We start from the raw sequence: 143,782 nt of genomic DNA on the forward strand, positions 1-143,782 counted from the left end.
GGGAAGCTTCCTGAAAGAGATAATTGAGTGCCTGACTGGAAGTGAAGCTGGGACCAAGGCCTTTCTTTCTCAACAGACCAAGATGTTCAGTGTGGTTTAAGAACAGCAGACCAAGGGGATGAGGTGGAGGGCTTTAGGGATGTGAGCCTTCAATAGATAGAAAATGTATCATTCAGGGTTCTCTAGAGTAACAGAACTTATAGAATGAACACACACACACGTAAGGATGCTCACACATGGAATTTATTAGAACAACTTATAGGCTTTGGTCCAGCTAATCCAACAATGGTGGCCTATGAATGGAAGGTTCAAGAATCTAGTAGTTGTTCAGTTCACAAGGCTGGATGTCTCAGCCAGTCTTTGATATAGACCTCAGTCCTGAAGAAATGTATAATGCCAATGAAGGAACTGATTGGTTAGGGGAATGAGAAGAAGAAGGCCAAGAACCGAAGCTTCCTTCATCTATGTCCAGTGTACAGCCTGCCAGCGGAAGGGTGGTTCCAGTTAGAAATGGGCCATCCCACCTCAAAAGATATGAACGAAAGGTTTATCTTCTCACCTCAAAGATCCAGATTAGAAATGGGTTTTCCCTCTTCAGATAATTTAATAAAGAAAAAAATCCCTTAGCAGTGTTTGTGGTATGCATGCATCTTTAGCCCCAGAACGTGGGAAGCAGAGGCAAGTGGATCTCTGAGTTCTGAGTAAGGTCACCCTAGTCTACAGATCACGTTCCTGGACAGCCAAGGATATACAGAGAACCCTGTCTCAAAAACCAAAAATGAAACCAAAACCAAAACAAAACCTTCCTAAAAGGTGTGTCCAGTTTTTTGGGTCTTAGTTAATTCCAGATGTAGTTAAGTTGACAAACCAGGCAGCCATCACAGAGCACAGCAGGTTTTGATGTCACTTGGGACAGTGGGGACCACAAATAATAGTAATATGGTTTGAATCTGAAACACCTGCTTCTTTTTTCATTGTGCTTTGAGTATTTGGTCCCCATCTGGCAGTTCTTGGAGGACTTGCTGGAAGAAGCTGTCACCTGCAAGAGAGCCTTTGGAAATTACCGCTTGGTCCCTGGCTGTTCCGTTCTTCCCGGTCCTCTGCAATATGGGGAGCTTATACCATACATTCCCACCACCACAGTCTCAGCTATATATCTTGCCCATCCCTACCATGGAGGACAGAAGCCTCTGAGCCCATGAATCACATGACTAACAAAGATGCATCATTCCATTCTGGGAAGGCACAGGTGACTCACTCCTGAAAGTCTGGACTTGTTTCAAGGCACAGGTTGGGACGGCAAGGTTGATAGCAGAAATGAGAGGCTGGGGCTGCGGCTCAGAGGCCACGTGCTTGCATACCCTGCACAAAGCCCTGAGTTCCATTCCTGCCTCTGCATAAATGAGTTATGGAAACATGTAGGATGATGCCATTAGGAAGGCAGGTCCAGGATAAGGTGAAGCCTATCATTGAATGAGAAGGAAGGGTAGGCAGGGGAAAGTCTAAGAAGAAGAGGAGAAAAAGAAGTGGGAGATTCAAGATGGAGACTGTCTTAGGGTTTTATTGCTGTAAACAGACACCATGAGCAAGGCAAGTCTTATAAATGACAACATTTAGTTGGGGCTGCCTTACAGGTTCAGAGGTGCAGTCCATTATCATCAAGGTAGGAGCACGGTAGTGTCCAGGCAGGCATGGTGTAGGAGGAGCTGAGAGTTCTACATTTTCATCCAAAGGAAGCCAGGAACAGAATAAGCATCCTCAGGTAACTAGGAGGAGGGTCTCCAAGCCCACCCCTAAAATGACACACTTCCTCCAACCAGGCCACACCTTCTAATAGTGCCATCCCCTGGGCCAAGCATATGCAAACCATCACAGAGATGATGGAACAGGATGATTTAGATTCAGTGGTCTAGAACAATTTTATCTTGTCTAGGCAGGTGGTTTATATCTTTATTAATTAGCAGTGAATTTGTTGTATGGATGCATTGTGGATTGAGATTTTAACATATAAATCTAATTACTAAATTACAAGTTTCTGAAACTTTGAATTAACAGGCTACATGGGGATGTGAACAAAGTTCCCAGCAGGCAGAGAGACAGCCTGGAGAGGGTGACTTTAAAATGCTTGGGGCTAGTGTGGTGTGGTGCCATGCTAGAATGACCCTCAGAACTTGATGTGTGTGTCTGGCACGGTAAACTCACCAAGGGGACAGTGTGTGAAAGTGGTTGGCGGAGAAGCAGCCCGGGCCCACGGCTTCCTGATGGAGCAGCTTGTAGACCTCACCGAGTGAGAACGCACAGGAACCAGTAGCCATGGATTATTTCTCATTTATACTGAAACAGAAACATGTGTCTGTAATCCCATACGTTTAGGAGATGGACGAATGAGGATCAAAGTTCAAGCATCAAACACCAGTAATTCCAGCATCCTGTGAAGCAGAAGCAGGTGAATATCTGTGAGCTCAAAGCCAACCTGGTCTACAAAGCATGATTTGAGTCATCTAGAGTTACACAAAATAAGTTCAAGGTCAACTGTGGCTATATAACAGGTCCAAGGCCAGCCTGGGATACACAAGACCCTGCCTCAAAAGATGGTATAGAAAATCAGTGGAAGTGAAGGCTGATCACCTTTGAAAAACAATGCATGACATGTGTGGTGGTCAACTTCACTGGACTGAGGGATGCTTAGAAAATCAGTGAGGATATGTCTGTGAGACGATTTCTGGAGAAGACTGGCATGTTTGTCAGAGAACTGAGTGTGAAAAAGTCATCTGAACATAAGTAGAACTATCCAACAGGCTAGACCCAAGTGGAGTACTAAAGCATAAGACAGGGAAAGCACACACACACACACACACACACACACACAAACACACACACACGTACTCACACGTGCATACTCTCAGCACATCTTGTGCAGATGTTTTCTTGCTGCTGACATCTGTAGAGGACACCATAGATTCCTCAACCAGAGTAATACAGTGTGTATGTCTGCTCCGGTATGTGTACTCCAGTATGCGTGCTCAGGTTTGTGTGCTCAGGGTTGAAGAATCACGTCAGGAGAAGTTGGCAGTGGGTAACCTCCAAAGTTCAAATGAAGATCAGAGCTTTCTAGGGTCGGGCACTGAGGGCTGGAGGGTAGAGGAAGGCTCCTGGACTCCTAAAATTCAAAGCCTACCATTTGCTGTAAGTTCTATCAGGAGTTCAGGACCCTTGGAGATTTCCTTAAGCCAGGGATTAAGCAAGCAACCTAGAAGTTTCTATGTCCAGTGTTGGTTACATCCTGCAATTCTTCAAGGATAAGACTGCTGTTTGTTTTAAAACAAGAGTCTCACTACACAGCTTTGGCTGGTTTGGAACTCACCCTGTACAGGTGGCTGTCTTCGAACTCATAGAGATCCACCTGCTTCTGCATCTGGAGTGTTGAGATTAATGATATGTACCAACATGCCCAGCTAAAAAGAAATTCTTTAATCTCAAGGAGGTGAGAAAAAGTTGTGGAGAGAAGCTTGGCTGGCTAGTTTTGTGTCTAAAAACTAGAGTTATCCAAAAGGAGAGAGCCTCAGTTGAGAAAATGCCTTCATAAAATCCAGCTATGGGGCATTTTTCTTAAGTAATGATTGATGGAGAGGGTCCTGCCCTTTGTGGGTGGTGCCATCCCTAGGCTGGTGGTCCTGGGCTCTATATGAAAGCTGGCTGAGCAAGCCAGTAAGCAGCACCCCTCTGTGGCCTCTGCATCAGTTCCTGCCCCCAAGTTCCTTCCTTGTTTGAGTTCCTGCCCTTACTTCTGAGGATGGAACTCAGGTCCTTGTATTTTGATGGCAATTGCTCTACTGGTCGAACTATCTCTCCAGTGCCACTATATTCTATAGATGAGGAAACCAAGTGTGGAAATATCCTGGATAGAAAAGCCCTTAAAAGCATGTTTAAGCCATGCCATTCCAACTCTGGAGCCCTTGATTGAAACAGCTTCTCCTAACTGGGGATTCTCACTGTGCTACTCTCTGTCCTGACCATGGACCCAGCCCATCAGAAATGATGGCATAGAGGGGCCTTCGAGACCCCTGCATGGCATTACCACATCATTTATATCATAATTAAAATGCTTTCATTTGCATAAAATTTCTGTGTAGCTGTTCTCTCTAGGCTGGGCATGACCTTTGCCACCTTGAATCAGAGCAGCTGGAATGAGCTCAGGAGGCACTTGTGAGATTGGTCCCATTAGCACTTCCTTCTGGAGGAAGAAGTGGAAGGGAGGCTCAATGCACTGAGGGATGTGGAGACCCCTCAGCAGTATAACTCCAATAAACTCAGTGGTTCACCAAGTTAGACCCCAACAGAATCTCTTCTTAAGTCTTTTGGTGCCTTTGTGTATCTTATTATAAATAGATATACATCTTCCCAGTAAAAGTCATATGGCAAATGTGTAATCAGTGTCCTCAAACTATATTAGCCAAGAACATAAAGTCTGAAGAAAGGAATACCGGCTAGAAAATTGACTCTCTAAAGTCTGTTACCTTGTCACTAGGGAGTGAATGTTTGTGTGCTCTAAAATACATATGTTCAGAGTGAGGCATTGTGAAGCATGCCTGTAATCCCAGTGCTTGAGAGGCAGGGTCAGGAGTTCAAAGTCCTTTTCAGATATATAGTAGGGTTGAGATTAGTCTGGGTTCTGTGAGCCCTTTTTACAAACATACCACACACACACACACACACACACACACACTAAAGTTCTATTCCAAAGCATTATGGTGTTTAAGAACAGGTTTACATGGGTCTGAGGTCGTACCCCAATGATCATATTGGTACTCATGTATGAAGGTAGATCAGAGCTTGCTCTGTCACACCCCATGGGTGCACATGAGGACAATTCCAAGAAGGCATTGCAAGAAGCTAACCACCAATAATCCAATTAGAAAGCCCTTCAAAAGAACTGGATCTGCTGGCACCTTGTCTTAGCTTGCTTTATATTGCTGTGTTGAAACATTCTGGCCAGAAGAAACTTGAAGAGGAAAGGGTTTATTTGGCTTCTACGTTCACATCACAGACCATCGTTGAGGAGAGTCAGGGCAGGAACTCAAGGCAGCAACCTGGAGACAGGAACCAAGGTAGCAGTCATGGAGGGATGCTACTTTCTTATACCAGCTAGGACTATCATTCCGGGGATGGTACTGCTCACAGTGGGTCCTTTCACATCATTCATTCATTAAGACAATGCCTTACAGGCAATCTGATGGAGAAATTTTCCAGTTGAAGTCCCTCTTCCCAGATGACTCTAGTTTCTGATATTTCGCTTACCTGCTGTCTTCACTTTTTAGAATTTCTAGTGAGTTCAAATCCCTTTCATTTTGAGACTATTTTGTCAGATGCTCTTCTCAGTGGGACTGGAGGCTCAAAGCAGACCCTCCCCATCACAGTCCCTGATATTAGAAGTCTACTCTATCAGTACTATTAAAAACAAAAGTTACTACATGTGTGAGGACAACTTGTAGGAGCTGGTTTTCTCCTTCTACCATGCATTCTGATCCCAGAAATTAAACTCAGACAGTCAGACTTGGTGTTGGGTAGTTTTACCCACGGAGCCATCTGGTCGACCTTCAGGGTTTTGTTTGTTTTTGCTTTTGTTTGTTTGCTTTTTTAAAGCGTGTTTCTCTAATCTCATATTAGCTTTATCTAGCTGGGTCTAAAGCAATGTCACTGCAGGGGAACCTGGGGCTGGGAAATTACTGTTTGGAATGTCCTTGAGCTGCTGCTGAATACTCTTACCCTTCTGTTCCCTCTGAAGGAGAACACTGCAGTGGTGACCCTGTGGGTCTGAAGAGTGAGAATCTCCACTGGACTTTTAGTATCACCACCATGCTTGTCACAATTGTTGTTAGCAGGTACAGTGACCTGGTTGGGGTTTTCTCTCTCTTCCTTGACTCTGTGTGGCTCCCAGTTGTAAACGGCTGAAGCAGGATGTTAACTATCTCACATAGTCGACCAAAGGAACTGAGCAGCCCATGGTGTGAACAGGAGTCAGTGGGTTGTGTTTTAAATACTTGGAAGTCTGTGTTGGAGGCCAGGCTACTCCCATTGCCACTTTGTTTCCCTTTAACTCTGCTTCCTTTTTATGCCTTTGTGTGGCTTTAAATCAGTGTGTTTCCTCTCTCTGGGGGACTTGACTGTCTAAATTCTCTCTGAGGGCAAGCAAAGGTGCATCCTTTGTTAGAAGCTAACTAGTTTCCTGGTGGCAGCTTTTTGTACAGCTGCCCAGAGAGGTCAAGTGGGTACTGCCCACCACTTCCAGGAACCCAGTGACATTCTGTGGGGAGGGAATGACCTCTCCAGGAGGCCACCAGAAGAACCATGTAGTCTGTCGGTTTACAGAGTGAAGGTATCCAGAGGCCTGCTGTGATCTTGACCTTCCTCCCCAGAAGAACTCAGAAGGGTAAAAAAGCCCTTTGGAGCAAAGGGAGCAACTTCTTCTTGTTCATCCTGACAGCCAGTGTGTTCTACAAGGGGTGTGTGACTCACCAGCCTTGGTCATGATTCTGCCCAGGATTAACAAGTCTTCCAGAATTAGCAACCAATGCATACACCCACGGAGTAACTAGACAGTTCCCATTGAGAACAGGAAGCAGGATACATAATCAGAGGGAAGGAAGGCTCAGATTGCTGTGGCTGACCCTGGCTCCTCTGGTTGGTCTGTAGGATGAATCCTCTTTACTTTCTCATAGATAGTTCTCCTTCTAGAGAGTAGACTGCTTAATGCTTTAACTTTTCGCACCTGTACACCCATCCAGCCCAGGCCTCTTACATGCCAGGAAAGCGACCCATCGCTGAGGAGAATCCTGGCTAAGGATGACTGAATATCTTCCCTGTGTTTTACACTGTTGGGTTCCTGGGAGGTACCAGTAATCAGGTAGTCTTGTGGAATTCATCATTTGGTGGGGAACCTTGGGTCAGTGATCTAATCTTTCACAGTGTGATGCCCTGGTCTATGGGATGGGATAATAACACATCCAACTCATTAGGTAATGTACAAAGTGCTCATCAGTGTACCTGACACTTAGTGGGCATTTAATTACCGTGTGCTGTTAAGTTCTATTAAGAAATGACTGGTGTGGGTCTGGGATCACTGGTGTCCTGAGGTGCCTGCTGGTGTTGAAGCAGAATCTTTACCCAGGGAGCTTTGGGACTTTGGCACAGCTGGCATAAGATGAGCCCCTGGGTTCTGTACCCATTTCCCTTGCCTAATCTGAAAGAAAGCAGGGGCAATCAGCAAGGCCCTGCCAAGGAAGAGAAAGATCATTAAAAAGTGTGATGGTTTTACAATCGTTTCCTTGCTCGTTTCTGCGGGAGCCACCCAGACAGCTACATGGTACAAGAAAGCCCAGGAATGCCAAACTGTGTGACTGGTGACAGTCCTGTGGCCAGTCAAGGACTTGGTTGCAACCTTCAAGGCCTGCTTTCAGTGTGGCCTCCCAGTGAGCCTGCAGCTTGTCTGGACCTTAAGTCCCTCCCTAGCCTCCTCCTTGGTGAGGCTTCTGAGTGCCCCCAAGGCACTGACCGTTTCTGCTTCTCATGTACCTGTTGGGACCTGCCACAAGCTCCTCATCAGATCCCACCTGCTTCTGATTTCCCAGACTTCTGGGGAAGAGTCTCTGATGCTCCTGGTAAGGTCGACAAGCCGCCTTCCAGGGTGCAGCAGCTATACCGCTGCCACTGCTGTGTGGTTCCAGGTAAATGCCAAGATCTCTGTGCCCCAGCTGATCAGTCAGCCCCATTCACAAGGCAGAACCTCCCTCAGGCAAGAAGAGATGATGGACAGCAGAAAGGGGTCACTGTTGCTTTCTGTAGCCCTAAAGCAGACAGGGGGCACTGAGCCATCTCGAAGGCTCCTTCCAGGTCTGTCATTTTGTTTTTGGTTTTTTTCTTTCTTTCACTTTTACAACACTGGAGGTTGAACCTAGGGCATTATACATGCAAGGCAGACCTTTCTCACGAAGTTGGCATGTTCCCAGCTCTAAAATTGTAAGTGAGCTGAACATAGCATGAACCTGGGTAGAAAACCCCAGGGGGAGAGGAGGAAGAAGAGGAGAAAATGGAGGGAGGGGAGGAAGATGAAGAGACTGAGGAGGAGGAGGGAGAGAGAGAACAAGACAAACAAAAGAAATGTGATGTCCGAGTGAGGAACATTAGAAAACCTTCAGAATCCCCTCTGAACCTTGTCTGAAGTCAGGCCGTTCTCCAGCGTGGCAAGGCTCCACTCTCACCAGTGTCTAGATTTACCGCCACCAGACTTCAATCAAGTGCCCAGTCTGGCAAATCACTGTGCCTGAGGTAGCAAAGGGGCAGGTGACTGAAGGGTTTAACACCTGGGCCTCCTGCCTTTGTGTCCCCACTGTCACTTCCAGCTGGCTTGATCTGCCTTTTAAGGTGTGTATGTGGTCACACCTTGTCCTTTCCTAAGCCCCCTGAACATTTTCCTGTGGCTTTATAGTTTACTCTGCTTGTTGGAGTGGGGTGGAGCCACACAGACCTGTTGTGTTACCCCACAATTGCTAACTATGAGACTTGAACATATCTAACCTGCTCTTTAGTCTTCCAATCTCTAAAACAAGACCACAAGAAGCCAGTGTGCAGAGTCACTGTGAAAAATGAAATATAGGAGAGACCCTGTCTCAAAAAGCACCCCTCCACAAAAAAAAAAAAAAAAAAAAAAAAAAAAAAAAAAAACAAATAAATAAAGCCAGGTGTCCTGGTGCATGCCTTTGATCTCAGTGCTTGGGAAGCAGAGCCAGACAGATCTCCGTGAGATCAGCTCAGCTTTGTCTCCATAGTGAGTTCCAGGATGACCTCTCTCCACTCATATGAAGGTGTGTTGGTGACTGCTGAGCCATCAGGCCTGTGTTTTGTGGCACAGATGTCTCAGCAGGTACATTGGACAGGAAAGCCAGTGTGTGGGACTTGGGTCATCCTAGGAGTACAAGCACCCTGAGAGGAGTTATCCTGGGAGGACTTACCACTCAGAGTGAGCCTCTGCATCTCATCAGGGCTGTGAATGTTCGAGGCAGTTCTCTGGGTAGCTATCAGGGGATGATCTTCTCAGAGGAAGGAGATAACAAGGCTCCCCTGAGGCTGGCAACTAGAGCTGTGCTCTCCAGGGAGAAGTGATTGGGAAGGCTGCCATGGGGGAGGGGAGCTCAGCTGTGGGCCCAGCTGCTCACTGCACTGGTCCAAACTGGCTGTGCTGGATCTGCAAGGAGAGGGCACTCTCACAAGTCAGCAGAATCAGTCACGGTTGGAGTACCACCCAGTGCCAGGCTCAGAGGGCACAATGGCATTAAGCTGTCATCCAGACCCTCAAGGGGCTCACCAGCATGCCAGAGAGAGTGTGTGCTGGGACAGGTGCCAAGCGGCTAGAGAGGTTCTATCAGCTCAGAGTGGGACTGTGGGGGTGAGGGTGGGGCCGGGAGGTCTGCTAGACTTAGCCTTACTATTACAAACATTCTCTCTCCTATACTCCCAGGGGTGTGAAGGCCTTTCCTTTTGTGTTATCTACAAAGCACATATTTGAGAAGTACTCGTCATCGGCGAGGTTACAAAAAAGTCATTTCGTGTTTAAGATGACTTTATTATTCTATGTCGGGCCACATCCACAGCTGTCTCCTGCCACGTGCAGTCAGGGTTGCAACCACTGTGTGCACACTGCATTCCTCCAGAGGCTTTCCCCCCATTTCTTATTCACAGCCACAGTCCAGAGCAGGCATCCTCATTCCTGTTTTCACATGAGGCAGCAGCATTGGAAAGTGAGGGACAGAGAACTCCTGTCACCAGGGAACAAGGACAGAGCCAGGCTTCCCACCTGCCCTTTTGCTCCAGAAGGTCATACATTCGCCTTCCTAGCTAAACTTCTTAGAGCCAGGAGGGTGGTTCTGGAATCAACCAAACTGGAAAACATCCCTTCTCTCAGTTTCAGGACACCCTGGTGACTTTACATGTGGGGTTTTAACTCATGGGTGTGTCCCTGTGTCTGCTCCTGTCATAGGCTGAGAAGGTGCTAGTAGACCTCATGTGCAGTACCTGAGGGACACCTACCTGCTCAGCATGCTCTGTCACCACCCAGGACAGGAGTCCCCTTCAGAAGCTCTCAGTACATTTCCAGATGGCTGTTTTTGTAGACGATACCAATTTGTCTGGTTCTGACTGGGATGGCGGGAGATGCATGGTAGAAAGGAACCACACTGTTCCCTGTGACCTGGAAGAGTTTGCCTGACACATGAATGGTGGGTGAAGAGCTTGCCAGTCCTACCTCTAAGCTAGGGCTGAATTGATGCTGGCTGCTCACAAGCCTCGAAAAACATATATGCTTGCACAAAATATACATGTAAGCCTGCAAGTACTGAAGGATCGATCTAACCAGTCACCTATCTAGCTGTAGGAAATGGATTCAATAACTTCAGGTACTCTAAAATACCAGATATGATTGAAGTCGGGGTCACACATTTCAGTGGGAAGAGGTGCTTGCTGCCAAGTCTGAGGACCTGAATTTGAGTCCCAGAACCCTCATATGCTGGAAGGACAGAACAAACTCTGCTGTTGTTCTCTGACCATGTGTGTGTTGGACACCGAGGCATGCCTCCGTCCAGCACACACCGAGGCATGTGTATAAAGAAACAAATGTTGTCTCCTCCTATTTTCTTTTGCTATAACAGAATCTTACAGCCCCCCAAATTTATAAAGAATAGAGACTTACTCAGTTTATGGTACTGGATATCCAATAATGTGGTGCCAGCATCTGCTTGGCATTTGGTGAGGGCCTTCCTGATAGGTCATCACATGACAAAGGCTGTCACATGGTGAGACTGAGTTGTCATGCGGTATTCAGACTCTTCCCGTTCTTAAAAAACCACTAATTACATTGTGGTCCTCACCCTCATGACTTCATCTAATCCTAATTCTCCAAGTCCCCATTAAGTTTCCAACACATAAAACTTAGAGGAAACCTTTCTTTTTTCCTTCCTGAGACAGGGTCTCTCTGTGTATCTGGCTGTCCTGGATCTCACTTTATAGACCAGACTGGCCTTGAACTCATAGAGATTTATCTGCCTGTCTCTGCCTCCTGGGTGCTGGGATTAAAATCATGCACCACCATTCCCAATGGGGAAACATTTTAAAACCATAGCATGCTTACAGAAAAAAAAAAAAAATTTATTTTCATTACTAATAGACACTGGTTCTGACAGGAAGAATGAAAGGCTATTTTAGTTATTTTCCTTCTGATTTTTTTTAACAGAAAACACATTTTAATGCAATTAACCTGGTAGGCTCTTAACGATTTATTATTTTAAATTCTGTGTATGAGCGTGTGGAGGTGTGTGGCACCTGAGCGCATGCGGATGATGGGGCTTCAACTTAACCAAGAGCAGTAGCTCCTGTACTCTACTGTCCCTTGAACGTCTAGAGATGTGTTAGGAAAAAACCTGAAGCCTGAGAAAGAATCACATGATCTGAACAGTTGGAAAACAAAACGCCATTCTTATTCTCTTTCCCCACTTTCCTGACGTTTCGGGAGAGAAGCAAACACACTGTGGAGCAGTGGCTCTCAACCTTCCTCATGCTGCAACCCTGTCATCCAGCGCCTCTTGTTATGGTGACTGCCAACCAAAACATTATTCCGTTGCTACTTGATAACTGTAATTTTGCTACAGTTATGGATTGTAATGTAAATATCTGGGATGCGGGGTATATGACCCCTGTGAGAGTCGAGACTCACGGTTGAGAACTGTAGTCAAAGATTCCAGGCCACTGGCCTATGAGGGAACTGCAACAGATGAGAGCCAGAGGCACTTTAGAGGCAGGTGAGGAAATTGAACCGAGGCTCAAGGGGCAGGGCTGTGGGGCGGGGCCAAACATGTCTGAAGGTCAGTTTCTTAAGTTTCCAGCCCCTGGCCTTTTGATATCCTGCCAAGCCACTCCATTTGCTTCGAATGCACATAGAAAGGGTGAAAACCATTCCACACAGAGAGGCCAACTCTAGGCAGAGCAAGGCAACGTACTGAGGATACGTAACCTTCTTCGCTGTTCTGAGGCTCTGCTGAGTGAGGCTCTGCTGAGTGGCAAACATTGGGCTGAATAGCTTCCGATCCGACCATGAAAGTAAAACCATGCTGATGATGGATGGGAAGACTGTCACTGTCATCTCTTCCAGAGTTCTGCTCCCTCGGAAGTTCATTCCACATGAAGGCAGAGCCCGACCCCAGGCTTCTCTCTAGTCTTTTCTGGTAGTGAGTGAGACTCAAGACCCCAAGAACCATAAGAAAGCAGAAATGTCTATGTGCCCAGTGACTGCTGCTGCATTTCTCCGCTTCTCTCTCGTGCTTCTTTTCTTTCTGTTTGAGACACTTCCACCGTCTACCATTGTCTATCACAGCAGATTGACTCGGGTGATTATCTCTCAAGGTTGCAAGGGAAGAGAGTCAGTTTGAGTGAGCTGGGTTATAATATTTCACTGGTCCATGGAAAGATGTAGGTTCTCAGAGGCCTGAGAGGTCAGCTGGACAGTTGGCATGCCACCCTTGTTCATCAGGAGGCTGTGGCAGGTTTCCAAGTTCAAGTCTGGGCTGAAGAGTGAGTTCTGGGCCAGCCTGGGAAACTTAGGGAAGATCTCAAAACATGAATTTTTACAAGGGCTGGGTATATATAACTTAGTGGATAAATGCTGGCTTCATGGGCAGGGACCTAGGTTTAAGCCCGGGCACTGGGTGGTACTGGGTGAAGTAAGGTTATGCCCACTTAGTGACAGTTGGATGAAGAGAGACCGAATAATCAGATAGTAAGAAACTTTAAAACGTCATGAAAGAAGCCTGGCCAGGTGGACCTGCAGGATGTCAAGGCTACTCTTGTAGTGGGTCCCGATGACCAGAGTTTGATGTCCACACCCAGATGGTGCAGGAGAAAACCGGCTCCCACAGGTTCTATACACACACACACACACACACACAGACACACACAGACACACACACACACACACACACACACATTCACCATCCAGGCACACCCTCCTTTGCTTTTGAGCAGTATTTCACTTTTGGGAGTGAGGTTGGGGGAACTACTTGGTCTGGCCCTTAAAGAGTCCCACCTGGGTATTTTAGGACCCGAGTCAAGCTGAAGAAGGCCTCTCCTCTCTTCCCAGCCCTCTCTTCAGAGAACTAAACACAGGGACACAATCCTATAATTTTAACTGTATTTATAAACCTTCCATCCTTTATGTAATGCTTTTTTTCTGCTCTGTGCTTACTCGCGATGTCGCTGTTTTCTCAGAGGGAAGAGACGGTAATTATAGGTCAAACATCAGCTCCGGAAGCAGGAAGGGCAGCAAAGAGCTGAGTACTCCCTACCTTCTTCCGGGAACACCCTGGTCACCCCTGCAGTCCCTGCACCTAGGTCAGCTTTCCACCTCTGTATCCTTGTCTCCGATGTCTGCTTTTACCAATCTAGCATGTGACAAGACAAAAAAAAAAGGAATGTTAAGACTAAAGACAGCGAGTTAAGACTGACTACGTGCCGCCTGAGCAGGCCTGCCTCTTGGAGACAATTCAAATGGAAAAGAAAAGAAGAAGAAGGAAAAATAACCACAACATTTCAGGTCATCGGCCTTTTTAAACAGACCTCCGGCAATATTTACTGCTCCTGAAATAGCAGTCACATGGAATAAAACCATGTTGGTAAAGCCTGGAAAACAGAAGAACAGTTTACAGGCTGCCGGGCTCGCTGAGGGCCCTCTGTTTGCCAGCTGATCTGGCTCTGCTTTCTGGCCATCCCTGCCACCTTCTGCCCAAGGCCTTCAGGAGATGGATAAAGATCAAGGTCAGGTTGCCTGGGAACCCTTCTCACCTTAAGTAGGTTGGGAAGGTAACTGACTGATAAAAAACAGAGGTGTGAAGAGACTGTGGGAAATGCCCCTCCCACGGAATGGTGCACAGGGAGGGAACACTGTGGCTGTCACAAGGGCACCTGCAAGTGACATCTTCTTCCTCTCTGCAGCTGGACCATCTTATCTCCTCTCTTTCCTTTGCCTCTGTGTCTCCACTTATCCCCCTCCCTCTCTTCTTCTCTCCCTCTTCTTATTCCTCTCTCTTTCTCCTTTCATTCTCCTTTTAATGTACCCTTCTCATCTCTTAGTTTTTCCGGGGCTCATTCTGGACCTGTGTTAATTAGCTGTTTCTTAAAGGTCAGATATAGTCACTAATGAGGGCTGAATGAAAGAGTCATCAGGTCTGGGTCAGCATGTTCTCACACTGGGACAGACTTTGTTGAGAACCCATTGGAACCTCTGGGCTCTTGTTCTTTACATCTTCCTTCTCAGTTGCCCATCATACAATTAAAAAACCCAAGTCATTAAAAATCATCATGTTTATAAATATATGCTTCTCAAAACCCTTCCATGTCCTCTTACCTCATGAACACCTTGAGAACTGTGCAAATCGACTGAAGAAGGAGGGGAAAGGGTACAGTTGTGACATGGTGATGTGACCACACCAGAGGAGGTGACACAGACCTAGGAGAGGGTCCTCTGGCATCTCAACCCCTGGCTTTTCAAACACTGGGCATTTTGTTGACAGTCAAACTTACCACCAGGAGTATCATGAAGCAGATTTTCCTGGGTGTCTATGTTTCCTTCTTTTACATCAACCACCTTAGGAATCTATTTTGTTTTCTTTTTCACATGGTCATGGCAAACACCTGGAATCTCAGCATTTAGAGAGCCAGATATAAGTTTGAGTCTAACCTGGTCTACAAAACTGAATCCAACCTGGCTGTCTAAAAAAAAAAAAAAAATATATATATATATATATACAAACAAGCAGAGGTCAGAGAAGTAAATAATATTCCTTCCCACAACACAGTTGACTGTTGTGACCATAAAGAAAATTATTTTTAAGTCTTCTGTGAATTCTGATTATCTGACCATCTGACTACTAGTCAACAGAGCCTAAGAGCTCAGCACTGCACTGGATGGAGTCAGAGATTCTGCCTGTGTTTGTGGGGAAACAATGCAGCAGGATCTGTAGTGCTAACAACCACTTTGGCAGCTCTCAGAAATAGGGGCCACGCTTGCTTGAGGCCACAGAGAGGTGAAGGGACTGGATGTGATCTACCCAGAGAGCAGCCTCATCCTGTGATTGACATGTGTGGAGAATAATATTACACAGAGGTCCTGTCTGCATCACTGCTGCCCTCTCAGAGGGACTTGGTCCCCCCACCCCCACCCTGAGAGAGCACTGCTCTCAGATCTCCCACTGGGCTCTTCTTGAAAACACACCCTTATAATCCTCTGATATACCAACATTTCCAATGAGCTTCTGGGAAAACCTAGCTAAAGAAAGTTTGGTTGTGTGGGATCCGGTCCCTCTACGGTAAAGGAATGAGAGATGAAGCAATGAAGACTCGGTCCGCCACCAGGGAGAAAAATGAAATTAAAGGCTGGTGGTTTGCTAAACTCCAGGGAAGAGCAAGGGAGAGAGATGGTGTTCCCAGGTTCTGCATCGAATCTTCCTGTTCAGAGAAGGAAGGCCTGCTGGGAGCTAACCTCCACCTGGCACTGGGGTTTCCAATGTGTGGAATGAAGACTGAAGCACAGTTCTCTAGGGCAGAGGTTGGGGCTGTCATCTGAGGGTGTTAGCGAACCCTAGGGATGAGGAGAGAGCACAGATGGTGCCCCCAACAGCATCGTGCTGAGAATGGAGACAGAGGCAAAATGCCGTGGAAGACAGTGTTACATTTACATCAAATGTTAGGACAGGCACGTGACACGGAGCAGCAGCCAGCCTCTGGGGCAGAGGTGGGAAGAGACTGAGTTTCCTTTTCAGGGACGAAAATATTCCAGAACAAGATGGTGGACAAGGTGCATGACCACCTTGAGGTGACAGTTAAAGCTCAGAGATGCACACTTGAAAAGGTATGTTTTGTGACACCTGAGGGTATCTCGGTTTTTAAAACAATGAGGGACTGTTGGTGTGGCAGAGGAGGCTGGGGGCTAGAGCACTGTTGGTTACTGGTGTTAATTCTGCATCCCACTTGCTGCAGCTCTCCTTCTTTGGTGTCCTGGTTTGCAACTTTGATGCTGTGATAAAAATGCTGACCAAGTAATGTGGGGGAAACTGGCTTATCTGACTTATACATCACAGCTCTTCAGCAAGGGAAGCCAAGGCAGAAACTGAAGCACAGACCCTGGAGGGATGCTGGCTTCTATCACTTGCTTCTTTATCTACAGCCCAGGACCATCTGCCCAGGGGTGGAACCACCCACAGTGGGCCAATATCTCGTTCACATCAATCAGCAATCAAGAAAATGCTTTATAGACATGCCCATGGGCCAATTTAAAAATTCCTCACTGAAGTTCCCTCCTTCCAGCTGACTCTGGTTTGTGTCAAGCTGATAAACTATGAAGTAGGTTGTGTTTACTGAGGTCTATGTGAGATAGTATACAGCCCAGGGCTGATGCCGGTACCCAGTGCTGATGCCGGGTACCCAGTGTTGATGCACGATACCCTATGCTGAGTCTCAGAGCTCTGTAGGGATGTTGTTAACTTGACAAAACCTGAACTCACCTAGGATGCACACCCGTGAGCATGTCTGTGACGGATTATCTGTGTTGGCTCAGCCTTAAGCATGCCTATGAAGGACTAACTTGTTTATGCTAATTGAGGTGGAACGATTTACCCTAAAAGTGGGTGACACCATTTTCTGGCTTGGGGCCCTAGCCTTCCTATAAAGCTAGCTGAGCACTCATTCCTCTGTGTGCTGACTGCTGATTTGAAGCGACCAGCTATCTCAAGCTCCAGTCTCCGTGATGGGCTCTGTCCACAGCTGTAAGCCAAGACAAGCCCTTCTCCCTTCAGATGCTCTTGCCCGGGTGTTTTGTTTTGTTTTTGTGTAGTTCTGGCTGTCCTTGAACTCATCTGTAGATCAGGATGACCTCGAACTCAGAGAACTGCATGCCTCCTGAGTGCTGTGGGCAAAGGTGTGCACCATCACCACCAGCTTTATCAGGGTATTTTTATTACAGCAAGAGAAAAAGTAAGGTAGTTATGTGTTTCATGGATAGAACATTCTAGGTTTTCTTTTCTTGATTGTCTCAGGAGTGTCCATTTGCTTTCCCCAGTTAAATGTCAACTTTAAAAAGAACACAGGCTGTCTCTTCAGTCAAAGGGATATCCTCTTTCTTTGCTAGTGTAGTTTGGGTACTGGTGACCAGGTACCAGCATCTTCCCTGTGAAGTCTTCACCCTGAACAGGGAGGGCTCTGTTCTGTTTACAGGAAATCTTCCCAGGTCCCCTTCCAACCACAGGACTGGTTCATAGGCTGACAGGTTTACCTCATCTCTGCCTGCCTGATGCTTCCCAACACTATTTGATTCCTTTGCCAAGAAGGCATTGTTGATTTCTGTAGGTTATTGCTACTGGTTTTTCTCAGTCCCAATGGACTCTAAGATGGAATAGGCTGACATCGTTAACACCCTCAATACTATATCCATGAAGAACACAGCCAGGTCCAAAGCCTGTGTTTTTTCATTGTGGAAGAAAGAGTTTAGCTTCCTCCATCCGGACACCCCAGCTCCCTCCTCCCAGTTTCTATACTTGGTTGATTGATTCAGAATAGATCACGTTCTGACTGGGTAGTGCTCCTTTTCCTCTGACAAACATCGCCGGGAACCAGTGTAATATCCCAGCACTCCAGTGTTGAGCTCCACCCTGTGAAGGAGTCAGAGCATTTCACAGGGAGTCCATTCCCGGACATCCCAGGTGTCCCTGGGCACTGGAATGAACAAAAATGTCACTTCCTGGTTCCAGATCTGGCACTGTACCTGTCCACCTGACTCCTGTTCAAAGTTTGCCCGAGGACTAACGGTTCTCTCTAAACTAGCGTGTTTCGGTGTCCCTGAGTCACAGCTGACATTTCTGCCTCCTGAGGGAATCTGTGTCTCTGTGGTTTCCTGAGGTTTATATAGTCAGATCAGGGGCTGGAGTGTTTGTGTATATGTTTGTGTGTGTTGGCAGCTGAAGTGACAAATGTCTATTAAAATCAATATTTATAAAGAAATATCAAAGCAGTCAGGAAAAAGATAAATAAATATAAGTTTTTTTAAAAAAAACTATCAGCCAAGAGAACATTTTCCCTTGTGTCTCTCCCCCACCTCTACCCCATACATATACCTAGAATATTCCATAAGATGGCTGCTTTCTAAGCTGTCCCTCACACCAGGATGTCTAAGTGCTTGCTCTGTGCAGGTACTGTGCTGTCCTCTGACAGGAGTTCATCTCACCCAGCCTGGACCACTTGGTGAGGTGGCATCCCAGTTGCTGCCTTGACCCTCAGGTTGGTGGAGGCAGGCACAGTGTGAGGCACTGAGAGAATCTCTCAGGTTCCTTCTTTCATTCACTGAGTGTCCACCTCAGAACAGGTCATGGAGTTAAAGAATGAAGGAGACACAGATCTTAAGATTCAAAGTCTTTGGGGGGAAGATAAGTATATAAACCAAGTATTGCAAGTCAGAGTTATTGGGCAAATCACCAAGAGAACAAAAAAGGGAGGGATTACTATCACCCAAGGAGATTTGTGGAGGTGACATTTTAAATGTGTCACAAAACCAAGCACAAGCAAAAGGAGAAAATATTTGCTAATGTTGAGGTTGGGTGGAAGGGATACGGAGCAGAAAGGCCCTAAGGCTGAGCAAATATCAGGTGTGAAAGTTCTGGAACTCTGGGTGCATGGTATGACTCCAGGCTGGGAGTAAAGGAAGACTCGGACATGAGGGTGCAAAGGGTCAGAAGGTCATCTGTTCAGGCAAAGGGGATGGAATGCAGGAGGTGTCATGGTAGCATCTGTCTACAGCCAAGGCTACCCTCAAACTGGCTCTGAAGCTGAACTTTGGATTCTCCTGCCTCCACCTCCCAAGAGTTGGGAGGCAAGTATGTGCCTCTACACCAGGCTGCCTCTGTGTTTTAAAAGAACTAGACAGCATTCTGTAGGAAGTGCAAGCAGTTGAGCAGGCTGGATCAGGAAATGTAGCCATGACTACCTCAGGGACCCATGACCTTAACTGCCCAGGATCATCATCTGAGGGGAACCTAGCCCCGGCTCTTTGGAGTTCTTTGATCTAGCTAGTCTAGGGATAATGTGGTCTAAGAAGCTCGCAAACAAATGTGGGGCCCATCAGTATTTGAGTGGTTAAAGAATACAGGCTTAGGTGGAGAGATGGCTCTTCCAGAGAATGTGAGTTTGGTTTTCATAGCAGCATACAATCATCTGTAACTCCGGATTGCAGCCACAGGCTATCTAACACCCTGTTCTAGCCTCTGGATCATGTGTGACACTGACATGCATGTAAGGAAAAAACACCCATGCACAAGAAGTAAAAGAGGAAAAACAGAATCCAGGTTCTCAGGTGTTACTACAAGCAAGCAGAGCTCTGGGTGAACTTAGCATCCTAATGCCCTCATCTGTTAAATGGGAGGGCGACCTCATCTTTAACTCTCAATTACATCAGACAAGATTCATAAACCCCGATGCTGGCACAACAAGCCACTCCTGGCGGCTCTCCTCCTCGAAATGATTGAGGAGAGAGGTGGTAAAGATTGGACCTGGGTCAAAGAAAGGCAGGTACGGGGAGCAAAGAGCCTGGGTGATAAAGACATACAGTGCGTGAAAAGATGGGGCTTGGCGAATACGTTCGGATGTGAAGAGTTGAAGAGAATTTCTTGACGTGAAGAGGTGGCGAGAGAGCACAGGGCAAGGACAGGGCGGTCTGGGCTGGGGTACTGAATGATGTGCAGCCATGAACATGTGGTAAAAGTCAAAGCTGCTGCACCAGATAATGTCACTCAAGGAAGGTGTGTGAGGGAGAAGAGACAAGGTCGGGCTTAGAACACAGGGAGTGATCAAATACGACAGAGGGGAGAAGAAAAAAAGAGTGCCAGCCCAGGAGTGAAATAAGGGGCAGAGAGCACAACCCAGCAGGGACGATTCTGAAGAAAACACTAGGGAATAGCCAGCACTTAACTACTGAAAAAGGCTGGGACAGGCAAAAGCTTCAGAGCATGGAGAAAATAGGATTTTGATAATAGAAACAGAATTAGTCACGAAGCAAAGCACCAGGCACATACTTTGCACCCACAGACATCACTGATGCTCTCAAGAGCCACCTAGAAAAAGGCCTTGATGCCCATCACTCCTGGCAAACTTTCTGTGACCCTAGTGGGCTGGCTACTTCATCCAATCAAGGAAGACAACTCTCAACCCTACTCTCAGATCCCTAACAGCCAGGAGGGCATGTTCCCAAAGTCATCAAAAGGGTTGGGTGACCAGGCTTTTCCCAAAGCTCAGAAACCGCTCAAGAGCAGCAGCCTCGGGCTGTGTGAGACTGTAAAGTTCATGTCTCGTGTTAATGGTTCTCCAACAGTGAGCCCTGGGCCAGCAGCAGCATCCGGGAACCTAGAAATGCACATTCTTGGGATCCATCCTAGACCTCACTCTAGAGGCTGGCTCTGTAGCATCTGTGGTCCTGTGGTCAAACCTGGGGCTTCCTTCAAGCTTGTTAGACAAATATTCTTCTACTGAGCTATGTCCTCTATCTCTCTGATCTGTTTTTGTTATTTTGAGACTCGCTGCTGGCTGTCCTAGAACTCAATATATACATCAGGCTAGTCTCAGACTTGCTATGAACCTCCAGCCTGTCTCAGGAGTGCTGGGAATATAGGGCAGTAGGCCACTACAACTAGCTTTGGATATGCTTGTTTGTTCTCTTGTTTAATTTTATGTGTTAACATTCTGAGTGGGAGTAATATTTTGATATATATATATATATATATATATATATATATACACATATGTATGTATGTATATATGTATGTATGTATGTATGTATGTATATGTCTGCATACCATTTGCATACAGGATCCCATGGAGGTCACAAGAGGATGTCAGATCCCCTGGGACTGGAACTCCAGATGGTTGTGAGCTGCCATTTGGTAACTGATAAGCTGGTAACTGAACCTGGGTCCTCTGCAAGAGCAGCATGTATTCTTAACCACTGAACCACCTCCCTACCCACGCCCTGATCTGTTTTCAACAGCCCTCAGTGGTCCTGACGTACCACTGTGCAGGCTTCAGAACTACTGCTCGGTACAACGGTGGGTGCCAGCTCCTCTTTTCATTTCTCCCCCAGAACACTGTGCAGCCGGTGTTATTCAGCCGGTGTGAGCTGCCTTGAGCTACGGAATGCTTCTCCTGTGCGTGCCATACACATTCAGACGCAGGACAGGCTTTGTTTGAGAGCCTGTTCTTTTGCTGAGAAGTAGCAATTCATACACAGCCAGAAATGAGAACAAATGCAGAGACTGCCAAGCAGGGGCCTTCTGATAGGTGTCTGTGCACCGGAGTGGCTCAGTCAAGACTCAGGAGACTGCTGTGGACACGGGAGGGAGGCGGGTAAGGGATATGGCTGGAAGGAGTAGGTGACATAGTGCCACAAGGCAGTCCGGAAGCGGGGACATTTGGCACATTGTTCACCCTGGTTTGCTATGCATTGATTTAGCCTGTGGCATGGAAGACAACAGAGAGAGACAACCCTTGTTTAAAAGAAGTTAAGAGATGGCTGGGGTTTAGCTCAATACTAGAACATGTGCTTAGTGTGGGTAGATTCTGTCTGTGTATCTCTCTGTGTCTCTCCGTCTTTCTCTGTGCATCTCTGTCTCTCTCTCCCTCCCTCCCTGCCTCCCTCCCTCCCTTCCCTCCAGGCTCTTTACTGTGTTGCCCTGACTGGCCTGAAACTGCTATAGATTAGCACTCAGGAGGCAGAGGCAGGCAGATCAATATGAGTTCAAGGCCAGCTTGGTTTACATAGCAAGTTCCAGAACCATCCCTAAATGATACCTGGCCCTACTTTCAGTCTCCAGTACCGCAGACAACAAAAAGCAGAGGGTACTGGCCTGTGATCCCAGCCACATGGGAGCCCGAGGCAGGAGAAGCAAAAATTCAAGAACAGTCTGACGTATGGTGAGTTCGAGGCTAGCTTAAGCAATTTAGAGAGAGGTCCTCAAAATAAAAAACAACAGACCAAAAAAAAAAAAAAAAAAAAAAAAAAAAAAAAAGGGAAGAAGAGGAGGTGAGGGCGAGGTGGGGGAAACAAAGTATGGCGAAACAAACAGGCTGGCTTCCGAAAGCAACAGATAGTTGGTGATGTAAGACTGGAAGCTTTTGTAACCTGAGGGTTTGGTTCTGCTTGCCTGTGTGTGCCAGTGTGCAGAAGGGCTTAGGGGAGGTGCTGAGGAGGACTAGAGCCCTAGGGAAACATTTGTGGAGACCAAGTTGTGATTCCTTCCTCCCTCCCTCCTGAACTATGCCTTTCTTCCCTCTCCTCCATCCTTCCCTTCCTCCCTCCTTCTCCCTTCCTTCATTCCCTCTGTCCCTTCTTTTCTTCCTGCCTTTCCATCTCCTATGTTAGCATCCCTATGAGCCAGGAAGAGTTGAAGTATCTGTCAGGCAAGGGGAGCAGAGAGTGAACGATGGTCTTTAGGGTGTGGGTGACATTGCTTGGGGACTTCTGCAGCCAGATGACAGAGGAATTTGGAGACTAGAGAATGCTGGGCCAGGACCTTAGGTGCGTGCCTTAGGTTGTGATGAGCTTCTGCACATAGGAGAGTGATACAACCAGGAAGTTCATGTGGTCATGTTGGCCTCAGGTAGGAGCTATTGTTTCCTCCAGACTGAGAAGTGATAAGGGCTCAGTTAAGGGGCTGCCTCGCCTCACCTTGGCAGACTCATCTGGTGGCTCTTATAAAACTGGCAGAAAAGAGGCAATAAACTTGAATGCCTGTAAACCTAGCATTTGGGAGGTAGGGGGCTGAGGAAGAAGGATTGCTGAGAGTTTGGGTCTAACCTGGGCTACATATTGGGTCCCAGGGTCAGGCCTGTGGTAAAGATCAAAGGCCTCTCTTAGAAAGTAAAATGTGATTTGTGGAGAGGGATGGGGTCAGACAGATGACACTGATGGACAGACAGACAAGTAAGGCAGGTGGGAGCATCTCTCCACTGGCCTGTGATGCTCTGGGCTTCTGAAATCATGCTTCCCTGTGGTTTATGCTTCCTGATGTGCTGAGGATCTTCTGGTGCACCGTGGGAGCGAGCCCTTTGTCTGGTCCAGCAGTGCTCAGCTGGACAGCCGTGGACTGAAGGATGAGGGGCCTCAGCTCCAGAGGTGGGGCCAGCCCTATCACCTCCCCGCCAACTGAGATACCCTGGATCCCTTCTCAAGATGCCTCCTTGACCGCACACCACAGATCTGGGGTGACACTGGTGTTTTTCTATCATGACTCTTTAATTATGGGGCTAACAAGCAAGGGGGAAAAACAGTCCCATGAGAAATTCAAGACAGATTGCCCGTGGAAGTAACACGAGGTTGTGCAAGAGAACTTCAGGGTGAAAAGTCATGGTTAATGATCTGATAGCCCGACTGTCCACAGAACACTGTTACTTTGGGAGGTACAGGTGAGACAATGACACCCTGCCCGTCCCATCCCACAAGCATTTAAGGAGAAAGGCAAGGCCTGTGTTCAGTGGCACCTTGGGACACTGCTGGCTGTCTCTGACTCATTTCAGAAAATGACTGCAAAGAAGTAGAAGATTTTTTTTTCTCAACTGCCTTCCTTCCTGTTAAAAACCCTCCCAAACCCAACCCAACTCCTCTCTTTATCCCGTGCGAGCCCCACCACAAACCCACTTCCGCCCGAGTGCTGGCGCGCCCATTAACACTGCGCTTCTCCCCTGTCCCTTCTGTTCCTTCCCCCACAGCTTCCAGCTCAGGGGTTCCCGGCCAGGCAGCTGCTGGCCAGGAGTCTCACCTCCACCAGCAGCTCTGGACAGAGCTGGCAGCCCAGTGCTGGGTCACCTTGGGAGAAGGCAGGAGTGACAAGGTCTAGTGGCCTGAGAGCACAGCCAGTGCCAGGCTGGTTTTGCAGTCACTTCAAACACGACATAGCAGAGCCATTGCTTAGCACACACGAAGAAGAGTTTCCACTAGGGCTGCTAGCTCTCAAGCACAGTACAAAGCTTGTGTCAGATTTTCTTAACTCCCAGGGAGCACATCAAAGTTAAACATCTCCCCAGGATGAGACAGCATGGGGGCAGCTTGCAGGCGGCAGCAGGAGCGCATGCGCCTGACTCAGCTGCCTCCCTCTGACCCTCACATTTATTTACCTTGACTTGTTCCCACCTGCTGAAGTGGGAAAAGACTGTCAAACAGGAAGCATTTAGCGGGGCAAGCTGGATGCCAGGAACCAGGCTGTGACTGCTCCCGAAGCCTCCTCGGGGACCTATAATTGGTCCTCTGCAGGGTAGCCTGCTCTTTTTCAAAGGAGTTGTCGCCAAGTTTCCTGTTTGCCAGGCTGCTGGGCCTGCATCCTAGTTGGTTTAGTGGTAATAGGGCCAAGGTCATAGGCGCACTCCTAACTTTAGCAAACATTTTTCAAGTGAAGTTAATCCACTGGGTGCGAGAGAAAATGATTTGGCTCAACCTTCTAATCTCTCAAATAAATAAATAACCCATAAAATCATATGCTGTGCAGATGGATGGCCATGAGTTATAGACATATTTAAAATAGTTTCTATTTGCAATAGGAAAGACCTTTTTCCGATTTAGTTTTAGTGAATCTCAACCCTGGAAAGGCTAAATTCCAAATCTACCCCCTGTGGATTTGGGCAATGTTGGTGGTGGAGACAGTAGGTGTGAATTACCCCAAAACAAGTCAGGACCACTGAAGTGGGTAAGCTCCACCATGCACAAAGCGCTGGGGTGGGCTTAGCAGAGAACTCTAGGAGCTTGCAAAACTTCAGCCTTGGTGCAGGAGACAGGGCACAAACTGCTGCACACAAAAACAGGCACAGAAACTTGTGCAGGAAGCTGCACAGGTGATGACGAGGGATTGCGAGCAGCTAAACAAGAAACTCGGTTCTGAAAGAGGGAAAGGGAGAAGACTGCGAGGAGCCAGCCCTACCTTCTGTGGTTTGGATTGCCCGAGGAAGAACCCGAGAAAGACCTGGAGGAGAGGCCTGGCGGTGAGGCCAGTTGTGTTTCATGGCTAAGATATTTGACTGGAGTCATTCTAACCCCTCTTCCTCTTGCCCATTCCTGTTTAATTAATGCACTGACATTTACCGAGCTTCTTTCACAAGAGACTGCTGCGGCAAAGGCACCTGGGCGAAGTACAAAAGGAGGTTGTAGTCTCACCTTGGCCCAAGCCTGCTAAGGAGACAGAGAAACAAAGAGTCATGTGACCACAGTGTCCTGTAATAAAGAGTCTGAAGGCAATCTCAGAGGTCACAGGAAGTGGCCAAGGTCAAAAGGGTGACAGGGACAGAGTTACAAAGTCAATGGAAGATAGAAGGTGAGGTGGGGGAAGGTCATTGAGAGAGCACAAAGGCATTAGGAAGAAAGGCACTCACTGGCTGCCTCCTGGTGGGTGTTGAGCAGTGAACTTGAAGATACTGGTGGGTTCACATTTGAATTTGAACCTAAAAGTGAGGGTGCAGTAGGAGGCATCTTGGGGATAAATTGGTGGGAGAGGGGTGAGGGGATAGTGGTTGTTTTGTTTCTATTTTGGGGAGCAGGGTCTCAGTGGCCAAGGATGGCCTAAAACTCTTACCAATCCTCCTGCCTCAGCCTCTCAAGTGCTAGGAAAACAAGGCCTGGATCTTGGTCATGAAAGTGGCAGTCACTGCCTGGTTCTGCAGCAGCTGTTGCAAGCACAGATGAGAAGAGAGAGCAGCCATAGAGAATGTGACTCCCACCCTGACCACCCCCAACATGTCCCTCTCCGCTTGGACGGTCAGTACGCTCACCAGAGATATTGTGAAGACAGTGCAGTTCCTTCGTCCACACGGATAGTTCTATCTATCCAAAGCACCCTCCAAAGTCACAAGAGCATTGATGGGACCAGCAAGGAAGATGCTACCAAAGTCTTCCCTTTTCTTTCTGGCACTGGGGTTGAACCCAGGGTCTTGGGTATACTAGGCAAGTGGGTAAACACTCCATTGAGCTATCAAAGTCTAGGCCTGACCAAAATCCTCATACTCTTAGCTGCTGTTCCAAAATCCCGGGGAAGTATCTGGTACTCAGGACAAGGAGCCGGTATGCTTACAATTGACTTGTTATTAACCTAAAAGAAGCTGAAAATAGGCAGGGTGAATGGCAGGTGACAAACAGATCCAATGCAGTAGTTTTAACTTCATAGACATATTCTGATACTGGAGTCTCCCTAGGCACTTCTGCTGTGAGAACTTGAATTTAGTTTGAGCCGTTTGTTTTTTCCCATAATATAGTTTAAATGCCCATCTGATTTCTAGTACACAGTAGCTATTGGGGCACAGAACAGCCTTTATTTATTTTTTTTAAAGATGTATTTGTTTTATGTACATGAGTACACTGTAGCTGTCTTCAGACACACCAGAAGAGGGCATCAGATCCCATTACAGATGGTTGCGAGCCACCATGTGGCTGCTGGGAATTGAACTCAGGACCTCTGGAAGAACAGTCAGTGCTCTTAACCACTGAGCCATCTCCCCAGCCCCAGAACAGCCTTTAAATGGGTTTGTCCCTTTCCAAATAGGAAATGAAGCTAAGTTCATTAAAAATCAGTGTTGGAGATTACTAACTGTGCCCTCATCATGTAATCAGATTTTTGGCGTAGGGGTAGAGAATAAAGTTAGAAAGAGAGAGAGTGTGTGTGTATCAGAACCAGGTTGGATGAGAACACAGTGAGTAAGTTATCTGGTCTCCACTGATGCTGATGTTGGCTAACTCTGCCAGGGAGACACGAACCAAGGTTACTCACCCCAGATAGGGCAGCAACAGACCAAAGCATGCTGCCCCTCGAGCCTAACTTAGTGAGCCAATAAGTTTAACTGGAGCCGCTTACGGAAACATTGGTGAGGAGTTTTTAAAGAGGAACTTGGACAACTTACAGGCAGCTTCGCCATCAAGGGAAAGTCTGTCTTCACCTCAGTCATTGTAAGTCACTTACATGTCCTCAGTGGAGGAAGGGCACTCATGAGCCACCTCATGCTCCTTCCTCTTCCTGTGTCAATGGGTAAGCTCTGTGAGGGTCACATGCTGGTAATCATAACTATGCTGATTATGACTGCAATAGCCATGCTAATACCTGGAGAGCAGAGTCCCCAACCGCTGGTCTCTGTGACCCCTATGCCTGTGGGCCTATAGCCTAACTTAACCATGTTAGATACATCCTGCTTCCCCGGGTCTAGTGACTGATGGCCGGTATCTATCCAAGTGTGACTGCCCCCCAGTGCACCTGCCCAACAACAGTCTAACTTTAGAATGGCAGAACTTGGAAGGTGAGAAGTCGCCTTAGCATTTTGTACACCGAGCCCAAACTCACACTGCAGTCGGTGGGGAGAAGTGAATCACGTCCCTGGGCCCCCCAATGCTGGCTCCCCTCTCATCTTGCTAATTCACCATAAATTTGGAGCCACAAAAGTTCAAAACAAAGCCGAACCCTGTGTTGGGCACTAAGCCCATGAGTCACAGTTGAACAGTGGCTTCTTTCTTTCCACATTAGCGGGGTTTTTCCTCTCCTGTGGCCCAAACAAGAATCAACTTTGTGACAATAATTCATTCAGTGCTGCTTGGAGCGGGCACTGTGTTGGGAGGTGACAAGCTCCGTAGTGTCCCAGGTAGCAGTGTCTTCTGCTGACAGAACGCTGGGGTTAAGGGAGGGCAGCGAATCCAGAAAGCAGGGGAACCTCGTTTCATTCACTCACAGAGGTCAGCGAAGGCTTCCTGTAGAAGAAAGGCTTTCCAAATATTTTAATTGCTTAGGTGTGGGAGAAGACTCCAGAGGCAAGAGAGAGCAAGGGGACCCTGGGAATGAGCTCTCTGAGAGCCACGGTGGCTGAGTTGGGAGCTGTGTCACTTTCTAAAGTTGAGTGTAGCCAAAAATAGTTGTAGGGGGCCATCGGAAGGGAGGTCCCCCTTGAGTGTGGGGTGATGCGGCAGGGCGGCCATCCTCTTGCTTACTGCCCTCTGCCCTCTGTGTCCCTGTCAGCTGCGCGCTCAGTCTTTCCTGCTTATCTCAAGCTTGTACCTAAAACTTCTCTGCAGTGGCTCTTGGTGTCCCTTGTAGACTAGGGTCTCCCGGTCACATTCTCTTTTCCTCTCTTAGTTTTGCCAAATGTTCCCATCTGGCTGTTGGTTAAATATATATCTTTAGGCACTTCTCATGCCCTGTTGGGGAATTTGCAAATTTTAAAACATTACCCCTAACATAACCAAGGAGAAAATACACTCGATTCTCTTACCCAACAGTACAAGGCAATTAAATGCCAAATATACAAACCAGACAGGAAATGGTTAAGGAATGTAGGGGGAGGGAGATTGCTGGGGCTGGAGGCTAGCCCTTAAGTGAAGTTATAGAGCCAAATGGCTGAGGCAGTTACTCCAAAAGAAGCTTCCAGCTGGAGTCAACAGGTAAAAATTGAGCAGCTAGGAGCGTCCAGGCTTCCTGCCACACACACGGGGTCAGAACCAGCCACACCTGGAAGATTCAGGCTACAGTGGGGTACCTACCCCTCTCTAAGCTGCTTGGTCTGTGTGTTAGCTCACTCAGCTGAAACAACCAATGGTTAAGGAACCCATCAGGACCGCATAATGATCAGTATTGCTGAGGTAGTTTGCTTAGAATCATCCCTCTGCACCAGGCAGGAGTCAATCATTTCTAAAACAACTCCTGAAGTAAGGACACCGTTACCCTCAGTTCTAGGTGAGAAAACAAGGAAACAAACAAACAAACCCACAGAGATGTTAAAAGTATAACCCTGACTTTCCCCCTGTGTATAAATAAGAAGTCATAGACTGGAATCATCTGCCTGGGGGCCATCCTCCCAAGTAATCTGCGTTCAACAGATGTGGGGTGCAAACCACACGCAGAACTGAACATGCTCTTGTAATAAAAAGAGAAGCAGGTGAAAGTTCTTCTTCTTTTGTTGTTTGAGAAAAAATTCCTTTTAATAACACATTTGTTTTCTCCCAGTATCTGAGATATCTGTTAAACATGTATAGTCAGTATACAACTTTTTCATTTCATTTCTGTTTTTTTCATGAGAACTCTTCCAAATTTATGTGTATTTTTAAACCTGCAGCATATTTCCATTCAAATGCTAGATTTGCATCAGAAACACTTGATCTGTATTCATATTTCATATAATTTATGGCTGAAAGAGTATTCACATACATGATTCATTCCAAACATCCCAAAACCCACCCCCCAAAATTCCAATATCCAGGTTGAGTTCCAAAAATAATTTTCTCTGTTAATATCTGCATCCATAGTTTTCAGCCTAGTTACTTTATTTTAGTGCTGACTTTAAACCTCATCGATTTTAAAACTGTCTAATTTGTTAACTTTGTGTGAGTCTGTACTGTTCGCTTATTTGTCTGTGAGTTTAGCACACAGATCGGTGGGCGTCCTTGTCGCATCTTCTGCACACACGAGTCACCTTGTTTAGTTTTAATCTTTTCCCTCCTACGCTGACCTTTCCTGGTCCCCTTCCTCTTCTGTCTCCAGGTGGGTGTCCCTCTCCTTTCCATTACCTTCTCTATTCCCCACCTCCCTTAAGAACTCTTCATCCTCTCTCATGATCACCTCCCTACACACACACACACACACACACACACACACACACGCACGCACACTGAACATTGGCAGAGAGCACAGATTACTGTCTTCTATTTCTGCATTCCACAAGGTGATGAGTCACAGCACCTTTAGGATAACTTTAAGAACGACGACACCCATGATCTCACTCAGCAAGCTGAGCGCAAACGTCTTCAGTGCGGATCATTTCCATGGAAGGAAGAGCCAGGTGTTGGTGGTGCGCGCCTGTAATCCCGGCAGCCGCCAGGAGATAAAGGCAAGTGGATTTCTGTGAATTTGAGCCAGCCTGCTGTCACAGTGAGACCCTGTCTCAAAAAAAAAAAAAAAATTAAAGAAGAGGAGTAAATCAACAGGCAGAGGATGAGCTCCTTGTTTAGAAGCCACAACAGCCCAGCCAGGTGTGGTGAGGCAAAGCCAGGGGAGGAGGGTTACATAAGCTTAGCTTCTTGAAAAACTGGAAACGACCCTGTCTCAAAAGGGTCAGGGGCACAGAGAACTTGCCTGGGGTAGGTCCTGGCCTGAGCTAAGCGAGCGAGCGAGCGATGAGGAAACATCACAGGCAAGGCAGCCTTTGCTCTACTTTCACCAAGCACCCCTCACTGTGACAGAAGTTATGCCTGGTCTCTCTGGCAGAGTGATTTTGACAAATGTAACAAATGTCTATACCAAGATAATGGTTGCTTAATGGAGGAACTTCCAGGTTTTCCCCTCCAGCTTTGTTGAGGAATGACTGACGAACTCTGTACATATTTAATATGCAGACATCTGATAAACACTGTGACATAGTTACCATACAGAGCCAGCTATTTTACAGTGACCTTTGACCTTCGCAGGTATCCTTTACTGGGTGGTCAGAACGCTTGAGATCTAATGTACTATACATTATCAGTAATTAATAGTTATTTTTATCTTTTTCTGAATCCCAGGCATTTCTCTTGCTAATTAAGCATTTCCTCACTGAGCAAACCCCCAACCCCAGAACCATTATTTTAACAGTGGCTTTCAGATCTCCACACAGTGAATTAGGTCTTACAAATAAAAGGCAGTGGCTTCAGTGAGCAGGTGAGGGTCTCCCCATTTCCTTTACTCCCAGACCTTAGTGACTACCCTGCTCTTAAACTCCTTGGATGCCACCTGTAAGGGAGACACAGGGGCAGCGTTTGTTCTAGTGTTTCTAGCTCAGCTTACTTAATATGGTGTCTCCCAAGTTTATCCATGTTTCAGGGAATGCATTTCCTTCTTTATACAGCCAAACGATATAGATAAAAACATACACCTTTATAAATCTGTGTATCTCACGTTTTCTTTACCCATTCATCCACCACTGTTTCCGTAATTTGGCTGTTGTACCCTGTCCTGGAGACGGCAGAGTCTCTTCAAGGTACTGATGTCATCTCCTCTGGATAGATATCCAGAAGTGGGATTGTTGGACCAGATGGTAGTTCCATTTTTTTTTTTTTTTCAGGAACTTTCAAACTGTTTTCTCTAAAGGCTGTGCTGAGCTTATACTAGTTATAAAATGTCTCTCAGATCTTTCCTTTATGTTTTTCCAGCAGAATTTCTAAAATAAAGGTGGTGGTGTTTTTATCCACCTCTCCACCTAAAAGTGGTTCTCTTTTGGGTGTGGGAATTCAAGTCAGTTTATAGGCAGCAGCTAACATTATGAATGCAGTCCTGGTTAAGAATTACTCAAAAGTATTTATTGAATATTTACTTCTAATTTCAGGCAACTCATATCAATTCTCATTCAACCGTTGGGAGAAAAGCTATTTTAAAATTTGCCATCTTTTCACTGAACACATCTGAGAATCTTATGTGGCCCAGGCTAGCCTAGACTCCTAATCTCCCACTCCCACTACTTGAGAGCTGGGGTTATTGGCATGCACCCCACATGTGGCTCACATTCAGTAATTTGTTTTACAAAACAGCATTTTCATTGCCAGCCTTCTGCTGCTGTAACAGAACACAAGAGACCAGGACATTTGTAAAGAAGAAAGTTTCCTTTGTTGCTTAGGAAGCTGAGAAATAAATCTAAGAGAGTGTCCTTCTTGCTGTGTCTGTACAGGTGAAGGCTCTGAGGGTGAAGAAAGCTGACTGGTGAGCCGGACAGCAGGGGGAGGGGACAGAAACTGCTGACATTGTCAGTCAGCAGGACTGTTCTTATCTGTTGCTCTTCTGGGAGAGCCGATGGCAACAGACTGTCAGGAGTTGCGTGATATGTAACATCTCTGTTTACTCATGGCTTCCGCTGTACAGATTCCTCCTGCCTGGTTCTTCATTGAGAGAGAGAGAGAGGAAGAAAGGGATAGAAGGAGGGATGGAAGGAGGGAGATAGGGGGCAACATATAAGACAACTAGGTCCTGGCTCACTCAGAGGTCTTATGTTCCAATACCATCACAGTAGCAATTTAAACATCAACATGGATTTTTATTTCGTTTTGCTTTGTTTTGGGGGACAGTGCCCTAGTTTGTAGCACTGTGCCCTATGTGGAGGACAGCAGACACATTGCAGGACTTCCACGTAGGTTTCAAGGACCAAACACAGATTGTCACGATTTAAAAAAAAAATTAAAAGATGTGTTTTTCTTTTTAGTTATGTGAATGTGTGTATGGTATATAGTGAGTACAGACGTCCTCAGGGAAAGCATCAGAGCCGCTGGAGTTTAAGTTGGTTGGTAATGTAGTTGCTGGGAACTGAACTAGGGTCCTCTGGAAGAACAGCAACTACTCTTAACTACTGAGCCACCTCCCTCCGAATGAGATTTGATAGGACAGTCAACCCTCAGTACCTTCTGCATCTATATTGATTTTTACATCAGCAATAGTTCTTCATTTTAAAGATAAATTTTCAAGATTAGTTTTTTGAACTGGGGACATAGCTTATTGTCTTAGTTCAGGTTTTACTGCTGTGAACAGACACCTTGACCTTGACAGGTTTCTTATAAAGAAAACATTTAGTTGGGGCTGACTTACAGGTTAAGAGATTCAGTTCAGTAAGGCAGGGCATGGTGCTGGCAGAGTTGAGAGTTCTGCATCTTCATCTGAAGGCTGCTAGGAAAATGCTGGCTTCCAGGCAGCTAGGATGAGGGTCTTAAAGCCAAAGCCCACAGTGATACACCTACTCCAACAAGGTCACACTTATTCCAACAGGGCCATACCTTCTAAAAGTGCCACTCCCTGGACTGCACATATACAAACCATCACACTATGTCATTCTTAAATTGAAATATTCAGTTTTATTACCAGTTTTGACTTATTGAGATATTCCTGTATCTTGCATTTTCTCATCAAATATTCAAATAAACATATTGAAATGTTATGTGTAAAAAAATTCACCCAAGTCATTAATGACAACTAGAAAATCTGTTATGTTACATTGAGTTTATACATATACCTAGCACATGCTACAACACCTAACACTTCCACAATATGATGAATGAGAAAATAATTTGAGTTTAAGGGCTGACAATATGTCTCAGCATGTGAAGGCTCTTGACACCAGTCCTACCAACCTGAGTTTACTCCCCAAAATCCGGATACTTAAAAGAGAGAATTACCTCTTAAAAGTTGGTCTTTGACCTCCACATCTACACCATGTATACTGTGGAATGTTCATGCCCTACCTCACCCTCAAATTAATAAGTAATAAAAAAGTATAACAAAAATTTAATGAAAATAAATTTTACAAATAGGCATGGTGGTACATACTTACTCTTGAAGGTTGAAGCAAGAATTTTTTTTTCAGCTATCCTGGGTGACATATGAATTATAAACCAGCTTGCAATAAAGAAAATCTCTAGCAAAATTAATTAAATTGAAGTTTATTTTCACTAAAACATTTCATGTACTTAGTAGCCCCTTTGCCTGGCGGCTTCTGACTTAGGCAACAGATAACACAGTCCCAGACTGTCTCTCTGCAACAGAATCATGAGCCACGATTCAAATCCAGATCCTGAGTCTAGAATGCCTTCCTCAGTTCCTACAGGGTCTCAAGCTTCAGTGTTACCTTAGTACTTCTACAGAAGAATGTGGTTGCAAGCTACTCTTGAGTCTCCCTTACAGACTACAAGTGTTCAGACCATTCTGTCTTGTTGGGACTGAAATGTTTCCCAGCCTTGCCAAGCCTGCGAAACTATTAAGATTTGAGCTTCCAGAGGGTTTCTTTGCCCAATCACCTGGATTGGACCTTTGAAAGCTTTGTCTTCAGCCACAAGGAAGCTCTTTTTCAGCATTACTCCACGCACCCCCTTTCTCTAGTACCTTCTCTGCCTCACAAATGCCAGCCTCTAGGACAGACCTGGCTGGAATGCAGATCTCTGAATGAGACACCGAGTCTCTCAGTCTGACTCCCAAACTAATGAAACAATGGACCCCAAAGAATAGGGATGTCCTCAGGAATCGCATGCTTGGAAAAGGAGCAGGTGCCAGCCAGAAGGGGAACCTGTGTCCCGGAAGAGATTCCACGGCTCTAACTTGTCCATGCAGACAAGGGTGGGTTAGTGGCGGGCACACACCTTGGCTAGACTTCAGATGTGCATATCCTCTGCTCTAAACTTTGGTCTCACCTTAGGACCCTGAAGATAAACTTAAGGGGGGTGAGGTGGGCTTCCTGGATCCTTTTGTCCCCTTGCCAATGTGAACTGATCTCCTTTTTCTGCTTCTTGCTTTGATTTTGGCTCTTTCAGTTGGCTTATTGAGAACGGGTGACTGGATCTGACTTGTGTCATACTTAGGCTGTGACATCACTGTGGCTTCCAAAATCTGATGTCTTCATCTCCGTGAGACTGCGTCTGCCAGAGAGCTGGGGATGTTGTAGGGACGGATCCTCACTTCTCTCACTGTGCTGTGCCGTGTTGCCAAGTGAAAACAACTGTTCATGTGTCCTCCTCCCCAGTTTTTGCCTTGTTGACTGCTGGGCAGGAAGTCCTGCCCCGAAAGCATTTGTGTCTGGAAGTCTCCGTAGCAGTGACGGTCTGCCTTGTTCAGGTGGAGTCAGTATAAATATTTTTTTCTGGACAGTTCAGCCCCAGTCTTCTCTGATTTTTCTTCCCTGCCATCACGAACAAGCTCTTCCTTCCTCTTCTGCGTTTTTTTTCCTCCCTAGAAATCTAAAGAACAACGCATTCCTCTCTTCATTTTTTTTTTAGCGACCGGTCTGCCTCTGCAGGTACCTGCCCCCTTGTCGATTTCTCTGTAGTGAGTTTCCTCTGGAAACTATCTTCTGGGTATCCCACTCTTTCTTGTGGGGATTCCTCTGCGGGTGTCTGAGGGTTGGCAGCCTGGATCTGACTGGATCAGATGGAGGCAGCGAACGATTCTTTCCTGTCTGGTTCCCTCCTTGTCAGAGCCCAGATGCCAGCTCAAGATTACCACTTTAAAAATAGAGGGCCTGACTTTCTTTTCTTTCCAAAATCTAAAATCGTATACATACATCAGTGTATTTATTATTCCTTACACGGGAACTAGGTAGAAGACAGAACAGCCATCATCCCATCAGCACCCAGCTGGAAGAACATGTAAAGTATCACAGATGGAGCTGGTTTGCCCCTTCTTTGCTCACAGGTAGTAACCAGCTTATTGAGTTTGATGTGTTTTAAACTGTCAATTACTGCTGTTAGTGTGCATGTGCCACAGCACGTGTGTGGAGACAGAGTACACACCTGTGTGGTCGGTTCGCTCCTCCACCTTTACCTGGGTCCCAGGGATCAAAGTCAAGCTTCCAGGCTGTGCAGTGAGTGCCTTTGCCCACTGAACCGTCACACTGGATCTGAATCAGTGTCTTCAGTTCCCAGAGAGAGAGAGAGAGAGAGACACAGAGAGAGAGAGAGAGAGAGAGAGACACAGAGAGAGAGAGAGAGAGAGAGACAGACAGAGACAGAGACAGAGACAGAGAGAGCATTATATTTGTAGTTTTGGGATATGGAATATAAAGTTTTCTGCGTATGAATTTGTATATATGTATATATACACACACACACATATTTCCATCTATTCATAATCAATACATAATACTTTACATGTTTTAAATAACAAATTCAAAGTCATCATTTCATGAACCCTTGTGCATGAAGAAAAAAGACAAATTAAAAAGGCACTCAGCAGAATTCCATTTACCAGAGGCTGGGTAGCTATTCCGGAGCGTGGCTGCTATGTGGGGTAAACGGAGTCAGTTAACTTGTTCGGCTTTAGCCATTGCAGGAAAATGCAACTGTGTCTGCAACGTGTGTCTGCTATGTGTTTTTGTTTGCCAGTACTGAGGAAGAATCCCGGAGAGGATAAAGGGGCTATGGGGAAGGACAGTGCACCCACTTCTGAGGCAGCCACACAGCGTTATGAAACCTGCCTGCGCCCGCTGTGAGTCTAGCGCTGTGCTGTTTTCTAAAGTGCTGTGTTTGTTTCCCGGAAACAACCTGAAGCCAGCACACTTGCCTCTGCCTTTTAGATGGAGGAACTGGGACTGCGTAGCCAATGACCATATCTTCCTCTCGAAGGCCGGGCCCCTCTTCCCAAGTCTTAATGAACAGATTCACTTGGAGAACACAGACACGTTACACCCAGTGCATCCAAAGCTTCTCTCTGCCTTTGCTCTCCTCACTCTGAATCCTTCGCAGCTAACAGCTGCAGAGATTAAGCCTTGTTGTAGGTTATTTCCTATTGCTGTAAGAAAGGTTGTGACCTAAGGTGACTGGGGAGGAAAGGGTTACTTAGCTTATACATCCAGATCACAGTTCATTATTGAGGGAGGCAGAGCAGGAACACAGCAGGGCAGGAACCTGGAGGCAGGAGCTGACCCAGAGACCATGGGGAATGTTGCTAATTGGCTTGCTCCCCAGGTTTGCTCAGCCTGCCTTAGTATGTCACCGAGGACCACCAGTCCAGGGATGTCAGTGCTCACTGTGGTTTGGGCCCTCCCACAACAGTCATTAATCAAGAAAACCCCCCCACAGACCTACCCATAGGCTTATCTGATGGAGACATTTTCTCAAGTTCTCCTTTCCCAGATGACCCAAGCTTGTATCAAGCTGACCAAAAATAAAAATAAAATAAATAACAGTAGAAGCTTCTTAGATCAAGATCTAATCCAGGGCTATCCTGCTCCAAATTCTTCACTAGCCCCTAGTATCCCAATCAGCCATGTTAAAAGTACCCTTGATGGTCCAAGCCCATTTCCCAACCCGGCCTTTAATAACCTGGCTTTGTTGCCTGCTCTCCTCCCAAGCCCCTGTCAGCTATACTGTTTGCTACTCTCCAAGTGACTGTTTACTCGTCCATCTCAGCTGCCTGTGTCTGCTCTTCCTCTGACTACCCCCTTCCCCTCACCCACTGACACACCATAGGTCCCCCGGTTCAGACTGGCCAGGGCTTCCTGTCACTTGTTCCTCCTTCACTAATCAGAATATTCCTCTTTAATCAGGGCTTCTTCCTTAAGCCCTGACTCAATGTTTGTGTGTCCCTTATCTTCCTGAATTATCCTGTGATCCAGTAAGCTTGCCTTTCCCAACTCCCAGATGATACGCTGTTTCCTCCTCGCCTCTGCTCCTCCCGAGGTCCAGAAGGAAACAGGGCTATCCTAGATCCTTGAACTGATGTAGCACATTCCTCCAAGAACCAACACTCAGACAATCCATGTTGAAATGAAGTTCATCACGGGCACAGAATCAAATCGCGTCTCACAGGAGGTTTTGGCTGCACCCCATTTCCATCCTACAGCCTTGACTCAGTGTGCAGAGTAAGCCAAGAGCCCTGGACAAGGGCATAGCTAATAAAGATGCTGGGAAACTGGACATTTCACATCAGCCTTACCTGAAACTGGGAGATGGTGCTTGGTGGGCAGCTAAGATTTTTATACCTGCTCTGCACAGGCGTCATAAAGACTTTGATAGGTCTAAGTGGATGGCAGATGACAGACAGCGTGCATTGTCAGTGTGCACACATTTGTATATGTGTGGCACATCACAGTGGCTCTCAGCCCTGGGAATAGTGTATGCTGCTTTACTCCTGGCTTTCCGTTCACTGGCACAGGAAGTATTAGAGGTAGAGGTTGTTCTTCACTTGAGGGTTCTCGCCACACAATCCTGCCAGCCACTTAGCACCAGAGACCCCTGGGGCATGTGATAGGCCACACACAGTTGTTTGTGTCATGGTTTTTCTTTTCTGAAAGATGAGAAGCTGTGTTTGTATAATTTCCTCCTTTGCTTTGGCCTGCTCCCGGCTGTCAGCCAAGCCGAGTCTTCTTCGGTCCTCAAATTAATATGCATGTCACCACCTTTCTTTAAAGACAAAGGTACAGCTTGCCAGCTCTAGTGACCTTAAAAAACTCTATTAAGTCAACATGGCTAACCTTGGATTCGTCTTTGCTTCCTGATTCTCTTTCCTCTGACATCCCTCTTTTTCCCCAGAATAGAACTGGCTCAGCTTCTGCCCTTTTGAAGGGTTCACTTGATATTACTGTTTAAAACCTTAGCATCAGTTATAATTCTTCTAACTTGATAGTTCCAACCCTACTGACCATGTATGTGTGTGTATGTGAATACACACACGCATGCACACGCTAAACCCATGATCTTATGCATACACGCTGGCCTAGAGATCTACAGCTGAGCTACAGCCTTAACCCTGTTATTTGAGCTCTTTCCATGTCACTCCAGCTGACCTGGAACTTGGCTGTCTGTCTGGATTTGCCTATTTTGGAGAGGTGCTATTGAATCCAGGCCGCACACATGCCCAGCAAGTCGTCTACCGCTGATCTTTGATCTCAGCTCTCAAATCCCATCTTTAACCAAAACTCATAGGCATTTCTCTGTAGCAAACCCCAACATCTATTCCCAAAGCCAAGTTTAGTTTAAACTGCTCATTACTTAGGAATTGGGGGAAAGGATAGAATTGGGAGATTTATTTATTTTTCCAAAGCATGTTTGCCTCTTCTACCTTATGATTTTAGCTGCCTTTGGGAAGCTAGGGGTGATAACGTGAAAAGGCCCGATGGGGGCACCCGAGCACACTGCAGGGCACAGTCAGTGCTCTTCAGCTTCTCACCGCAGATCTTCGGTTGGGCACAAGATGGGCTCTGCCATGTGTTGTCTCCTAGTGTCTCCTCGAATCTGGCCACCAAGCAGCTCCCTGCCCAGGACAGCAAGTGGCTCCCGAACTCCATTTACTCTGTGTCCTCTCCCAGGCTTTCGTCTCCAGTCTGGTTCTCTTTCCTGCCAGACTTCAGTGTCCAGCTCCTTTCGATGTGTCTCGCAGATTTGAAGTGTTCACCCCCACATCCCCAACCACATCCACTGACTAGACACACCCAGGGGCCAGCCTTTCCTCTTCTATGCACATCCAAGAAGCCATCCAGTCATTTTTTTGTATTGTGTGCTTTATGTAATAAATATTAAAGTATATATATTCAGATTCAGACACACACGTGCATTACATACATACATACACACACACACACACACACACACACTCATACTCATGCACGTGAGCAACTCTGAGCTCTGCCTCCCACCTTGGAAACAGATCCTGGTTCTTACTCTTTTCCTTTTGCCTACAGTGTAGTTTTTCTAGAATACAAATCTAGATCACATTTCTTTCCTGCTTCCCCACCACCATCCCCATTTGATTTGATGGGGTGCAGGGGATACACACAAAGCCTTTGGTAGCTAACCCTGTTCTCATTCCCTATTGACACCTGCACAGAGTTCAGAACAGTATCCCCTGGGGTCCTGAGCACCTCTTCTGAGGGCTCTTTCTTCCCAAGCCTTGTCCCTGATGCTTGGAACAATTTCACTTCTTTGCTCTGGTTAACTCGTAGCTCCTTGGTGATCACATGCACCTATCTAGAGCCTTCCCTCCTCTACTCAGCCCGGAGCTACGGATCCTAACACCTCCTGCAAATCCACTAGACTACCACTATAATAAAATTTGGGTTTTGTTTTTGCCTTGTGTTTCTCTATCCTTGTGACTTTTCCTAGGAATTTGATTTTTATTTAACCCAGATAGAGAGAGGGCCATGTGAGACAGAAGACATGATTTTACAAAAGTCTAATGTGGTAAACCAGGCAGTTTAATTGGGGTTACTGCCAGGATCATACAACGGTGTGACTTGTCACTCACCGAATAGTGTTCTGAGAGAGACAGTATCTCTTCTAGCTCTAACCTCGTCTAAAGTGAATTCTCTGTTAGGGCAGAAAGCACATTTCCCTGTAGGACGAGCCTACAGGAGGCCTTTAGTAATTATGTCTTGCTCAGATATAGGCCAACCATCCTGGACCAAAGGAGTCCTGAGAGATAGGCTTCAGGGCTGGAACTGAGCAGCTCCTAGCTAAGTCTGCCCTGTTGGCTTACTAAGATTCCTTTAGATGTTGTACAGACCGACTTAGTTTATAGCTGGGCTTTAACTGAAGTGAATTTTCATATCTGTTGATGAATTTTGTACTTCAAACAGCTGATAGGGCAAAGCATGTTGTATGAGGCTAAAGGACAATTTTGAATGAAAGAAAACACTGTACAGTTATCTTATTTCCATCTAAGTTAGACACACTCACTCACACACACACTCACACACACTCAAACACACACATACACACACATACACACACATGAACACAGATCATTACACATACATACACACATACACACATGCACACAGATCATTACATATACATGCACAGATCATTACACATACATACACACATGCACAGATACACACACATGCACAAATGCTCACACACTGAATTCTAAGCAAGAACAAGGAACATCCAGTTCATCCTCATCATCTTTTGTCAAAACTTCTCTTCAGCTTGAACAGAGCCTTTAGTTCCGACTCTGAATCTTAGAAGAGACAGAACAGACAACCTCAGGATACTATTCTTTAGAAAAAAAATTAAAAATACCGAAGCAGGTAAGGCATGCTTTAGATCCTTAGAACTTAAGGACACTGAGGGCTGATGAGTAAGTTTCAGAAGAGCCTGGGCTGTGCAGCCTCAAAAGAATCTTCCTGAATGTGACAGAAATATTCAAGGGAGGCAGAGGAGTGCCACAGGTTAGACAGGCCCTCAGGAAAGCTCCCCTTTATTACCCTCTTCCTGTGGCTCTTCACATCAGGACTGAGCACACAGGAAGTGGGATATGTATAATGGAGATTCATTACATACCTATAGACTCATAGTGACGCCTACCTCTCTTCGACCTTCCCCTCCTTCCTTCCTTTCAACAGGATAGACTGAGTAGCTCAGGTTGACCTCAAATTTACAACCTTCCTGCTGCAGCTTCCTAAATGGTAGGATTTTATGAACACACTGCACCTGGATTCACACTTCTGTTGTTGGTTTAAGGGTTTGTTTGCCTTTTGTTGTCTTTGAGATAGGGTCTCACTGTATGGCTATCCTGGAACTCACTATGTAGATCAGGCTATCCTGGAACTCAAAGAGATCCACTTGCTTTTGATTCACACAGTTCTGAAAAACTGGTAGTTTTTGTTATGGGAGTCAAGGAAGGGGCTCTGAAAATGCCTGTTTCCAACTCAACAATTCCTGAAAACCCGCACACTATGATCATTCTTTCGTCCAACTTTAGACAACACCGCGATGAAAATCAGCCAGCTTGCTGGCTTTTCACACTGATTTCTTCCGCCTGCAAGTCTGAGCCGAAGCAGCAAGCCAAGGAGTGACTGCTGACATTCTGCAGCTGTGTAATTTAGAACAGCGACAGCCTCAAAGCCACCAGATACTTCTTGCAGGTACATGAAGAAAGGCCACGCACAGACTTACGTAAGACCCGCCGATTAGCACCAAGCAGACGCGCAGGCTTGTACAACACTGCTTTTCATAATACTCCCAGAGGACAGACACATGTCAAAGTCCCCTACCTCCTTCCTCCAGGTCAAATGCTAATACAAGATGTGGCATATGGTATTTTCCTGTGGCTTTGGAGTTTTCATATCTGGTTGTATGCTGTGTAAAATATGCAAATCTTTATAGTGACAAAGAAATGTTCAGGAAGCTAGCTTCTAAAAAAGCAAGTTTTTCTTTTCTTTTTTTTTTTTTTTTTATGGTTGTCTGCAAAGTTTGTTTTCTTCCAGCCGCGTTCATTTCAAACATGGTTTCTATTAAATGCCTTGAAGAACATCAGTGGTAAACTTTTGCTCATTTCCTTTATTCTTGTGGCTGTGTTTATTTTCCTTTGGTCATTTTGTTTTTAATTTATTTACTTTTTCCTTCTGTTTTTATTTTGTTGACACAGGCTCTCCTGTTGTCCAGACCTCCCTCAGACCTGTTATATATGGAAACCTGGCTTTGGACTCCTGATCCTTCTACTTCCCAAGTGCTGAGTCTGTAGTGTAGGCCAGCAAGACAAGGGTTTTGTGTGGATAAGGTTGTCCTTCTCCCTGGGAGGATTATCAGGTCTATACTTTATCTCTTCCTTTCTAGGGACTGGCATATTGCTCACCATAAAAACACCTAGAGAAAGACACCTAGAGGATGTCATGAGACATGGGGAGTTTGAGGATGTCATGAGACATGGCTCGTGCTTTTTAGTTGCACTCTGCAAGGACAATGGTACATGGCATGAACTTCCAATTCTGTCTCATTCCTCGTCTGCACAGGTCAAAGATGGGGTATGGCAGGTGATAGCAGACATGACTTTAGCCCATACTGATGGAGCACAAGGCTTGGTCGCTATGAAGAGGAGTCCAGTAGTCACCAGGAAGTCTAACACTGCAGGATCTCCCGGCACATTCATATCTCTGCTCCTGATCGGCACCAGGCTGTGGAAAGTCCTTACTGAGCTATACAACAGCCTGAAGCAAACTGAGTTGAGATGATGAGCTTAAAAAAAAGTTTATTAAAAAGAGAAATAGAAAAAAGAAGAGAAATAGAACCAATGACTTTAGCCTTGCTCTACTACCGTCTCTCTCTGAAGTCACAGGAATTCTAATCATTTTAATACACATTCACGTAAACCACCCGGAATTTTAGTACTTGAAAACTGGTAAAATGGCTGGGCACTTGTCTTTAATTCTGACACTTGGAGAAAGAGAGGTAGAAAGATTAGAAGTTTAAAGCCAACTCAGAAAATTTTGTAGGACCCTGCCTCAAAACAAAACAAAACAAAACAAAACAAAAACCACAAAAAACAAAAATACAAATCAAAACAAACAAACAAACAAAAAAACCCAAAAACAAAACAGGTGTGGAGTTTGGTTTAGGAAAACCAAATTTCTGTAACTTAAAAAAAAAAGATTTATTTATTTTCTGTATATGAGCACACTGTAGCTGTCTTCGGACACACCAGACCCCATTACAGATGGTTGTGAGCTACCATGTGGTTTCTGGGAATTGAACTCAGAACCTCTGGAAGAGCAGTTGGTGCTCTTAACCACTGAGCCACCCCTTAGCCCTTCTGTAACTTTTAAACAACTATTTAACTAGCATCTTATGTCAAAAGATCTTTCAGACAGCAATGGAAATCTTTGATGAGATGGTCTTGTTTTGTTTGAGACAGGGTCCTGTGTGGCCTGGACCTCTGTAGAGCAGACCAGCCTGGAGCTGTCGGGAAGAACTCTTCCTGCCTTGGCCTCCCAGGTGCTGGGTTTCCAGGTGATTGCTACCATATCCGGCTGTAGATGGTTCACAGAGACCCAATTTCTGTCGAGGATCCAAATACATTATTCAAGAGAAGAGGACGGAAAGAGGATTTTTGACAAACACTTGTGTGAAAGCACTGTGAAGGTTTATTTCTTTGAGAGTTGCCCTTCACATTTAAAACCATGTCAAACCTTCCAAGAAGGCTGTGCCGTCTTTTCTTCCTCCCAGTGTGTAAGTGTGGAAAACAAGGCTGACAAAAGTGGGTGATACTTCAGGAGCATGCTGCTGATGTCACGTAAAGTTGGGTCAGTCCTGACAGGGTTCCCACGCTCCAGGGGTGGTCCCACATCCACAAACAATAACTGGATTTAACGGGCTAAAACAACTACCCACCTGGGTTTTGATTGGTTTTGAGACAACCCTGCATCGTTTTTTATCCTCCCCCAAACAGTAACTTCAACTTGGAAGCATCTTCGTTTTTTTTTTTTTTTTTCCTTTCAGGTATTTGGCTTACCCTTTCTTTCAAACTTCAAAAACTCCTTCCCCAGGGGACCGTTTCAGACAATACCCAAGCTCGGAGCTCATTCTAACAAAATTGTCTTTATTAGAAATACCACTTCCTTGCCTTGTAGACATTTACTACCACTGTGGGTGGTGCTGCGCAGTGAACCCAGGCCCTTGTGTCTACTAACAAGTGCTCTACCTCAGAGCTAAATGTCCAGACTTTAGGTGACGAGAGAACTGTGATTTTTGACTTCTCTGCACAACAATAGAGAGCTTATTAAAAATAGGTATCCAACCTTTTCTCCATATTTTCTGACAGTCTGCATCAGACTAGAGGTCCAGAAGTCTGGGTTTCAAATAATAGCCTCAATTATTTATGAAATAAGGAATTCAGTAACCACAGTTTCAGAAGCTATTGAGAACTGAAAGTTTTATTGTTCAATACTGCCTATTTCAGTAGATGCTAAGAGCAGTTAAGTAACCCAGTTCCTGCTTTCTTGGTGCTTCCAAATCTTCAGAGAAGGAGCACACTGCCATCTGGGGTGGCAGGTCTTGTGAAGGATATGAATAATACATACAATCGGACACTAAGGGAGGCACCCACTCAGGGCAAATTATTGTGAATAGTTTGGTGAATAGAAAGGTAGTTTGGAGGGAGGGGAGAAATGACCTAATTATATTATAATCTGGAAATATATGTAAAACTGGCCTTTTGAAAAGCAAGCGGGCAGTGATCTTGAAACCCCTGAATTATGATAGATGGTTCATTCGCAAATTGTTACAAGAAAGCTCTGAACATTATGAGGTAGTCAACTTAATCTGGATTTGATGGGAAAGGTCTTTTAGTTGCTGATGCAGTCTGACTGAGCCTCTTTGACTGGGAAGGCTGTATATAACTTTTTATTTTTATATTAGAAATTTCATACAAGTGTTTTTTGTACATCAAACATATTCCCCTTCCATTAATCTCTTCAATTCCCTTAGACAACATCATGTCTACTTTCATTTCGCAAATTCTTGATTTAATGTACCTATGCAAAATCTAGGAACCGCAAGCAGAGGAAACAAGATATTTGTATTTTTGAGAATGGCTTAATCAGCCTAATATGATTATCTCCAGGATATAATTTCGCTCTTTATGGTGGAAAATTTGTGTATACACACCATATTTCCTTTATGCACTGATCTGTTGTTGTACCCCTAGATTAGCTACATAGTTTAGCTAAGCAAATGTTTTGAGTGTAGGTAAAGAACTCTACTTTTGCATACTTCTCGATCCCCTCAAGCATCAGGCCAGTCTACTTTACCTCAGTTTTTATGTTAAAAGGAAGAGACTGCAGAGCAAAGCGGGCATTATAGGGAGGGGAGATCACTTACTGTGGAAGCATCATACAGATGCCCAAAGCTAACATGAGCACTCCTTGGCTTTAAGACGGAATCTCCTAGGAAGAGATCCCCAAACCCCAAATCAGCTAATCTGAACTTGACTACTGATGACTGAAGGTCCTCGGCAGAAGGGGTTAAATTTGGGCAAAGTTCGAGACGGGAAACTTCTTTTCAGAGGGCGTAGACGGGCAGAGTTCTCTGAAAAGGTAGAGACGAGACTGCCTAAACCCCACGCGAGATCAGCGCTTAGCGAACCGCGGCGCCGAGTCCTCGGGAGCCACAAATGGACTCCCCAACCACCAATTACAGGGTTTAGGACCCCAGAGGACGAAGGCCCGCCCAGGAGCCTAGCACCGCCCTCCGATTGGACGAGCTCATTCCTCTCCTGGGGCTCCTTCGCCTGTCAATCACGCCGCTCTGACGTAACCTTGGCCCCGCCCCCGTTCCGCTGACGCAAAGCTTGGCGTTCTTGGGCGCCCGGCCCTCGCTTTAAGTCACTCTTCTGCTTTTTGGGCTGCCTGTGTAGTTCCCTCTCACACGCTGTCTGGAGAACGACTCGAGCCTGGACGCAGGCGTACACGAAAGCCAACCGCGGCGCCGTGTTCCCCCTTTCTCCCTCCCGAGATCTTTCCTTTACAGTTGTGACGCACAAGGCACCCCGCTCACTGCCTTTACTTGCGATTGGTTGTGTCCCGCGTCGGTCACATTGTCCCCTCCCTCCCTCCCACCCAGCTATGAACTCTTGATAGACATCCGGGAGACCACGCCCCCTCCCCGTCTGCCGCTTAGACCAGCGATTGGCCGAGGGAACTGGCATGCTTTCCCGCCCCGGCCCCCTCCGGAGATTCGGGAGGCTAGTGGAACCCCGCGGAAGTTGTCAGTCAAACTCCTCCCTCCACCCCCCGCGAGGTCCTCCCCCGGGCTGCGGGAGCGCGCACGCACGCGCCCCGAGTCCCCCCTCGCCCGTACCAGCCGCCCTCTCAAGTTGTAGCAGTTGCTCCCCTGGGCGTGCTCCGTGGGCGGCCGGTGGGCACTGGAGGCTGAGCGAGGGCGACGCTTCAAGGCTCGGGGCGCGGGTGGCCGCCCCGGGCGATGAGGGGCCAACGCTGACAGGAGGACGAGCGCTCGGCGGCGGCTCGCGCGGACCCGCGATGGAAGCGCCCCGGGAGGAGGCTCCCGGCCGGGCGGACGGCGCGGGCAGCAGCCGCTGAGGACCTGCCGGGACTCCGCGCGCTAAGGGGCCGCGAGGCGCGCCCGGCGTCCGCACCCGCGCGCTCGCCCCAGCCGTCCAAACTTCGGGCTCGCCTCCGCCCGCCCTCGGCGCCGGGCGTCAGCAACTTGTGCGGCCCGCGCGCCCCCGCCCTCCCCTCCGCCAGCCCCGGGAGGTGGCCGCGCGGCTCGGGGATGCGGCTGTGAGGCGCTGTCGGGTGAGGAGCAGCTCGCGGAGCGCGAGGGCGGCGCGGCCGGGACCCGGGGCGCAGGGGCGCAGGCTCGCCGTGCCCGTCCCCCGCCGATTTCCCGGGCCAGCCGCCGAGGGAGGCGCCGAGCGCCCGGGTCGCCGAGATGTCGTCGCCGTCGCCGCCCGCACCAGTTGCCTGCGCCGCCATCTCGGCCTCGGAGAAAGTGGACGGCTTCACCCGGAAATCGGTGCGCAAGGCGCAGAGGCAGAAGCGCTCTCAGGGCTCGTCGCAGTTCCGCAGCCAGGGCAGCCAGGCGGAGCTGCACCCCCTGCCCCAGCTCAAAGGTAACCTTGGCCACCCCTGGTCCGTGCTCCCAGGGCGAGCCCCACTCTCTTTCCCACCTGCTTGCTTGCCCCACCTGCCCTGCCTTGGCGACTCCAGGGTCCCCAGGTACCTGCGCTCCCTTTCCTAGTCCAGTTCTTCTACTCCCTACTTCCCTGAGCCTCAGCTCTAGTTTTCTCGACGCTTAGCTAGTTCTTCACTTTCTCTACTTGTCCCTCGGTCGCCACATCCAGGGTCCGAACAAACTGCTGCCGAGTTAGCTGGCCTTTAGACAAAACTAGATTAAAACCAGGACCAAGTGACAGATCGTACAGTCTTAGACGTAAATGTTATTCCGTAGAAGACCTCGATTGTCTTTGGAGTGGTTATGAAGGGATAGTATTTCTTTGCAGTGGAACGGGAACTTGGTTCGCACGGCTGTGCTTCCAAGGACTTTTGTTAAGGTTTTGTAAGTAATTCAAATTGGTATCCGTGCCTAATGCCTCGCAGGAGTGCTTGGCACTCCTTTTGGCTCACATACTCTTCCCACCAGGTTTGGAGGCTTTCCGTGAGTTGTTTACTGGTGTTCTTTATTTTTTGAGAATCACTGGCTTTTGATTTACCAATTTTACATCTTTGCTTTTTGTGAGCTAGATGCCATTAGTGGAAAAAGATGATTATGTTCCTAGACATTAAGGAATTCTTCTGATAGAAACCTAGAGAATGATTTACAAGACCAAGAAATGAAAGGCTCTTGCCAAAATAGATAAATGATCAGCAGATTTTTTCAGTTCGTTTGACAAAGATCGGGCATCCCTTTCAAGGCCAATGTGGTTGAGATTTGTCTTTGAGTCTATGAATCCTGACTTAGTTTGGCAAGGAGTGTAAAGAAAACCCTAGATCAAATCAACAGTTGACTAGCAACACCTTGCAACCCCATTTAGACTCTACATCTGCCTCTTGGGGTGTTTCTGAGTCAAAGACGTACCACAAGTAGAAGCACAGGGACTTTTGAAAGTAGTTTATGTATGTTTGGTGTGCGCTGGCTCAGCTGTTGCTTGACTGTTCTTTAACATACTAGAATTGTTGAAGCTGACACAGTACAGTCAGTGGAGTGCAGCCATAGCCATCCAATAACCCTGTCCTGCCTGTTAGGTTAGTGAATTGCTACTCAGAGCCTTACACTTTTATACTTAAGAGTTATTTTATCCTTTGGTTGTTTTTTTATTAGTTTATCGTGTTAATTTTAGGTCAAAGTCCTGATACTAGCATATTTCTTATGTATCTAATTTGCTGACTTGGTTTTCTTCTTGGTGTTGTACTTCTTAGTTCTTCTGATCTAGTAATTGAATTTTAAACATCTGGTTAGTCTCAAGTGATGCCTCTGTAATAGATTTGGCCTTTTGAGACTGACAGAAATTCACAGAACCAGTAATCAGATTCAAAGTTACATGATGTTTGGTTGAAGATGTAGCAGATACCTCCAATATTTTTATGTATGGAATTTGGTTAGTGGTAGAAAAATGTTGAAACCGTAGGCTAATTTTAGGCATTTGCATGTATAGTGTTCCTCATAAGATATTATTCATGATAAACTGAAGCAGATTTAATTGAGGAAGTAAAACTTTTCACTTGAAAATAAAACCCTCAGTAGAAAAGCTGCTTTAAATCCAGTTGTCAAAATGCTTCAAAAGTGAATCTTTTTTTTTTAATTGAGTTGTTTTACTTGGTGCTTTGGCAGTGCTCTTGATACCACTGTGTTGTGGGTTTTTTCTGTCAGTAGTATTTTTCCCCCATTTGTGGGCTTTACAAAAACAACAGCAGAAAACCCTTTCGTATAAAAGAGAATTTTTCTTACTGCTCTGAAATACAATCTTGTTGTGATTCAGATATCCGTGGACTTCCAAGATCTTTCAAGTATTTTATAACAACCAACCTGCTTGCTTAAACTTTTGTCCACATGGGTCTAAACTGGAAAGGTGCCAAGTAGTTTTCTTAAAAGCAGACTTTGAGTAAGGATTAACAAAACAGTCCAACCTTTTCAGTTTATTTTTGCAGAATCCTGCAGGTGAGTAGATTGTGTGATTTTTTTTTTTTTTTTTAATCCACGCTGGAAATGCTAAAGTAGATGGTAAGTCCCTCCAAGAGCCGGACACTAGAAAACAAAACCAGGATCAGTGTGTGCGAATCTCTGTTTCTGGCCTTGAAATTCATGTTCGTGTAGGTTGTCATTTTTCCACCTAAAACTTGTTATTTGATAGTGAACAACTAGGGAACTTGTTATTTTAAAAAGGTAGTCTTTCGGTGTGTTTTGCCTGCTTCGGTTTAATTTCTGGAAGGATTGGCTTGGTAAAATAGCTGGTTCTTTACATGTATATACATGTTGTCTTTGAAACATATTGCCTTTGACAACTGCCTTTTCAACCTACCACGGTAATGCTATTATGCTGTTAGGTGACGTCTGGGGCCCAGTGTATTTTCACAAATATCTTTGGGGGGTGGTGTTAAACAGGTTAGTTTCGGACCTGTGATTATCTCAGTGGTGTCTGACTTTGGGACTCTGGTCAAATACCAGTAGTTCTGCTGTAAACCCATGTTACATAAACTTGAAGTAGTGTAGTTGAGAAAGTTTGGCCAGTAGGGGTAGTCAGGATGGAAAGTACGTTTTTGATCTTTCTGAGTTATTTTCCTTATCTGGAAAGTGGGAATAATACTGTCTCCTAGAATTGGAGGGATTAAATGAAATAATTTAAGTGCCTGGAAATAGGCAAACAGAGCTAGCTTCTATTCTCTTGTGTTTGAAATACAGATTAAAATATTTTTAAATGAAGAACTGTTAATAGTACTTAAATAAGAGCTTTTCTGGAGTATTACTTTTAATTGTGTACACGAGTACTGTTGTCTGTGGAACCCAGGGCTGGTGGATGCCCTGGAGCTGGCCTTACAGGTGGTGTGAACTGCTCTAACTTAGGTGCTGGGAATTGAACTCTAGTTCTCTGGGAATAATACATACTTTAAACCTCGGGGGTCCATATGTCCAGCTTGTGGAAATAATTTATTACCAAGAAAAGGAATCAGTGTCATTATGACCATACAGACACATTTCTCTTAGTAAACAGCAAGGGACAGAAACTGAGTGTGAGACTGAACTCTTCTTGAGATAACAAGGGTCTGGAAAGATGGTTCAGTGGTTAAGAGCACTGGCTCTTCCAGAGGATGTAGGTTCTGATCCCAGCCATCTGTAAAAACAGTTCCAGGGCATCCAGAGCCCTCTGACCTGTGACACCACCAGGCACACAAGTGGTTCACAGACTCGCATCCATACACAAATAAATAAACAAATAAACGAGGAAACGAATTTTTAAAAAAGACGAGGTTAAAAAAACTTTCGGAGAACCATTCAGATTCATTTTTGATCTCTTAAGTACTGAGGCTGGAACGTTAACGCTGACTGAAGTGGCTTGCAGTAGCCAGCTTAGAGTTAGGAGGAAATGTAAGTGCTTGTTCTGTTGAGGTATGTGGTCTTCTCAGTGAATTGTGACAGGATTGGTTTGTTTTTGTTTTTGTTTTTGTTTTTGTTTTTTTTTTAGTTGTCTTGGTTTGGGGAGGGATACCACTACAACTGCTACTCATCTAATGGTTAAGGTTCATGGATATTCACAAGTTATTCATCCAAACAACACTTTGTGAATAGGGAAAATATTAAAGAAATTCATCTGAATAAGGGCTATAACATTTTAGTTATTTTGGAACAGTTTTCTGACTTGTCATATCCCATCTGCAAGATAAAATTAAAAACTTTTTTTTTACTGTTTAAGAATATACTTAAAGAAATTACTAAATATTGTGTCTAGTGCTAGTTCTCACAGGAAGAAATCTTTTCTCCTTGCTAACATCTTCAGAATTCCTATTTACGATTATACCCCCACCCCCTCATTTTTTGGTCATCTTTCTTAATTTAAATTTGGATTATTTTTGGAAGCATCTAATTGAGTAAAGTGATAATGTAGGAAAATATATCTAGCAAATTGTTGAGGCCTATAATAGCAGATTTGAATTGTCTCCCTGCTTCAGTAATGACTCACAGATGCTTGGGGCTAGCTGTTTAACCCCTAGGAACTCGCCGTTTTCACCTGTAGGAATAATGTTCTCCTTGATAAAGGCACTGTGATGATTGTATTTAGGTTATTATTGCCCCTTTGAATTTTAGAGTCAAAGGTTTAGCTACAAACTAATAATTTGGGAAATAATAGGTTTTGTGCTTTGCTTTGTTTTCCATTTTGGCTTTTAACATTGTAGCATATGGGGTAGAGTCTAGGTGTTGAGGATTCCCTGTTACACAGTATAGTTCTCCTTAGGCACTTGAAAAGCTTTAAAAAATGTCCACACCTGGCCCACATTCCTCAGAGTTTAATTGGTCTAAGGTGGAATCTGGGCATGTTTATTTTTTAAAACTTCCAGGGTGATCGTCTTGTGGAGTTAGGGGCTGAGCATCACTAATATGGTGTTAGGCATCTGCTGGATTAAGTCATTAATTGAAGCTTTGTCTTTCTCTCCGACACTCATGGTTCCTTACTCTCAGCTCAACTTTTCCTGCCCTCACTTCACCCTCTGGCATTTACAATTCACTCCCTTAACTCTGCTGCCCTCTATGGCTGGCTAACCGGTGCTGTTCTGAGCTTTCATATGAGATAATTGTTGGGTCTTGTTTTATATGAAAGCCCAGCTGTTGTCATTCAGTGCCAAGTGATCAGGTTTTTGCTTGTTTATTTTTGTTGTTTTGAGCAGAGATTGAATGGACAACATTTGGGAACACGATAGAGGTTGGTTTAACTTTAATCTCATTTTTTGGGGGGGTCACTGGTGATGATGGAGTATCAAACTGTTGGCTTCAATCTGATGTCTTCTATTTCTTGAAGAGCTTAGCCTAATATTTCTACTGGATATGTAAATGAAATGTAATGGTGGCACACACGCTTTTTTCTGGTCACTGGAGTCAAGCAGATCTCAGGGTATGATGCCATCCTGGTTTACATAGCAAATTCCATGCCAGCTAAGATCGTACAGTAGACTTATCTTAAAAAAACAAAACAAAACAAAACAAAAAAAAAACAAACAAAAAACTAATTCGAAAGTGAACTGTTGAATTTAACTGCTTTGGGTCATGTCTTATATTTATTTTTTTATCAAATGTTTTCATCTAGAGTTTTTCATGTTGATGTTGCCCATGGCTTTTTGTGAAAGGTAGCAGGGAGCCTCTGGAGCTGCTTATAGTCCGTTTTCCTAGTTTAGTCCATTTTCCCAGTCCTTTCTGTTAACAACCCTGGATAATACAACCATTTGTTGATTTGTTGTGGATGGATGTTCAGTTGATATGTAGTAGTGTGCTCTCTAGAATGAGATGGTAAATTTTATTTTGCAAAAGTAGATGTCATTTTTTTTCAAAACACATAGTACCAAGTAGAGTATAATAAATGTCAGATAGACACAGTCACTATTTTGATAAAATTTCCATTGGTTGTCTTTTAGGTACCTATCTTCCCGAATTGATAGCGTTTTTTCCAGACTGTTCAATATTGACTATGAGATCTATTCTTTTGCTTGTTTGCTTTGTATTTTACCATATTTGTGACTAAAACAGTCAGGCTAAGTAAATGAATCTGATTCCTAGTACTTAGGTAATAGAGTAAGGAAGGCTCTGGCTTGGTCTGAAGTGTGTGTGCTGCTGAAGAGGTTCCCGCCTTTGCATCTGATATATGTGGCCCAACACTGATTGTTCTAGGAAAGCAGTTGTGTACAGTTGTGTGGAAAAGTAACACAGGGTTAACTCAGATACAGGCTTTAGTATTTAAAATCAGATAATCTGAAATAGTTTGTATTTATAATTTACATTTTTTGTCTTTTTTTTTTTTTTTTTTTTTGTGGTAAGATCTAACTGTATATTCTGGACTGACCCTAGACTCACTTCTGTAGTCCAGACTGGCCTTGTACTCATGATCCTTTTTCCTCTCAAGTGATGGGATTATGGGCCTGCATGATTTTGTCCTGCTAGTTTATATTAATTTCTAAATTTGAGGTGCAGTCTTAACTTATGAGGATGTCCTTGAAGGAAATAAAAGAAACAGATTTAAGATCTGTAATTACTTTTAGAGCATTATTGCATGACAAAAACCCTAATTGGAGAAAGTTTGACACGACAGTCTGGGTTTATGTAAAATAGACTTGTCTGAGCAGGATAACTGAATACTAAGCAGTTTCAAGACTTTTAAATCTTTGCTGAAGTAATTTGTTTCTGTGAGCGTTTTGAGTAATGAAAATTTTTAGAAATCTTATTTTGATTCACATTTCTGTAAAGAAACTTACTAGGTTTTATTTGGTCAGGCCTGTCATTTGTAGTTTGCTGACTATGGTAGGTTTACATGATCTAAGAGAACCTATTTCTGACTTGGACACTGAATGCAAGGGAGTTCTTGGGAATCACACTTCCCCTGGAATAGCTAAGTACTGAACAGGAGGCCTCTGAGGTCATCAAGCCTCCTTTGGGAATTGATTTCACTCTTACTCTGAATAAATGGCATTCTAGTCATTTCATCAGAGAGTTGTTGGGGTAGATATTAAATAGTTGGCAACCTTTTATCCCAGTTCACTCTGCCACCTGATAAAAACATGACTCCACAACCATTGACTTATCCAACAGGTTTATATGTTAAATTCTCAATCCACAAACTCTCTATACAATAAGCTTACAACCAATGTAAAAAGATATAAATTGCCCATTTAGATGAGATAAATAGACCCATAGAAACCCTTAGAAATAATAACCTTATCGATCTAGAGATACACCGAGAGAAACATTCACATCAGCCTCCATCTTGCTTCCTCTCAATCTCTACCTACAGCCTCTTCTTCTGTCTACCTCTCTACTGTCTAATCATTTATCACCTTGACATCAACCTACAGAGTCTCTGAAGAGAGGGAGGAGTTTGCTGCATTTTGTGATGTCAGGAAGTGTGAGAGAGACACAGCATAATTTTGTTGTGGAAGAAGAGGAAAAACTTTCCTGAGGAGAGAGATCAACTGAGACCTAAAAGCTAGACGACGTTAGTTAGGCAAAGAAAGATGGTGTCTGAGACCTACCCCTGACAGTACGTGTGGACCCACAGCTGAACACAGCATATGTAAAGATTGCCAGACTTGTGTGGTTAGAAAAAGCACTGAAGCAGCGGTTAGGACCTTGGCTTTGCTTGCTGTTGTATGTTAAAGAACAGGTACAGGCATCACACTGCCATTATACCTGACTGTCATTAGAATTCCAGAGGACTTGGTGAAAAGAAGTCAAGAATGATACTGGTTTTACTTGAGCAACCAGGTATATAGTAGCAGTTTGTCAATAGGTAGCGCAGGGTAGCTTCAGACTCAGCAATCTTGCTTTACTTAGCCTGAGTGATTGCAGGGATTCACCACCTCCCAGCAGAAACATTGAAAGACAAATCAAATTTGGAGGAAAATAACATCTCTGTTGGTAGTGTATTCTTTCTTTCCTTCCTTCCTTTCTTCCTCCCTCCCTCCCTCCCTTTCTCCCTCCGTCCCTCCTTTCCTTCCTTCCTTCCTTCCTTCCTTCCTTCCTTTCTTCTTTCCTCCTTTCTTTCTTTCGAGATAGAATCATCCTGTAGTGCAGGCTCATGGTGATCTGCCTCAGCATTGCAAGTGCTGAAATTACAGGTATGAGCCACCATGCTAGGCTTCAAAAAGTAATTATTCGTTTGTGGGATAAGTTGACGTACCTGTGGGAAACTGAAGTGAGGCTGACTGTTAAAAAGTTAGTTTGTGCCCAGAGCTGAATACACGGGCCTATGGTGGTAACTTGGGAGTTTTTATTTGTAAAAAAAAATCTGTGACATTTGTAGCAATGGAAGTTGAAGCAGCCGCTCAGTAGAGATCTGTAGCGCGAGAAGAGGCCAGAGCACACCAATATCTAGAGACAAGAGAGGCAGTGCACATGGGCCAGGGCATCAAGGCAAACAAGTCTTAATAACTGGGTAGGTAGAACGGAGCAGCCTGTGGTTTTGGCAGTCTTCCTGCCAGCATCATTTGTTTTTAGGGGTATTTCAGAGGCTTGATAGACTGGAAGCAAGATATCTGTAGGGTATAGGTTATGTGGGAATTGTAGAAATATAGCCAATAAGGAAAGATAGCTTTTAGATAGTTGGGGGAGGTGCATTTATTCCTATCTATCTATCTATCTATCTATCTAGTCAATCACTTAAATATGGGCTTACAGACATGGTGCAGTGATTAAGATTACTAGCTGCTCTTCCAGAGGACCTGGGTTTATATCCCAGCAAGTTCTTATCCCTAGTTCCAGAGAATCTGTCACACTCTTAGCCTCCATAGGCACCAGGCACACACATGTGGTGTACAGACACACGTGCAGGCAAAACACATACATGTAGAAGAAAAAACTTGATATGTGGTGTAGCTACAGAGGGTAAAATGGCTTGAGCCAGAACAGCTCATCAAAGGAAGGGAAGGGCTGGTGTGTGGTGTGTGTGTTAATAGGCTGGTTGAGGCATGCTACAGTTCCATCCAGAATGGAAGCTGCAGAAATGGGAGGAGGTTTGTTTGAAGTACCTATACATAGGACGTGTTAATTGTTTGCAGTGGGCAAAGGTAGAAAGTGGAGGACCAGTCGTCATCTCGAGGTGTGTTTATCTGGATACAGGGTACACAGCCTTGCTGAGGAGGATGCTGGGAAAGGGACCAAGTAAGGAGGGAAGAGCCCGTTTTATTTTGTAGGCGTTACATTTGAGATCCTTTTTTGAAAATACAGTTCTAAATAACAAAAAGACCTTTGAGTCTTTGTTGGTACACATATATGTGTGCACACTCGTGCATGTATTGAAGGTCAGAGGACAAGCTGGAGGATTTAGTTCTCTACCATTCTCAGGATGCAACGCAGGTCATCAGGTGTGGAGAAAAGTGCCTTTACCACTGAGACATCTTACCAGCGCGCGTGCACACACACACACACACACACACACACCCTTCTCTCTCTCCCTCTCCCCCCCCCTCTCTATATATATATGAATCAAACAGTGTCCTTTGAGCATTTCTGTGACTAGTAAACATAATTGCATTTGTTATTTTATCTTTGGTAGCCTGCTAAGACTCCCAGATTTGCTGATGAAAGACTTGTCATAGTTAGATTGGCTGGCCACTGATGATCCTTGTATGCGAGTGCAGGATCTCCTTAGTTCGTGCTGGGAGAAGGGTGAGTTGTCTGCTTTGTGCCTTTAGACAGAACGCTCTGAGTTCTGATCCCTGTGTCTTCCTATACAGCATTTAGAGCTGCATGCTGCTTACTGAGTGCAGTGATGAAGCAAATGCTATCACTGAGTCCATTTAAAGAAAACTGTTTTATATCATATAATAGCTAGAATTTTATGTTTTGTAACAAACAACCTTAGTTTTCCTATTGCTGTGAAGAGACAGGATGAACAAGGCAACTTACAGCAGGAAGAGTTTACCGGGAATTTATGGTTCCAGAGAATTAAAAGTGCATAGCTATAATATGTCTGTGAACATGGCAGCACCCAGGCTGGAGCCGTAGCTTAGAGCTTGAATCATATATGCAAGTAGGAGATAGACAGACAGACAGAAGAGAGAGAACTATCTGGGAATAACATGGGCTTTTGAAACTCAAAGGCCAACCAAGCCCAGTGACATAGTCCTTCAACAGGGTCATACCTCCCAGTCCTTCTCAGATGGTTCCACCAGCTAGGGACCAGATATTCCAACATGTGAGTCTGTGGGGGGCCATTCTCATTCAAACCACCACAGTAACTGAGCAATGTAGGTAGACCAACAGTCTTACCATTTTATAGACATACCGTAGATAAAACCAAAGCAACCCTGGGTTAGATTGTATTCTTTGGCGCTCATTTACAGTTTGATCTTCCCGGTTGCTAATTCTTTCTGTTCAAGAAAAAGACTTAGGGTTGAGAGATTTTCATGGAAGCTGCTGGTTTTATGAATGAGTCCTGATAGTAAGATGACTATCAGCGGTGCAGCACATTTGTGACACTGTGAGATTTACCATTGGAGTCACCAGTCGCTCAGCCACTGCAAGGGGTAGCTTGAACATGTTGTTCCAGACTGCCAGGAACTGAGGCTTTACCTGTCTTTTGGAGATGCTGTGTGTAGTATATAAGAGCATTCTTACTCCGTGGCTACATTAGCACAGTGCTCTTTCCCACTGGTTCACCCCAGTTTGAAAACAGGAAATAAAGTGGTCCAAGAACTGAGACTTGCATATGGACTTAATTAGGGAAATCCATCAGACATTTCACTAATTTTAGTCTCCTGAAGTTTCTAGAGGGGATGAAACTGAACAATTATATAGCATCTCTTTAAGCAGTATTCCAGATGCATTTGTGCCTGTAGCTAGTGGACAAGCCTTAACTTGAATGTAAGAATGCCTGACATAGCAGATGGAACCATGGCATGCTTCTCGGTTAGTCTCCAGTCCTGTTTCTTTGCTGGCAAAGTCTGCTTATCTAGTGGGAGAGGGGACAGTATCTGAGCTTTCCTTAGCTGCTCCAGCTCTGGGACAGCCAGGCATGGAGCTGGTGTTTGGTGTGGCTGATATCTGGTGTGTCTGTGATCACCTGAATAACCCCGCACACACTCAGAAACTTGTGTTTAGTTCTAGAGCAGTAATGACTATTTTAGGATATAATACTTGGTGTGAGTCATAAATGAGTCTCAGTTTCATTGTTTTTTGAAGTAAACACGTTTAAAGAGTACGAAGTGAGAAAGATCATTCTTAACTACCTCATTTCTTCATGTGGCTTTTTTTTTTTTTTTTTTTTTTTAATAGAAGAGCTCATAGATTGTAAAAACAAAACTTCCCTCTCATACTTTGTGGTCAGTGAGACCAGTAAGAGAGTAGGCCGAGTCTGTTCACCTCATGCTTTGACTTTATAGAATATTATAAACATCCCAACTTTTCTGAAGGAAAAGAAAACAATTTGATTCTGAATAAATTATTTATTTCTAGAAACAGTGAATTGGGTCATTTGAATCCTTGGTGATAAATTCCACATACTAAGGCCGTGGAGATGGTTCCGTGGGCAAGTGATTGATGCCCAGCCCAGTGACCTCTATTTGTAGCTGTTCCCTGATTCCCACTTCTGCCTTTTGCCCTAGGAACACATGCTCAGTCTAAAGTAAGTAACTGTTAAAAGATAAATAAATTTCACAGACCAAAAGGAAGTTTTCTTTTAAAATATTTTTATTTCCTTATTAGTATATGTGTTTCCATGCATGTATGTGTACTCACATAGGCATGCCTTGGCACACGTATAGAGGTTAAAGGGCAACTTGTAAGAGTTAGCCCTTCTACATGGGTTCTAAGGATTCACTGCAGGTTGTCATACTGGTGAGTGTCTTCACCTTCTGGCCTATCTCTCTGGCTCAGAAATAGCTTCTTATTTATTTATTTGTAGTTTTGAAGATTAGATAAGAAGCAGGAACACTGTGAATATCGTTTCTAAGAGTCTTGTTTTAGGAGTTTATACATAGATCTATTAGAAAATCTAATTAAATCCATCATTGCCCCAGAAAGTATCCTAAGGGTACTGCTCCCAAACCCTCTTACAGAGCCAGCCTGTGATGGGGAAGGGCCTGAAGTGGGTACGGAGCTGTGGTCCTGCCATAGACTTGAGCACCTGTTGAAAAAGGTAAAGTTCTCAGGAAGTGGTGGGTGTTTCTTTAGGGTTTTGTAGGCATTAACACAAGATGGTGTTCCTCCCAGGCATTAAAGTGAGCACTGTAGTTTGTTTCCTTAGCCTTCCACTTGATATATAAAGATCTACTGAACATTTCTGGTTCCTTAATAGTCTCACAGACTCTTGTTTAATGAGTGGCAGGTTCCATATTCAAATGGATTAAGGAGAAGACACAAGTTTTACATTGTTTCTCCCAAGGAACAGTTGTCAGCAGCATGCCCATTCATTTCCACAGCCAGGACTCTGTATAACATATCATCTGTCATAGGATTTTACTGCTGTGAACAGACACCATGACCAAGGCAAGTCTTATAAATGACAACATTTAATTGGGGCTGGCTTACAGGTTCAGGGGTTCAGTCCATTATCATTAAGGTGAGAGCATGGCAGGATCCAGGCAGGCATGGTGCAGGAGCTGAGAGTCTTATATCTTCATCTGAAGGAAGCCAGGAACAGACTCAGGCAGCTAGGAGTGTCTCCCAACCCACCTCCAGAGTGACACACTTCCTCAAACGAGGCCACACCTTCTAATAGTGCCACTCCCTGGGCCAAGCATATGCAAACCATCACACCACCCTTGTTCCCTGTTCTCACTGCTTTAAGGGAAGTGAGGTAATCTGTAATTAGCTTCCCCCTCTCCTCCCTTCCCTTTCTTGATTGGGTTATGTAGCCCAGGATAGCCTGGAGCTCTCAGTTCTCCTGCCTAAGCCATCAAAATACTGAGATTATAAACACTTTCTAGCTGATAGTTAATATTTTGGAATAAAAACTAACCACTATCCTTTAATTGTTCTAAATAGTAGCTATAGATAGTTATATTTGAATGGTTAATTAAAGCTGTTGTTAAGTTTAGGCAGTACCCCAGTGGTTTCCCTTAATAATCGCTTATATATTAAAATATCAGACTGATAATGTTCCTGTTGACATTTCCTTGGGTGCACTGCCTATACCTTCTTAGTTTCCAGTTGAAATGAAATCACACTCTTAACTAAGTCATGGTTAGTGATAGCGCCGGGTCATTGTTAATAAATAAATTATCCCATCACTTCCTTACTGTAGCTAATCTTTAGTTTTAGATAAAAGCTAGTTTAGGCTCTCAGTTATAAGGTTCTTGGGTATTGCCATAAGCTACATGTCCTATATCCTGTGTCAGTCTCTTAAATTAGAATTCTGGACCACATCCTCGGCATGCTGCTGAGTGGTGGTGCTGGGTTGCTATGATACTGTGCTTGTTCTATTATTTGTAGCATGAATCCTATATGAGATGTTGCTTTAGATTTCAAGTAAATGAGCAGCAGTAACTGGGGATATGGTTTATAAAATTTTTCTTATTACAGATTATGCCTGCCCTCTTAAATATTTGTTATTAAACACAACACTAGAAAGGAAAAAGTTGAAAGACTTGATTGTGCTTGGGTTTTCCACATTGGCTTTAGTGAGATGATGAAGAAGCTTAAAGACTGGGCTGCTCACCTTATCAGTGTCCCCTTTCCATCTGGCAGCAGCCATTGTGTGAGCCAGGATCCGAGCACACAGATACATGCAGCAGCCACAGAAGAAGCAGCAGTCTGACTTGATGTACTTTCTTCTCTGTCCACTGATGGCAATACCAGCAACTCTGTGCTCCACAGGGTTTCCCACCCCATCCAGCCTGATATAGCTCACAGACTAGGATACAAGACCAAGCAAGCATATGTCATGTACAGGGTTTGCACAGTTCCTAAGGGTGTAACGTGGGCAAATCTTTCCATTATGGTGTTGACCCACTAGCTTCCCTGAAGTCTTAATTGATCCATTCCATAAACCTATCAAAAGAAATCCTGACACCCAGTGGATCAGCAGAGTAGTCCAGAAGCACAGAGAGATAGATGCGTGGGCTGGTATCTGTAGGCTGCCAGTGCTGTGTGGCTTTGGAAAGGGCCGATACCACACCTTTGGTGCTCTGGTCATGCAGCCTGGAGAAGGGCAGTACTCTCCAGCTCTGCAGTTGCCGATGAAACATTCACTGTCTTTGGAAGTCATATGCAGTCAACAGTTTACAACAGGGGGAAAACAGTATTCTTCAGCTTGGTGTTTGAAACCTTGAGAGGTCAGACCAAACTTTCGGCTGAGATACACGTGAGATAATACTAACAATACTATACCATAGGGCCAGTGCTAAATCGTACCACGCCAGCATTTTGTTTTATTTTATTTGGTTTTGGTTTTATGAGACGGGGTCTTACTATTTGCGCTGGCCGTCCTGGAACTCACCCTATAGATCAGGCTGGCCTTGAACACTGAGATCCACCTGCTACCTCCCAAGTCCTGGGACTAAAGGTGTGCACCACACCCATGTTCACTGTAGCAATTTTTAACAGTTTGGCAAACTGTTCTACAAACCAATCCTATGGAGCCATGTTCATTTTTATTATATCTTTATTTTCTTGGTTGATTTTGGAGTTTTCACAAGTCCTTACAAAATTTTACTGGATCTAATTTAGCATTATAAATTAAAATGTTGTATAAAGATAAAAGAAGGGGATCTAAGTGTGTGTTCTATGTGTTGTGGTGGAGTGAAATTTATATGACTTCACCAAGGACATTATTACAGTGATCTTTAAACGGTTTACTGTCTGTTAGCAGTGTCAGGTATTTGACAGGAAAGTATTAGGACCAGACTACATTTTAAAACAACCTCATTCTGGAAAAGGGCTGACGTATCTCAGTGAGTAGAGTGCTAGCCTTGTGTGTACAACCCAGGTCCACATAACCAGGCTGCATAGACAGATTGTTGCTGGTGATCTCTGTATCTGGAGGTTAAAGATAGGAGGATCAGGAGTTCAAGGTTGTCCTTGGCCCCACGACTTATCTGAGTCCAGCTTGGGATACACGAGACCCTGCCTCAAAAAAGGTGAAGATTCTCCCATCATATAACATACCCATCTCCATAGTTGAGTAAGTTTCAGATATATCCACAGACATGTGTCCTCATCAGTCAGCTTTACTTTCCCCCACTTGGGCTTTTATCTGGTAATATCTTCCTTTTTAAAAATAGCTTTGTTGGGACTGGAGAGATGGCTCAGAGGTTAAGAGCTCTCTAACTGCTCTTTTAGAGGTCTGAGTTCAAATCCCAGCAACCACATGATGGCTCACAACCATCTGAAATGAGATCTGATGTCCTCTTCTGGTGTGTCTGAAGACAGCTACAGTGTATTTATATATAATAAATAAATAAATCTTTAAAAGAAAATAGCTTTGTTGGGTATAAGATTTTTTTTGATCCAGTGTTTTGAGAATTTGAATGTGATTCTGTACTCTGGCCTCTGTTTTCTTGGTTGAGAATTCAGCCATTAATCTTAGCTCCTGTAAATAATTTTTAAAAACATTTTATTTATTTTATGAATGTGAGTACACTGTTGATCTTAGACACACCATAAGAGGGAATCAGATCCCATTACACATGGTTGTGAGCCACCATGTGGTTGCTGGGAATTGATCTCAGGTCCTCTGGGAAAACAGTCAGTGATCTTAATCACTGAGCCATCTCTCCAACCAAAAATAATTGTTTTTATCTTGGGCTTTTCAAGATTTTTGTCCTTGTCTCACTCTAAGGACTTTGACTGCACTGAGTCTGTAGTTTATGGATCTCCTGAATTTTATCCTTCCATTTTGGTTTTTCTGTTTACATTTGTTTGCTGCATGTGTGTACAGGCAGTGAGTGGATGCTTATGTACCACACGTGTGGTGGTTATAATGTCAGAGGCTTGTTTTTTCTTTCCACCCTGTGGACTCTGGCTTGGCAACAAGGGCCTTACTGGGTGAGCCATCTTGCTGGCCTGAATTGATTCTTCTTGGAGTTTGCCAAGCTCCTTGCTTACACTAGGTTAGAACCATCCGATGTATTTGCAGAGTTGTCAACGCTTCTTCAGGTTTTTTAAATCTCTTCTTCTGCTCCTTTTATCTCTCCTTCTGGTACTTCCATTGTGAATATGTTAGTGTAATGATAGTATTTTTTGGGCACTAAAGCGCTGTTCATTTTCTTCTATTTTTATAAATCAGATTTGTTTGTTTTATATGTAAATGTTTTTCCTGCATCTGTCTTACATGCTGCATCCTGTGTGTATTTGGAGCCTGTAGAGGTTTAAAAAACCATTGGAGCCCCTGAAACTGGAGTAATCAATCCATGGTGGTAAATCACCTTGTGGGTACTGGACTTGAACCAATGCCAGCCCTCCTTCCAGTTCTTTAAGATTGGAATATATCTCTTGATATGTCTCTCAGACCCTGATGAGTCCCTTCAGTAAATTTTTTACTTTGTTAGACCCCTCGGGTCTATGATCTCCATTGCTTCTCTTTATTGTTTTTTTTTTTTTTTTTAAATCTCCATTTAACGTGACATAGTCATGACACTTTAATCATGGATCCCTTTGAATAATGGCTACTTGGAAACCATAGTTAGATCTAGTGTGAACTCTCACAAGCAATTAAGTTATTCTGTGCCTTTCTCCCTTCTTGTTAACCTCTGGGCTGTACTTTTCCAAACAGGGATAGAGATGGAAGTAGGAAAGGGTGGGGACATGGCTCTCATACCAAAAGACTCCTCCAAGCTGTTCCCTTTCACAGAACTCTTCCGACAATAAGTTGGCCTGTGGCATCTGTGGTGACTCTAGAAATCTCTATCATTCCCTTCCATCATAGCCCTGCTATCTGAGAGCACTTGTAAACTAAAGGTTTTTGGGGAAAAGAAGAGCGAGGTTTGTGTAAGGGTAATTTGTAGGTAGTAGCCTAAGGTCTTCTTAGCTTGCATACAATGCCAGTTGTGGGGTGTCTGGGGCCATATTCTTAGTGGTACTGCCCAAAAGTACAGACTCTGGTGTGAGTGGAGTAAGAGGGACCTCACCTCTCTGCTACTCTTGCTACAATTGAGTTGCTCCATCAGAACAGAAGTACCACTGTCTATTGGTGTCCGAGGAAAGCTGTCAGGAAGATTCAAGCAGGGAGAGCCTCTGGTTCTTTGAATAGAATTCCTGCCTGTTTGGGCAGAGGGGAAAGGAGCTGTCTTCGTTTAGATTCCACTTACTAAATTTTCATAAACTATTTGTGGCCTAGGGCTCAAACCCAAAGCCTTGTTCTTATTAGGCGAGTGCTTTTCCACTGGGCTATTAGTGCCCGAGTTTTCATAGATATTCCTAGATAGGTGTTTCCTCACTGGCTGTTTGCCCTTGGGTCTACTTATAGAGTTTAAATGATGCTTTATTATTTATGTTAAAACTTTGTTTATTTAGAAAAGGAATTTTTCTGTGTAGTCCTTCCTATTGTGGATCTCTATATAGACTATATGTAGGCCTTGAACTTTTGGTGATATTCCTGCTCTGCCTCTCAAATGCTGGAATTACAGGCATGGACCACCATAGTTAGCTAAACAGTTATTTTAAACTGAACTTTGGGAAAGCAGGTAGATCTGAAGAATTCTTACCGTGTCTTCTTGGAAGCTAGTCTTTGACTTGACTACAATTTTAACTTGTTTTATAGTAATAATTAGTACATTCCATCTAGGATATCATAGCTTCTGGGTACAAAGTTATACATCTACATTTGAAATTCTAGAGGATATGGGAAAATGCCCTGAAGTAACCAGCTTTCTAAAACTGACACCAGAAGAAACTAAAATTTCAGTAGTGCCTATTTGATTGAGTCTGAATTAAGAAAGAACATTACTAGAAAATAAAATTGCAGAGCAATGACTCTTACGAACATGAACTGAAAAATATTTAGTAAAATGTTAGCAGATTGAATTCTAAAGTATAGGGGTAGAGGTAATGTATATTGACCGTGTAAGGTTTATGCCAGGGATATGAGCCTATCTTTGTTTGTTTTGGTTTTTTGGACTGGCAATTATTTCTTGGCTTTTTGCCCATGTTCTAATATAAAACATGACTAACTTTGGTTCTTGACAAAGATATAAAGAATAGATTGAAGAAAAGACTGCCTTCTTAGCAACAGGGCCAGAAAACCTGGGTTCCACATATAGAAGAATGGGACCTGGTCCATATCTACCACCTTGCACTGTAATCAACTTGGGATGGATCTGAGGCCTCCAGTTAGTAAGACTTGACTTTGATACTGCTGGAAGTAAGGTACTTCCTGACAGATCATAGGCAAGGGCATGCTAGGAAGGATTCCAACAGCCCAGGGAGTAATTCTGGGAATTGGCATAATTGGAATTACACAAAATTAAGCTTGTGTACAACAAAGGAAACAATTGCAAAGACAGCTTACTGAACAAGGAGAAATAAATCATGGCCATCTACTCATCAGACTGGAGATTTGTGCATGTATGTAAAGAGAGCTGCAGATATTAAACACACAGAAGTCATCCAATTAATAAATGGACTAATGGCCAAATAGTTCTCAAATAAAATGGCAATAGTACTTTAAAAGTGCTCAATATCCTCAACCATTAGGAAAATGTAAATTAAAACTGTTTTGAGAGCCTATCTCACTCCTGCCAGGATGGCTAGAAAACCTATAACAGCAAATCCTAGTGAGGCTTTGGGAAAGTGGGGAAGGCACACTTGTGCAGCCACTGTGGAAATCAGTGTGGAAGTTCCTCAAATAACTAAAAGTAGAGCTGCCTATAACCCAGCTAATCCACTCTTGGCATATACCCAAAGGACTTGTCACTCAGCATATTACAGAGATGACTTACACACTTTTGTTTATTGCTGTTGCACTATTCACAATAGCCAAAAAGTGAAACCTGCCTAGAAGTCTGTACTGGCTGGTTTTGTGTTAACCTTGACACAGCTGGAGTTATCACAGAGAAAGGAGCCTCAGTTGAGGAAATGCCTCCATGAGATCAGCATGAGTAAGGCATTTTCTCAACTAGTGATCAAGGGGGGAGGGTCCAGCCCATTGTGGGTGGTGCCATCCCTAGGCTGGTAGACCTGGGTTCTATAAGAAAGCAGGCTGAGCAAGCCAGGGGAAGCAAGCCAGTAAGTAACATCCCTCCATGGCCTCTGCATCAGCTCCTGCTTCCTGACCTGCTTGAGTTCCAGTCTTGACTTCCTCTAGTGATGAACAGCAATGTGGAAGTGTAAGCTGAATAAACCCTTTCCTCCCCAACTGTCTTCTTGGTCATGATGGTTGTGCAGGAATAGAAACCCTGACTAAGACAATATCTATCAAACAAAGAGCAGAGCACATGTACACAGTGGCATTTTATTCACCGTGTGTTAGGGTTCTTTAGGGGAACAGAACCGATAGAATAAAGTAAATGTATTAAAAGGGAATTTATCAGAATGACTTTCAGGCTGTGGTCCAGCTAGTCCAACAATGGTTCTTTCCTGAAGGAAAGACCAAGGATGTGGTAGTTGAATCCGTAGGGCTGACTTTCAGTCAGTATTGGAGTCCTAAAGAAGTAAGTTGTTTTGTTTTGTTAGTTTGTATGTATGTATGTATGTATGTATGTATGTATGTACATACGTACATATGTATGTAATGCCTCAGCAACAGGATAGATGAACTTGCTAGCTAAAGTGAGGGAAAGCAGGCAAAAAGCAAAAACTTCCTTCCATGTACTTGTTTGTAGTATGTAACCGGAAGCTGTGGCCCAGATTTAGGACAGTCTTTTGACTTCAGATGAACCAATCAAGAGAAGTCCCTCATGGGCGTGTCCAGTTACTTGGGATTTAATGGATTTAATTGACTCAGTTAAAACTGACTTGTCATCATATAGCTAGGAAGGGAAAGTGAAGCCGGGACATATACAGAAGAGAGAGAGAGACCAGAGGTTATGAAGAGACATAGCCAGTGCCAGAAAGACCACTTGTTTTACTCATGCAGAGCCCAGGTTTGGGGGCCAGGGAAGAGAAAAGGTCATGAAACTAGAAGACAGCATGAAAGGGAAAGATGTCTTAAAGGTGGGGTAAATGGGGGGGGGGGTAAATGGATACATGTCAGATACATGTGTCAAGTAGCAGAGGGCACTGCCTGGGCCATTCTTGGTTTCTTACTTGTCTAGGGCAGTGACTCTTAGCCTTCCTCGTGCTCTTTTGATAACAGTTCCTCACGTTGTGGTGACTCCCAACCATAACATTATTTTGTTGCTACTTCATAACTGTAATTTTGCTACTGTTCTGAAACACTATCTGTTTTCCTATGTTCTTAGGTGACCTCTGCTAAAGGGTCATTTGACTGTCAAAGGGGTTGAGCCCCACAAGTTTAAAGAAACATCAAATGCTCTACTGATAGCATCATTCTCTTTGCATTTCAGGTGGTTTGAATCTCAGTATCATTACCAATTTATTTATCCTCTTAGGCTTGCCTATTTTGGGATCTTTAGTATTTTTATTTGAGGCAAACTAGTATTTTTATTTTGGGGGGAGGTGCTCTTCTGTTCCCCAGCCCCTGATATTGTAGCATTTTACATATTGTGGAATGGTATGTCTTTGTTAGGGTTTTACTTCTGTAAACAGACACCACGATCAAGGCAACCCTTCTAAGGACACCATTTAATTGGGGTTGGTTCAGAGGTTCAGTCCATTATCATCAAGGTGGGAACATGGCAGCATCCAGGCAGTATGGTGCAGGAGGAGCTGAGAGTTCTACATCTTCGTCTGAAGGCTGCTAGCAGAATACTGACTTCCAGGCAGTTAGGATGAGGGTCTTAGAGCCCACACTCGCAGTCACACATCTACTCCAACCTTCTAATAGTGTCGCTCCCTGGGCCGAGCATATACAAACCATCACATGGCATCTTTCAGACTTTTAAACTACAGACTATAGTATGAAGTTCATCGTGCTTTACCACTGAAGACCCACATATAGCACAGTGAAGCAATACTGTCACCTGTGCTGCCCTCTGATTTCTGTGTTTGCCTAACTCCAGTGGTGACCCATCTGAATGATACTACTGTCCAGTTGGTTTCAATCCATACTTTGAAAAACAGACTCTAGAGCAGTGATTTTTGAAGTGTGAGCCAGGTATGTCTTAAATGGGAGGGGGGGCTGGAGAGTTTAGGAAACACCTAAAAGGACTTTGGGAGAGTTTTTAAAGGTGTGTGATAGATCTCCAAAGAGGAAGTGCCTCATTTCCCCAGAACTGTCTTAGTTCTGCCTGCTTGTCACAGGGATTTTTATTTTTAACAGTGGTAAAGTCTTTAGTGAAATCAAATTTCAATCATAATAAGATGGAAAAGTTACATGCATTTTAAAAACTCATATTCCTGCCAAGTTTAAATTAATTATGTATTTCGCAAAGGCACAGCACATGTGTTTCTTTTGTAGATCGCTTCTTGATTGTGCAGTTTCTCTTGTCCTGTTCATAATATTCGTGCCGCGCTTCCTTATTGGTTATTTAGTAATGGTTTCCAGGAGAGTCCTTTAAAGTAGCCTTAGCTTTGAGGATGTCACTGAACACAAGCATAATACTGGTATTACTGGTCATCTTCCCCAGGCAATATAAAAACCCTAAGGTGTTGAAATTGTTGACTGTGCTGTACATACAATAGTTCCAAATTGCTGTTTGGTAAATATGTGAGGGAGATCAGCATACTACTGCAGGGTTATGTGGGATTGGCTTTGTTGTATCATTTAAGTGGAATTCACTAGTGTATTACTGAACTTTCCTCATCACTGTCAAAAAGAAAAAAAATTAAGGGAGAAAATGTTTGTTGTAGCCCATGGTTTCAGAGACTTGTAGTCTGTCCCAGCCTGGAAGGCTGTATAATGGGAACATGTGGCTCCAGATGCTTACTTGCATCAGGACAGGCAGGAAGTGGTGATAAAGGTTGGAGCCAGAAGTAGTATAGCTTCCACAAGCCCACTCCTAGTCACCTATCCCTACCATTTCAGCCCCATACAGCAGAGGTACCACATCAGCCTGTGGGAACAGCTGAGACTCAACCCAAAGTACCTGCTATTTTAAATACTCTTCATTATATACTTAGGGTTCATTTATATGTTTTGAAGAAGTTAATATCCGTCAATGTGTTAGTTTCCCCATTGCTCTGACAAAAATACTGATACAAATACAGGAAGAAGGATTTATTTTTAGCTGCATGCTCTTGGGTAGAACAGGAGTATGTGGTGGAGGAGTTTCTCCACCTCATGGCAGACAGGAACCTGTTATAATTTTCAGGGCATGCCTGTTGAGTAAATATTAAATAGATAGCTTAACCTTTTATCGGCCCCCGCGGTCTCACTCCACAGATGCAGAGCTGAGCACACACACACAGAGTCCCATACCACTTAGTGCTCCAGGCCACCTCTAAGAACTCTGACATGGTTCACTTCCCAGGCAATTCACTCGGCCCGCCCTGTTGCTTCTGTCCCGGGTGGAAACGTCTTCCTTTCCTCCATCGCCCAGCACAAACATGACTCCAAGGCTCGGTCGCTTATCAAACAGGGTTATATATTAAATTCTCAATCCACAAACCCTCTACACAATAAACTTACAACCAGTGGCAAAGATATAAACTACACTTCTATATGAGATAAAAAAAGACCCATAGAAATCCTTAGAAATAATAATAACCTCATCAAGCTAGAGATACGCTGTTCCTCCTGGAATCTCCTCCTCCTTTCTCTTCCATTTTCCTAGCCTTTTCCCTGTCTGCCTCTTCACTGTCCAATCATGTATCATCACCTTAACATCAGCCCACACATGCCCCTTGACCTATTTCCTCCAGTTAGGTCCTCCTGAAGTTTCCATTACACAAAAGTGCCACCAACCAGCTGGGAACCAAGGGTTCACCTCAGGGGCTTGTGGGAACCATTGTGTTTTCAAACCAGAACACTGCTGGAAATAGATAAATAGCATTATAATGGATAGAGACTAGCCTTTAAGTCTTGAAACTCCTACCTCTGCCTCCAGGGATTAACAGTAAGCCACTACTAGCTAAGGCTTTGAGTGAGCGACATGGCCTTACAGATGAGAAGAAAACTGGTGTCACATGTGGATGTGGGAAGGAGGGCAGAGAGAGAGCAGGACTTGCCCATGGATGGTGATCACATGAGCAAGTGGGTAAAGTGTGAATTTGTTCATTTCAGCATCAGAGAGGAAAATGCTCAAAAATATCTTAAGACTCTGTTAGGACTGAGTCAGCTTCTAAAGATGGTACCTATTATCCTCAAATCATCATTATAATGGAATCCAATTATAGTAATAGTAAAGATGCAGCACAGGGGTTGGGGCAGGGCTCTGAGGTAGAGCACTGGTTTAGCATGTGTGAATCCTTGTGATCAGTTCCCTCCAGTAGCATACACAGAAGATTAAGATGGATACAGATGTATCATCTACTTGAGTAAAGATAAAGCTTGAATCCTGTGTTTAGTCCCCAGTAATATATACACAAAAGATTAAGATGTGATACAGTAACACATACACAAAAAATTGAGATGTGATACAGTAACACATACACAAAAGATTGAGATGTGATACAGTAACACATACACAAAAGATTGAGATGTGATACAGCTATACCACCAGCTTGAGTAAAGATAAAGCTGTATTTGAAGGATACAGGTTTTTTTTTGTTTTGTTTTGTTTTTTAATAAATGAGTAACTACAAAAACCGTGAGGATTTTCTCTATGAGTTAACAAAGGGTTCTTAAAGTAAGATAGTCATTATCATCTTCTTAGCTGTGTAATTCATACGTACTCTGGAAAACTTAGCATCATTAAAGAGTTTATAAAAAGCAAAAATGTTCTATCTCCTAGATTTTTAAACTTTGAAACTTTATACCAGTGTTAGGAAATTTATTAATTGAAATTAACAATTTAACAGAAAACTCCAAAAGATTTAAGAAAAAGGCCCTGAGTTGAACCTCCAGTACTTACACAGAAGCTAGGCACCTATAGTTCCAATGTTGAAGAGATGTAGAAGCAGAAGGTCCCTGGAGTTTGCTGGCCAGACAGCTGAACAACTTGGCAAATCCAGGCTCAGTCCCACATGTGTATACACACCCACTCATGGAAACTCAAAATCCACAGCATGTATCCTTACACACATGTGTGCACACACACACATACATGGAGACATAATATCCTCTACATGTACATTCACGCACATGTACAGACACCCATTTTCAGACACCTGTGGTAAGAATTTAATCTTTTTGAAGATCCTTTTTGTATCTTTATGTAAAATAAGAACAGAGAAATAACTTTATATATATATATATATGAACTTAAGTATCAGGTTTTAGATATGTGATCTCAGAAATGTAACCTCAGTACTTTTATGCTAAGAACAAAAAAGGTGTGATACATTTGTTAGGATCAGTGTAAACCTTGTCTTTGTAACAATCAAAAGGCAAATATTTATTAAGTATCTTTTGTGTGCCAGGCTCTATGTGAGGCATTAGAGGGAAGAAGGAAGCAATCAGCATAATGACATAATACTTGGTTCATGCTTTGGGAGACCTCCTAGATTGGTAGTATTAAAAATACAAGATATAATTACCATACAATACAAGAAATACTGCAGCGGAGATACAACACCTAAAATGCTTCAGGTAAAGGTGGATTAACCAACCAGTTTAATTTCATCTACTAGGAAAACCCCTGATTAAGGACTTGGGCCTAAACAAAACCAGTGAGTAGAGTCCCCAAGTTAAGTGGGGACATGGGCATTCTGAGCTTAGGGATAGCCTGTGATCTTCAGGAGCCCCCAGGGCTCTGGTTTCACCAGGATGGAGAGGCATGCTTGGTTGTGTTGAAAGGTGACTTTTGGCGTAGGCAGCTGTACTTTGATACAATACAGAGGCTTCATTTTCTAAATTATTGAGTATGATAGTGTTATTTTAGGAAAGTCTTAACTTTTTAAGTAGTTTACATAATAAATCAAAAATGAATAATGAGTTATGAATGAATGATTAGCCTGTTGTGACTGAAAATCTAGAGAAGGGATGATGAGCATCTAAAATAATTGAGGTGATTGCTAGAAAGGTATGTTGGAAACAGCAGTATCTGGTGATTGGTTGTAGACAGTAAGGGCAGCCATAGAAACCCCTGTGTGAAAGGATGCCTGGACTTACTACACAATCACTTAGGGGACTGCACACATGCCAATAGCTTTTGCAGAATTATATTAAAACATACACAGTAACATTCAAGTTGGTTCATTCGGAGTTTTTCTCTTTCTGCTTATAGATGCCACTTCAAATGAACAGCAAGAGCTTTTCTGCCAGAAGCTGCAGCAGTGCTGTGTACTGTTCGATTTCATGGACTCTGTTTCAGACTTGAAGAGCAAAGAGATTAAGAGGGCAACGCTGAATGAACTGGTTGAGTATGTTTCAACTAATCGCGGCGTAATTGTTGAATCAGCGTATTCTGATATAGTAAAAATGGTAAGCCTCTAGATTTTTGTTCCTCAGATTAATGTAAGTTCCCAGATCTGAGGTGTATATACAGTAACTAAGATGCCCCATAGAATGTTTGTGGAAACATCCCCCTGGGGCCAGGCAGAGGCAGCAGGTACCTTTGACCCCAGCACTTCAGGGACAGAGGTAGGCGATCTGCAAAACATAGGTCAGCCTGGCCTACATAGTGAATTCTACATCAGTCAGGGTAACATCATGAGATTCGGTCTCAAAGAAGTTCATTTGAAAGATTATCTATTTCGTGGACATAGCCATTGATTATAGGAGTTTGAGAAATCTGTAGGTATTGTAGCTCTTGGATACCTTTTTGGATACTGAAGACCTTAAACTTAGAACTCGATGTATGCTCAAGCATGCTGTTCTTGTATTGAACTACTGGAGTCTGGTAACCTGCAGATCTCTGCCTGTATATAGCTCAGCTCCGCGAGTCTACCTCTAGCACCTACATTTAGACGCCACATATGTGTAACTAAAACTAAAATCTTAAAAATAACCAACAATGTAAACTCAAGTTCACACAGATCATAATGTGTGAGCAAGTAGTCGCTGTGAATTGTAAGGGGGCAGACACATGTAGGCAGTGGTTAAGGGGCTAAGCTAGCTCCAGCTTCTGAGAAATCCTGTTTAGGACATCATGTTTGTAGATTATACCATCTTAGTTATAATTCAGCCTATAAGGGGTTGAATAGGACTCTTATCAAGCTTTGTTAATGCAGAGGCCAGAATATGAAGCAAACGGTTCTTAGCACTGACATGACTCTTAAGTGGAAAATTCCACTTCTGACTATATATAAAGTCCAAATCGGTGAGCTAAAAATACTGACTGTAATTGCCTTTACATTATGCGTACAGCTTTTTTTTAAATCCTGTTTGAAGACCTGTCAAAGGAACTTAGGAACTCGTGCTGTATTTCTAGATCAGAAATTAATGCTTTAGTGGGCTTGTTGCTATTTGTTTATTTGTTTTAGCTTTGGAGAGAACACTAACCAAAATAAAGTTAGCTTTCTAAATTCACACAGATAGTAAAAGAGAATGTAAATATTAAGTACTGATGAACTTCCTATTTTTATTTTATTATTAAAATTTAAGACTAAAGGTAACTGCCTTTTGTTAACTGATTGCCAGTGTTTTTCATTGAGGGATTTTGATGGAAGATACTCTGTTTTAACTGAAAATACTCAAATATTTGATTCAGATTATCCTGTAATTATCTATATATTGTTCTGGGATTTAATCTCTTTACTCAAATGAAAAGATGTGTTTTTTCTAGTTTTTGTTTAATTTCTAAGTAAGACTTGGGCCATCTGATCAACTTAGTCCTTTGGCGTACTTCTGGACATTTATTACCAGTTATTTTATTGGTGGCTACAAGGCTAACTTTTCATTTTACTAGTGACAATTGGGAGACTTATGCTACTCTTTGTGAAACTGATGCCCATTACATGGTTACTGGTTTTACCTTTAAACTTGGTTTTGAGCTGGGCATGGTGGTACATGCCTTTAATCTCTTAAGATTGAGGCCAGCCTGGTCTACAGAGCTAATCCTAGGTCAGCAAGGGATACATAGAGAAACCCTGTCTCAAAAAAAAAAAGTTTTTGCATTGTAATTGATGAAGTTCTAGATAATTGCCTCTTTGGGGTTATGGGAATGTTGCTGACAGGTGTTTGCCTGTTCTGGATGCTGCTTTATAAGAATAGTTGGAAATGTACTTGTACATCGCTTGAATTACCTTCCTGCCCCATGAAGTTTACTTTAAATAGTCATCCACCCACTATGGTCATTCTCCACTATAGCTTTCCCCACTACAGTCATCCCCAACTATGGTCTTCCCCCACTACAGTAATTCCCCACTACAGTCATCCCCCAACTACAGTCATCTCCCAACTACAGTCATCCCCAACTATAGTCATCCCCTACTACAGTCATCCTCCACTACAGTCATCCCCCAACTACAGTCATCCCCAACTACAGTCTTCCACCACTACAGTCATCCTCCAACTACAGTCTTCCCCCACTATAATCATCCCCCAACTACAATCATCCCCCAACTATAGCCTTCTCCCACTACAATCATTCCCCCACTAGTCTTCCCCTACTACAGCCATCTCCCAACTACAGTCATCCCCTACTACAGTCATCCTCCACTACAGTCATCCCCCAACTACAGTCATCCCCAACTACAGTCTTCCACCACTACAGTCATTCCCCAACTACAGTCTTCCCCCACTATAATCATCCCCCAACTATAGCCTTCTCCCACTACAATCATTCCCCCACTAGTCTTCCCCTTGTATAGTCATCCCCCAACTACAGTCATCTCCCAACTAGTCATCCCTCAACTACAGTCATCCCCCAAATACAGTCACCCCCCAACTATATCATCTCTCTACTACAGTCATCCCCTCTATAGTTGTCCCCACGATGTTCTTCCCCACTATTTTCATCCCCGCTATAGTCTTCCCCACTACAATCATCTCCCACTACAGTCTTCCCCTACGACAATCATGCCCCACTACAGTCTTCCCCTACTATAGTCATCCCCCAACTACAGTCATCCCCCACTACAGTCATCCCCACTAAAGTCTTCCTCCAACTACGGTCTTTCCTCACTACAATCATCCTCCACTACAATCTTTTCCTACTATAGTGATCCCCCAACTACAGTCATCCCTCAACTATAGTCTTCTCCCACTACAATCATCCCCCACTACAGTCATCCTTCACTACAGTCATTTCCCAGCTACAGTCACCCCCCAGTATAGTCATCTCTCTACTACAGTCATCCCTGCTATAGTTATCCCCACTACGTTCTTCTCCACTATTTTCATCCCCACTACAGTCTTCCCCCACTACAGTCATCCCCCACTACAGTCATCCCCCACTACAGTCATCCCTCACTACAGTCATCTCCCACTACAGTCATCCCTTAACTACAGTCATCCCTCAACTACAGTCATTCCACAACTACTATCATCCCCCAACTATAGTCTTCCCCCACTACAATCATCCCCCACTATAGTCATCCCTCACTACAGTCATCCCCCAACTACAGTCACCCTCCCACTATAGTCATCTCTCTACTACAGTCATCCCTGCTATAGTTATCCCCACTACATTCTTCCCCACTATTTTCAGCCCCCATTACAGTCATCCCCCACTACAGTCATCCCCCACCACAGTCATCCCCCAACTATAGTCATCCCCCACTACAATCATCCCTTAACTACAGTCATCTCCCAACTACATCATCCCTCAACTACAGTCATCCCCCACTACAGTCTTCCCCTACTATAGTCATCCCTCAACTACAGTCATCCCCCACTAGTCATCCCTCACTACAGTCATTTCCTAACTACAGTTATCCCCCAACTACCCTCACCCCCAGTATAGTCATCTCTACTACAGTCATCCCCGCTATAGTTATCCCCACTACATTTCTTCCCCACTATTTTCATCCCCACTACAGTCTTCCCTCACTACAGTCATTCCCCCACGACAGTCATCTTTTCATTATAGTCAACCCCTTACTAGCTTACCCTTAAATGTTTAGCTATCTGATCTGTTCATCTTTCTTAAAAGAAATGAACTGGGTTTAGTGGTACACCTTTCATCTCAGCATTGTGGAGGCAGAGGCAGGCAGATCTTTGTGAGTTTGAGAGTAATTTGGTCTATATAGTAATTTCTAAAAAAGGAAAAGAATTGTGGGCTGGGGCCATAGTGTAACTTCTGGTGGAAAAAAGGATGTGTATGGTCACCTGGGTCCTGGCTCACAGTTGGTGCAGAGGAGGAAATTGTAAACAGTGCTTGCCACTGACTCTAAAATGAATCTCAGAGCCCCTCCTCGTTTTAAAATCTCGGATCTCAAGTATCAAAGTATAGGTAACCCATCATGAGGTTTGTGACTGCAGTAATAGGGAGGTGTTTCTATTACGGCTGTAGACTGTAACTGGGTTCGGATATAGGAGGGGTTGTAGAATGGTCAAGTTAAAGAGATGACGTTGGTAACTTTGCCTCTGGCTCACGATTCCCTCTCTTCCCTGATTCTGTTTTATTTTAACAGCATTTGGAAAGAGCAGCTGTTGGTGGAAGCATCTGGAGGTGATGTGTGGCCATAGCTGCTTGGGGCCTAAGGAAGTTAGTTTGGAGGCAGTCTGTAATCAGCTGCTTGGAGTCTAAGGAAGTTAGTTAGATTTATAGAGCTGGACTAAATGTATAGCTTTATGGCATTAGGGTGTTTTCTTTTCACTGTTAAATTAACATATACAGTAGAGAGCATGAATCCAAACTTAACTTCTTTTCAGATCAGTGCTAACATCTTCCGGACACTTCCTCCAAGTGATAATCCAGATTTTGACCCTGAAGAGGATGAGCCTACACTTGAGGCTTCTTGGCCTCACATACAGGTATGCGCTATTAGTCTGTATTAATGATTACATGTCAACACTCTGTTGATCCTGAGTTTTAAGCTGTACGTGTTCACCTGCCTGTAACCCTAGTCCGTGGGAGGCTGAGGCAGGAACATCATGAGTTCAAGACCGGTTTCAGTTGCATGGTAAGAACCTGCCCTCCCAAAAATATAACTATGAGCCGTTGAGGGGCAGTGGGTCAGGGCACAAGCTGCCCAGCCTAATGACAGAGTTCAGTCCTGGGTCCCATGTGGCAGAATGAGAAAACTGATTCCTGCAAGTTGTTATGTGATGTCCAAATGCAAGGTGTGACACATGCATGCCCCTATACCTTCAAAAACACTAAATAAATAAATAAATAAATAAATAAATAAATAAATAAATGTTGATTTCTTTTTTCAAAAAAGAAAAAATATTTTAATATATGATTTTGTTTTCTAAAAGCAATGTTTTGTTGCTTTGAAGCAGTCTCTCTAGTAGCCCTGCCTGGAGTGGAGCTTACTCTGTAGACCAGGCTGGCCTTGAACTCACAGAAATCCACCTTCTGCCTCCTGAGTGCTGGGAGGCTTGCACACCACAGCTGACTTAAAACCCTCTTTGTCCTTATTTTGAAGTTAGATTGTCTGATCTGAATACAGCCAATTCCAGCTTTTGGCTGCTGTTTACATGACTTATATTTTTCATTCTTTTACTTTTTAGTCTTTTTTAAAAATCTAAAGTGTGTCTTTCACAAGTAGTATTTAGTTAAAGGTGCTAGATTCGTTGTTTTGAGATAGGATCTTTCTACTATGTGGCCCTGGCTGATTTAAAGCTTCGTATGTTGACTAGGGTGGCCTTGAACTTAGAGATCTGTTTCATGCCTTCTAAGTGCTAGGATTAAAGGTATGCACCATCATGCTGGGCCCTTAAATTATTTTTTTAATAGAATTAAACTCAAGTTCATGTGAAATTTTCTGCTGTAGTTGGTATAAAATTAGTAGTACTATATTTAATAATGGGAGGGTTTTAAAAGCATGAAATTCTCATTAGCCAATGTTACTCTGTGTGTGTGTGTGTGTGTGTGTGTGTGTGTGTGTGTGTGTGTGTGTGTGTGTGTGTGTGTGTATGTAGCTGGATAGTCTTTGAGAAAGACTTTTAGTTTCTGAAAATTTAAAAGCAAAGACATTTTATATCAGGATATTTTTATATACTCTTAGAAATTAACATAAGAAACTCAGCCAAGTAAACAATGTGTTTCCATTTTTTTTGAACTTGTATAATTTGAGGCTCCGTTTAAATTCCCCGAGAGAAAATAGTTCTTAACGTTTTAGGGGATGGTAATTGCTATCAAGATACAATTTCTAGGGCTGGTGAGATTGCTCAGAAGATAAAGACACCTACTGTCAAGCCTAGTGACCTGTGCTCAGACCCATAACCCGTGGTGAAGAGCCAACTCCTCCAAGCTGTCCTCTGAGCACTCCGCCTGTGCGTGCCCTCTGCCTTTTTCTCTCTGTCTTGTAGGATCTCACTCAAGACAAAATCAGATTGCACAGGCACACAAACAATTTTCTTTTGTCTATGGTCTGTGTATATCTAAAATTTTAAACTATTAAGTTACTAAAATTTAGTAATGAAATGTTTTGGGGGCGATCTGAAACCTCTTTGGTTTCCAGGATGATAAGCTTCATTCCTAGAAGCTGGTCTCACTGTGATGAAGACTGTCAGCTCTGAAGGCCAGGGGTTCCTTCTCTGTTTATTTTGCTCGTGCAGCACGTATTAATAGTCTTGTCTTGTTCTCAGTGCCATTAAGTTGGCTCCTGACAGCAGGCTTTGCGTGCAGACTAGTCATTTTATGTGCACTGTTGTTGGGGAAATTATGTAGGTGGAAATCATTTTACAGAGGACCCAGGTGTGAGTCCCAGCAACCAACATCACAGCCCCAGTTCCAGGGAGATATGACGCCCTCTTTTGGCTCCTCTAAGTATTACATGTATATGGTGCACAGACAAATATGCAGCCAAAACACCCACACACACATAAAATTATACAATTTAAAAAATGAATTTATGAACAGCAAAGCGTCCAGCCACATATTGGTTTTGGAATCTGGGGCTTGGGCTTGATGTCCTATATGTCTCTCAAGGGTTATGCTAGTTCTCTGAAAAGTCAGTTGAACCGCACAGCATCCCAGGCCCATGCTGTGGCATGTTTGTGCCCCAAAGCAAAAGTGTTTTTATTGTGTTCTTAATGCACAATTAACATTAAAATTTAGGTATCTCGCGCTGGAGAGGTGGCTCAGTGGTTAAGAACGCTAGCTGCTTTTCCCTTGGTCCTGAGTCGAGTCCCAGCAACCACATGGTGGCTCACAACCATCTGTAATGGGATCTGATGCCCTCTTCTGCTGTGCCTGAAGACAGCGACAGTGTACTCACACACATGAAATAAATAATTAAAAAAAAATTTGGGTATCTCTCAATCAAATAAACTTTGTTCCCTATGCCCAGGTGGGTAAGGTGCCCTGGTTGGCCTGGAACTCACTGTGTAGACCAGGCTTTCACTCACAGAGACCCATCTGCCTTTTCCTCCAAAGTTCTGGGGTTACAAGTGGGCAACCACACCTGCCTAGCTTTAAAAAAAAAAAAAAAGATATATTCTTTTTGTATGTTGTACACGAGTGTGGGTGCCCACAAAGGCCAGAAAAGGGCATCCGATTCCCTGAAACTGGAGTTAGCAGACCCTGCTGAGTTGCCTGCTGTGGTGTTGGGAACTGAGCTTTGGGGCTCCTAACTGCTGAGCCATCAGAACCACCCTGCACATCCAGACTGGTCCAGCTTTTCATACAGGTGCTAAGGATCCAAATTCCAATCCTCACACTCGTGAGGCAGGAGATTTCCCTATTGGGCCATCTTCCCAGATCCCCAAATGTTTAAGTGACCTTGTACTTTAGGATCTAATTCTCTTGTATTTTTAGAATGCTTAATTGATAGGTTTGCTTACAAATTAAGTTGTATCTTGAGGCCAGATTCTTAGCTTTCATAGCTGTTAGGTTATTTATTATTATTTGTTGTTGTTGTTGTTTTTCCAAGACCGTGTCTCTGAGTATTACTACCCTGGTTGTGCTGGAACTCACTCTGCAGACCAGGCTGGCCTTAAGTTCTGTGTTCTGAGTGCTGGGATTAAAGGTGTGCACCACTGCTGTCTGACTTTTAAGAGTCTGGCTGTGCTTTCCCCTTGGTTACTTTAGCTCTGACTTGTAGTGATAAGGCTGTGTGTGCAGTCACACAGGCTGCACGGGGCTTCACACGTCTGGTTTATTTGCTCTGGTATATACTTCCTTCCCAGGCCTGTGCCTCTGCAGTTTACTTTGTTACTCTCAGGTGTACTGCTTTCAATTTCACTTTTCCTGTTTCACTTTTCATGTTCTACGTGTATATTTATTTGTGTCTGTGTATGTACACATGTGGAGGTCAGACAAGACAACCCATGTAAGTTGTGGGGGTTCTTTTGTTGTTTGTTTTGTTTTGTTTTTTGTTTTGTTTTGTTTTTATGTTCCACCACACTGGGCCCTGGGAATTGTACCCAGGGCAGTAGTTGGCGGCAAGCCCAGTTACCTTCTTGAGCCATTTTGCTAGACCCTTGGCCTAGTCTAATAGGAAGACTTGGTTTTTAAAACTGGAGTGGCCACATTACCCACTCATTCTGAGCCTGTGCTTAAGGGACTCTAGGGAATTAATTGGTGGGGGCGCATAAGCCTGATACCTTGGGCACTCATAAATTATGGTCATTCAGTGGGTGATGCAGAACCACAGCCCTCACAGACTGTGGCTCAGGAGACTGCTCAGTTAGAACATCTTGCTGTGACGAACACCATGACCAAAAACAGTCTAGAAAGAGAGGGCAGTCTGTCAAGGAGGGACATAAGGACTAGAGACAGGGAACTGACCCCGAAGCCATAGAGAAACACTGCTGCTTACTGGCTTGCTCAGTTAATGTTCTTAAACACCTCAGAACCGTCTGCCCAGGGATGGTACTGCATAGATCAGTCATTAATCCAGAACACGCCCCTGAAGACTTGCTACTGGCAATCTGATGGAGGCATTCTTATCAGTTGACTTCCTCTTCCTGGATAATTGTAGCTTGTGTCAATTTGATAAAAAGCTAATCAGGAGAAAAGCCAAACTATGAAGGTAAAGGTTCTCTGAAACTTTGTTTTTTAGAAATAGTTACGGACTCGGGCTGATAAGAAAGGTGTGTTTTTACAGGAACTGTAATTCAGAATATTTTCGACATCCTTTTGCTTTTACTTACCTTCTCACACAGTTGGTGTATGAATTCTTCTTGAGATTCTTGGAGAGTCCTGATTTCCAGCCCAGCCTTGCAAAGCGATACATTGATCAGAAGTTTGTACAACAGGTAAGGGACTCTTAGATCTCAAATGTATCTTAACACTTGCTTAATAGTTGTTAAGAGTATTTAATTGTTACTGAGCTGTGGATGCCTTTCTGCACATCTAGCATCTGAATACCAGTTGCTTGTCTCCGCCTCCCCCTTAGCACCACAGGCTCCACCCTGACCAGCTTCTTAAGCTCCAGGTAAATAAAATAAAATAAAATGGGACCATTAAGGAGAGGAATAGCTGAGCACATGGAATGAATGCCTTCTGGTATCACCTCTATTTCTTGACACTAACATGCAGTTAATTTCTAAGAATATGTCCATTTGTTTTTATTGTCAAGATCCTTGAAGACTTAGCAGCCTCTCTTCAGTCATTTGAAATTGTCTGGCCCTAAACAGAACTGTCAAGTGAACCATTCTTTTTCCATTTTCTCTTTTAAAGCTATCACTATGTAAACCTTGTTAGGAATCATTCTGAGAGCACAGTTTAACTGCATTATGAAGACCTTACAGACAGACCACTGTTGGGTGTCCTGGATGATAAAGATTCCATATATTGGGGCTGGAGAGGTGGCTCAGTGGTTAAGAACACTGACTGTTCTAGAGGTCCTGAGTTCAATTCCCACCAACTACATGGTGGCTGTAATGGGGTCTTCAGATGTTTCTGAAGAGAGTGACAGCATACTCACATACATAAATTTGAACTGTTCCTGGCTCAAATAACATCGCCTGCTGATCCCTTCAAAAACTACGCAAGATGAGATGTTTGCTAACAGTGCAGCGTACATATCAACCCTGAGTAAAGTCAGTCCAATTAAAACGGGGTTTTTGGGGTTATTGCAAAGAACGCACACTTACTTTCTTGTATGGTTGGCCTGTGGCGTGTACTGAGGCTCTGGTGAAACCGCACACATTGACTGTCTCTCCGATGACAGCAGATGGACCCCCCTCCAGTGCTGCAGTACCCTGCTGCTCTAGGTATTTTCACTGCTGGGCTTTTCTGAGGAGAGCCAGGAGAAACCTAGTAGAGCAGGAACCGTGTCCTACCTTCTACCTCAAACTCCCGGAGTGTCTAGAACTGTCTGATTCCAGCAGTTCTGTGCACTGCCGGCAGCTGCCTCTCTGAGGTATTAGGGAGTGCTTCTGAAAACTGGCATGTGAGAATTCTCAGCTTTTGAAAGTTAAAATTCAGAATAGGAGAGATTCTGTTAAAAGAGCCGGGGTGGGGGGAGGGTGCACTACATATTTTAAATTTATGTTCAAATAAGGTAGTCTCCCAAGAAAACTAAGATGTATTCATTGTTTTTTGTGAACACAGACCTGTCATTTGGATACTTCATAAATGTCATGCTTGTTGTAAAGAGAGAGCCCATATCCAGTGCCACACAGCTAGTAAATGACACAGTCTGGATTTGAACTAGAGCAGTTGTCACCCTTCCTAATGCTGTGGCCCTTTAATATAGTTCCTTGTGTTGTGGTGACCCCTAGCCATAAAACTATTTTATTGCACTTCATACGAGTAATTTTGCTCCTGCTATAAATCATAATGAAAATATCTGATATGGGACCACCAAAGGAGTTATGACCCACAGTTTGGAAACCACTGAACTAGACACTCTGACTGTGATTGAGTTACTCTTAAGAATAGTTTGAGGGCAACAGATCCAGAAAAACCAGGTTTCCTGGTACAAACATAATATTTCTAATTAGGTACAAATATAGTATTTCTAATTAGGTTTATTTAATTATAATATTTCAAAATATGTCTAGATTTAAAACTTGGCTAACAACTGCTGTTGAGCTTTTAGTGCCCCTTAGAGATAAATCTGCTTTGAACAAAATCATCTCTCAAATAAACCAACATCGGAAACATGAATTTAAGGCTAAAATGAGAAGGCTAGACACTTCTAATTATAATAATTTGGTTTATATAATTATATAATATAATAATTTGGTAGTGCTTTGTAGGTATTTTCGGGTGGAGCCTCACGCAGTAAAACGTAGCCAAAAATGGGTGCAAACCACAAGGAAGTTGCTTGTTTCGGGCATGTGAACCCGACTTATCAGTGCCTCAGAATGTCTGCTTGGGTTTGAAATCTTCACAGAAAGACAGAATGAAGAAAGAGCTTGTCACCTTCCCTGGGCACGTCCAGCATCTCAGTTTAGAACAGAAGGGTCTGTGCAGTTCTGGTAGACTGTATTTGGAGATGCGCAGTCTGCCTGGCCTCCAAAACCAGCACTCTGGGAGGCAGAGGCAAGACAAGTGCAAGTTCAAGGCTCAGCAATGAGCCTCTGTCTCAAAAATAAATAAAAATAGTAAGTTTTATCAAAAAAATTAAACATAACACTAAAAATTATGCTAGCGAAGAATTTTAAAGTCAATGGTAAGGTTAAAAAATTAGTTTTAGAAAGTGTTTATACTCTTTAAAACGATACAAAGAATGCATAAAAATGAATTAGGTAGAAATACACTTTTCTTAGTTTCATTTACTTAGCAAAGATAAAATCTAGTAAGGCAGAATATTTAGGAAAAATGTTACAGACTTCATAGGTAATCTTACCATCAGAATTAGAAAAAAGAGCGGTTTTAGCTGGATCATTTTTTTAAAGTAATTTGTCAGATTTTTCTTAAAGCTCCTGGAGCTTTTTGATAGTGAAGATCCACGAGAGCGCGACTTCCTCAAGACTGTCCTGCACCGCATCTACGGGAAGTTCCTCGGGCTGAGAGCATTCATCAGAAAGCAAATCAACAACATTTTCCTCAGGTAAATTCATCATGGAGAGCATTCTTAGCCGCATGCCTTCTCTTGAGCCAAGTGCCTTTGGGCGACCCAGCGAGCTGATGGCACCCCAGCCACCCCTGCCCACTCCATGATTGTCACATGGCAGCAGCTTAACCTTGTAGAAGCTCGTGCCTCACATGTGTTTCAGGTTCACTATCCCTTGTGTCAGTTAATGAAGAGGTCAGGCTAGTGTGCGAGGTGAGGGCTGCCTCCCCTGAACAGTTGGGAAAAAAGGACCCCTTTTCCTTGGATTTTCATGTGAACAGTGGCCTCCTACTTTGACAGGGTTTCTTTAAGCCGTCTGTCTTTCTTATATTTTAAGTGTAATATAATGATCCAGATGAAACGACACGTTGGTTCTCATGTGGCAAATTTTAGCAGAGGTCTTGTGTGACTTGGAAATAGGTCTTGTGTTATTGCTCTTGGTTTGGGCTGGGATGCAGCCCATTTGGTGTGATGGTAGCGCACACCTGTCAGGCCGGGAGGGTCAGAGGGAGGGGGGGGGTTGAAAGTCTCAAAACAAAAGTCAGGTGTGAGGTAGACGCCTTGGGGATAAGCAGCCAGTGTCTGCTTTTACTGCTGACCTGGGCTGAGTTTCTTCACCTTCTTGCCAGTTTTCTGGTGATTACATTTTATTACATTTATCTTTATTTCAAATTCAGGTTTATATATGAAACGGAACATTTCAATGGTGTGGCTGAGCTCCTTGAAATATTGGGAAGGTAGGTCAGGGTGGGTTTTGTTTTTTTGTTTTTTTGTTTTTTTGTTTTTTTTAAGAATTAAGTTGCTGAAGTGCTGGAGTTGAAATGAGTTCCTATTTGAGAGTTTTGAGTACAATGCTAGAGTCCCTGGGTTTAATCCCTAACAAACAGAGCAGAAGACAATTTCAGGTTTCAGGGCCTTGGCATATATATAAAATACTGTTGTGTGTACGGCCTCAAAGGCCTACACAGCCTTCCCCCTTGGAAGCTCTTCCCAGCTGGGAAGTCTTACCCAGTGTTGATCAGCCATTCCAAATCCAACTGTTCCTTTAAAGGAGTCTTTGGTTTTATATACACATTTCCTTTCTGTTCACTACATAACAGAAATGATAGAATTATAGGGGAAACTCCCCACTTATCCCCGGACATGCTGGAAAGTCTAACTGCATTGAGACAGTTGCTCCTGTTGCCTTAAGGGAGCACATTAAAGGCAGCTATGCAGAACTAAAGTGGCTTCTGCAGACTACAAACTGCCCCGGGGAGGGGGTGGGTGGGGGGGGCAAGATGGGACACACAGAACTCAGCAGGCTTCCCTACTGTAACTCCTGGGCTCCTGGGCTGCGGAGGGTGTAACTTTTGTTAACAGTGGCCACTTAACCCTTTCCTGCCTTCCTTCCCTGCAGCATCATCAATGGCTTCGCATTGCCTCTGAAAGCGGAACACAAGCAATTTCTAATGAAGGTCTTAATCCCTATGCACACTGCAAAAGGGTTGGCTTTGTTTCATGCTCAGGTAAATCTCAAAGGCAAAATGTTGGAGAGTTGTGAAGGTGCTGTTGAATTCAAATCTATTCATCTCATACTGCAACTTAAAACTGAAGTGAAATTGTGTGTGTGTGTGTGAAACCTGTCCCGTTGTCACTAACGTCTCACATTTGGCTCTGCCCTTCAGCTGGCGTACTGTGTTGTGCAGTTCCTGGAGAAAGACACAACACTGACGGAGCCGGTGAGTGTTCTGTCCCTGCTTGTGTGTGTGTCTAACCGGCATTTTATGGCAACCTGGGGAGTCAGTTGTCACATAGTAGGAGCAGCTTCTGGGAGCCTGGGCAGGGAGCATGCTCAGGAGGTAGCAGGTATAAACTGGTGGGAGTAATAGTTAAGATGTAGGTAAGATCCACTGTCAGCCCTCCTCACTGGACTCTGTTCCTGTCACGGAGTCCTAGAAGCATTTCCTTGAGTTTTGTTCAGAAATAAAGTGCAAAAAGGTTTCCTCACCTTCAGCAGTTTGGGTTCCAGTCCTAGAAGGTAGTTATTGAGAAAAGTGATTTAGATGAGCCAGGGTGGGGCAGACGGCTAGGGAGCCTTTAGTCCCTAGCTGATCTAGAGCTGTATTTAGCCTACATTGGCCTCAAACTTGTGATTGTCCTGCCTCAGCCTCCTAAATGCTGGGATTTTGGGCTCACGGAACTTACTATACACAAACAATTGTAACCCTAAGTAAAATGAGTGTTTTGCTAGGATGCTTTCTAAACACTTTACATATGAACACTATCTAACTGAAGGATTGAAATTCAAGTATTTTAGGCTAACCCTAGGGGTGCTTGAAATTCTGCATGCATGGCAAAATTGTTGAAGTAGACTGTCTCCTTTTAAAGTCTTTGTCCCGATTTTGTCAGCCATAAAACATTGTGCTCTTTAAAGTTCAGACACTGAGAATTACCGTTTAGGATTGATTGCCCCTGCTGAGCTGAGGCTTGAGTTTGGTTGGTAGAGCTGGCTGGCCTAGCATGCACTGGGTTCAATACTCAGTTACATTATATGGTCTTTGAAAAACAAAAATTTTCTCATAAAATAACTTCCTTCACACCATGCATCATTTTCTTGTGCTGTGTCACTCACGTTGGTCCTGTTCCTTGAAAACCACAGACTTTGCTCAGCTGTGTAGAACCTAGAGCAGTGTCTGGTTCCAGGAATTTTCATGTGCCGAGTGCTCAGTGCTTGACTTCAGAATGAGTAAAATATGAGGTTAACTAGCTCATGGGAGCTGGTCTAGAGCTTGGAATTCTCCTGCCTCAGCACCTTCATGGACTGGGATTGTAGATATGCCTCCTACACCCCTACACACCCCCAGTTGTTGAATTTATTCTAAACTTTGCTGGTTTTGTAGGTGATCAGAGGACTCCTGAAATTTTGGCCAAAAACATGCAGTCAGAAAGAGGTGGGTTTTAATAGTAATAAATGCATTTACACCAAGACTTTTCAATCTTGACCTGCTCTCTGAATTGTGCCCACTTCCTAACGTTTGCAATTTTTTAAAACCTAGGTGATGTTTTTAGGAGAAATTGAAGAAATCTTGGATGTCATTGAACCAACACAATTCAAAAAAATTGAAGAGCCACTTTTTAAGCAGATATCCAAGTGTGTCTCGAGTTCTCACTTTCAGGTACCAGCTTCTCCTTTCTTTGTGACAGTCTGATTTTGTGCCATCCTTTTTCCCTGCAGATTTTGAGGTTTCTGATGTCTTTTTAGGTTGCAGAAAGAGCACTGTACTTCTGGAATAATGAATATATTCTTAGTTTGATTGAGGAGAATATTGATAAGATCCTGCCCATCATGTTTGCCAGTTTGTATAAAATTTCCAAAGAACACTGGAATCAGTAAGTAGTTGGTTTCAATTTTATCATATAAATAGCACAGGCTAGCCTGGAATTCAGGCTCAGTGCTGAGATTACAGGCGTTTGCCTCCATGCCCAAGTCTCATGTGTTTCATGTATCAGTTCTTTCCTTTCTCGAGGAAGCCTGTACAGATTTGTAGCTATCCTGAAGGTTACGGTCACAGTTCCACACACTACTTACCCTTATAAAGCTGTTTGTGGATGTTCCTCAGCCAATGGTCTTACCAGCATGTGGTCCAGTGCCACTGTGGAAACATGGTGCAGCTGAAGCAGCTGGCCTCCCCAAGCTTGAAGCTGAGGACCACAGGGAGATGTGGCCTCATTCTAACTTCTGTGACATTTTTCTCTTGCTACCCCAGGGTCTAAGATGAAACTACAAATGAAGAGTGTAAACATTAGAAACTGGTCCATCATCTCTGGCTTGAGTTTTGCCCTTTAGTTTCAACATCTAACACTAATTACTGATTGTGTGTTCAGTGTTGCTGGCCTCTAACCCAGAACTGGCTTCTTTTCTTCAGGACTATTGTAGCGCTGGTGTACAATGTGCTAAAAACTCTAATGGAAATGAATGGCAAACTTTTTGACGACCTTACCAGTTCCTACAAAGCCGAAAGACAGAGGTACTTGATGAGTTTTGAAAATTTCATGATCTCCCGTACAGAACAGTCTGTCTCTTAGTCATTGGGTGAATAGATGATGAGGCATTGTAATCTGAAAGCCTCTGAGCATTACAGCCATTGTCCACTAATACTGGCATTTTTATAAATTTGTTAAGGTCATTCATTACATGACTTTCCTCCTCTAACAGACTGGTTTAAATGTGGATCGTGGTCTTCCAGAGCTCAAGCTGAGCCACAAGATTTCAGTAGTTTAGTAGCATGTACAGAAATCATTTTGTCTACACTGGATGCCCCGAGATCTTGAACATTTCAGTACTGTGGATCATCAGAAAGTGGTATCTGAAGTCAACATAACAGTCACAGCTATGACTTTAAGGCCAGGAAGACAGAACCCTGCTCTGAGTCCAGAAAGCACGAGGCAGGAGAGATTGGTGAAGGCCCGTGTTTACATCCTGTACTCAAATTACTTGTTCAGTTTTAGAGATCACTCAGTTTGAACATAAACTGAGGGGTGCGTAGATTGCACGTATGCGGAGGGTGGGGCTTTTACCTGTCCCTACAAAGCCCGAGTGTTACCGTAGCTGACTCAGAGCCCTTCTGTAGTAACTGTTGCTTTCTCTACAGAGAGAAGAAGAAAGAATTGGAACGAGAAGAATTATGGAAAAAATTAGAGGAGCTGAAGCTGAAGAAGGCTCTAGAGAAACAGACCAATGCTTACAACATGCACAGTATTCTCAGCAATACCAGTGCCAAATAAAGACCAGCTCCCCCTGCTGGGCGGCAGTTTTGTACACTTTTTTGGAATATATAAAAACTTCAAAGCAAACCTCATCAGTATAATATAATTAGAGGCCAGTTTTTCCTGGCGAGCGTAAGCGAAAGAAACGTGGACTAAACATAGCCTTGTGCCACAGTATATTGTAACTTTGTCTAATCATGGATTGTATCACTATCATCTGTTGAGTGAGGTGATTGTGGGAGTGGCTAGCCTGAGTCACGACTTGAGCCTGGTTGTGCTGCACACACAGATCAAGCCGGTCTCTGCACACTTCCTTTATCATGTGCTTTCACATTGATGCACACCTTGGGTACTTCTGAGGAAGGAACCTTCGAAAAATAAACTGAGGTGTTGCCCTTCCCTTCTCTCGAGAGGTGGGCGGAGGGGATGAAGGCCCAGCCTCATTAGAGATACTGCCATACTCTGGGTTTTGCAGCATCTTAAATTCCAGGCTTCTGAAGCACAAAGTATTAAAGCTGGGGGGGAAGTAAACCAAAATTCTGACTGTTCCCAAATACCCCTTCAGTACCCCAGAGCGTGCCTAGGGCAGCACAGGTGGGTGGACCCTAGGCTCACCTCCTTCATTCCTCTCCTTGAGGCTGGAGGCAGGGCCTTCCCAGTCCTCAACCTGCCCATCCCCAGGCCTGCCCGCAAGGGTGGAGGCTCTGGGTCCCACAGTGTGATGCAGACTGCTAGCTCTCACTGCCTGGCTTTATTTAAAGGAAGTGCAGTAGGCGTCCTCTGAATCGACTATGTAGAAGCCTTGTATGTCTTTACCTGGTCAGGTATTTTTCACACCTGTTGTTATCAGTACCATTCCAACCTCTTGCCTTGCAGTTGTATGGAAAACTGTTTTATAATGAAAGATCTTCTCTGGGGACTGAGCAGCAATTAATAAAGTCTATGTTTGTATTTTGCCCTGTGTGTCTGGGAGATACCTATATTAGAAAACCACAACTTATGGGTGTATTCTAATGAGAATTGGGATGCTTCTGGTCCATGGATTAGGAATCTAGTCCTTTATTTGTCCCTCTGTGTTTGAGGACAGGTTTAACATTAGAGCTAGTTTTAATTAAAATGGGAATCTCATAATTGATTGCAGTTCTGGGAAAAGCTGGAATACTAACATAGTTTCAACGAAACACTACTTTTAAAAGGAGCACAGGATTTTTCTTACAGAAACAGCAGCCTCCATGGTCCTGGAGAAAACATAAGGTTGCCTTTCTAGAAAGTGGGTTTTTAATTCTATAAATAGACAAAAATACTTCCTAGTTACCTAAAGCAGATTTAATAGCAGCTCAACTTTCCACAGTACAGGAAAATAAAGCTTTAGGGTTCACCGAAGCAGATGCTTAACCACTAAATCGATATGCAACTGAATTTTCTAAGCAGGGGCCTGCATGCTAAGCACACGTCCTGACTGGGCTGCATACTCTTGCCCTCGGCTTTCTGTCCTTCACGTGGTTTTAATGCCATTGGTGCTTTATGCTTGTGCTAAAATGGTGTTACTTATAATAAAAAGATTTAAGATGCTTAATTCTTATACGAGACAAAGGTAGCAGGAACATTTCACTATATAAGTTTATTTCTAGGAATTTGGGCAAAACAGTTTCTTGCTAATCTGGAGACAAATCCCTTCGATTCCCTAAGGCCTAATTACAAACTCTTCAGTGTTGCTATGTTCCCTCTGGCCACATGTGGGAAACAGAGTTTTTGGTTTTATGCAGGTGATGTTTGTCAGAGCCTTAAAGGCCACCTTTTTAGGTGTGTTTCTGTAGTACATGGTGACTGGCTTATGTAGTGTGTCCCTCTTAGCCACCTATCACCCCAGCTTACCTCCCTGTTAGCAGTGTCTTATGTTGGGTCAGAGCCACTGTGTTGCGGTCCAGACTCACACTACCTTCCCGGTTTGCTGGTCATGGCATCCATGTCCAGTGTTGCTGCCTGCTGGTTTACTGGGTATCCACACTCATCCCTTTTGTGCTAGCCCAACTTTATTTACCTGTTAATAAAATTAAGATACACTAAGTAGGTGCCTACTGTATACATCTGTGTTAGCGCATCAGAAACACAATCAAGTTTCTAGTAGCTTTTTAAGGTCTCATGGAAAGCTGGGGGGGGAGGGTGTAGGCTCTTCCAGCATTGGGAAGGCAGAGGCACCCTGGTCTACACAGTGATTCCACAAGGGCTACATTAAGGGCTATTTCTTGTTAAGTAACAGATGGTATAAAAGGAATTTTGTATACAGGGCACATCAGTCTACTTTAAAGGAAAAACAAAACAAAACCTAAGGTAAAGAAGCCTTAACTTGGAGCTTAACTATTTAATGACCAAACAGGAGGAAGCTGCTTTCCACAACCTCTCCAAGGCACTAGGCAGCTCTGCAAAATGTCCAATAATAATTTAAGTACTTAAATACGTGTCGGGTTATTCACTGGGTGTTTCCCTTTGGGCTCAGAACAGTCTCCTGGGCCGGGTTTGAGCATCCAGTGTGACAGGCTGTCCTTCCCTGCAAGGTCCCTTCAAGTGAGTACAGGATTGCTGGTGGCACGGTTTGTCGGAGTGCTGGGACGCAGGATCTTCAGCTTATGTGGTTTGTGGCCTGGCCTCTTCGTTTAAGGTATCGTTTCCTGATTTTGATCATCCATTTCACACTTAGTTTGGCAAACTCTGCTGCTTTAAATAAGGCCAGGAAAGCCCCACAGAGTAGGGCGATGGTGTTCCAAGGATTGGCCGTGATGATCTGTGGAACAAACAAGACCGGGGTTGTTCGTTGGCGTCAACCGTGACTTTGTCTCAGATTTTGGAGCCAACAGAGGGAGACATGCTTCTGCTCACTCAGGCTCAGTGTCCACAGCTGCTCAGAAGGGAGCTGTGAGCCCTTCCACACAAGATTCCTCCTCAAAACTCCTTGTATAAAGAAGATATACTGAGCTTTAATTTTGTGGCTTAATCTAGCAAGTGACTCAAATAAATTTCCCTAGAAGCATAACCCAGCCACAAGATTGGTCCCTCTGCCTTCTCAGTTACCTCAGCCTTCAGCTGTCTCCTCTCACCCTCATCCTGGGGATTCTGCTATAGGGTGGTGCTCCTTTCCTCACCCCACCCACCCCACTCCCCCACCCCTGGGATGTTCTCCTATCTGGACTTAATCCCTCCAACTCAGCACTCCCTCCATCCACTTAGCCAAAACCCTTTTTCCTTCAACAAAGTTGTTTATCCCACAGAGCCCCGTGACAGCTGTTAGCTGTCGGGTATGAGTTAGAGAAATAGCTTGGCTCCCATTAAAATACTCTATCTCTATGCAGTGCCAATAAATGGACTCCAGGCCTTGTGCATGCTAGACAAGCACTCTTCCACGGAGTCTTCTCCCTCACCAAACTCAGGCAGAGTTCTTACATTTTCAAACTCCCCTGTGTGGTTTAAAGAAAGGGAAGAAAAAAAGCCCAGTTGTAAGCCTGGCTCAGTGGGGTGTCTGAGATGGATGGGCCATGCTGTTGTCATACAGACAGTGGCCACGCCTCAGCCTGCATGGCTCATGGGGCTTCGAGGGCTCTATTTGGCCCAGAATCCTCACAGAACAGGTAGATCAGGTTCAAGAAAATCAGTGCACAGCTACAAACTGGTTCCTTTTACCCTTTTCATCTTAGCAAGCCTCAAGCCTTCAACCCTCACGCAGAGCCTACGCCAAACTTTAGGGTCATGTGTGACAGCAAAATATGTCTGTCTCAGACTCCATCCTGGGACCTGAAGGGCCTGTGTTTGAGCCGTGGAGTCTCTATTTTGTTGCCGTCTTGTGATGATGGAGGAAGACCACTTCCAACAGTTCTACTTACATCCTGGACCTTCTGGATGAAGGGATCTTTCCATTCAAAGACCACAAAGAACAACTGAGTATTCCTCTCCGCTGCCGGCCTCTGGTCGATATAGTTAACCACGCTGGTCTAGGAGTGGAACAGACAGGATTACCACTTCCGGGTCCTCGCTTGCCTGGACCCAGGGAAGCAAGAGCAGGTGGGCATCTTAGCTCTCCTAACAGCATCTTTTGGAAAAGGGAAGTCAAACCTCGTACACAAGACCTTTTTAAACAGCACAAGAGCCAGGACTTTAACTGTGGCTGCCAGAGCTCCTTAGGAGAGAAAAGATCACAATGCCTGTGTTTTGAATTGTCACCAAAATCTGCCATATTCAATCTACTTCAGAGGACAAACTCAAGAGAGCTAAGCAGGCTATAACCTTTCCAGTCTGAGAGAGCACAGTGTGGCCCCTACTCCATACTAGGAGCTCTCTAAGTATTTAGTAGGCATACATGGTAAGATAAGCCAGTCAACCCTAAAAAAATGAGGCACAGGGCCATGTGTGACACTGGCCACAGGAGGAGGAGGAGGATGAAATTTGTGGCAGGGCTGCCCCTGAGGTGACCAGGGACACTTCCAGCCTTTGTGGGGCTGTCAGTCACTTTACAATAGCATCTTGCAGTCTTTTTTCAGGGGTTGTCAACCCCCTAAAGCAAGAAAAATCCTCTCGACTAGACCCAGGTGCCAGGGCTCCATGTGCACAGGGAGAACGTGGCTTTTTGCCGCTTCCATTGGAGGTCTGCTAGTGAGGAGACAGCACTCCCAAGGAAGCAAGCCAGATCCCTTTACATCCCCAGGGTGCCTTTCTGGTCTTCCTTGGCTCTTTACAGACCACAGTTAAAACCGCCTGCAATCTTCCTGCCTCCACACCCAGCGTTCTCGTTGCTCCTGGCCAAGAACAAAAAGCTTTCTGATCAGCTCATCTCCTGCATCCTAGCAGGTCCTCACACTCCTCACCTCACTGCGCCTGGACTCCCCTCCTCTGCAACTATCCCTGGCAGCATTAGATGTTTCCCACTTCTACAGAGATGGTGCTGTGGAGGACAGCCAAGCTGCTTCCAGGATGGGACACCTTCACATGGGCTATTCAAGTTCTCATCCCAGGTCCCCCCCAAAAGCCCCTTTTACTCAAAGCTCCCCCTCCATCCTAGATTTAAGTGTGGAAATCATCACGTTCCGAGCAAACAAAACAGCCACTACCTCTTGTCGGAACTCAACAGCTTCTTGCCCATCCTCTTCTTTGGTCTTCACCAGTGACATCTTGACCCAGGTGCGGAAGCCTCCGGAGAACTTCCAGCTGGAGTAGGCGCTCTCACAGGCCTGCATGAAGCCCGCCTTGTCCGAGCTTGGCGGGGAGAGAAAGGACCGTCCAGGTTAATCAGAACATGCCTGATAGCTGGAGCCCAATGTGGCCAAGGCAAACTAGTCCAGTCTCAAGCTGGTTTCGTTTCTGGCACAGAAAAGAAGTCTGTCCAGGTATAACTCAAATCTGCCTGCCTTGCCAGGTTTGTTAGTTGGCATCAAAGGCAGTGCCTGGACTGCCTCCATTCAGTTTCCAGAGTGTTCCACCAGTAGGAGGGCGGCATGATTCCTGCCCCCAACCCCACCTCCACCATGGCACACTACTCGTCGCCTTTCTACAGCATCCCCCCAACAGCTCCGTCATCCACCCTTAGGTTTTCCGAAGCTCCCTCAAGTATGGCCGGCTGCACTCCTTGGTGAGCTCAGCCTCCCTCTGAAAGGCCCAGCAATGGGAAGAGCATCCCATGGGCACTGTATGCACAACAGAAGCAAAGTCCACGTGAGCAAGCACATACGGCAGTGCAGTGCCAGGCAGAGTGGTGCACACCCATCAGCCCAGCCACCAGGAGGCTGAGGCAGGAGGATTCTGGGTTCTAGGACAGCCTGGGCTACGGAGTAATGCTGGGTCTCAAAAAAAGTGCTTGCCCCTAAAACAGACAGCTATAACACGTCCCACCTTAAGTATCAGGGAACTCCGAACACTGCAGAGGAGAGGCAGGGGGAATGTAAGAGCCAGAAGACGCAACAAAGCATCTTGGGACAATGGCAGCCCCTGACCTCACTGCACAGGGCTGGGCTGCCAACACTTCATCCTGGGGATCATTAGCAGTTAGTGGTTGCCGGGAGAGAAGCTATCATTTCTCCCTGTAGCGTAGCCACGGCAGTACCACCCACACATGTGGGCAACTCTAATTAAATTAACTCTAATTCTGGTTCACACCGAACAAGACACAAAGGTAGGTAGGGATTCACTGGGAAGAATAAGGCTTTCAGTGGGGTCCAGTAGGGACGAGGGGAGGTTGTGAGAGAAAATGACCAAAATGCATCACGTACACATGTGAAACTGTCAGAGAATAGACCAAAGCAACAGTGCCAGGCTGCGGACTCTTACTAAAGCAGCTCAGGCGACAGGGCTCTGACGCCTGCCAAGAGGGAGACAAGACAGACAGGCCTTAAGCAGGGAAGGTGCTGGCTAGGAGGTGTGGGGCAGGAGGGTGGCAGAGGCAGCGTGTGACTTGCTGTTCAAGGGGACTGTCACCTCATTGCTGCCGTGATGTATCTTCCTACATCACAAAAGTGGAGCCTGAAGCTCAGCAGGGCCAGGCAGGGCCAGACAAATATTCCTATCCTATCCCGCGGGTTAGGCCGACATGGCACAGCAATGCTCCCCCCGACATGGCACAGCAATGCTCCCCCAGTATTTGAAACCAACAGGAACTGTCAACAGACAGGACCCTGCACGCAAGGCTCACAGATTCCATGGAAAACAGTTCTTTCTGCTCCTCAGCAGCCCAGACCAACCAAGGACCCTCTCCAGGACACACGCATGCAGAGAGCAAGCAACTCTGCATCCACATTTGCTTAGCTGCAGACAGTGTAATGGGCCACGGGGTTCTTAGGGCAGCTCCTGTTCTGGGCCAGCTCTGTTCCCCCTCCCTCCCTTCACACCCACAGTCCTAGCACAGACAAGGCAGAAGATAGTGAGACCTTTGCATGAACTCCCGGAAGGAAGAGAAGAGGAGGTAGTCTATGGCACTGAAGTCCTCCTTGCTCTGGTCCAGGCTGAACTGGAGGAACAGCAGCTCCCGCTTCCTCACTTCCTGGGGCCCCTGGACAATCAGGGCTGACTGCTGCAGGGGGATAAAAGCCAGAGCCTTAGTGCTGGGAGCTGCCCCAGACCCTCACATAGGCCCACAGAGACTTCAGCCACAGCCCTGCCAGGCAAACCACACAGCAGGCCACCCAGCAGCCTCCAGGGACTGCCACCCAAGCCTCCGGCCCAGGGATGCAAGCTGGCCATGGAGACGGCTCAGCACAGCACCCACAGCACCTAGGGCTCAGCTTTCCTGGGTAAGGATGTCTGCTTCTGCTGGCTACGTGCTGGCGTGTCCCAGTTAACTTTGTTCTGCTGTCCGTTACATGGGGGTTTCTGAGTTGATACAGTGAAGAAGCTTGTCCATCTTTCTCGTTCGCTCTGGGTTGGCTGGCTAAGGTATGCCAGTACTCCAGTGTTCCCAGCATGTCCTTGCCATGGTTTTAAGGTTTTGTGGGGGGTTTTTTTCTTTAAAATTTATTTATTTAAAGTACTTAAGTACTCTGTGGCTGTCTTCAGACACACCAGAAGAGGACATTGGATTCCATTACAGATGGTTGTGAGCCACCATGTGGATGCTGGGATTTGAACTCAGGACCTCTGGAAGAGCAGTCAGTGCTCTTAACCTCTTAGCTGTTGAGCCACCTCTCCGTTACCCCGTTGTGATTTTAAATCTTATGTGTACGTACTATAGTGGCCCTGGCTGTACAGAAGGAAATCATTGGCTGCAGGCAAACCACATGAAATCCAAAACACAAGAAACCAGGAAGTCAACATAAGCCTGAAGACTTACGTGACCCAACAAGACCCTCCATGGGGGTTGCTGTCACAGGACTCGGTGGGCTCAGCCAGCCAGAGCCTGCACATTAACAGCTCGCTGCAAAGGGTGGTGGGGACAGCAAGGTGAGGAGGACAGGCCACCTCAGCCCCAGTCCCCAGATGACTCAAGCTGGAGGGGGACTGCAAAAAAAAAAAAAAAAAAAAACAAAACAAAAAAAAAAAAAAAAAAAAAAAAAACCAACAACAAAAAAAATGCTGGTGCAGATCCCAAGAAGGGCGGCTTCCCAAGCAAGTCCAGTCAGATGTGGCCATCAAGGCTTCTGGCAACACAGATTAGCCTGTGATGAGGCCAAGGCAACCAGCGTTTCTCAGAGAGCAGCAAGGAGCACTGTCTGCACATCACAGCGGATGTGGGGACCTTGCGTGGCCATCAGCAGGGGTTGTAAGCAGCAGTGGATACTCTGGTGCTGGAATCTTACTCTTGTTTCTGTCTCTGGGATGGAGTCTCACTGTGATGCCGGGGATGCTTGGGTGTGCACTCCCATGCTAGTCTCCTTATACCATTACAGGCCGGGTTTTGCTCAGGGAGCAGCTGAAAGGGGAGGAGAGGACTTCTTTGGGGGGGGGTCACAGCTTGTGGCTGGAAAGAATTGATGAAGATTAACCACCCCCTCAGAAGTGGGGTAGTGAATATGTCTAACTTCCTTCCTGTGAGCATACGCTTACTTCTGTGCCCCTTATCTCTCTTAAATTTACATTAAGTTATAAAGTAATCGCAATAAAAGTTTTGGGTGTGGGCAGCTGGCTCCTATGGAGCATGCCGTCAGTAGGGGAAGAGGAAGAAGTTCCCAGAACGGGCACAGTTGTGCCCTAATGCCACTGTGCTCCTCAGAGGGCATGAGGAGAGCCAGGAACCCCTCTTCCAGACTAGATGCTGCTGTTTCATTTCAAGTCCCTTTACTTCAACTTGGCTTTGTGGAAACATCCGGTGACCACCAACCGTCCATCCTCAGTTAAGAATAAAGTCTCTCCCCGGTGCTTACATCTGCTTGCCCAGTGCTCTCCCTTGCATGGGGCAGACCAGGTTTTCGCCTGAGGAGATTTCTGCAGCAGTGATGATCCAACCCCAGTCCTGTCTCCATGCTTGAGCTGAGGGCCTTCCCTCAGCCTGTGCAGAAGCTGCCGTGGGGCCTGGTATCCAGGAATGCACCTTACCCAGCAGCTCTGTAACCAGGAAGGACAAAGTCCTTGGGTCACATTAGTCAGACCTGTTCCAAACTCAGTCACACGGAGCTGGGGGCTGGAAGCTGGCACTGCCCAACAGTCCTATCCTGGGTTATGAGCCTTCCTTCTCTGACTAGCTCCTCTGGCCTTCTGATCTACCTGTGCAGGCTTCCTCAGCACACAGTGCTGTCCTCATGCCCTATCCTACACTGTTTCACAAGGAGTTTCATCAGGCTCTGAGAGTTTGAAGAAGGATCTTCCAGAGACTCGGCGTTGTAGTTCCTTCTTTCACTCATGGTGGGCAAGACTGCCCATAGTAGGACACTGTCCTTTGCTTCTGTCCCTAGCCACAGCTCATATTTTCCTCCAAGTCCTTCTAAGCTGCTGCCACCATCACAGTGCCCAGAGGCACAGCTGCGCAGTGTGGGTCCTCTCTACCAGCTAGTCACATCAGTGCCCCTGTTTTGTTGCTGTGAAGGGATGTCGTGACCAAGGTAATAAAAGAAAGCATTCCATTGGGGCTGGCTTACAGGTTCAGAGGGCTAGTCCATTATCATCATGGCAGGGGGCACAACAGTACACAGGCGGGAAGACATGTGCCTGAGAAATAGCTGAAAGCTTGCATCCTTATCCACAGGCTGTGGGGGCACACACAACTGCGCCTGGCACCTCAGAGACCACCCCCAGTGACACACTTCCTCCAACAAGGGCACACGACCTAATCCTTCCCAATTGGTTCCTCTAACTGGGGACCGAGCATTCTCACTCAAACCACCGTAATAGGCAATGTCCTGTGCACAGGAGTTTCTGTGTAGATGGGGAGCTTGCATATAGCTCCTTCAGCCCCTCCTAAAGGAGGGAATAAGCCAAGATGTAACAATCCAAAGCCATCTCCCTGCCCAAGGAAAATGTACTTAAAGGTCCATTGTGTATGGTTTACCAGCTGTGCTGTGGGGCTGTCAACAGTCTTCACCACCAGACCAGTTCCCAGAAGCCCCACTACCCTCCAATCTCAGGACAAGAAGCCCAGTAACACACACACCACCCCTTTCTCATCTGCCAGGGGCCAAGGCCGCATGCCAGCAGGCTCTAGGGAAGAAAGACTGGAACCAACAGGGTGTGTGGCTAACAGAACCCAGGAAGGCAGGCATTACCATGGTGTGATTGAAGAAGGGATGGGTGTAATTGATCCTCTCAGTGGTGCAGTTCCTGTCTCCTGGCTGGCCAGGGCTGGCAAGCGGTGGAATGACCTCATAGTGGTGCTTACAGCTGATCAGCTGAGCCCGACCGGGGTATAAGGCAATCCCTGCAACAAACAGAAATTGGCAATTGTCAGCAGTCACAGTCCTGAGCATCCAACAGAATCGCACCCTAACTCCTTGGGAAAGTACTAAGGCATCAGCAGAAACAGGGATAGGGCAAGGCAGAGCCCTAACCCCAGTGGAGGCACTCACTACTCAGTCATTCCGCACCCTTCCCGGAACGTGGCTTCCAGGGCTCATAATGCTCCCACCAGAGCACCTCCCCTCACAGCACACTGGTGCCTCCCAGGCCCTGCCTGCCTGGTGTTGCAAAGGCTCCAGGCTGTGGGTTTCCCCAGGACTTGTTTTTTTATCCTCTGCTAGGAGATCTAGGATCGCACAGCACACAGAGCGCTCTGCGTGCTCTCGGCTCAGGCTCCCAGGAGACACTGATGATAACACAGGCACAGCTGAGGGAGGAGAACCAACGCTGCAAGAACAGCCCACGGAGAGCCAGAAGCAGACAGCAAAGCCAGGGAGGAAAGAATCAGGCCTGGCTGTAGGGTGACTGTCAGGGGCTCCTGGCATGGAAACTCCCAACTCCTGCTCGAGCCAGTGAGCAGGATGTCCTGTGTGTCGCTCAGGGTCAGAGCGGGTGGCACACTCATTGTGGGCAACCCTGAACCACATTTCTTCTCCAGTGTCAACTTACAGTGCCAGCTAGATTACCCACTCTGTTCACCTGCACCCCATTACCTTCCTGCCGTGCCTCTCACTGCCTGTGGTACTTTGAACAATAGTCCTATAGGCTCATGTGTCATATACTTGGTTCCCAGTTGGTGGAGCTGTTTGGGAAGGATTAAAGAGGTGTGGCCTTGTTGGAGAAAGTGTGTCACTAGAGGGGCAGGCTTGAGGTTTCAAAAGGCTGGTGTCTTCCTCAGTATGCTCTCTGCTTCTTGTTCTCCATTCTGGCTCTTCCTGCCAGCATGCCTTTGCTCCACCATCATGAACTCTACCCCCTTGGAAACTACAAACTAGTTAGAAGCTTTCTTTTAAAGTCGCCTTGCTCACGGTGCTTTGTCACAGCAACGGAAAAAGAAACACTGGCTCTCAGATGCCTGCCTACAACTAAACTATCCTGCTCCACTCTGCCTGTGCGGCCAGTGTTGGCTCGGGGAGGCAAGGCAGAGCCCGCTGACAGAAACCTTAAAGCTGGGGCACTAATGCCTGTCCCAGCACGCCCTACCTGGAGCATCGTAGCGATCCACCTCCTTGTAAGACACGGACATGACAGGGTGCTTGAGCTTTTCTCGGAAGTCCGTGATGGTCTGGTAGACCAGGAAGACAGCCACGGCCATGAGCAGCAGGTAGATGAGGATGAGCAGGACCGAGAAGACATTTTTCAGGCAGGTCTTGCTGAAGCGGATGCTGCTGGAGGCAGACTCGTTATCTATGCCTGCCAATGAGACACTAGGGTCACCAGAGCTGTTCTGCTTCCTCTAGGCCATCGCCTGCCTTATGGAGGAGGTGGGGGCCAACCTCATCACCAAGGGCACTGAGAGACGTCAACTCCATCTCTCCCAGCCCAGGCCACCAATATTACTGTCTTCAGGGACAGGACTCCTCAATCAATCTGGTCCATGTGCCCCCTCTCCACTCAACAACACCCATGGCTGCCATTCCTAGGCCTGTTCTGAAGAACTGCTCGTAGCCAACTCCGCCCTGTTTTCACTTAGCCCTTTTCCCTTGATGGCTAAACATGACTGGGGGTCTGCGGGTTGATAACTGCATGCAGGTGAGGGCAGGTACAAGAAAAGGCAAGGCCTGTGACTGGGCAGTGAAAAAGAAAGGCAGAGGTTTTGAGAGGAGGGAGAGAAGAAACCATGATGGAGAAAGAGAAGATGGAGGATGAGGAGGATGATCCACCCCTGTGTGGCTTTAATTAGCCACAGGTAGCTATGAATATCTTATAAGGGATGGATTATTACAGGACAGTTTGTCTTATCTAGGTGGGCAGTTTTATATCAATACCAATTGGCTCTGAGTTTATTGTGGGGACGTTTTGTGGAGTAAGAATTTTCTGATATAATCTGATGGATAAATTACAAGCCTCTAGTGTTTTGATTTTACCAGGTTACTGGGAGTTGTGACAATAACCACAGGGGTAGATGCTGGGGATGTGGGCAGTGTCCCTACCAAGAAGTCGTGAGAGGTGGTTGCTGCTGGGGCTTGTCCATAGAGGCAGCAAGACCACTGAGACCAGAGAGTAGCAGGAAGTTGTATGGCATGGTGCCTGGTGCCCCTTTTACTTACTTAATATTTACTGCTAGGGGTCTCCTTGCTGAGCACCCCATTTGTCACCCTCTGCACCTGATACAGAGGCCATATAAGTGGCAATGGCCTGTTCCTGATGCTGCGTCTTGTATCAGGGACTGCATCCTGTTGAACAATGAGTCACAACAAGCCCTTCCTCCTTCCTTAGGTTGCTTCCTGCTGGATATTTTGTTACAGAAAGGAGACATGCATTGATCCACAATCTGATGAGTTTAGAACTGGGATGAGGATGGGTTAGTGTAGGATAGGGCTTTAGTGGAAATGGCCTCAGAACATGTGTGTAGAGCCCGGGCCGTAAGGGCAGTTAGGAAGGCAGCTTCCTCTAAGCTGAAGAGAGCTTTCCCTGGCATTTCTGCAGCACCTTGACCATAGGCACATGGTGCCAGGCGTGGGAGATTCCTTTTAAGAGCCGCCCAACATGGTGGTGGTTACAACAAGCGGGATTCATCTTCCCAAGGTACTTCTGCTCCCAGCTCAACCACAGCAACATGAGGGAAAGCCCAGATGTCACTGTGGCTTCCAACAGAGACCAAGCAGTGTGGTCACACCACCTGCCTCAGGCGACAGCCATAAGATCTGAACAGTGTATTTGAGATTATTAATAACGGTATTAAAGAATGGGCTTGCAGGCAGACAGTGCAGGAATCTACCTCTGGGGACAACATCCCTTTTTGCTTGAGGGTTTATACCAACCCCTAAATGATGTGGTTCAGAGTGAGAGAGTTCAGGGCTGCAAGTGAAAAAGAAATCCTAGAAGCAGGCAGACCATAGAGAGGTGAGATCACTAGCCATGCGTACCTGCTGAGACAAACATACTTCAGAGGACCTCAGCAGGGTCAGAGCCCACACTGTGGCAATCAGTGTTGCTATGACAGTGGTCTCCTCCCAGCTGACTAGGGAACATGAACCTCTGAGACTTACCAGAGGGAGGGCCTGCTGTTAAAGTGAGCAGCATCTGCCAATGGGTGGTCCAGATAGAAACATCCTGTGGAAAGGTGGCATGGCCTGCTTGATGCTTCCTGAGTGGGTACTGCCAACCTCTGCTAACACCTAACTACAGCTTCCCAGACAGAACAACAGCTGCTTTCCAGAATGTTTCTGGGCCTGTCACCAGGTGGGGGTGGGGCACCAAGCATCTACTGGGTTCTCTGCCCCTTCCACATGGACAGCCATTGCTGGACTTTTATCATGTAAGCCAGTCTCACAAATGCTCTTTGATGTGTATGTCTGCACACACAGACATACACGTGTAAATACACATGCCTAATACACTGGTGTTTAATAAAAAAAAAAAAATCACTAGACACAAGGGCTGGAGAGATGGCCCTGCAGTTAAAAGCAGTGGCTGCTCTTCCACAGGTCCTGAGTTCAATCCCCAGCACCCACACAGTGGCTCACAACCATCTGTAAAGGGACCTTTTGCCCTCTTTTGACATGCAAGCATGCATGCAAACAGAGCAGTCATATACATAAATAAGTAAATCTAAAAGAATGTACTTGACATGGGCTGGAGGGAGGGCTCAGCAGACAAGAGCACTGGCTGTTCTTACAGAGGACCAGGTTCAATTCCCAGCACCCACATTGTGGCTCACAACCATCTGTAACTCTAGTTCCAGCGGATGTAACACCCTCTTCTGACCTCCATAGGCACTAGGCACACAGTAGTTCACGACAGATATACAGGCAAAACTCACACATACAGAATAATAAAAGATTTTTTTAACTACTACTAGAAATTGAAAGAATTTTTTTTTTTTTAAATTTGACTTTGGGCTGTCAAGGCAGCTCAGCTCAGCATAAATCCTACCAAACCTGACAGCCTGCTCCATCCCCAGAACAACTTTGCAAAGTCATCCTCTGACCTCCACATGTATGCCATGGTGTGTGCAGGCACACACACACACACACACACACACACACACACACACACTGAACCTTTAAAGAAAAAAGGAAAAGAGACTATGACATACTCACGGAACACCAAGCATCCACAGAACTAATGATCAGATGAGCTGCATCACTGGACAACCAACTGGGCAGACGTGGAGAGGTGGTGTGCCTGCTCCAAGCTGCTGTTCCCTCTACTCTCTATGTCATCTCCAACATGTGTGTGTATGTGTGTGCCAACATGTATGTGTGCATGTGTGTGTATGATCATTTCTAGGCACAGCTGTGACTCTACAGCATCCATTTCTGCCACTCTTGCTGTCGAGCAGGATGGTAGAGGCACTTTCTGCTCTCACCAACAGTAACCACCCCCACCGAGTGACCGCTGACTTCCATACTCTCCGGCCATCCTGTTCCACCACAACCATTCCTTTTCAAAGTGAGACTTTGGAGCTACAAGCATCCAGGGTTCTCAAGTGTTAGAAGCCCCGACTCCATCTCAGCTCAGACTCTCAACCTGTACGTCATCGACTCTTTCAGTCCAAAACCACAAACAAATAGAGTACTTTCTCTCAAAATTCTCCCAGTGCCATAGGCCGGACCTTCTCTGCTGCCCTCTCTGTGCCCTAACCTCGCCAGAACAAGCCAAGGAAGCTACGGGCAAGTACTGCGCTGCCCAGCTGCAACCAGCGCCAGCATCACACACAAACCCACCAGCCGAGACGTACTTTCAAGAGAAGGCCAATTACAACAGAGGCTATTATTAGGTAAATGGTAGAAATACCTGGTCCGCTGTGCACGAAATCTTAACACTGGAACAAAGACAGATGAGAACTCGAGATTACATGAAACTTCCAAAAGGATGTACTTATCCCAAAGAAACTCACATAGATAAATGCCTGGTAAAGGATTTAACATGTAATTAGATTGTTCCGTGAAATAGAAAGACAGGCAGAATGTGAACAAGACTCCCAGGGGCCAGCGAGAGGACTAGTGAAAAAGGCACAGGACTTGCTCTCCTTAACGCTTTCAGAATACTTTGCTGGCCAGGTGAAGACATTAAAGGAGAGAAACAGGAAAGGAAAATTTTCCTAATCTTGGGAAAGATGTACACACTGATGTACGGAGGCTTTAGGAGACCAAACAGATATGGCCAGGAGAGAGCTGCACCACAGCATGTTACAGTGCAGACATGACCGGGAGAGAGCTGCACCACGGCATGTTATAGAGATACTGCCAAAAGTACAAAGCTGTAAAATCTGCACCGCAGACATGAAAATAGCACCCCATTAGGGCTGGAGAGATGGCTCAGCGGTTAAGAGCACTGACTGCTCCTCCAGAGGGCCTGAGTTCAAATCCCAGGAACCATATGGTGGCTCACAACCGTCTTTAATGAGATCTGATGCCCTCTTCTGGTGTGTCTGAAGACAGCTACAGTGTACTCATATATAATAAATGAATAAATCTTAAAAAAAAAAAAAACCCATTAGACCATCAGCAGACCCTTCAGTAGAAACCCTACAACCAAAATTATTATATGCCTCAATGCAGTCTATCTTTCGAGAATGTAGGAGAAATAAAAGCCTTCTAAGATAAAAAACTGAAGGCATCCATGTCCACAGACTGGCCTTACAGAAGACATTCAAGGCAACGGTTAGCCTCTGTGTCACAGCGACAGCATCATCTAGGCAAATCACTTGTAAGAGGATTGCTGAGCTCACACATCTCAGGGGCTGCAGTCTCCTGTGGTAGGGAGAGCTCAGCAGAGCAGCTCACCTCCCAGTATCAGGAAGCAGAGATGGTGCTGTGGCTTCCTTCACTCTCTGTTCCATCTGGGCTACTGACAGCTACAACCAAGGTGGTTCTTCCTCACTCACTCCTCTTTAGCAAATCTTATCTTGACACTCAAAAGGAGTGTGCTACACTGTTGTTGGAACTTCTCAAAGCCAACCAACAATCAAGACCTACCAGCATAAAGCCATACAGCTACGAGGAAATAAGTCCCACTGAAAGAGAAGAAACTTACAAAGTACCAACTTTACCTACACAGTGAGAAGCCACTAAACTTCAGCAGCCAACAAAGCACAGAAACAGCAAAGGATGCTGGGAATAGCAGGAAGAACCCCACAGGATGCTGGGAAGGAGTCCCTGGCCTGTATGGGGACCTAAATTAACAAAAGCAGAAGATAAAGGAAGATGAAGTGAGGGAGGGGATGTAGGAGCAGACTGCTGGGACTGGAGAGAGTGCTCAGCAGTTAAGAGCTCTTGTGGTTCTGGCTGCAGGCCTGGTTTAATTCCCAGCATCCACATGGTGACTCACAACCGTCTCTCAGACATTCCCATGGTATATGTTCACCCACATAAACAAATAAACTTTAAAAACTTTTAAATGTATTCATCGCCTAAAAGAAACTGACTTCACACAAAGACATACCAGGCCTAAGGCAAAAGGATGGAAAAGGATGGGCTGGAGAGATGGCTCAGCAGTTAAGAGCACTGACTGTTCTTCCTGAGGTTCTTAGTTCAATTCCCAGCAACCACATGGTGGCTCACAACCATCTGTATTGTAATCATAACAATAAATAAATAAAAAAGAAGAAGAATGGAAAAGGACGTTCTAAGCAAACGGAAACCTGAATCGTGGAAATCACGAAGAGTAGCTAACCATATTTGTGCTGGACAACAGAGACGGTCAAGACAAGAACTGTAGAAGGTTGTCACACAGTGACCCTGAGATCAATTCACCCAGAAGATACATGACCCTATGTTTACTGTACCTCATACCAGTTCCACAGAGGACCCAGAACGCTCATAGCCTCACACATGCCTTCATCATGGACAGACCCAAGTTCAGCAGAGTTCAAACACACCATGGACAGCCCTTGCGGTTAAAGACATCCCTTCCGACAGCTGAAGAATATTCTCAGGTCTGCAGGCTCCTTAGCCACTGAGCCGTCCCTTCCCCAGCTCGGGATGAGAGTCTGCATCACTATTTTTTTTGGAATCACCAAAGAAACAAACTTCCGGACACTGAGGTCATTTCCAGAGAGGTCTAACTGAGGAAAATAAATCCAGATTACATGTAGGTGGCACCATACATAGGCTGGATTAGTTCACCCCTGGCTCCATATGCACACACGTGTGCGCACATACACACATACACATGAGCACATATACACATATCACACACACACACAAAGAAAAATGAAATTGACCTATTTGCAGAAACTAGAACCAGACAACTTTATGTTATAAGAAGATGTCCAGAAACAAGTCTCTCAGGATTTCACTCAGATATGGAATTAAAGAGTCAGCTGTAGAGTGTACCACTGGCCAGTGACAGGCTGGGAAGGGCAGTGGGCAGGCAGAGGCATGTGAGACACAAGCAAGGAAATGACACCACAAAGGACACAGTAACTCTCCAGGAACATAGCAGAAATACAGAAAGAATTCCAAGTAATGATCAAGAAAATGCAGTGTGAGGAAGCAGACAGTTCCTCAGTGAAACCAGAGAAGCAATGTAAAGGACAGACCCAGTTATTAAGAAATGAAAGATGAAGCCAACAGTAGGGCACACCTTTAATCCTAGCACTTGGTGAGAGGGTGGGGGTGGGAGTGGGGGGAATCTCTGAATTTGAGGCCAGCCTGTCCAGAGTGAGTCCCAGGACAGATGGAATTACATAACAGAAGCCAGGACAGACAGAACTACTCAGAGAACAGTCTTGGAGGGCAGAAGGAAAGGTGTAAGAGATGAAGATGCCAATGAATCAAACCAGAATAAATGCAGCGGCTGCAGCAGCAGCAGACTAAACCACGCAGAATGAATTCCAAGACCTGAAGTCAGGTTTATTGACATAAGCCAGGTATAGAGAAAGAGAAGAGAAATCCAAGGAGAGCTTGTGGCAGTTATAAAAAGTGGCCAAAAAAGATAAAATAAAACAAAACAACAACAACAACAACAACAAAAAAAAACCCAAAAAACTACAGAGTGGAAATTACATAGGAGGAGGGGATGGAGAAAGGCACAAGTAAGGTCTGAACAGGCATTCAAGTTCTATCTACTTCAAAGAGCTGCCTCTCTCAAGAAAATTTAGGCAAGCCGTCCAGAGGCAGAGACAGAGAGACCTGGAGCCAGTAGTGGAGGGTCTAACCTGCCATCACTGCACTGGGGAGGCTGAGGTAGAGATTACAACTTCAAGGCCAACCTGGCTGCAGGGAGGTCATATCTCAGAAAAAAGAGATGATGGATGGATGGATAGATGGATGGATGGACAAAAAGAGAGGAGAAGAGAGAGATGACAGAAGAGGGAGGAAGAGAGGAATTTAAAACCAAAAAGACAGGCAGACAGACACCTGAAAGGCAGAACAGGATGTGAAGTCACGCTGGGAGCAAGTACCATAGCCAAGAACATCACCCCCAGTGATACAGCTTCTCAGAAATAAAGAAAATAAAGAAATCCTTCCACGTAGAACAGAGCTGGAAGATTCTTCATCATTGGCCTGGTGTAATGAGAAAGAGAGATAGAATTGTTTCAGCCAGAGACACGGGTAATGCACACAGGATGACTCTCTGGAAGGGGTAAGCTCACAATTAAATTCAGAACGCCCTACTACTGTGTCACAAAATGTCAACTTCCAAAACTTAAGGCTTGTTTTTGTGGATGTGTGCCATACCTGGTGGGGAAAATGCCTGCAAAGGCCAGAGGAGGGTGCTGGGTCCCCCAGAGTTAGAGTTATAGCACAAGGGCAGGAGGAAGGTGCTGGGTCCCCCAGAGTTTGAGTTACAGGGGACTGACTGTAAGTTGCCCAACCTGAGTTATGGGAAACAAGGTCAACTCCTTTGCAGATTTGAAATGGGAGAATAAAAGTCGGTGCACAGTCAAGTGTGGTGGCCTAATTCTGCAACCCAAGCAACCAGAAAGCCAACAGTCATGAGACCTTAAGGCCAGCCTGGACAGCACAGTATGACCCAGCTTCAAAAAGGGAGTTCCCAACAGCAAATATCTATATCAAAATAGGAAAGGCAGGGGCTGGAGACATGCTGGCCAGCCTGAGATACAGGAGAGCCTGCCTCTAAACTAACTAACTAACTAACTAACTAACTAAATAAATAAATAATAAAGCCAGTCAGCCAAGAACAAAGAAGAGAAATATTATGTGATCCAGCCACACGCCAGTGTACCCAGAGAAGATGAAATCAACTCGTCCAACAGTCAGCACCTTATATTTACTGCAGCCTTATTCACAAAAGCCAGAACCGTGAACCAACATAAAGGTTCAGGGCATGGGAAACAGAGACGGCATCTCTCTGGGGGTCTCGCTGGCTAGCCAGCCTATGCAATGAGAGAGAGGTAGAGACCGGAGCGCCATGGATTCTCATGGCCCAGGAGACCCAATTAATGCCAAACCAAGTCTAGAAGCTCACAAGTTTAAAAATGACCACAGCAGGCAAGATACCTCCTTGTGTTGATCCTAACTGGTTGGGAAGAGTCAAAAAGTAAGAGGAAACTGGGCCATTCTCATCTTGCAAACCAGGGTTTGGAGTAGATCAATTTCAAGATAACAATCTAGAAGTCCACTGGCAGTCTGTTGGCTCCCGAGTAAACAGGGGAGGCAGCCCAAATTTATGCAGACTACCCTCCAGTGGAATCTCAGTGAGGGGTAGAATTACAAGTTCCAAGTCATCCTCAATAAGTTCAAGACCAGCCTGGGCTACATAAGACCTTCTATAAGAGGAAGCTTGAATTGTTTTATCTGTGATGTGGCTAGACCTAAGAACTGATTCTGGACAGGAAGACATCACATGAGCTCTCTCACTCACATGCACTCTAAAACAGCTGACCTTGCCAGAGGAGAACAGTGGGTGCCAGGGACAGGGAGGGGAGCATGAGAGAGGTGAGGTCAAGAATACTGAGACCATAGACAGGAACAGTGTGTCCCAAGGCACCACTGCACAGCAGAGACATCCAGTCAGCAGCTGTATGTCACACAGTTCAAAGTAACCACAAGAGATTTCTAATGGTCTTACCACACAGTGAAAAGCACATGAGCTGACACACTAATTTCCATGATGGAATCCTCACGGAATGTATACTCGTACTGAAATGTCACAGTGAACCCCACAAATATAGACAGGTATGTGTCAACTTAAGAATAAGCCAGACCAGTAAGATGGCTTCAGGGGCCAAGGCACTTGCAAGCCCCACCGGCTCAGTTATTATTCTTGGAACCCACACAGTGGAAGGAGATCTGACTCCCACAAGTTGTCCCCTGACCTCCACAATACCCACCCCACCCCATTCCAGAGAAAATAAATAAATGACTTGTTAAAAAGCCACCAGTCAGTAGGTGGACTGGGGGTCAGAGGACCCAACTCTGTCTCCATGGTTCACCAAGCCCGAGTCCGCAGTCTAGAAAATGAAGACACCACCTTGCAGAGTTCTTTTGAGAATTAAATGTGGCGGTTGGGAGAGCCGTGGGAGGGGAGAGCCGTGGGAGGGGAAGGCTGGGGGAGGAGGGGGCCGTGGGAGGGGAGGACCGTGGGAGGGGAGGGCCGCACTGCTGCTTCCGAGGTCTCCTCTAGGTAGTGGCCAATAGGCAGAATCACAGGACTTCCTGTGCACCCCCCAAGACAGAGGAACTAAAAGATCAGAACACACCTCCCCAGCTTCCCCAAAGAGCTGGAACCAGGCTGAGGCTCTGTCCATTTGCTAAATCACTCACTTGGGCACCCGCCCACCCCAGCACCCCCAAAAATCTGGAACCAGAAAAATGGCTGGCTTGGCAGGCAAAGACACTTGCAAAGCCCTTCCCTCTTTCACACGAAATAAACGTGAACACAAGTTCTGGCTCCCAGCATCCATGCATGTCAGGTCCCCACTACGCCCTCAAGTCCCACTCCAGGGAATCCGATACTACCCTCCCGCTTCCGTGAGCATCTTCGCATATGGGGACATGCACCCACACAGACACACGTACAGAAATAAAAATGTCTTTTAAAACCGGGGTTGAGAATTCCAGAAACAGGAATAAAACAAAGGTGGTACTTGCTGGGCACATAGGAAACCACTGAAGTGTGAGCCTGAGTAGAGTACGAACTGGGGAAGCAGCCAGGGTGAGCCTACCCGCCAGGCAGCAGTGCTGGAGAGGCTGCAGATAAGAGGTTTTCTCCCACAGGGCTCTGAGACATGGTCAGGACATTAGAGACACCCTGGCCAGGACCTCATCAGGGAAAACAGAACAGCCTGGCTTCAGAAACTGGTTCCAAACCCACTATATCAAGAATGCAGACCTTGAAAGGCATATCCTCCAGCTGGAGGCTGATTAAATATGTAGAGCTTTAGAACTGGGGCAGACCTTGAGACCCAACGCCAGGGTACAAGCGTGGAGGAGAGATGTGCCCTCCCTCTGCTGGCAAGGTGCCTGGACTGGGTCTCCAGCTGCAGCAGCACACAGCCAATTTCCAGCACCCGAAACCCACTTACCTGGCAGGACACCTGGACCTTGAACTTGGACCAGCTCCTTGTCCCGTTCATCCGCCTGCTCTGAGTTCTCAACCACCTGCTCCAACTCCTCGCTGAGCTGAAGGAGAAGGCATCAACAGTTTAGCTGGACCAGCCTTGCTTTTTTTCTAGGCTGAAAAAGCGGAAGCTGCCATCCACACAATTGTCACACTTGCACAAAGGCCACATGACACAGTATGTATGAGACCAATTCCACTGTCTTCTCTCACAGCCTGGGGTTGGGAAACTACAGTAAAGGATTTAGCAGGGCTGGTGAGTTATGAGGGAGACTCGTATTCCCACCCTGACCCCTAGCTTCTGGAGACAGCCTTTGCATTCTCAGAGCTACCTGTAGCTATGTCTGATGTCTAAGCCCTTTCTCCATTTTCACAAGGCTCTCTGCAGTGTGCACCCCTGCCCCAACCTGGGTGCATCTTTAAAAACACTCCCAATGCTCCGATTCAGGGCCCAGCATAACCTTGTCACTGTGTAATACACCTGAAGTGACTCTATTTCCAATTCCAAACAGGACAAGCACTGGAGTTATTACCCTACAACATCACACAGAGCCACAGAGTCAGTTAATGAAGCAGGAGTCACACCACCTTTGGTCTCATTCCAAAGCCCATGGTCCTAACCACTTCCCAGAGGAAGAGGAAATGTGGCTTAGAGTCTGCTCAGAGAAAAAAAACAAGAACAGCAAAACTTGTGTCAGAGCTCTGTGGGACACTAAAGCCCATAGATGTGGGTGCAGATGGCAGAGAAGGGGACAAATGTCCAGGTACCAGGCAACCAAAATCTCAGCTCAGCAGTATTTTCCCATGACCTGGGGCGGGGTGGGGGGGTGCCACGGAAAAAGCAAAGATCAGAGTAAGTGTCCCATCGTTTTAGGAAGAAGGCAGGTGAAGTCAGTTTGGGGGGGTTCTGCAGGCTCAAAAGGATAGCACATAAATTTAAAAGGCACTTACACACACACACTCACACACACACACACACACACACACACACACACACACTGAGACAAGGTCTCATGTAATCCAGGCTGGCTTCAAACTCACTATAGTGGAGAATGACGTCAAATTTCTGACCTTTCTGCCTCCACCTCCACCTTCAGTACTTACTAAGCAAGTAAGTACTGAACCATCACAGTTACAAACACCCTCAGCCCTGAGAGATCTTTCACATTTATTCTAGGTGATTTAAGGGGGAAAATCCCAAACAAACAAACAAACAAACAAAAAACAAACAACAAAAGAATAAACCTCAAGAGAGACAGTGGTCCCAGGAAGACTGGAGATTATCAGAGCCAAGCCTGGCCCAAGTCACCCCAGCCAGGTATAGTGGCAATCCCGTCCCTCTAATCCCCTTCCTAATAACTCAGCAGCCATTACAAGCCTTTGCCTATCCCAGGCGAAACTTCTCAGAATGTTCCTTTCTGGGGTGGAACCTCAGCAAACACCTAACTCTGTCAGGTCCGCTCAAAACAACCAGCAAGAAAGGTAGTCTTCTTGGCACTTCAAAACAGACCTGAAGGACGCAAAGGGAGTGGCCTTGCTCTGCGAACAGGACAGCAGCCTGCATTTCAATACATTATTTTATAAACTCTGTTAAGCCGCGGTCCTTTGAAGCTAGTACCCCAAAAGTCCGCAAGAGCAAGAGCTGTCTGCATCCTGGTGTTTGCCCGGAGTCATTAGTGACCCCAGGGCGCTGAGTTCAGGACGCTGCTAACTCGTTTGGAAAGAGTGAGTTTGCAGTGTGGCCAGGGCCTCCGTGGGCGGAGACGGCCATCGAGACTAGCTGCTGATCTTGGACTGCTCCGGTTGGATAAGGTCTAACGGTATAGGGCGGCTGCACGGCCTCGAGCAAACCTGGACAGCGGTGGCAGAAGGCTAAGGATGCGGCACCGCAGGAAAACACCCAGGCAGGGCAGGGTAGGGCGGTGGCAGCCCCACAAGAGAGCATTAGGGGTCCCGAGCCAGCGCGGCTCTGCGAGGGGAAGCCGGAGGCTCGGGCGACAGACAAAGGACTGCAGGGGTCGTGAGGCCGTGGGAGCGGCTAAGAGGCGCCGAGGAGCGGCTGGCCACGCGCTTTCCCCACAGCCAGATGCCAGGGTCCCTTGTCATCCCCGCTTGCTGGGACCACGCAGCGGTTCCACCTGCTACAGAGCCCACACACCACTGAGTGCTAAGCATCCACCTGCGCGAGGGTCGCCGGGCCCTGCCCGCCCTCTGCGCCCGCCCGGTCCGCACCTCCTGATAGGATGTGGAGAGGTCTTGTCGGATCATGGCACTGGCCCGCTGCGGCTCACCAGGGACCGCGACGCGGCGGGAGGCAGAGCTCCGAGGTGCGCCCGCTCCACTAAGCGAGACCTGGTCTACCGCCTAAGACCAGGCGTGGCGGCGCTCAACGCATGCGCAGCTCTTGCCGCCGCCAGGGGCAACGCTGGGAGTTGTAGTTCTGGGTGCTGGGAGAGGCGGAGAGAAGAACCAGCTGGGCTCAACCCCCTGCTAGAGAGGCGAGCAATAGTCTCGCACTTCCTCTCTTTGTTGCAGGCAGAAATATGGAGTGCCTGAGTACAGCATGGCACAAGGGCCAGTCGGAGCACCCAGTACGGGGAGAGGAAACTGGCCTTGCGGTTTATAATGGCAATAAATGTCCAAGCTCTCCGTGCACTTATGTCTTGATCCTTCGAGGAATACCACAACGGAAACACTTTTTTCTCTCTATTTTACAGATTAGTAAACTGAGGTCATGAGGATACCTTCTGCCAGTAAGGATAGGGAGAGAGTGGTGATCGAGAAGTTATTTCATCTGGGAAAGGACTAACAAAATTCTGAGGCGGCAGGGTAGGGTGAGACAGTCTCACTTTGTAGCTCAAGCCAGTCTCGAATTCATGGGCAGTTACTGTCTCGGCTTCCCAAGTAAAAGATTACACCTTGCTTCAATTCATATAACTTAAAATATTCCTTTTTTAAGATTTATCCCCCACCCCTCGTGTGTTTTTGAATGTATAACTGTGTACTCTGTATGAGCAGGTGATCTTGGAGGCCAGAGAGACCATCAGACACACCTAGCCTCCTATATAGTGCTGGCAACCAAACCAAGGTCTTCTGCAAAAGTAACCAGTACCCCTAACCACGGAGCTACCTCTCCAGCAGGCCCCTTCATTCTCAAGTTGCACACTTGGAAGTCTGGCCCTGCCCTTCTTCCCTGATCTTGCCAGGTTCTGACCCCTCCTTTTGTCTAACACTGCAGCAACTGCCAACAGCTGCCTAGTTTTGAGGTTCCTTGTCGAAGGCAAAGGGATCATTCAGCAAACACCTAAAGACCTTTTCAGCCATAGCAAAAGCCTTGAGCTACAGACCCTAGATGTGGGGAGAATGGGGTGTCTTCCTTGTGACTGAATGGGCTTTAAGGACCACGTCTCACTGCCTAGGGCCACTCGGTTGTGAAGCAGACAGAGGCTGCTTATTAAATGTCAGTGAGTTCTGCTCTGAGCCTGCTGCACTTGCAGCTTGGCCGCCCTGCCCCCAACCTACTCATGCCACTTGGCCCCTTCCTCCTCTCAGTGACACGGAGCACACCAAGCACCCCGGACCTCTGGGCGTGTTCCCTCTGTGAAATGCTCCTCTGTGGAAGGTTTGGTATCTCTGGGTGCTTAACTGCTGAGAGCAGCAGCAGGTGGCCCCTCTAGGTGCAGCACCCACCCAGGCCTTGGGTGAAGAACCTCAGCTACACACACAGATAGCTCTTACATAGCCTAGGTACCAGACCCTGCGCTCTACAGTGCTGCACTGTGTTGGGCACAGGAGATCAGGACTCCCCACTCACCCTTGATGGCAGCGGGTACTCCAGCTCCTGCAACTAGGATGTTTGAGACCCTTGGCCCTAAAGGCCTGACAGCTCCCTGGAAGTCTTCCTGTAGCCAGGGATGCTGGTTTCGCTTTTCAGACATTTACTGTTTCTTCCTCCAGCTTCACAACCCACTCTCTGGCCAGCCAGCGCTTTGGCAGCTCAGCATACTGTCTGTCAACAATGCCTGTTGTTGCCACTCTCTTGTCTCTCCTGTTTCCCTCTCTTCCTGTTCCCAGCTCAGCCTGAACCACTAAGAGTAGACAATTCAAAACCACTAAGAACAGTCGTTCATTGGGCCTGATGTTGAGACACCAAGAAGGGGTAGCGCTGTGGGAGAAAGGTCCTTTCACTGAGTGAGCCAGACAGTCAGTTTATACAGTCAGAGAAGGATGTCTGTCTCAATCACAGAAAACTTTACATGCAAATGAAGGTTTGTGTTTTCACCAATCACAGAAAATTTTACATGCAAATCAAGGTTTGTGTTTTCACCAGTCACAGCATTCTTTTAGCTTTGCTCACACAACCTCCCCCCCCCCCAACCAGGCCACCTGGCAGGAGTGTTCCTCTGGCCTGAGTAGAAATCGGTACAGGGTTACCTAGAGTTTGACAAGGCCAGCAGTCCGACATGGGCTGTATGAAACAAGCCTGGCTGAGGCTGCACCTTCAAGAGCCAAGCAATGGGTTGTAATGGTTGTACAGTTTACTGAAGCTCCCGTAGAGTGTGTAGGTACCTGTGGCTGGTACTGCCCGAAGGTAGTCAGCTAGCCACCTGAGTCTATTAAAGGCAACCAGGGCGGAAAGGGGAGCTCAGCAGGGGCTGGTCTTGGTTGATAAGTGTCTTCTCTCCCTAGGTGACACAGATATATGCCAGATTAAACCAGATTAAAAGTAGATAAAGATGGGTTTATTTGGCGGTAGCTCTCAGGTGGGTTCACCGATCTTATAGGTGGATGTCAGCAAAGTCCCACACCCAGGCTAAAGCAAGGGGGCTTTAGAGAGTTCAGGTGAGGCTGTGTCAGCCAAAAGCTGGGCTTGTGAGCATACAGGGTCAAAACCTAAGCCCCTGCATGGGCACTCCTGGTGGGATGCTGGAAACAGGGAGACAAGGCGTGATGACATGTTAGCTGAGAGTTTTCTCCAAGCAGATGGAGTTTTCTCTGTGGGGATGGGGTCAGTAGAAGGAAGGCAGGCAGACAGACAGACAGACAGGGTTTACCCCCTTGTGTAGGGGGTGAGCAGAGGGTTCTAGCCTAACACTGGCCATGGCATCCAATTGCCCCATCTGGTTAATGCCTTTGCTTATTTATCAGAAATGAGCATCAGAAGGAAGACTTAAGAACTTAGCCGGCGAGAGGGGGCTGCGCCGAGGGGTCGCCGGTTGTGGGGTCGCCCCGGGGCCGGGCAGCCACACTACGGGCTGCTCGCGCTGCGGCCCCGACCCTCCCGGGGCAGCAGCCCGAGGTCCCGAGGTCCTGGCGCGTCCCCGAACCATGTTGGTAGCTGCGCTTCTCTGCGGGGGTCCGCTCGCGCTGGCTACTCAGAGGACCGCTGCAGCTGGAGGGGCAGGCCACACCACACCGCGACATCAGCCGCAGAGTTGCAGCTTTCCGTTTTGAACTGCACGAGGACCAACGGGCAGAAATGTCTCCCCAGGGCAAGGTCTTGGTGTGGGTGGTGCCTGCAGACCGTGCAGTGATGCTGAGCTCCTTCTGGCTGCACGCACCAGTGACTTTGTGATCCATGGGACCATCCATGGGGTCGCCCGTGACATGGAGCTGCAAGAATCGGTCATCACTGTGGTGGCCACTCGTGTCATCTGCCAGACATTGCCACTGTTCCAGGAAGGGAGCTCGGAGGGCCAGGCCTCAATTCGTACCTTGTTGTGCTGTGGTGTACGTCCTGGCCCAGGCTCCTTCCTCTCCCCGCTTCCAAGAGTTCAGCCGTGTCTATTCAGCTGCAATCACGACCCACCTCAACCCATGTGAGGTGGCCCTGGACTGGGGGCAAGCCCTGAATGGATTCCTCTGGGGATGGGTCTTTGGGGAGGGGTGATAGGAGGGTGGGAAGGGTGTGGCTCAGATGGCATCCTGATACCTACCCACAATGAGGTGGTAGAATACGAAATAACTTGAATCATACCAAAAAAAAAAAAAAAAAAAGAACTTAGCGGGTCCCTGGTAAAAGTTTAACACTTTTATCAACTCGTTCGAGGGGGAAATGGGTTCCTTTTTTTAAAAAAAACCATTACTCTTCCTTACCCTGGGTCCTCTACTCTTCCATCTATCAAATGGGCCAGAATATAGACTCTCGATGAAAAGCTATAGAAGCTCGAGAAGCAGCTATAGGTAGTACGTGGAACGCTTAGCACGGTGTGGGTACCTAACAAATCCTGGGTAAGTTCTTGAATGGAATACTAGTTTACATTTCATTTAGTGAGTATTTGCTGTACTGGTTTTATGTCAACTTGACGCAAGCTGGGGTCATTCTTGGAGGAGTGAAACTCAATTTAAAACCTTTTGGGCAAGACTGTGGTACATTTTCTTGATTGGTGATAGATGTGAGAGGGCCCAGCTCACTTGGGCAGTGCCACCCTGCCTGAGCTGGTGGTTCTGTGTGCTGTAAGAAAGCAGGTTGATTGAGCTATGAGGAGCAAGTCAGTAGGCAGCACCCCTCTATGATCTCTGCATCAGTTCCTGCCCTAACTTCCCTGGGCAGTAGATATTTTTTTAAGATTTATTTAGTGTGTGTGTGTGTGTGTGTGTGTGTGTGTGCACTCTAGCTGTCTTCAGACACCAGAAGAGGGCATCAGATCCCATTACAGATGGTTGTGAGCCACCATGTGGTTGCTGGGATTTGAACTCAGGACCTCTGGAAGAGCAGTCAGTTCTCTTAACTGTGGTGCAACCTCTCCAGCCCTGGACGATGGATTTTAAACTGTGAGGTGAAATAAACCCTCTTTTTCCTGAGTTACTTTTGGTCACTGTATTATATCACAGTAACAGAAACCCTAAAGATGTTTACCAAACAGAGCAGCTGATTAAATTTCTTACTGTGTTGGTAAAAGAACAGCAGATGGAGTGTGTCAACCGAAGGATTTTATAGCCGAGAGAAACCAGATAAATCTGCACAGCCATACTCATTGCTGACTAGCACAATGGTCAACTCAGTTTAATAGATACATGTGCTGTGTCCACACTGCATCCAGAAACGAGTGAGACGCCCAACCCTCTCATTCCTGTGGCTCTGTTGGGCGAGTGTGGAGAGAACATAAGATAGAATTTTCAAGGTCCCCAAGAACTCTTCTCCCAGGGTCACACTTCCAAAGAGTGTGACTTCTGGTTTTTAGGCCAAGTGGTTGTTTTATGAATTATTAGCATGCATGTGTGAGGTGGTGGTGGTGGTGGTGGTGGTGGTGGTGGTGGTGGTGTGTGTGTGTGTGTGTGTGTGTGTGTGTGTGTGTAGGTAAGAGGTCAACTTTTTATTATTAAAATTTATTTATTTATTCACTTTATAAACCAATATCAGCCCTTCCTCTCCTCTTAGTACCCCCTTGTGTAAGTCTTCCCCCATTTACCTTAGAAAGGGAAGCCCCTTCTGAGTGTCAACCCCTCCCACATACCCATACCCCGAAAGCCCATACCCAACAACCCTATACCCTGACACCTCATACCCTGACACTCCCATACCCCAACAACCCTATACCTCAACAACCCTATATCTGACACCCCATACCCTGACACCTCCATACCCCATACCTCAATACCCCCATACCCCTGACAACCCCATTCCCCAAACCTCCCTACACACACAAGAGGATGTTCAAGACTAGGCACATCCTTTTCCACTGAAGCCAGACAAGGCTGTCCATTTAGGGGTGCGGGATCCACAGGCAGACAGGTAGGCAACAGACTCAAGGTCAGCCCCTGCTCCAGTTGGCAGGGGACCTGTATGAGGACCAAGTTGCTCATCTGCTACATTTGTGCAAGAGACCTAGGTCTAGACCCTACTCACTCTTTGGTTGGCGGTTCGGTCTCTGGGAGCCCCAAGGGTCTAGGTCAGTTTACACTGTGACCTTCCTATGGAATCCCTGTCTTCTTCAGGTCCCTCAATTCTTCCCCCAACTCTCCTGTAAGATGAGGACAACTTTTTGTAGCCTGTTCCAGGGGTGAAACTCAGGAGGACAAGGCAAGTCCTAGATCACTGAGCCATCTCTCCTCCCCTGCTTCTTACTCTCCCACTCTCTGCTGCACCGGGCCCCAGCTGACATTTCCAGGGTCACACTTTCCGTCCCCGCTCTCGGGACCCCTTACTGCTACCCTCGTCTCTCCCAGACTTTTGCTCTGGTTTCTCCTTTTGCTCCCACAAAGCCAGTTTAAAAACTAGCTTCCCTGTCTACCTCTTTTGCATGTGTTCTCTAGAGGCTAGGAGAGCAGCCATCTCTAGTCTTATGGCTTCAACTACTGTCTCTATCCTAGAGAGTCATCTAAGGGGTTTATGTCCCCTCAGACTATTTGGAACTACCTCAATATGACTTTGTTGGAAATGGAGTCAATGAGGATTTGATTGGGTGTAAGTGGAATGGGGTAGGTAGGTTCTGATCCGATGTGATCTGTGTCTTTACAAAAAGACAAAAGGTGCCTTCTGTTGCTGTGATAGAACACAATGAACAATACACACACACACACACACACACACACACACACACATAATTTGGCTTTCAGTTTCAGACCTTAGAGTCCAGGATGGTGGAAGGAAGCTTGCATCTTGATCTGCAGCCCAGAGACAGAAAGCTCTCAGGGTCATAGACCTTCAAAGCTCACCCTTAGTGACACACCCCCAGCAAGGCCACACATTTTAATCCTTTCCAAACAGCTCCAGAAACTGAGGATAATATGTGACCCAATGGGAGACATCCTCACTCAAACCACATAAACAAGGACATCATGTTCAGACAGGGGGACATCATGCAATGACGGTCCATTCCTAGAGTGGTGCATCTGCAAAGGTCAACGTGGCTCTCCAGTTACTCACATGATAGCTACAGGTGTCCCCTCCATCCCTGGGCTTTGTGTGCCCCCAGGGCAGCTATGATCCCTATAAAAAAATCATAAACTTACTTAAAACATCGTGAGATTTTTTTTTAAACTAGGTTGCTTATTTCTCAAAAATGAACACACACACACACACACACACACGTAGATGACATCATTGTGTTATGATGCCAAGAGAGCGGTCTGTGCACAGTTCAGTGGCCCTAGAAAACTAACTTCACTCCCAAATACACGGGTCACATCCCTGCCATCTCTCTGAGGCCCTAGCTTGATTCTTAGTGAGGGTTCCCATTGCTGTGAAGAAACACCGTGTCCACAGCAATTCTTATAAAGGAAAAAATTTAGTTGGCACTGGCTTACAGTTCAGGGGTTTAGTCCAGGTCATCATGACAGGAAGCATGGCAGCCTGCAGGCAGACATGGAGTTGGACAGGCAGCGAAGAATTCTATATCTGGATTCATAGCAGGAAGAGACAGTGAGCCATGAGGTGTAACTTTAATTTTTTTCAAGCATAATCTTAAATGCTTTAACCTCCCTTTTAGCCCACCACCCACCAGGGGTGGTGGAAAAGAAAGATACAGGGAAGTGGACCTGTTTAGAAAGGTTCTTTGGAGCAACTCCCATCTGTGTTGTCAGGAAATCAGCAGTTCAGTTCACAGGTCAGCAGCGGCAGCTCGATCGAGTCGCAGATACTTCACGTATACACCAGCAGTCTAGTTCGGTAGAATGCGGATAGCAAACATGAATCAGCAGTGGTGGCGCTACCGAAGAGACAGGCAGGCCTCAGCCTTGGCACAAGTCAGCAGGAGGGACCAGGAGGGATGTCATGAGTTCTCAGCTGTGCCTCTTTCAGCAAAGCCAAGATCTGTGAGATCTCAAGACCCATAAATGTTGCACACCTGGCTCTATAAGCAAGCCTAGCCCAGCCTCCATCATGGCTCATCGAGCCCTTTTTATATGCCCTCCAAACACCACGTGTCCTTCCAAGGGTCTTGCCTTAGTACATGTGTCTTTCTCAGTTGACATCACTCTGCCAATCAGCCCAAGTTCACGAAACAACAAGAAGCCACAACATACCACCAGAAGATTTTGGTGTTTTCCAACTACAAAATGTAAGGCGGACCAAAATTAGTGTGTCCTTAGTAAAGAACCCTTTTATCAGAACATCCTTTTTTCTATACCTGCTTTAGCGAAGCATTCCTTCATCGGTCACCTTAGCCCTTCACTCATGTCCACTACAGGAAAACGCCCCTTCACATGTTTACCCCAACAAAATACCATCCAACATAACCGACTTTCCAAGGAGTCCTTAAGTTTCCACTTCAACTAGGCCTGGCTTGAACTTCTGAAACCTCAAAGTCTGCCCCTTGCCCCCCAACACACTTCCTCCAATAAAGCCAAACCAAGCCCACACTTCTAGTAGTACCACTCCCTAAGGGTTTATGGGAAACACTGTTATTCAAACCACAACTTTTATACCCAGCTGTCTATACCATCTCTCCACCCAAAATCCTTCTAGGAGCAAACAGGGTAGCTGGTGAAATCAAGAACCTGGCACCCTGATACTCAGTTATATCTTGGCTCTGCTCTGAGCCCGTTATCTTGGTAAGGTCATTTAACCCTTCCAGTGCCTAGTTGCCTTATGAGTAATATGCAACTATTGCTTTCTGTCTATGATGGTTGATTTTGATTGTCAACTTGATTAAATAAAAAACCCAAGGGCCTTCCTTGGTGAGCACACCTTTAGGTGTGTCTGTGGTGCTTTTCTGGACAGAATACAGGAGAATACCTGTCCCAGATGTGGATGGCACCATTGCACAGGTGAGGGGTCCAGGGATGAACAGAAATGGTGAAAGCAAACATAAGCTGAACACTAGCATTTTCTTCTCTGCTTCCTGATTGCTGAGGTATGGACAAACAGCCTGTTCCCCACTCCCAGGTGTTTCCCACCCTGTGGGGCGGTATCTCCAAAGCTGTGAGCCAAAATAAACCTTTATTTCTTCCTTAACTTACTTCTTGTAAAGCATTGGTTGTGAATTGCATGTTTGTTACTAATACAGATTAGTTATCAATTAGCATATCGGATACTAAGATGCTGTTCACAGAGCTCAGGGAATAAAATGTGCCACCAGAAAGTATTTAGAGCAGAGTTTCCATAGAATTCAGTCAAGGGGAAGTGTTGCCTGGGGTTGGCAGGTCCAAGGAAGGGGAAGGGCCGGGATCCTCTGTGAGTCTCCGTTCTCTGCCTTAAACCACTGCAGCCACCAAACTCCAACTTCCCTCCCAAGATTCCAGCCACCCATTCCAAAGGCCTCTCATTTCATAGTTCCAGCTAGATGAGCCACACCTCCTCCTTCCTGTGGCTGGTCTTCTCTGGGTTGCCTCAGCCTCTCGGTCACATGTGTGGTCAACAATCTGTATTGTGATCCTTTACAGAATACAGCTAAGAAAGAAATACTAGTAAACATTATTGGAAAACAGATTCTATTTTTTTTAAAGATTTATTTATTCTATGTATGAGTACACTGTCGCTGTCTTCAGACACACCAGAAGAGGGCATCGGAGCCCATTACAGATGGTTGTGAACCATCATGTGGTTGCTTGGATTCGAACTCAGGTCCTCTGGAAGAGCAGTTAGTGCTTTTAACCACTGAGCCATCTCTCCAGCCCCTCTATTTTCTTTTTAAATTGTATTTACGTGTATGGGGGTTTTGTCTGTGCACACATTCGTGCCTGGTGCCTGCAGAGGTCAGAAAGAGTCTCAGGGTCCATGGGACTGGAGTTATAGATGTTGGTGAGTTACCATGTATATGTAGAACCCAGCCCCCCGGAAGAACAGCCACTGCAGTTGGTGTGGTCAAGAGAAATTGCAGGAAGAGGACCAGGACACACAGGCCTATAGAGAGAGCAGGGGCTGGGACAGCCAGAGTGCTCAAGGCCAGAGATACTGTCAAGATGTGTTAGGTCCCGAGAAGGTTGTGGTATTTCACCCTGAGAGTTAAAAGGAGCCTCTTTAACCTTCAGATTCTGTGACTCGGTGTAAAACGGATAATGTGTTGTGTAGTTTGGCACAGCTTTCAAAGCCATAATCATATTAGTTACAACACAATCCTATAAAAGATCCAGGCCAGGAGGATCCCTGCAAGAGCAGCCTTGGAACATAGCCAGTCTGATCTACAGGATGCAAACCTGGAAGGAAAGGAAGGGGAGGGGGAGAGGAGAGGAAGGGAAGGAAAAGAAGGGAAAGGGAAAAAAGGAAGGAGAAAAAGACAGATGGGGGAAGACGGAGGAAGGGAGTGAGGGAAGAAAGGAAGGAAGGAAAGAGTGAAAGACAGACGGGGAGGGAAAGTGAAAAGTGGGAGAGAGGGAGCCGAAGGGGCAAGTTACTCTGGTCTGGTGCCACTAGTCTATAATCCCAATTCTCTGGAAGATGAGGCAGGAGGATCACTGCCAGTTCAAGCACATTACAGGCTATGCAGTAGGATTTAACCTCAAAGAAAAAGAAGGAGAGGACAAGGATAAGGCTGAGTCCAGTCTTACAGGGCCCCTCCCTAGGTGCCGGCCGTGCTCCGCCCCGCCGTCCTCCCGCCTGCTCCTCGCTGTCCATGGCGCGCCCTGCGCCCTGGTGGCGGCTGCGGCCGCTGGCAGCGCTCGCCCTGGCGCTGGCTCTGGTCCCGGTGCCCTCAGGCCGGGCTGGGCAGACGCCGCGCCCCGCAGAGCGTGGGCCCCCGGTGCGGCTCTTCACCGAGGAGGAGCTGGCCCGCTACGGCGGCGAGGAGGTAGGCGGCTCGGCCTGGGCCGGCGGTTGTCCCGAGCCGGCCCGTGGCGGGGACCCACGCGAGGCCCGGTGCAGGCTGGGCGTCGCGCTCACGCCCCACCCCGCGCTTCCGTCGCCCCGCCTTGTCGCTGTGGGATCTGAGTAGAGACCTCAAACCCTTCTAGATTTAATGTGAGCGTGAGCTGGGGCCACATGGCCTACAGTTTGTGCAAAGTGACCTGCTTGAGTGCCAGTACTGGGCTAGGGGGCCTGGGGCTGGCCTGATGATCCAGGCCTTCTTAACCCTTCCTTTTCCTGCCCTTGTGTCCCAGGCCTACTGACGCTCACCCCTCAATTCCCGTTTAGAGTCTGGGCCCATGGGGATGAATGCAGAGGGGGAAACAATGCTCCCCAACAGGCAGCTGCTTTAGATGGGGAGGAAGCTGGGATCTAGTTTGGGAGAATCGGTTCTATGACATTGCAGTGATTCCAGGAATTAATCCCCTGCCTATACAGAGAGGGAAACTGAGGCACGCGCTCAGGGATACAGGAGGGAAGGACTCCTGTTGCTCGCTGAATCTATGTGCCCTGTGCTCCTTAGCTTCCGTATTAGCAAACCTTACATATACCCCAAACAGGCAAGGGTCTGTCCCAAGGAGATCTTTAGGAATGAAAGCTTAGGCCAGTGGGTCTCAGCCTGTGGGTCTAAGACCATCAGAAAACACAGATGTTTACATTATGATTCACAGTAGCAAAATTACAATAATGAAGTAGCAACGGAAATAATTTTATGGTTGGGGTTCACCACGCCACGAAAAACCGTATTGAAGGGTTGCAGCGTTAGGAAGGCTGAGAACCACTGGTTTTGACCCACAGGCCCATAAGAACACAGAGAGGAACATGACAGGGTGTGACAGGGCTGTGAATGGGTGTTAAGGGACAGCGGAGGAAACTCCTAGTATACAGACCCATGGGGAGAACAGTTAACAAAGCAGGCCTGCCATCCTATCTAGCAAGGCAATCCATTCCTCGCCGCTGCACGCTTCTCACTGCCTGCCCTGGGTGTGCCGTGTGGGGTACTATGCACGGGGGCACCCAGACTAGCTGGGGAAGAACCCAGGGTTTCTAGTTGGTAGAGGAACAGCTTTAACCATTTGCTGTTGGGGAAAGAGATGGCGAGAATAAACTGGGAGCAGAAAGGCACTCCTAGAGACTGCAGAATGAGGATGGAGAAAAGTTCCTAATTTTTATGTATCATATTGTGGATGGAGACCTAAGGGTGGAGAGCCATGAGCTTGAAGTGGGAAGAACGGGGGAGGAGATGTTTGGAGTGGAGGAGTGCTGTAGGCAGAGTTACCAGGGCATACTGTGCTGCAAATGGATCTGGTCTGACTTCGGTCCCGGAAAATCGCCCCCTCCCCCGCCCAGTTAGCATCGTGGTTTGTGTGATGCAGTATTTGGTCATTCTAAAGCTTACACATTTGAATGGTACCCTGGTTTGGGTTCCTACTGTGCTGTGTGATTTGGGCCAAGTTACGAAGTACCACTGGGGTCATATTTTCAACTGCATGGTGCTGGCATCAGAGAGGGGGAGATATTATTACTACAACAGTTTGCAGATGGTGGGGCTGCCTGACTGGGCAGGCTGTACCAGGAAGGAGGCTGAAGTTCCCCTCCCTCCCTCCCTGCTTTCCTTTTCTTTCTTTCCTTCCTTCCTTCCTTCCTTCCTTCCTTCCTTCCTTCCTTCCTTCCTTCCTTCCTTCCTTCCTTCCTGAGTGGTGCTGAGACAGTGCCTCACTAATGTAGTTCTGCTGTCCTGGACTCACTATGTAGACCAGGGTGTCGGGAGAACTCATCAAAGCAAGCACCACCATGCCTGGCTAGGGAGTTTCTTTTTCCTCAGGGAACCTTGTGGCCTTTCAACCGAGTGGGGTGGGTCACACCCACCCAGACTGTGTTACGTTCCTTCATGTAAAGTCACCTGACTGCAGATCTCAGCCTTGTCCGTCACACCTGGCTGAGCCCTGATAAATTCTGGTTTGGTAATTCCCCCTCCCACGGCTACAAGGAGTACCTCCTCTACACAGGCATCCTGTGAAGACAAGATGGGGATCCACAAAGTGCCTGGCACAGCGACCCTGAACCAGTCATATAATAAGCGCCTGCTGACCTTATTATAAAAAGTTAACCGAGAGTGTGCTGAGGAAAACCCCACACCCAGGCGCTTACATTTTCTGTCATTTTCTCCCATCCTTTTTAGTCTGTTGATAAATACCAGTCCCAAGATCCTGAAATAGGTCAAAGGTGCCACCTGCAGCTAAAAGACCATGCCTTCAAACAAGTTTTCTCTGAAAACAAAATAAACAAAACAACAAACGAACAAAAACCTAAAACCAAACCAAAACACCCACAGCAGACTTCCTCTTTTCGGAAGACGGGCGGGCGGGCGCAGAGAAGCCCTCTGGCACAGCCCTGGGCCCGGAGGCTGGTGAGGGACAGGAGCCCTGGCCAATGTCTGAGCCCTCCTGCCGGCTGTGCCCACGCTCCACCTACTTCCTCTCTGCCCGATGCTTCTATGGCTCTGCAGTAGAGCTGCTGGAGCAATCGACCTCTGCTTGGTCAGAGGCAGGCAGGCCAGACCACAGCATGCCCCAGGTAAAGGACAGTGAAAATTCTTGTCCCTTCCTGCCGTTCATATGCTTTCCTGGAGCCCTGAGGTTGAGTAACTTTGGGGCCTTACTCTCTCCCTACATCCCAGGGAAGTTCTCTCTGGGCTAAGGGTGCCCTCTGGTGGGCCATGGAGGGAAAGCAAGCAGAGACTTGTGTGGCCCTGCCTTCCCCTCTGATTCAGTCTATGCCATTCAACCTCCCTGGGCCCAAAGAGAAGGTGTAGGAAGCAAGCCTGGAATCCCAGCCCTCAGGAGGCATTCAGGAGAGCTGAGTTCAAGGCCAGCCTAGGTTACAGAGCAAAAAAGAGTCTCAAAGCACGCACGTGAGTACACACAAACACAAACACACATGCACGGGCCCGTGTACAAAAGCACAACAAACAGCCTCACCGGCAAGGAGAGTGTTTTATCATCTAGGCTCCTGCCATGCTTAACCTCAAAGTCCCTGTGTGCAATTTTGGAATTGCATTTTTCTTGTTAGGTTTCTTGAGACAAGGTCTCACTGTTTGACCGCGTGTCATAGGCTTTCTATTGTTGTGATCCAGTGCGGTAACCATGTCCAAGAGCAACTTGGGAAGGAAAGGGTTTATTTCATCTTATATGTTCAGGTAGCAGTCATCACTGAGGGACGTTAGGAACTCAAGCAAGGCAGGAAGCTGGAGGCAGGAACCGCAGCAGACCCCATGGGGGAGTGCTGCTCACTGCCTTGTTCCTCACAGCTTGCCCAACCCACTTTCTTATAGCACAGAGAGCTACCAGCCAAGGGGTGATTGTAATCAGTCAGCCGAGCATTCTGACGTCAACCAACGATCAGCCTGTAGGCCAGTCTTATGGAGACTTTCTTTTTCCAGTTGTGGTTTCCTCCTGCAAAATGACTTTAGCTTGTGTCAAGTTGGCACAAAACTAACCCTGGCTGGCTAGGAACTCATGTAGACCAGGCTGGTCTACAGTTCATGGAGATCTACTTGCCTCTGCTTCTTGAATGCTGGGATTAAAAGGTGTGTGCACCCACATCTAGAGAGAAGACAGCAGTCTTTCTTGGCTATCTGATTCTTCTTGACTTTACAACTCTTAAAACTTAGATTAGGCTCTTCCATTTTTTGGTCATCTCTCTGGAGTGATGCCAAAATTATGTTCATTCCCTTTGTAGCTTCTGACCGAAGCCTGAACTGGAAAAGGCGTCCCAATGTCCCTTCCCAGACATGGAGGGAGGCTATGTCTTCCCCTCTTTCTGGAGAGCAGACAGAGAACTATAATGTTCCATTAACACTTTTTGAAAGGGTGGCAAAGGGCATGAGAGGACACCACAAAGTTCAGGTTCACAGGAAGAAAGGACACTGCAGTCCACTGGTTCTGGATGTAAGCTGCCCTCTGCAACAGTGACTTCCTCAGGACCTCAGGCCTCTTTCCTGATCCTCCCACCCCTCCCCTGGTCCTCATACCCCTCCCCTGTTCCTCACACCCCTCCCCAGTTCCCCACAGCCCTCCCCTGCTCCTCACGCCTCTTCCCTGCTTTCCAGGAGGATCAGCCCATCTACCTGGCAGTGAAGGGAGTGGTGTTTGATGTCACCTCTGGGAAGGGTAAGTGGCTCATCACTTCTGGGGAACTCAGGGCCAGAGCAGGTGCTGGAAGGAGGAGGAGGGCCACTGTCAGTCAAGGCCTTTTCCTCCCTCTGAAGGGCAGGGCGGAGCTAATCTTGTCAGTGTTTCATGGAAACGGGTCTCCATACTGTGTTTCCTATCCACTCCTCATTTCTACGGGAAGGGCTGTGGAATTCAGCTGAAAGCCCATGAGCACTCTGTTAGAAGCCAGGGAGTGTCCCTTAGCTAAGGACTGCTGTTATGGAAGTACAGAACATTTCCATACCACGTAAGAGCTTTCCTGACTGTATCTACCATATCAGCAGGAGGTGGGTTTTTATTACTCCTTTTAAATCTACATAGTAGAAGACGTAGTTTCCTGAGATGTTTAAAGCCATCTCTTCTTGTCTATGTTTATGTATTCATACATACATATATACATACATGCATACGTATATACATATACACACATACACACATACATGCACAGACACAGACACACACTAACACACCACATAGGCACACATTCAAGCACACTACACACACATACATAAACATGGAGACAAACACATCACACAGACATGCACACACTCTAAAATCAGATACAAACATAGGGACACATACAAACACACCATGTATACACATATACAGACATACACACACACAAACATGAAGGCAGCTAGGGTGTACTCATATACATTTAATGAATAATATTTAAAAAAACTTATTCTGAGGCAGGCACGAACTTTGAATTTGCAATTCTCCCATATCAGCTTCCCTTCTAGCTATGACTACAGGCCTGCATCATTAGGCATAACTTACATTTTAATTTTTAAAAAAGATCTATATATACTATGTATGTGAGCACACTGTAGCTATCCTCAGACGCACCAGAAGAAGGCGTTGGATTTCATTATAGATGGTTCTGAGCCACCATGTGGTTGCTGGGAATTGAACTCAGGACCTCTGGAAGAGCAGTCAGTGCTTTTTAACCGCTGAGGCATCTCTCCAGCCCCCTGTATTTTAATTTTTAAAGAGACTTTACTATGTGTTTTCTGCAAACAATCTCTCAGCTGACAGGTGTGTTTTGGGTTGGTGGAACAGCACCATGTGTGTACCTCCCATCTTCCCTGTTAGATCCATCCTCAGAACTACAGCCTTTTCAGGAACTGGGGGGTCGGTAGAACCCCCAACTCCTGGCTTCTGCCCATGCTCACCCACACTCTTCCTTCTCCCTGCTGCAGAGTTTTATGGACGAGGAGCCCCCTACAGTGCCTTGGCTGGGAAGGATTCCAGCAGAGCCGTGGCCAAGATGTCACTGGATCCTGCAGACCTCACCCATGACACTGTAAGCCGCATGAGCCTTTGTCAAAATGTTCCGTTCCCACTCTGGGTTTCGTTCTTGGTTCTTTAGACATGGTCTTACTGTGTAGCCCTGTCTAGACTGGAACTCTCTAGGTAGGGCAGGCTGGCCTCAAACTCACAGGACCGCCTCTGTCTCTCAAGGGCTGAGATTAAAGGTGTGCACTACTGAGCTCAGTTGTTTTTAGTTTAGTTTGTTGTGTTTAAGTCTCTGGGTTATACAGAGTCGTTTTATTACTCTGGATTTGAATGTAGACCCCTCCCAACACACACACATACTCGTGCACCAGTAGGCAAATGCTCTACCACTGGACAAGCTCCTTGGCCCACAAACTGTCTTAATATGCCCGTTAATTAGCTTATGTGGCTTGGTGGCCAACTGCTTTCTTGAATGCATTGTCTCGTTGGGTTGTCCCTATTTAGGAGCCTCTGATGGCTTCTCATTGCCTACAGACTTAAGTCCAAACTCTATGTTGTCAGATGGACATCCCTGTGTGCACCCCACACATGCCCCATGTCCCGCTCTTGGTAGCTGCCATAGCCTAGTGGATGGAGAAACAAGGTTCCTTCCTGTGTTCATGCTTCTGTGCAGAAGAAAACAGGATTTAAAAACATGGCTGCTTATAGCACGCCTTTAGTGCCAGCACTTGGGAGGCAGAGGCAGATGGATCTTTTGAGTTCTAGGCTAGCCTGGCCCTCAGAGTGAGTTCCCGGACAGCCGAGTCTACAGAGAGAAACCCTGTCTTGAAAAACAAACAAATGAACAAAGAAAACCCAGAAACAAAAGGGGAGATGGTGAGAAGAGTCAACAGGTAAAGGTGTTGCCAATTCTCATGACCTAAATCTGGTCCCTGGGACTCAAATGGAGAGAACAGACTCCAGCGTTGCCCTTTGACCCCTGCATGCATACCAGCATGTGTGTGCTATGCATGCATACACATAATAAGTATAATTTAAAAATAATTTTTATATGGTAATAGCCACAGTATAGTAATTTTTATGTAGTAAATGCCACAGTGGCCTAACATTCACCTGAATTGTGCTTATCAAATCAGTATAAATACATTAAGATAAGCCAAATTCTTTTTTTTTTCTATAGACTTATTTATTATGTATACAGTATTCTACATGCATGTATGCCTGCAGGCCAGAAGAGGGCACCAGATTATAGATGGTTGTGAGCCTTTCTGGCAAGAATGGACACCAGGAACACAAAGGCAGTTTCCCAGGGTGAGCCTCATCTGTTTTACTCCAGATGTGCTCACCCCTGCAATTTTCCCGAGAACAAGAAACTCAGTTACATAATCTGTGATGATGAGGACTATGCTCTCCTTTAAAAACAAATTGTTTTATTTTAGCATGTTTTTCTCTTGTGTTTAAGAGTTTGGGGCAGAGAGAGGACAGTGCCAGACACAACGTGTTACATTCAATCCGTTCACATTTTTCTCTCCCATTTCTTCTCCCCAAGACGGGTCTCACTGCCAAGGAGCTGGAGGCCCTTGATGACGTCTTCAGCAAGGTGTACAAAGCCAAATACCCCATTGTTGGCTACACAGCCCGCAGGATCCTCAACGAGGACGGCAGCCCCAACCTAGACTTCAAGCCTGAAGACCAGCCGCATTTTGACATAAAGGATGAGTTCTGATATCTGGCTGCCAAGCTGGTTCTAGGGAGAGGTGAGAGGACAGAAGTGAAATGTCCCACGGAACAAGCAGGGGAAGCCTCTGAGGGTCCTGCATCTGAATAAAGCTGGTGTTTAACTGGGAGACTCTACTGTCCTCGGTTAGGGACTGTGCCTGTCTGCTGTCCCTACCCGCCAGCAGGTGGGGTGGTGCTCAGCTGTGATTAAAGGCCAACATCACCATGTGGGTAGCGGGTTATGAAGGGCCCCTGATTCTACATTCACTTCTACCTCATATGCCCTACCACAACCATGTTTCCTTTGTAGGAAGGATAAAAAAAAAAAAAACATCCATTGCTGCAAGAGCATTCACCTGTCTCTGCACAACCTATGCATGGCTTCTTTCAGGGGTGAGGTTCCTGCTTGGTCCTGATGCCCATGTCTGCTTGTGAAGAGGCCAGGAAGTAAGGACCATGTAAGCAGTGGCAAGGGGTGGCTGCAGCCAGGATGGTAAAGAGCCTGGAGTATAGCATGGCAGAGCCTGGTCAGGGGTCACAGGGGACTTGGATGTACTTCCCAGCATGCACATGGTGGCTCACAGATTCTGTAGTCCTAAAGATGCCCTCTCCTGGCCTTTGTGGGTACCAGTTATATACATGGTGCACACACTTACATTAGAGAGATGCATAGATAGATGATTGATAGATGGATAGATAGATGATAGATGATTGATAGATGATAGATAGATAGAGATTGATAGATGATAGATAGATGATTGACAGGTAGATAGTAGACAGATGATTGATAGATGATAGATGATAGACAAATGATAGATTGATAGATGATAGACAGATTGACAGATTGATAGATAGACAGACAGATGATAGATAGATGATAGATGATAGATACAGATGATAGATAGATTGATAGATGATAGACAGATTGATAGATTGATAGATAGACGGACAGATGATAGATAGATTGATAGATGATAGGTTGATAGATTGGTAGATAGACAGATAGATGATAGATAGATAGATAGATGATAGATAGATAGATAGATAGATAGAAGAAATAGCAAGAGGCTGGGAGGCAGGGGCAGGGTGGGGGATGTGGCTCATTTGGTAGAGTGCTTGCTTGCCTTTCATGAAGGAGCTGGGATCGAACCACAGCACCACATGACTGGCATGGTAACATACAATTGTGATCTTAGGGCACAGAAGGTAGGGGCAAGAGGATCAGAATTTCTAGATTGTCCTTAGCCCAGCTTGGGATGTATGAGTCCTTGCTCCGTGTGTGTGTGTGTGTGTGTGTGTGTGTGTGTGTGTGTGTGTGTGTGTATACAAAAATTAGAATTTTTACACTAGAGACTGTCCAGAGCCCTGTCCCAGGACTTGGTACCCCTAGAAGATAGCCTGGTGACTGCATTGTTAGCCAGTGCCTCAGGAAGCTTTCACTCAGCTGGACAAGAGGCCCTTCCCACACCTCAGGGAGAATGCAGATCTTTCTAAGGACTAGTGCGACCTTCCCCATACTTGATGGTACAGTCCAGTCTAGTGGTAAGCCTCTAGGTCCCTCTGGAGAAGCTGAGGGCTCAGTGGCCACCCAGGGATAATGAAGCTAGTGTAGAAGAAACGGAGGCATGGCCTGGCAGCTGCAAGACCACACCATGCTGCTGGACCAGAACACCGCATTCTGAAGTGGTGTGAGTCATTGGTAGTTGGCCTGCGAACACGTCTGCACTTGCCAGTGTCCTTCATTGCACTTCTGCAGAGAGACCCTGGTGGTGTCAACGCTTACTCCTACTGGAGGGAGCGTGCTAACCATCAACCCATAGGCTTTCGCTATAGGAATGGGTGCTCCCATGTATTAATGGAGACACCGCTCTCTAACCATCTCCAGAGTGTTCACTGTCCCCCTAGAGAGAAAATATGCATCTTTAATGGAGACATATGTAATGGAGCGACATGGTTGTCTTCTGGAGCAGAGTCCAGTGCACCAGGAAAAACATTTCTCGCTGGACCAATAATCTGCTATATTTGACCTCTGAAGCCTGCTACACTATCACCCCACACTCACGTGGGAAGTGGAGTTAGCATCTAAACGAGTTTCTGGTCCAGGCACATCTTTTGTTCTTAATCCCGACCCTTAGCTTCAGCATCTTCAGAACACCTTCATTCTCAAGGGGTGTGCAGAGTGGTAGAGACAGGCCTCAGGACAGACGGAAGCAACCCGTCTGCAGCACCTCCTGTCCCCAGGCTGGCACCAAGCAGCAGGCCTGGGAAAGACCTGAATGCAGTGGGGTGGTTTATCTCTGCGCTTTTTACCAGCCCACGGGCATTGCTGTCTTGGGGAGGGGGAGGAAAGGCATGCCCCAGTTACAGTGGAAACCAAGAACAGAAAGACTCGGGCCCAGGATTCCAAAAGTTGGGCTGGAGAGATGACTTAGTGGTTAAGAGCACTGACTGTTTTTCCAGAGGTCCCGAGTTCAATTCCCAGCAACCACACAGTGGCTCACAACCATCTGTAATGGGATCCGATGCCCTCTTCTGGTGTGTCTGAAGACAGCTACAGTGTACCCATATAAATAAAATAAAGATTAAAAAAAAATTCCAAAAGTTGTTCATTGAGCCAATGTAGGCTGTCTGGAGACGTGTTGCTCCAAACAGATGGTACAAATCAATCCCAGTGATATACAGCTCTCAAAACACCCAGTAAGCCTGTGACTTCCTGCATCATCTTGATTTGGCAGCAGGCTGGGTACCATTCCTCAGGCCCTGATCTCCACAGAAAGGCAACGCTTCCCAGCCTGGCTGGGATTTTCCAGCAAGGCTGGCTTCCCACATTTCCCCCCAACCCTGCCTCATTAGGGCCCAGTGTTCCCTGCTGACCTGGGGTTCCCCATCCTGCTCTTTCTTTGACGCTGCCTCCTTACTGCAGAGGGGCCTCTCTTCAGGACGATTTAGTCTCTCGCTTTGAGATTCTAAACCAGAAACAACGGGACAGAGCACACAGAAGTCTGGGCAGCTGTGTGGTCTGCAGAAAGGGCAGGTGCAGGTGGGCAGGAGATTTGCTCCCTGGGCACAGATCTCTACAGGCCCAGAGCCTACTGCCCTGAATCCAAGTTACTCCATGTTTGCTTTGTTTGTGACTGCTTCCTGTAGTCCAGGCTGGCCTGGAACTGGCTGTGTAGCCAAGGATGACCTTCAAGTCCTCACTTTCCTGCATCTATTTCCTGATGCTGGGACCACAGGCAGGCACTGGCTTGCCAGCATTTGCTTAAAGTGCTTCCTTTGCCCTAAAGGCTCACGCCTGCCTTGCAACACTCAGCCTGGCCTCTCACTGTAGGCAGGATGCTCTCCTCACCAATGCACTCCTCTCCTATAACCTAGGAGTACCAGCAGCAGGCTTGTGATGGCCAAATGAAGGGGGGGTGTCTTAAGAGCCCCAAAGTCTCACTTTAGTGACAAACTAAGTGTTTGAGGACTTTCTTGGTACTGACATTGAAAGTTCCACATCTCGGGAAGCCTCTGTGCCCTGGACGCACTGAGGGACTGAATATCACCTAGCTGAGTCTAGGCCTCCTTTAGACCGAGAGGCCAGAGACATGGCAGACAGCTCCCCTTGGGATAAGCAAGCAAGGAAGGAACTGGGTTAGTTACCCGGGAGAAAGAAGACAGAAGGAAGCGCATAGGAAGAACGGAAAGTTTGATGTCTGCCCCTGGCCCCTAGGTTTAAACTTCAGCACCACTGTGGGACGCCTGTCTACACGGTTGCTGTAACTCTGGAGTTATTTACTTCTGTACTCTCGGGTGAGCATCAGGCTCCTCACCTCCCTGCTCTGTGTGTTTCACCCTGGCAAATGACATAGAGCCAGCTCCTTTGCAATGACACAGGAGAAGCAAGGGCCTGCAGCATGGAGCCACTAATGGGCTGGAGAGACACCCTAGCAGCCAAGAGCACTTGCTACTGCAGAGGGCCTTAGCAGCACCAAGCGCACACTGAACTCACACACTCAGTTCTGTGAACCTCCTTTTCATTGTGCTCAGAGTCTCTGTAAGCCAATAGCAATGGAGTGGAATCTGTGCCTGTCCCAGGTGTGTGTGTGTGGGGGGGGGGCAGGGAGAGGGAGGAGGAGAGAGGGAGAGGGGAGAAGGAGAAAAGAAGGAAAGGGAGAGGGAGAGAGGGGGAAGAGAAAGGGAGAAGGGGAGAGGAAGGGGAGAGGGAAAGGGAGGAGAAGGGGAGAGGGAGAGGGGGAAGGGGAGGAGAGGGAGGGGTAGGAGAGAGAGGGAGGGGAGAGGGAGAATGAAGAAGCTGCCCTCACTGGTTCACCCACCTTTCTGGTTGGCTATGTCCGCGGCTGCCTGGGAACCCCGTTCTTGTCTTTTTTTGTGGATGACTTTTTCTTTCATGATCTGAAGACAGGCAGCCAACATCGTCTCTACTCTTCATGGGAACCACAGTCAAGGGGCATAGGTTGCTTTGGGACAAATCCAGCCCTATGTGGTTTCCTCCCTCTTTACTCTTTAGTTCTCATGGGATGGTACCTTGTTGTTTAGGACTCAGCATCACCTGGGATGTGGTGGGTGTTTGTGGCCTTGCAGAGGTGGGTTTCAGAGCCACACCTGTGTCTGACTGCTGACTTCATCACTGCAGGTCTGGTGAGGCTGGTTAGGGTCCAGGAACTTCAGTCTCTTAATGTTCATAATGAGGGTAAAAATAGCTGGCCCAGGACTAGAGGGAGGCAGGTGTGTGCTGTGCCTAGCTGGTTCCTGACACCCGTGGGTGCTGCTTTTATTATGTTCCCCCCTGCATGCCACCACACCTTCTAGGCTAGTAAGCATCTCCCGGCAGGGGAATGGCCACAGGCAGACAGGAGACATCTAGGTGCATGCATGGTGTTGAGGCAGTAGAGTGTGCTTCGGAGGAAGGGCGGATGGGCACTGACTGCCAGCCTGGGCCAGAGCCCTAGCTTGGCTCTCCTGGTGGAGGGCTCCCTCCTGCAGCCTCAGGACCCTCAGATGCCCCGTGGAGCCCCCAGTTCCCCATGTCTCACGAGTAGTGGGGACACCTGCCTCTTTCCAGGGAAGGCCTGGGCTGCGTTTGCTACTTGGGGGGTCTCATCACAACAGTCTCAGTGGTCCCACACCCTCTTATCCCAAAGCTGCACCCCCCTCACAGGCTGTTCTTGGCTAGGCTCCCACTTCGCGGACACTCTGAAAGTGCTATAATCAGTCTCCTCTGTTCTCCCTCATCCACTCTGCCTTCACTAATCTACTTACTCTTAGACACTTCATCAGGGAAGTACGTCTTCAGTTGCCCCTCCTGCCCAAGATGGGAACAAGCTACCCATGTGGTGCTGCAACGGCTGGATCCCACAGAGCTGTAGCTGTATCTTACGTTGTATCTTCCTGGGGCTGGGACACCCTCACTCGGTTTGCTATATCCACACGCTTAGCGCAGAGTCATAGACTGTGAATGATCCAATGAAGGCAGAGAACACAGGGAAATGGATAGACAAGGCACGAGCCGGTTCTCCTGTCTCTGGGCACAGCCTTTCCCAGCTGCTTCTCCCATCCCCCACTAAGGGCCGTGCGTGAATATTGAGCCTCCCTCTTGCTGCCAAGCTCTCCTCTCTGGCACAGCCTACTGAGTATCACCTCTCAGACCAGCCTTGCCAGCGTGTTTCCACAACTCCTCATCCAGGGCTTACACTGAAATAGCAAGTGGTTCCCCAGGCAACTCAGGCAACCACAGCAGCAAGTGGTAACCAGCCTGGGCTGTCTGCAAGGAAAACAAACACTGCCCTTGGTGGGGATCTTGGCTGTCCGGGGAGCCAGCAGGGCTGCCCTCCTGGCCTCGGACCACCAGCTCTGGAGCCCGAAAGGGAAGAGGGCAGGAAGAGACTCCCTGGAGTCACACCATCCATCAGTTCTGGGGTTGCTGCCCTGTCCTCTCCTGCAGGATCACTGACAATGGCAGTGGCTTCTAGACAGCCTGCTGGTCAGGGATCCACCTCAGTAATCAGGATGTTAGCCATTACCAGCAGGGAACAGACTCCATCTTGCTGCCCAAGACTCCTGATGCTTTGGTCTTGGCTCAAGCCTTCAGTTCCCTGGTTCTAGGCACTCCTGGCTCTCTAGCGGGGCAGACAGCCTGGTTCTGGCCTTCTCTTATCTAGAATGTTGAGAGGGTATGGGGGTATTGCCTAAGGTTCTGGAGGTCCTGGGGCAGGTTGCGAACTGCAGCAGTTATTAGAAAAGGAAGGTTAGAGTAAAGCAAGTGACAAGCACTGCTGGCCCCAAGGCCTGCTTCTGTCCTCAGGGTACCCGGGCACAGTCTCGCACCAGGCTGAACTGGAATGAATGTTTACCCAGGTGGATGGGTTAGACAGGAACTCGGTCAGTATGAGTGTGGGAGAAACAGCCTTCTCTGGACATAGTTTTCAGTGAAACAGCTCTCTTTATTGGGTGGGGGTGCACATGGGGAGTGGGCAGGGGTTTTCCGAGGGAGTGCACACATTGGCTAGGGCTGAGGTGCTAGGAAGGCTTCATTTGCACAAAGATAGTCAGGTAGCCTGGTGGCCAAATTACAGGTTCAACTTCCTCTCTCCCTATAAGGACAAGTCCTGAAAATACCTGAAATTCCTGTTTGTTAAATGAAATATGGGGCTGGAGAGGTGGCTCGGAAGGCAACAGTACCTGTTAGCAACCTGACAACCTAAGTTGGATCCCTGAGCCTTGGAATCCATGGAAAAACTGGACTTAGAACACGCGTGTATTTCTATCACTCCTCCTAGTCCACTTGGGAGGTGGAGACAGGGGAATATCCTGGAAGCTCATGGCCACCTAGCATGGAGTGTGCAAAACAGTGGAAAACAAGAGACCCTGCCTCAGAACAAGGCAGAAGATGAGAAACAATGCCCAACGTTGTCCCCTGTCCTGTGCACTGTAGCACACATGCACCTCACACACTAACACACATCCTACACACATGCACCTCACACACAAACACACATCCTACACACATGCACCTCACACACTAACACACATCCTACACACATGCACCTCACACACAAACACACATCCTACACACATACACCTCACACACAGACACACATCTTACACACATGCACTTCATACACAGACACATATCCTATATACATGCACCTCACAAACACATAGCCAACACATATGTATTTCATACGCAAACATGTGTCCTACACACATGTGCCTCATATACAAATACCTATCATACATACATTCACAAACATAACTAAATATTTTTTAGATGAACTATAAAATACATGGAAGGCTATTAGCCTGCACTGAGCTCCTGTGCTTGGTTCTCAACAGGACAACCCAAAGTGGAACCATCTAACTCCACACCATCGAACCAAAGCCCAAGATCCACCCTTCACAGGAGCAGGGGAAATGACAGACCAGTCCCACTGAGCAGACACTCCCTGGGGTGGGGGAGGTTTAGAAAGCGACCAGCCTGGACCAGCACCTTCTTTCTCTCAGCCTTCTCTGCCTATGGAAGCTGCTCTCTGACAAGCCCATGGGAATCTCCAGGCTTCCAGGCTCTGGTGGAAGCCAGTTAGATGTTTACAACTGTTAACAGTTTGCTCTTTGAAGCTGCTCACAATTTGTTAACTACACATTTTACATATCCACCTGTTGAACAGCTAGATGTGTATTTCACATTTCCTAGGCTGTCAGGCCTGGGATGGGTTCTGGAAGAACCTAAGATGAGAAAATACAAGAACCAGTCAATCTCTGAGGGGTCCTCAGGGAGAATAGCGGTCAGATTGCAAAGTGGTTTCCCTAGGTCCTGGAGCCGGTGGTCTGTGGGGGCCACAGCACAGACCTGGGAAGCTGGGGTGGCAGGTTGCTTACTGGTCTGGGTTTTCCTAGGAAACCCTGGGCCCACTATAGCGACAGTGGCCCACCATGGGTCACATTCCCGAATCTGCACAGGCAACAGTGCCCTCTGGTGGTCAGATCGCAACTGCTCCAGCAGCTGTCTTGAAAGCCAGGGGGAGTAAGCTTTGCTCGGGAATTTCTATCTTTGGTTCCAAAATGAAATGCTAACAGGAGCAGCGGGGCGGCTCCACACTGCCGGGTCCTTGTTCTCTGTTCCCAGGGTTAGATCTGCTCTTGGCTCCACAGGCTTTGATGAAAGGGTCCCAAGGGTGGTGGCTTTGCTGGTTGCAATCTGGCTGCAGAGGCTCTGAGAGTGACCTGTTGGAAAGAACATCAGGAGGCCTGGGTGAGCAACACACGTCAGCAGCTGTGAGGGGATGAGATAGAAATGACAATAATAGCTCAACTCACTAGCCAGCTCTCTGTGTTGGGAATTACTGTGCATTGATTGACATAACCACATGTACGGTGTCCTTCTGCCTCAGTGACCTCACAGACATGCCCAGAGGTCTGTCTCTAGGGTGATTGCAGGCCCTGTCAGTCAACAGGACTAACTTTTGTTAACCTTTGCACCTATGATACCACTTCCACAATCCACTTGTCAACTTCCCCAAACATGTTTGTGGCCTTTTGTGGGTCTCTGTGGGTGACCCACAACGAAGAAACCACCACCATAAAGAACATGATGACACCGAGTTGTTTTGGGTTTGATACAAGGTCTCATGTAGCCCAGGCTGGCCCTGAAATCAATATGTAACCAAGGATGGCCCTGAGATTCTGGGCGGGGAACCTGCCTCAGCTCCCACGTCATCTCTGATCTTGGAAATCCTTCTGCCCTGGGCCCTGGTTCAGGATTTGGAAACTGGTTTTTTCATAGGAGTTGATTTCTGAATAGTGTGTTGGCTCCTAGCCTCAGACACAGTAGTCTGTGCCACGCCTAGGTAGATATGGGGTCAGCAGCCCCCCTTTATTCCCGAAAACCTCCTCTTGAGTCCTCCCAGGGAGAGCAGAGGGTCCTCAGGAGTTTCTGCTGTGGCCTAGAGAGGCCAGCTAGTAGTAGGTAGGACCGGCTTTTTGAGAGGTGGCCGATTTTAGGGCTCAGAGCTCATGCGTTGGATGCTTGGATCACAGCCTTGGAAACCACTGGAGTTGTGGAACATCTTTAGGCCATTAAGTCATGCCCTAAAGGGGCTATAAGATATTTCCCCCATCCCCAGCCATTAGAGAGTGGTTTTGCCCCACGATGCATCCTGGCCATGGTATACTGCCTACCATGGGCCCCCAGGTGCTTACTTTTATAAGTTCCAGCTTATCAGTAAAGTCACAGATAAAAGGGAAACACTCTGGGGCTGAAGGAATGCTCAGTGGACAAAAAGTGCTTTGCAAGGACCTGAGTTGGAGCCTCAGCCCCCACACAACCAGCAAATGAATATATGTAACCCTGTATATAGATCATATACACATAGACATACACATACAACATTCAAAAATACACATACATCATATACATATAAACACTTACATATACACATATATCATATACATATACATACACATACACCATATACATACACATATACATGTACATCATATACATACACTTACACATACACATATACATATCATATACATATACACATACAACATACAACATTCAAATGTACACATACAATCATATACATATACACACTTACATATACACATATATATCATATACATATACACATACACATACAACATATACATATACATACATATATACCATACACATATACATATCATATACATATACACATACAACATATACATTATATACATCATACAACATACATCATACATATACACATACTCACACAACATACACATATACACATACAACATTCACATATGCATATACATCATACATACATACAACATACACATATACACATACATCATATACATATACACACATCATATACATACATCATACACATACAGCATATTCATATACATATGCATACACATACATTATGTATCATATACATACACATACACATACATACACACAACAGAATCTGGGGACTCACTGGTTAGCTAGTCCAGTCAATCAGTGAGCTCTGGTTTTGTCAGAGAGACCAACCCAAGTGGGGTTTGAAGGACTGGTAGGCCTCGACAAGCCTCCCCAAGGCAGGTGGGCATGCCTGACCAGGAGAACTGGGGCATGGGTTTCAAACTGCAGGAGCAGAGGTCTCTCAGGTGACTCAGGCCTGTGGGTGAAAGGCTACCTTGAAGACCTGGCCTGGAACCAAAACCCATGTTCAAGTAGCTAGCTCTGTTGACTACATCAGGACCTCTGTGACCTCTGGGAGGAAGAAACCATGGGCTAAAAAGAACAGAACCTGAAGCTCTGCTGTCAAAACTTCGTGTGTGTGTGTGTGTGTGTGTGTGTGTGTGTGTGTTGTGTCTGTCTGTCTGTCTGTCTGTCTGTCTGTTTTAGGGTTAGGGTTAGGGTTCATGTTTTAGGGTTAAGGTTATAGTTAGGGTTTTAGAGTTACGATTTTAGGAATTAGGGTTTTAGGGTTAAGGAAAATGCGTTAGGATTAGGGTTAGGGAATTAGAGTTGTGGTTACATTTAGAATTTTAGGGTTAGGGTTAGGGTTAGTGATTTAGGGTTAGGGGTTAGTGGTTAGATGTTAGAGGTTAGGGGTAAGTGATTAGAGTTTAGAGTGTAGGGTTTAGGGTTAGATTTACGGTTAGTGTTAGGGTTTTATAGTTAGGATTAGGGTTAGGTTTAGGGTTTTGGCGTTAGGGTTTTAGGGTTAGAATTAGGGTTAGTGTTAGGGTTTTATAGTTAGGATTAGGGTTAGGTTTAGGGTTTTGGGGTTAGGGTTTTAGGGTTAGAATTAGAGTTAGTGTTAGGGTTAGGTTTAGGGTTAGGTTTAAAGTTTGGATTATGGTTAGGGTGTTAGGATTAGAGTTGGGGTTAGTGTTCAGGTTAGGGTTAGTGATAGTGTTAGGGTTTTACGGTTAAGGTTAGGTTTGGTTTAGTGTTAGTTTAGGGTTAGATTAGGGTTGGGTTTTATAGTTTGGGTTAGAGTTAGGGTTAGGTTTATGATTTGGGTTTTAGGGTTAAAAACAGGTTTAGGGTTAGGGTTTTAGTGTTAGGGTTAATGTTAGGTTTAGGGTTAGTGTTAGAGTTAGGGTTTTAGCGTTAAGGTTAGAATTAGGATTAAGGATACAATTAGAGTTGGAGTGAAGGTTATAGTTAGCATTGGAATTTTAGTCTTAGGGTTTGGGTCAGGGTCAGGGTTAGGGTTTTAGGCTTAGGATTAGTATACAGTTAGGGTTAATGTTATTCTTAGCTTTTTGTTTAGGTTTAGGGTTAGGTTCCAGATCAGGGTCAGCATTTAGGGTTTAGTATTAGAGTTAGTTTTAGTGTTTGGGTTAGGGTTAGTGTTAGGGTTTTATAGTTAGAATTAGGGTTAGGGTTAGGGTTTTAGTGTTAGGGTTTTAGGATTAGGGTTTTAGGGTTATAGGGTTAGGTTTAGGGAATTAAAGTTAGGGTTACAGTTAGAGTTTTGGGGTTAGGGTTAGGGATAGGAATTTAGGGTTAGGGCTAGGGGTTATTGTTCTGGGATCCGGAGTTAGGGATCATTGTTTAGAGTGTAGGGTTAAGGGTTACATTTAAATTAGAGTTAGGGTTAGGGTTAGGGTTAAATTTAGGATAATGGTTAGTGTTAGTGTTAGGGTTAGGGTTAGGTTTAAATTTAGGATAATGGTTAGTGTTAGGGTTAGGGTTAAGGTTAGGCATTAGGGTTAGGGGTTTGGGATTAAGGTTAGTGTTAGGGTTTTAGGGTTAGTGGTTAGGAGTTAGAAGTTAGGGGTTAGGGTTTTGGGGTTAAAGTTTAGAGTGTAGGGTTTAGGGTTAGATTTAGGGTTAGGGTTAGAGTTAGTGTTATCTTTAAGGTTCGTGTTAGGGTTAGGTTAAGAGATAAGGTTTTAGTCTTAGGGAGAGGGTTACGGTTAGTGTTTAGTTGTTTAGTGGTTAGGTGTTAAACGTTAGGGGTTAGTGTTTGGACTTTAGGGCTATAGTTAGCGTTAGAAATAGGGATTAGCAGGGTTAGGGTTAGGGTTAGGGATAGGGTTAGGCTATAGGGTTGAGAGGTTAGGGTTAGGGGATAGAATTTATGGTTTAGGGTTTAGATTTAGGGTTTAAAGTTTAGGGTTTAGAATTAGGGTTAGGGTTAGGGGTTTGGGTTTAAGGTTAGGATTAGGATTAGTGTTAGGGTTAGGGTTAGTTTTAAGGTTAGAAGTTAGGTTTAGAGATATGGTTAGGGTTAGGGTTTTAAGGTTAGGGTTAAATATAGGGTGAGGTTTAGGATTTTAGGGTTAGGGTTAGTGTTAGTTTTAGGGTTATGGTTAGGGTATTAGCATTAGCACTAGTTTTAGGGTTAGAGTTAGGGTTAGGGTTAGGGTTAGTTTTAGGGTTATGGTTAGGGTATTAGCATTAGCATTAGTTTTAGGGTTAGAGTTAGGGTTAGGGATACAATTAGGGTTGAAGTGAAGGTTAAGTTTAGCATCAGGGTTTTAGGCTTATGGTTATGGTTATGCCTTTAGGGTTAAAATTAAGATACACTTAGGGTTAATGTTATGGTTAGTGTTTGGGTTAGGGTTAGAGTTAGGATTGGGTTTTTTAGTTAGTATTAGGGTTTCAGGGTTACGGTTTTAGGGTTGGGGTTAAATTTAGGATTAGGGGTAAGGTTAGGTTTAGGGTAAGGTTCAGAGTAGGGTCAGAGTTTAGGGTTTAAGGTTAGAGTTAGTGTTTAGGTTAGGGTTAGGGTTATGGTTTTAGGGTTGGGGTATGGTTAGGTCTAAGGGGTTTTAGGGTTAGGGTATTAGTGTTAGGCTTTTATGGTTAGGGTTAAGTTTAGGGTTCATGTTTTAGGGTAAAAGTTAGGGTTAGGGTTTTAGAGTTAGCGTTTTTAGGGATAGGGTACACGGGTTATGGTTAGTGTAAGGGATTTAGGGTTAGAGATACGATTAGGGTTTTAGGGTTTGGGTTAAAGGTTAGTGGTTAGGGTTTAGGGGCTAGGTGATATGGGTTAGGGATTAGAGTTTAGAGTGTAGTGTTTAGGATTAGAGTTAGGGTTAGGGTTAAAAATAGGGTTAGGGTTTTGGTGATAGGTTTACGGTTAGTGTTAGGGTTTTAGCCTTAGGGTTACAGTTAGGGTTAGTGTTTTAGGGTTAGGATTAGGATACAGTTAGGGTTAAAGTTATTGTTAGTGTTAGTGTTAGTGTTAGGGTTAGGGCTAGGTTCTAGTCAGGTTCAATGTTTAGGGTTTAGGGTTAGAGTTAACTTTAGGTTTAGGTTTAGAGTTATGTTAGAGTAGGTTTTTAGGGTTATGGTTTTAGGGTTAGGGTTAGGTATAGGATAGGGTTTTAGGGTTAGGGCTAGGGGTTAGTAGTTAGGGGTTAGGTGTTAGGGGTCAGGGTTTAGGGTTTAGGTTTTTAAGATTAGTTTTAGGGTTTAGGTATAGGGTTAGGGTTTATACTTTAGGCTTTAGGGTTTAGGATTTGGGCAAGGGTAAAGGTTAGGGTTAGCGTAACGGTTAAGGTTAGGTTTTTAGGGTTAGGGTT

The 143,782-nt window shown here is 45.9% G+C and overlaps 3 protein-coding genes across 3 annotated transcripts; 2 read left to right on the forward strand and 1 right to left on the reverse strand.

Moving 5' to 3' along the window:
- Positions 1-46,085: 46,085 nt before the first annotated feature.
- On the forward strand, positions 46,086-89,319 carry PPP2R5A (protein phosphatase 2 regulatory subunit B'alpha). Its single transcript, XM_080927559.1, has 13 exons — positions 46,086-46,931; positions 71,836-72,032; positions 76,368-76,469; positions 80,772-80,864; positions 83,481-83,611; positions 84,292-84,351; positions 85,014-85,122; positions 85,282-85,335; positions 86,497-86,547; positions 86,653-86,772; positions 86,859-86,986; positions 87,523-87,624; positions 88,249-89,319. The coding sequence occupies exons 1-13, from the start codon at positions 46,751-46,753 to the stop codon at positions 88,379-88,381; spliced, it is 1,461 nt and encodes a 486-aa protein (XP_080783685.1). The 5' UTR covers positions 46,086-46,750; the 3' UTR covers positions 88,382-89,319.
- A 131-nt stretch (positions 89,320-89,450) lies between these two features.
- Positions 89,451-112,717, reverse strand: PACC1 (proton activated chloride channel 1). The gene is made up of 8 exons (XM_080927568.1): positions 112,592-112,717; positions 110,325-110,421; positions 99,866-100,075; positions 98,533-98,684; positions 95,269-95,411; positions 93,460-93,604; positions 92,239-92,346; positions 89,451-91,145 (listed from the first exon to the last, which is right to left on the reverse strand). The coding sequence occupies exons 1-8, from the start codon at positions 112,625-112,627 to the stop codon at positions 90,984-90,986; spliced, it is 1,053 nt and encodes a 350-aa protein (XP_080783694.1). The 5' UTR covers positions 112,628-112,717; the 3' UTR covers positions 89,451-90,983.
- A 10,125-nt stretch (positions 112,718-122,842) lies between these two features.
- Positions 122,843-130,711, forward strand: NENF (neudesin neurotrophic factor). The gene is made up of 4 exons (XM_080915885.1): positions 122,843-123,027; positions 127,195-127,255; positions 128,500-128,603; positions 130,086-130,711. The coding sequence occupies exons 1-4, from the start codon at positions 122,854-122,856 to the stop codon at positions 130,260-130,262; spliced, it is 516 nt and encodes a 171-aa protein (XP_080772011.1). The 5' UTR covers positions 122,843-122,853; the 3' UTR covers positions 130,263-130,711.
- The last annotated feature ends 13,071 nt before the right edge of the window (positions 130,712-143,782 follow it).

This window comes from Micromys minutus, assembly GCF_963924665.1.
Source record: "Micromys minutus genome assembly, chromosome: 1".
Taxonomy (NCBI): domain Eukaryota; kingdom Metazoa; phylum Chordata; class Mammalia; order Rodentia; family Muridae; genus Micromys; species Micromys minutus.

Coding starts and splice junctions, on each gene's coding strand:
- NENF (XM_080915885.1), top strand. CDS start 122,854: ATGGCGCGCCCTGCGCCCTGGTGGCGGCTGCGGCCGCTGGCAGCGCTC. Junction 123,028..127,194: donor CCCGCTACGGCGGCGAGGAG/GTAGGCGGCTCG, acceptor CCTGCTTTCCAG/GAGGATCAGCCCATCTACCT. Junction 128,604..130,085: donor CAGACCTCACCCATGACACT/GTAAGCCGCATG, acceptor CTTCTCCCCAAG/ACGGGTCTCACTGCCAAGGA.
- PACC1 (XM_080927568.1), bottom strand. CDS start 112,627: ATGATCCGACAAGACCTCTCCACATCCTATCAGGAG. Junction 98,685..99,865: donor GGATCGCTACGATGCTCCAG/GTAGGGCGTGCT, acceptor TGTTTGTTGCAG/GGATTGCCTTATACCCCGGT. Junction 91,146..92,238: donor TCATCCAGAAGGTCCAGGAT/GTAAGTAGAACT, acceptor TTTGTTCCACAG/ATCATCACGGCCAATCCTTG.
- PPP2R5A (XM_080927559.1), top strand. CDS start 46,751: ATGTCGTCGCCGTCGCCGCCCGCACCAGTTGCCTGCGCCGCCATCTCG. Junction 86,773..86,858: donor TCTCGAGTTCTCACTTTCAG/GTACCAGCTTCT, acceptor ATGTCTTTTTAG/GTTGCAGAAAGAGCACTGTA. Junction 86,987..87,522: donor TCCAAAGAACACTGGAATCA/GTAAGTAGTTGG, acceptor TCTTTTCTTCAG/GACTATTGTAGCGCTGGTGT.